The sequence below is a fragment of the Pantherophis guttatus genome, chromosome 4 (assembly GCF_059756535.1).
Source record: "Pantherophis guttatus breed Tessera chromosome 4, ASM5975653v1, whole genome shotgun sequence".
In the NCBI taxonomy this organism is placed as follows: domain Eukaryota; kingdom Metazoa; phylum Chordata; class Lepidosauria; order Squamata; family Colubridae; genus Pantherophis; species Pantherophis guttatus.
In genome coordinates, this window is record NC_142066.1 from 89,383,962 (window position 1) to 89,528,140 (window position 144,179).

General features: G+C 39.5%; 1 protein-coding gene and 1 pseudogene across 2 annotated transcripts; one reads left to right on the forward strand and one right to left on the reverse strand.

Annotated features, from left to right (window-relative positions):
• The first annotated feature begins 10,410 nt into the window (after positions 1–10,410).
• Positions 10,411–99,268, forward strand: STAC (SH3 and cysteine rich domain). Its single transcript, XM_087893672.1, has 11 exons — positions 10,411–10,645; positions 14,714–14,749; positions 16,429–16,529; positions 17,444–17,525; positions 21,014–21,129; positions 56,760–56,841; positions 76,196–76,263; positions 77,459–77,547; positions 77,790–77,841; positions 78,504–78,638; positions 99,170–99,268. The coding sequence occupies exons 1-11, from the start codon at positions 10,411–10,413 to the stop codon at positions 99,266–99,268; spliced, it is 1,095 nt and encodes a 364-aa protein (XP_087749798.1).
• Positions 99,269–118,566: 19,298 nt separating this feature from the next.
• Positions 118,567–121,115, reverse strand: LOC148114222 (E3 SUMO-protein ligase KIAA1586 pseudogene; annotated as a pseudogene). Its single transcript, XR_015733927.1, has one exon. The product of XR_015733927.1 is annotated as an E3 SUMO-protein ligase KIAA1586 pseudogene (transcript).
• Between the last annotated feature and the right edge of the window lie 23,064 nt (positions 121,116–144,179).

Below are 144,179 nucleotides of genomic sequence, written 5' to 3' on the forward strand. Positions count from 1 at the left end.
TTGGCCCCTTCGTGAAAAGTGGCAGACCTTGATATCATTAATTTCCCATTAGGGTAGGCAAACCTAAATGCCTTGGAGCCCTGCTCATAACCAACAAATCTCAGTTTAACAGAGATTGGATCTCCCTTTCTCCTGAGCTCCTTCGGGACATGAACATGGGCCATCACCCCGAAAACGTGGAGGTGTGCCAAGCTAGGCTTATGGCCGTATAGCACCTCGTATGGGGTCTTCTGCACTACACTAGACCACACTCGGTTCAAGGTGTAATTCGCGTATCTAACTGCTTCTACCCAGTACGTGAAGTCTAGTCCGGAATCCTCTAGGGCGCACCGCATCATAGTTTGTAATACATCGCTGCGCTGTTCTGCAACGCCATTTTGAAACTTAGAGTAAGGCGCGGTGTGTAAGTGGACTATACCCTTACTCCTCAACCAGCTGGAGAACTGCCTGGAATTAAATTCAGTCCCCCTGTCAGTTAAGATCTTCTTAACTCTGACCTGGTGCTGGTTCTGGACTAAGTTACAAAATTCCTTAAACTTAGTCAACGTTTCACTCTTGGACATTAGGGGAAAAACGAATCCAAATCTGCTATGGTCGTCTACTATGGTAAGAAAGTACCGTCTCTTACCCACGGAAGGTGCGAATGGACCCACCAAATCCATGTAGACGAGCTGAAACGGATGTTCAGAGTACCTCTGAGACTTCTCGGGCGCAGATTTCGCCTTCAACTTTGCACTCCTACAAATTGAACAGTCTAGGAATGTGTTACAGTCATTGATCTTGGTTCCCCTTGAGTGTTCGGTTACCTTCTTCACTGTAGGAAAACTCACATGACCTAATCTACGATGCATCAAGTGAGCACATTCATTATGTAGCGGCTCACCTGTAGCAATTGCATTAGCATTTTCAGGTTTCCTACTATCTGACTCTAAGTTAAAATTTAAAAACTTTTTATTAACTTTACATTTGTCTTTACAAGGCTTCCTCTGGTGAAAGTCCTGATCCTCATCACCTAGTTCTAACTGTGATTCATTGTTACTACCAATTGAGATAACGTAATTGCTATCACTGCAGGACTCAGCATTCGTATTGGGGGAATAATAAGGCAAGCCACCTATCTTCAAAACCTCCCCAATCACACATTTGTTGTTTTTGATCACAGCTGTTCCTCCTGAGAACAGAATCTCCACTCTAGGGTTCTCAGATATCCTCATCAGGCTTAGCAGATTATGATCTATCTCTGGTACATACAATGCTCCGTGAATCTCCCCTATCCCAGGGATATAAACATCTCCAATGCCAACAACATTCACCTTTTTACCGTTTGCAACTTTGACCATGGATTGATGCCTTCTCATATTAGCAAACAACCTTCGGTCACTGACAACATGGTTACTGGCTCCACTGTCCATTAACCATAGTTGCTCTCGCTGTTCCCTTGTAAGCTCTGACTCAGTAGTTTCCACTATACCTACAGAGTTATCATTAAACCTGGGATTGTTCCCTTTGTTGCCTCCATTTGGCTTTTTACCCCTTCTGTGGTTAGGAACATCTATACTTGGCTTTCTACCAGGAGGCAATGGCCTCCTTTTACATTTATTATCAGAAGGTGCCTTTAAACATGCCCTAGCATTCACATTTTGTGGGCAATCCCTTCTATAATGTTCTCTTGAACCACAATTGAAGCATTCTCCGATAGTATATGCTCTATCTGAACTATTGGGCCTTCTTAAAGGTTTTTCCTTTTTGTGAAAAGCCGCCCTGCATTTTTGCAAGTTATCTTCAGCAATCAGTCTGCCAGATAACACTTCTAAAGATAAGTTATTACAACTAACATTATCCAATTGCGATATAAAATTATCCCAGCTAGGGTCAAGGGAATTGAGTATAACAGTAATGAGGGTTTGTTCAGACACTGTTTCCCCCCTCAACATCAATTCCTGCCTTAACCTGTTTAACTCACATAAGTGTTCATTAATATCTACTCCTGCCTTCAACTTTGCGGAATAGAACTCCCTATAAACTCTGTTTGTAACATGGGAGCTTTTTGAACAAAATAGCTTATGTAGTTTCACCCAAACTTCTGTTACGGTCAGGTTACTAGGTATACTGGGATATAGTGCAGGGTTAATGGACATCAATAAAATACAAAAGGCCTTATGGTGTAAAATATCAACTTCTAAGGACCATGGTCTAGGTGGGGGTTTTAACAGCAACGATAAAACATTTTCTTTCATTAAAATTACTTGAATACTTTTAACCCATTCCTTAAAATTTCCTCCACCCACACTTAAACTTTTAAAATTAGGAGGAAGGACCTGTACATTATTAAACATGGAAATAGACATTAATTGATGTTCAAAATGTGGTCCGTCCTGGAACGGGCAATAAGGCATTGGAATGGAAGCACACAGCACAGTGTCTTCCATCTGGCATTCTGACGATCGTTCCTCCCCAATGGGAGGGATTAAAACTTCACATTGTGCGGATGCAAAACTCATCCTGGCTTGATCACAAAAACTCGAGGGTCCTCTCTGGTGCACATCTCTAGGAATTTTTGGACGCGCTCCCAAATTCCAATCTTCAGTTGAGGTAGCCTCCGGAACCGTCCTGGATGTCGATGTCATCACGGATGGATATATCCCACTCGTGGCATGCGCTGAATTAGTCGCAGACATCAGGGGGGCTTTGGGATGCGCAGCTCCTATTTGTTGAGCCAATGGTGCCTGCAAACCATCGCCTAAAATGGTTGCCAAAGTCTCTATCACACTTGCAACCTTACGCTCAACATGAGAGTCTCTTAAATTTTTAGCAGAAGTCACTGATGTCATCAAGGGAGCTAAAGTCTTTATAGCCTGATCTATGATGGCTTCAACAGCAGGTGGCGCAATGTCAACTTGGCCATGCTGGTTTAACAAAGAAGCAGGAACATTTGAATCAGGCAGTCTGTTATCCCCCATTACCCACTTATGGTCTGAGGTGGGGGTTTTAGGAAAAGATTGAAAGTCTCTTACCGATCCGGTGTTTTGTAGGACTTCGATCTTCTTTCCTTTCACGGCTGAATTCTTTAATAATTCACTAGAATCAGCAGTCGGGTTCTGACTTACTGTGGACAAACCTAAAAACTGAAGGATTGCCTTCCTAAACTCATCATCCACCTCTGTATTTGTTTTCAAGACCTGAAGTGGCGTTCTTCCAGTCTCTACTTCTTTTGGTGATGATGGTTTATTCACTATCTTAGGCCCTTCAGAAGTTGAGGCCTCTGCTCCAAAACTTATAGCTCCACTATTCTCTAAATCAATTAGAGTTTGGGGGTTTTCAGCCAAAACATTTTTGGCCTGAGCCCCAGACAGTCCAGTTTGTGACTTCATACTTTGTGCTGCTGCTGCTGCCCTAGTCAACATCTATTCAACTGCAGACATTCAGTCTAGCGCGTTACCACATGAGCGTAAGTTCGTTAAACCATCCTCTGCTACCAACTGTGACGAAATGGGGTTGAGGGGTACCCCGGACCGTGAACCAGCTCATGAGTAAACACACTGAGACTGAAATGATTCTGACAGAGGCGTCTTGTGTAAAAATATAATTTACTTTAAAACATTTAAAAAGCACTATGTCTTTAAGAAAACACATTAAAAACAAAGTCTTATCTGGGTATGTGAAACAAGGCTATCTCCCTAGATCCCTCTCCACAATACCGAAACGGTTCACAAAAGAATAAAGCTAGCATGAAGGTAAGCAGCTTCGGCGTCGATACATCATCAAGGCCATCATGGTGGGAGCAGCACGAGCCTCACAGCTGAAAGTCACCTGAAGTAAAAACAGTTCAAAAAGCAAACATTGCTTGAAGCTTGTGGGAGGAAGAAGGTCCAGCAACAGCAGTCCCGATGATAGCTTGCGTGCTACAAAACAGCAAAAGGCAAGCATCCGTGGGAGTCTCTCTGTAGCGGCGTCTGGAGTCCTTATCTGCATTCTTCTCCCATCTGCGGCGTTGCAACAAGCTTCCTGCAGGAGCTGTGCATTTAGGCCTAGATCAGACTAGGCCCGAGTAGCAAGCAAAAGGTCCTTGCTTATATAGGGAGTTAACCTGCAATTAACTAGGGCGGGGAAGGCTTGCAGGTAATTGCCAACAGCAGATGGCTTGATTAAAACCATACTGTTTGTGAGTAGGCAGATAGCCACAGCAATCCTGGAAACACTCGTGACAATAATTAGCGTACCTCAGTAGCTAAAAACTAATTGCCTATGCGCTTATCATCAAAAGTAACAAGCAAGGAAAAAGCTATAAATCAACCCAAACCATCCTCTGCTATCACATGTCAGGGTGGCAATTAATCCCATTCTGCTTTTGGGTAATTGCACCTTGATTAGAGAATGGATTGTGACCTTTCCTTGAAGTATACTTTAAGAAAATAAAACCGAGATATATTCTAATAAACACATTTTATTATAAAGAAGTAAAAACATCTTACTAGCTAATTAATTACATCTTGGCAGCGTTCCTGCCGGACCTTTTGGCAGGCAAACAAAGAAAGATAGAAGAAAGTGAAAGAATGTGGACATGCGCAGTTAGCTTAGAGATAAGAGTTCTGATCAGCTATGGTAAGTCTTAGGGTTTGAGCACAGCTGGCAAATACAAAAAAACACTGTGACAAATGTCAACTGTCTCTAGCCCCTAATTCTCCTTAAGAATTGTCAAATGAGGAGCAGTACTGGCAGACTTTTTAAGCCTAAAGCAGAGAGGGAGGGTGGGAGAGAGATATTCAATCCAACCTCTATCTCTGTGTATGTGAGAGGGGGGGGAGGGGGGAGGGAGAGGCTGTCTAGTCTCTTCTTGAAAACCTCCAGTGTTGGAGCATCCAGAATTTCTGGAGACAAGCAGTTCCACTGGTTAATTGTTCTTACTGTCAGGAAATTTCTCCTTAGTTTTAGGTTGTTTCTCTCTTTGTTCACTTTCCGTCCATTTCTTCTTGTTTTGCCTGCTTTGGAAAATACATTGCCTCTGCTTCTTTGTGGCAGCCCTTCAAAAGCCTATTTAGTGACCTGCCTATCACACTCTTGGGCAAAGCATGTGAGCCATTTCCTCCTTTCAGTAGTCCATGAAAGAACATCTATAGTATATAGACGCAGATAATAAAGTCGAAAAAAGGTGAACAATATTTTTACAGAACTATAGATATGTTGAGGCCGGGGATGACAAGGAGTGGCTGGGAGGGGAGGGGCTGGGTGAAGCACCCCTTGACATGAGTGATGTTTAGTTGGCCACACCCATCCAGTCTCATGACCACCCAGCCACTCCCACCCTGTCACATGACCACCAAGCCATGACCACCAAGCCACACCCACCAAGCCACGCCCACAGAACCAGTCATTAAAAGATTTGAATCCTACCACTGAAGTTAGAACACGATGACACATCATGAATTTATCTACCTCAATTGCCTCTCTGTGACTGAAATAATTATTTTTCTATCTCAAAAGCGAGAGAAAGCATGTATGTAAAGTCACATGAAGAATTGTAACCATGTACCAATAACCATGTATAGGCAGGATGGGACAAGAAGGTAAACTAAAATTATGCAAAAATGATGATCAATATGTGATAATGTCATGATATAAAACCTTCCCTCATGTATTTGTATCCTGATTTGTACTGACATTTGATTCAAAAACACAAGTTTTTTTTCTTGTTGGCATCATAATCTGTGCTGTTTATTTACTTTTCCTTCCTTGCTGCCCTTTGATAGATAGGCTCTGAAAATCATTTAGTATGTGCAAAATAATATCACAGAAGGGCTTTAAATTATTCTTTATTTTTGAAGCTAAGTTACATTTCTGCCACCCTCCTTATTTACAGAAGAGATCAATATAGTGGCTGACTGCTGGATCAATGACCACAAGAAAAAAAGCAGCCTATCTACCCTGTCTTTAAAGTGGTACATATGGATTTATGCTTCTGTTTGCCTTTGGTATTTTTTTTTTTTAAATGAATTGTAAAGTGGCCATGGGATTACAATGAGATTCTGGACTTCCGGTTGGGGATTGTGGCGGCAGAGTGCTGTGTGAGTGAGCTCAGCTCCACGGCGCTAGCTTTTTCGCTGTGTCTTGGGGACCCTGAGGGGCGAGATCGCCCGGAGAGCGTCTCGGACAAGAGAGGGGATCTGAAAAGCGAGAGACTGGCATGCAAACGCCTCTCACTTGGACAGATTCCTCTGTCAAACCGACATCGGTGCGTCCGCCGTTTAATGGCGGACCCGAAGTCGCGATCTCCACCAACATCGAGGAAGCGAGGAGTTCGGGGCGGCCAACGTGAGAAGGAGACCTGACTACAGATCTCAGGTGATTGTAGGAGCGGACCTCAAAGAGCTGCGAGCTGAACCAGCTAATAGGACTCACGGCGGTGGAAAGGCGGCGAATACTAACAACGGAGTGAGCGGACCGAGTGTGAACTGCTGGCGAGGCTGCGAGGCTGCGAGGAGCAAGGAGAGTTTACTGTGCCGAGGGGGGTGAATTCAGCTGCAGGCACTTGTATATCGATTGTGGATGAAGAGGCTTAGAATCAGATTTGGTGGATAATACCATGAGGACACATTGCAACAATACCTCCTGCTGTCATTTCGCTGCCATCTTCCAGCTGACTGGCTTTTCCCGAAGGAAGAAACCGGAAGTGCAGCCATATGTTATAACGGGTACTTGAAATTTGACAACAGGAAAAATTGTGTAACATTCTGAGCTGTGATCCTTTCTCCCAACTGTGTTCCTGTTTATTAAGATTTGCTGATTGTTGGACATATTTGAGACTTTCTTCTTAATTAACTGAGACATTTCTTTAGGTGGAAGAACTCCCTTGAAAATGGCAGCAGTTAACGAAACAAGAGTAATGAACTTTATAAAACTCTATTTATAGTACTTCTTATTATCTATCAATATTATCATCGATACCAATATTGACACTAACTTATCAACTTATTAATCTATTAATTAACTTATCAATTTACTACCTTAGTAACTATTAATTATTAATTATTCTATAATTATCTCTCTATTTATATGGTTTTGAAGCCCTCTTCCCTTTCTTGATTAACTATTTTAGATAACTTTTCTTGTCTAGTACTATATACTACCTTGAAAAAATTTAATAGATTTCAATCTACTCCTTTTGTACAACCCTTCTCTATTTGAATTGTCACCCTTTTATATTTAGCAGATTGATACCCATATTTATACTTATTTAAGAACTATTTTTAGAGCGTGTTTGATTAATTTAATAAGGGTGGAATAGTATTTTTATATTAGTATTGCAAGGCTAAAATTGAAGAGATTTAGTATTTATCACGACATATAGACTTGGATTAGTTAATTGCACTTGATTTTATATATAGATATAACCTAGACCATAATTGGAATGAGCATTTAGTAATCATATTGTGTCTATTTATATATAACCTCGTATAATAATATCTGTAAGAATTGTTATGTGCAGACAGGAAAATTGAGTAAATTTAGGATTAGAAGAACTATCTGAACCTTGCTACTAGAAGAGAGGATAGTGGATGATAATTTGGAAGAACATCGAGGTAATTTTGACAAATCAGAAGAGAATCCTAAAGGAGATGACAAGCATTTCATCGGCAGTATTTAAGACTGGAAAGAAAACGTCCTCCAACCCTGTATTAACAATGTCTTCTCCAGCCCAGCAAAAACCCACTGAGGTGCTAACGAAAGCAGATAAGTCAGCAATGTTACCAACCATTCAAGCAATACAAACGACGCTGTCAACTATTCAAGAAACGATGCTCCTCCTACAAGAAAAAATGACTAACAATCATGTTGAGCTTAAATCTGATATTCATTCTATCGATCAGAAAATGAGCGAGATCCAAGAGTCCATCCATAATAACGAGAAAAAGATAAAGAAGGTCGAGACAAGAGTGGAGCAAAACGAGAGAAACCTCGACTCAGTCGACCAAAAATTGATGGCCCAGAATAGGGAGCTGGAAGACTCCATTATCCAGCTTGAGATGGACCGGGCAGCTTTTTACCTTCGCTTTCAGAATGTGGTGGAGGAAAAAGACGAAGACCTGGGAGATGTTATGGTGGATTTAATAGCTGGAATTTTACAACAAGACAAAGACGATATGATAAAGGAGCTGGATGAAATTTACAGGGTGCAAACCAACTATGCCAGGAGGAATAAACTCCCTCGAGAAGTTCATGTCAGATTCGCCCGAAGGAAAGTGAAAGACGTGCTATACAATATAGTAAGAGATGAACCTATCAATTTTAAAGGCAAAGAAGTAATAGTGCTGAAACAAGTTCCCAAGAGGGTTCGTGATCTGAGAAGGGACTACAGGTTCTTGGCGATACAATTAAATAAGAGAAACATTCCCTTTAGATGGCTTATACTGGAGGGAATGCTCATCATCTGGCAAGGAAAACGGATTAAGATCAACAGCTTAGTCTCTGCACAAGAACTTTTGGACCAACTGAGAAGTGAGGAGGAAGGCCAAAGTAGCAAGGAGGAATTGGATATAGCCTCCCAGGATGAGACCAACGCACAGTTAAAAAAATCTAAGGAAGATACACTAGAGAATAAGGAATCAGAAGAGAAGGAAGCCAAAGAAACTACAGGAAAGAAGCAAAGACCACAAAGAGCTGTAAATATAAACAAAAACTACGTAGTTAGTTAGATAATGGAGGGTTGGAAATTGTTCTCGGTGAATGTAAACGGTTTAAATAACGGAAGGAAAAGAAAACATATCTTTTCAAAATTGATTAAGCTTAATTCGGAAATAATTTGCCTCCAAGAAGTCCACATAAAGAAAGAGGAGAGGAAATATTTAGAATTTGAGAAATTTGGCAAATGCTTTACCTCTCTGGCAGAGAAAAAAAAGGGGGGTAGCATTATACGTAAAAAAAGGAATTGCTGCTGAATTTAAATACTCAGATGACAAAGGGAGATTTCTCGCAATTGAAATTAAGAGGGGTAATATTCCAATTTTAGTAGTAGCCATTTATGCTCTAAACAGAGACCTAGGGGAATTTTACAGGAAATTAAATAATAAAATAGCTGAATTGGAATATACAAATATTTGTATTATTGGGGACTTCAATGGGGTGGTAAACCCGGAGGTGGACTACAAGAGCGGATTAAAGAAAAAAACTAAAAGGGAAAAACTCCCCCAAACCTTTTTTGATTTGGTTGATGAGCATAATTTAGTAGATTTCTGGCGTACGCTACACCCGAGCGATAAGCAATTTACATACTATTCAAATCCCCAGATGTCCTGGTCAAGGATTGATATGTTTTGGGTCAGTAGAAATTTAGGGCTAGATATTCATTCCGTTGAAATTACCCCGAATGTTTGGGCTGACCACAACCCTTTAGAAATTAAGTGGAAGAGCATAAATAGGACTAAACGAAGGAGATGGAGGCTAAATACCCATATTCTTAGGGAAGTAGAGTTTACAAAGAGATTGCAGAGGGACCTACAATTTTTTTTTCTGGAAAATGAGAATCAGGAAACTCCACTAACATGTGTTTGGGATACAATGAAAGCATACTTAAGAGGATTAGTAATATCGCATAATATATACAACAACAAAGAGAAAAGGAAGGTCCAGAAGGATCTGCTGGCCCAACTGGAAGAAGCAGAAAAGAGATTATAACAAGACCCGAGCGACACTAAAATAAAAGAGCAATGGATGACAGCAAGACATAAAATAAATTTATTGGAACAGGAAGAATTGGCGAAAAAAATCCAACAATCCAAACAATATTATTTCGACAACGCAAATAAGCCTGGGAGATGGTTATCGTATAAATTAAAAAAAGAGAAAGAGAAGGGTGTTATAAATAGCTTGGAGAATTTGGAAGGCAGAATATTAGAGGATGAAGAGGAGAAACAGGAGTTTGTTAGACACTTCTATGAGACATTATATAGTCAGGAGGAAACTTCAATTGATAATATTAATCTGTACCTTACCAAAGAGAATCTCCCACAGATAAAGGAGGAGGAAAGGGAAGCACTGAATAGAGAAATTACATTAGAGGAATTGAAGGGGGTAATATCCAAATTAAAGAGTAACAAAACGCCTGGTCCCGACGGTCTCCCAGGAGAATTATATTATAATCTGGCAGAAATACTCGTACCAAAACTTCTGATAATCTGCAATGAGGCCATGAGAGGCTCCAGGATCCCAGAATCGTGGAAGGAGGCGTTCATCACATTGATAGGAAAAGAAGGTACCGATCCCAAGCAAGTAAGGAATTACAGACCGATCTCTTTACTCAACACGGATTATAAAATATTTATGGGAATATTAGCGGGTAGGTTGAAGATAATATTAAATAATTGGATCCACCCCGATCAAAACAGGTTCCTCCCCGGTAGACAGATTAGGTCTAATATGAGAGTGGTGATGGACGTGTTGGAGTATTATGAAATACACTCCGAGAAACAGCTGGCCATGGTCTTCCTCGACGCCCAGAAGGCTTTCGACAACCTAAACTGGCGATTTTTGACCCAACAAATCCAAAAAATGAATTTTGGGGGGTATTTTGAGAACGCGATAAAAGCAATTTACGATAAACAGAGTGCAAACATTATATTGAATGGGGATGTATCTAAATCCTTCCGGATTGGTAAAGGGGTGAGACAAGGCTGTCCACTTTCTCCACTCTTATTTATATTGGCCCTGGAGGTATTGTTAAGGAAAATTAGGCAAAATAAAGAAATACGGGGACTGGAAATTAGGAATGAAATTTTTAAGATTCAAGCTTTTGCCGACGATGTAGTGCTAATAATGGAGGACCCACTAACAACAGGGCCAAAAGTATTGAAAGAATTAGATGAATACGGGAGGTTGTCAGGATTTAAATTAAATATGACAAAAACTAAAATGCTAACAAAAAATATCCCAATAACAGAACAGGAAATATTAGTAAATAATTTGGGCATTCAAATAGTTAAGAAGATTAAATATTTAGGGATTTGGATTACTGCCAGATGCTCAACCTTGAAGGAAGATAATTATACACCCCTATTGACAAAGATAAGACAAGATTTGGATAGATGGGGGAAATTGCAAATATCGTTCCTCGGTAGGATAGCCACTATCAAGATGAGTGTTCTCCCCAAATTACTATACTTATTTCAAACTACTCCTGTTAGTATTGACAGAAAATATTTTTCGGACTTAAATGGGATAGTAAGAAAGTTCATCTGGGGAGGGAAAAAACCGAGAATTGCATTACGATCCCTGCAAGAAAAAAGGAATAGGGGTGGATTCGGACTTCCAGTCTGGGAATTGTATTATAAAGCGGCCAATTTAGTATGGCTACATGAGTGGGCCTTATTAAGGGATAAGAGAATCCTACAACTGGAAGGGCATGACCTATCGAGAGGCTGGCATGCCTACCTCTGGGACAAAGGAAAAGGGACGGGGATATACTTCTACCAACACAAAATTAGAGATACATTAATGAAGACATGGAAAGAAATCAGGCATAAACATTATTTGAAATACCCAAAATGGATATCTATAATGGAGGCTCTAGTCCATCCAAATACATTAGACAGGGAGAAAATGGTCACTTACCAAAATATTCTGGATAATAGTGGCAACCTTATACCTAATGAGATACTAAAAGAGCAAGGGATCCATATTGATTGGTGGCCCTATATACAAATTAAATCCCGCTTTATTAAGGATAAACAAGAAAAGGGAATAGAGATGGGGACAAATAAGGTATGGCTAGGTAGTGAGAACAAATTATTAGCTAAATTATACTCCTACCTTCTCGAATATGATAGAGAAGGAGAAATATTAAAAGACCAAATGATTGCTTGGGGGAAAAACATCGAATCAAAGATAAATCTTGATGATTGGGAAGAAATATGGAATAGCAATCTCAAACTGACGAGAGCAATAAGCTATAAGGAGAATCAGTACAAGATGCTATATAGATGGTACTTAGCACTATCTAGAATTGCCAAGATCTACCCAAATGCAAGCCCTAAATGTTGGAAATGTGGCCACCCCCAAGGTACCTTCTATCACATGTGGTGGACGTGTCCGGAAGCGAGGAAGTTTTGGAAAAAAATACAAAAATGGATCCAAGAAATATTAAAGGAGGACATTAACTTCCTCCCGGAAATTTATCTCCTGGGAGTACTAAAACGAACACTTGGAAAGGACAAGAAATATTTGAGTATCCATATTATTACAGCTGCTAGACTCTCCTATGCTAGATATTGGAAAGAGAAAAAAGGACCAACTGAGGAACAGATAGTCAATAAGATACTCGACTGCGCAGAAATGTGCAGATTAACATATGTGTTAAACGGAAAGGAAGATTCAGAATTCTATGCGATCTGGGATTTGTGGTATAGGTGGCTAGAAATTAAATGCAAAAGTTAATACTTATGTGGAATAATGCACAACGATTAGATAATCCTGTATACTATAGTACTTTAATTAAACAGTAATCAATTTTACTCATAAGAATTTTTGTACAAACTGTATAAATGATTAGATAATTGACTAGATACCGCACTTGTAAATATACAATATGACTACACGTTGCCGAACCATTTAGTTTGAATTGTAATATGTTCTTAATTCAATAAAATTGCATTTAAAAAAAATACAATGAGATTCTATGTGCATGCAATCTAACTAATTTTCTATCCCTTCATATTTTGTTCATATATAAAGAACCATACTTTTACAAAATAATTGTGGAACTAAGGATATTTTATGGAGGCTTGGGCCTCTTCAAAACTATCAATTTATATGCAGAATGGTAGACTGGTAAATTTCCCACTTTAGCCTAGTCTGGCAGTTTCAAAGTTGTATGATGTTTTATTGTCTAGTTCAAAAACTATTACCAATATCTCAATAAATTTAAATATATCAAAGCATTTACTTTTATTGACAATATTGTCTTAATAGATATTTTTCTACATCATATTAGCCTAAACACTGGTACAGACAATGGATGCTTTGATGAATGTACTAATTGGAGTCACTTGCAGAAAATGTCCAGAAACATAAATTTCTGTTTATGTGCATTAACACATAAATTCACACCATATTGGTACACACAAACTCGTGCAAATGTGTTTTTTGTTTGAAAGTCAATATCTTCAGCTCCCCTTAAGGAAAACAAATCTAAATCCTTTTAGTAAGCTTCAAGCCATTCTACGAAATGAATCCCAACAGGACAAACTCTTTATTTAATTTAATTTAATTTAATATTTAAATTTATATACCACCTTTCTCCCGAAGGGCTCAGGGCGGTGAACAGCCAGAAGTAAAAAACATCAAATACAAAATTTAAAAACAATTTAAAAATAAATTAAACAATTTGGCCTGACAGTTAAAATCCCCCATTAAAAATCCAAATTAAAATACACAATTGGAGAGATTAGGCCAGCCCAACTGGATGAAATAAAAAGGTTTTGAGGGCCTGACAGAAAGTATGTAAGTCGGGAATCGTCCGTATCTCTGGGGGAGCTCTTTCTGTTATTGAATTACATTTGTTACCTGTGGAGATATTTGGAGCAGTTTCAGAGAGAGATTGGTCATCATAGATGCACAGTGGGTTCTAAAAAGAATCTGCAGACTGAGATGAAATGTCTTCTAAACATTTCTTAAGTGCACAATATGAAATGCACACTTTGCTAAGTGTCATACCAGTTTCTACAAAGGAAAGCAAATTATTCTCTAGTGAATCCTGTAATTCTTATTATGTTATAAATTCATCTTTTAAAAAGAAGAAAAAGATTCATGTATTTTAGTAAAAATAAAAATAGTATATGTTCTATTTTTCTGATTTTTAGCAGTCTGAACTAAAATCATAGGCCAATGCAAGGCTGAAGCTAGGTCCCCATTTTTATATTTGGTAACATTTATAATTAGATAGAAGAAGTTAGAGTGTAATTTACATTAGAAGAAAGGGAAAGTGAACAATAGGGTTTTTTTCTCTCTATGAGTGAAAAACTACAAAAATGTCAGTGGTGCAAATCAACACAGATTTCCAGGAATTCCTATCAAAACTATTGGAATTAATTTCTATTGAATGAACACAGTTGGTCCATAGAATGACCTGGATAGCTTTCTTATACTGGGTTTAAAAACAGATGTGTTAAAAGTTGTGAAAAATTTTGTGAGAGGGAACAAAGAAAAAAATGACAAGAAATCAAATTCCAGGACTTTATCTGAGAGGATTAAGGATCAAGATTATTAAAAGTAAAGGAAGGAATATAAAGTTGGTTTATCTGATCATAGCTAAAATAGATATGCTGTTATCTCTTATAACCAGTGGTGGGATTCAAGTAATTTAACAACCGGTTCTCTGCCCTAATGATTTCTTCCAACAACCAGTTTGCCAAACTGCATAGAAAGTTAACAACTGGTTCTCCCAAAGTGGTGCTGGCTGAATCCTACCACTGCTTATAACCCTTAATAGATTTTTGCTGGCCAGAACTGAATTATAGGCTTTAAACATCTGCATATATGATATGAAATATGGGAAAAGAAAGAGATCACAAGTTCCAGAGGTTAAGGCACAGAATTATTTCAAGTCCATTACTCAGCAAGATGCCACAACTTCTTACACATTATCATGTTAGGTTCAGAGGATAGGCTAGTACATGCTGGAAAGAAGGCTTAAATAATTTTCATTACTTTTCTTAAATTGTTTCAGGCCTCAAGCAATGTAGAAATCATAGCAGTCTTGCAGGTAAGATCATCACGGGGGTGGGGTGTAGAACTGAAATTGTTGGTTTCTCTTTCATGAGGAGGTGGACACAGACAATCCAGACTTGTATTTTACTTTAGATTATGAGGCATCCTGACTGCTCTGGGAATAGAATGCTGGCATATGATTATTGGGGGCGATATGCTGACACTGTAAATTGCTTAGAAAGGGCTGTAAAGCACTTTGAAGTGGTACATAAATCTAAGTGTTATTGCTATTTAAATCAATGTCATAATATTAACAGTAATAGTGTTAATAGTAATATTAATGGTAATAATTCTGCCCCTCAAAATTGCCCTTTTACTGATAGATTTTTCAAAGTGATACAAGTTATTCAGTCAACCATTTATACATATGGCTCAATGATACAGTGCATATCCAGTCTCTGGAATCCCTATTTTAATGTGATGCTGCAGAATAGAAAAGTCTTGTGTGTAAAATCCTGATGTCCAGCTACCGTCAGAATAAGCAATACTAGGGCAGAAAGACAGTACCCTAATCTGATCAGAGTTATATGTGCGGGATGTTTGTTGCATAAAAATCTATAGGAAATGCAGTTGGAGATTACAGGAAAATATATGGTAGTAAATTGAGAAAGCCTTAATCTTCCTATTGGAATGAGTGAGAAAATAGTGATGACCAAGGGTTACTGTTCTGGAACAGATTTCATTTATATCGGCAGGTTTGTCTATTTAAATGATGAGGATTTGGACCTTTACTAACCAAGTCCCATTGCTAGATCTTTACCAACGATACAAGGTGTATGGAAAAAATATTTCAGGAAGTATTTCTGTAAATATCTTTATTGTAAGTGAGAGTGGCCACTAGATCTGCATTCTTTTATTCTATTTTGTTCTATTCGTGCAAAGTCCTTGCTTAATATGCATTTATTTAGTAACTACTCTAAATTATGATGGGTAAAACAAAGGGATTTATAACTGCAGCAGTATTGGCTGCACATGAACAAACAGTCACATGAACAAACTTTGGACCAACTTGGGCTCACTTATATTTACAATTAGCTCTGCTACCTGGCCCTACCCATCTGATCCTGCTTGCCATCATGCCCACTGCACCATATGCTAGTACTATACCATCTGGAACCTTATTTCTTGCTGCATTCTTTTGCACCGGTAAAGCCATGGGATCTCTCACAGGCTTGCCAGACCCTTGCAATATTTCATACATTTCTATTTTTAAAGGGGAAAGATGACACAGGAGACTGTGATCTCTAGTCCCACTTAACCATGAAAAGCCAGCTGATAGACTTTGGGTCAGTCATTCTGTCTCATTCCAGCTTATCTCACAGAGTTTTTGTTGTGGGGAAAGATAGATGGAGGAAGGAGTATTAGATATGTTTACCATCTTGAATTATTCATAAAAATAATAAAGGTTGAGTTAAAATATTTTAAATTTAAATTAAGTAATCATTTACATATGTGCAATTCTGCTTTCTCATATATTTGAGATGCAATTATTTGCAGATAAAATGAATTTTTCCAGACTCACTTCATCATATTAAAAAATGAAACAGATTCCATTCACTTAAAATAAGATCTGGAAGTTTTGCAGTGCAGGGAAATTGAATCTCATTTGAATTTGTATGCCATGTCATTTGGCGAGCATATGGAAACTATTGATTGTATCTGTGCCTTTGACAGGGACAAATGCTAAACATGGATTACGCTGTAAGGCATGCAAACTGAGTATTCACCACAAATGTGCAGAAAACACTGGACAGCAACGGTGCATGGGGAAATTGGTAAGCCAATATAATTATTGAATAAACCTGCAAATAAGGCTCAGTAAGAGATGTTGGTCCAACAGATCCCTTAAATCTTCTTGATTTAGCTGAGTTAAAGAAATATACTTGCATTACTAAAAGGTTATAGAAATCATTCCCTGTCTCTTTATGTTTGCGTACCATAGGTCCCTATTGGCAAAGATAATACTGAGCGTTTTAATTTTGTATATTCTTCTTTCTGCAAAGACTGTATTGCTGATTTCTACAATCTTCTGGGTCCTCCTTACTGTGCCTTTAGCTATTTCCATCCTTTCCTTAGTTTATAAGCAATGGCAGGACTGAAGAAGTGAAGCAGTCTGCTGTTCTTGTTTTATACTCTGCTTTTCGACAGTTTGCAGATCTCGAAATCCACAAATTTGTCAAAAGGCAAATTGAGGAGGATCAGTTGAAGCTACCTTGACCAAGGGTCACCTAAATTCTGGGCTGTGCCCTAAATTCAGCAGAAAAGCAAATTTGGTTTCCTGGTTTCCTTCTGAATCAGAACAGAAATCCTATTAGTTCCTTTCCATGAAGGCTCCATCTCAAGTGTTCTCTTACAACACTTCAATGTGCAAATGCTATCTATATTATTGTAATGGTCCTATTCAAATATTCATTTTGCAATGTAAACCTGTAGTTATGTACATTTTGATAAGTAAGAATTTCTGAATCTTTCTGAATTTCTAAAAAATTATGAATTAATTTTTTTCTCAGTTTTGCTCTACAAATGCAGAGAGCATTTTCATGATTGTGGGGGAAAGTGCAGCTGCTGTAAGAGTTAGAGCAGATACTAAGTGAATGGGCAAATACCTTTTTGTCTTCAAATTTAAATGTGCGCACCTATTGCCTTTAATTCTCCTAGTCTCATATCTTCATTTCCTTTCTCTTTCTAGCCCAAAGGTTTCTGCCGTTACTACAGCAGTCCCCTTCTCATTCAGGAGCAGTTTGGCTGCATCAAAGAAGTCATGCCAATTGGTAAACTCCAATTAATTTTCTGCATTTTATTGTTTCTCTTTTTCTGTTCTATAAACTTGATGTTCAGTGGCCCATATAAACTTTTATGTTTTCATTCACAACACTCATTTTCCTTCCTGGAGTTGTCCAAATCTCGTTGAAGAGGGAAATTTCAAGAAAGGAAAAAACACATAAATGTTACATAAAGTTCATAAACCTGAAAATCCCCATGCCAAGGCACATAGTTTGAGAACTGTTAACAGCATAAACAGAATATGATTTCAAGTTTTTTTTCTTTAAAAGTCACAGGGATGAGAGATTCTAATGCGGAAAGAAGGTTTACAGTCAGACTATAATAAAATACAGTTGCATTTGATTAGTTAGTCTAGAGTTGAAAGCTGAAAGTAAATAAATAAGTAGCAGGAGATGAATCGCCCATATCCAACAAAAATAAAAGCATTTAGGCAACTACAATTCACCCAAGTAGCTTCCTAGCTAAATTATAATGTAAATGAGATCTTCTGAATTCTAGCCTTAACCTCTTAACTACCATACTACACTACCTTGTCATGGAGCATTTCTCCACATCTTCTGCAGTGTTGTTTCCTCCTCTCCTCAGTTTCTGCTGAGGAGCAGGGAAGATGATTCTGTCTACCAGAATTTCTAGCACAAATAAGAATCTTTCAAAATACCTTCTGGAAGATCTCTATTCAGGAATGGGGAGTGGGGGAGAATGTTGGCTACTAGATGAACTTCTGTTTTCTTCAACAATCAAAGAAGAAATGGCTGTTGTGTCACAGAATCTTGCAGTGAGATGGGAAGAGTTCTACTATAGTGTTCCAAGAGTAGTCCTATTAATATCTCAGATTCCTCTCCATTCAGCGTAGAATCTTTGCATAAGTCAACTTGTTCCATTTTCTTCTAGAATCTTTTTCATCTAGTCAAATAAAACAGGATAGCTCTGGTGTGACAACATATCTTCCATAAACAATAAGCAGTTGATAAAGCATGGGGGATGGTGTCTGGAGGCTTTGTTCTAAGACAAGGGTGTCAAACTCAAGGCCCGTGGGCCGTTTTGGCCCGTGATGTGATCAGATATGGCACATGTGGCAATCCTGGAAACTATAAGGGGCCACCCCGATCACTTTGGCCCGACCCATGTCATCCCAGCAGGTGCGTGTGCGCATAGGAGGAGGTGGGTGGACACGTGCACAAGCCTGGCCCACCCTATCCTGGCCTGTGCGCATGTGCACAAGAGGCATCGAGCCAGCATCATCTTGGTCTGCCCTGCCCCCATCCTGGCATGGATGCCACCAGGTTGCAGATAAGTGCCTTGCCTGCACCAGCATCTCCAGCCTTTCAGGGATGGGGGGGTGCATGCACACTCACATGTGGGGTGGAGGTGTCTGGCAGCAGGGACTCCACAGCTAGCCCTCCAAGAAGCAGGCATGATGACAGCAGCACTGGCAGCAGGCAGAATCGGGGGAGGCACATGATATGGACCACTGGACATGCCTGCTCCATTCCATGTGGCTGGGATAGGGCAGGCAGCTGCCTGGCGCATCCAGCAGGTCGGACCATGAGCCTCTCCCCTGCCCCCAGGTACTGCTGCCATCATAGGCTGAAACAAGGTAAAACAGGCAATGGGGCGGCTGCTGCCAGACACCATTGGCCCACCTACTCCATCCTGTCTGTTTTTCCTTGCAGTTGGAGAGAAGTTTGCCACACATCATCTTCTCGGCCAGTTCAGCCCCCTCGCAGGTCTTGCCATTGGCCTGCACATGGAACACATTCTCCTCACACACCTGACACACCTCAGCAGTGCTGTGAGCCACTGCCACCACCAAGGCCATCAGCAGCTCACACAGGTCTATTAAGCCCCTGCTGCTGCCACTGGAGCACCAGGCCTGCCCAGCCCGAAGGAGGTGAAGCAGCGAGATAGAAAGGTGGAGTAGAAGTGATAGAGCATGCCCAGGCTCAGCAGGCAAAAGACGGCCATCACAAGTAGGGAAATCAGATGCCCATCGGTGCCATTGCCGCCAAGGCCCAGCTGTTATCGCATGCCTCCCCCCATCTTTATTGGGCCTGGGCCGCCATAGCACCAATGGAGATCCAGCTTTCACCACTCGCGGTGGTTGTCTTTTGCCTGCTGGGCCTGGGTGTGCTCTACCACCTCTACTCAGCCTTTCTAGCTTGCTGCTTCGCCTCCTTTGGGCTGGGCAGGTCTGTCGAGTGGCAGTGGCAGCAGCCCACAGTGGGGCCGATGTGCATCAGATGTGTGAGGGGAACACACTCCATGTGCAGTCCAAGGGCAAGACTCACAAGGGGACCAAGGAGATGACCAGAGGCGACCTGCTCTCCAAACGCAAGCCAAAATAGACAGTAGGATGGAGTAAGTGTGTCCAGCAGCCACATCATGTGCCTCCCCTCTGCCTCCACCTGCTGCTTGGACCGTCAGCCTGGTGGTAGGGCTCTGGAGCCACAGCGTGCACTGGAAACATCATCCCCCCATGCACAAAAGGCGGCAAGTGTTGGTGTCTGATGATTTCTGGCTGCACCCACCCTGCCCACTGCCTCATCTCTCCTCATCCCATGCCCACCACCCCACCCTCCGGAGACTCCTAGATACCCTCCCCCATAGGCACCACCCATGAAGGTAATGTCAAGCTGGTCATGCCCCTGGGCCATGTCCTGTCAGCTGCAACCACCCTGGCCATGCCCCTCCCCCAGTCCCCACAGGACAACCACAATTATAATCCATCCCGTAATGAAATCGAGTTTGACACCCCTGTTCTAAGATCTAACTCTTTTCCAAACATTGCTGCTGTTGTTATTCTTACTGTTTATTGCACACAGTCAGTCAGATATTTACACAGGATTTGGCATTTTCATCCAATTTACCAAGTCCCAGACAAGGACCTGGGATAGAAAGATGTGGATGTTTGATGGTGTTGAAGGTATTGTCACAGAATGTTTTACTGTTCCAAGTAAAACTGCCTTTTGCAATTGGTGATGGTGTTCAAGTAGTGTTCCAGTTGTTTTGGGATTGCACCGAAATGTGCCAATTATTATTGGTATTATCTTTGTTTTCTTTTTCCACAGTCGTTCTATTTCTATGTATAGATTTTGTGTTTTATTGCCTTCTCCAATTGTTTCTATTCTATTCTACTGGCTACAGGTACTGCCATGTCCACTATCCAGATTTTTTTGCCTTTCTTATTGACAATTAAGAAAATCTATGGAGTTTGTGGCAGGTGCTTATCTGGTTGAATTCTAATGTTTCAGAGCAACATCTTCACTTTCTATTACTTTGCCTAATTTATGGTTCCACAAGTTCTTGCTTGCAAGCAGGTGTTTTTCTTGCAGATATTCCATTGTTGCTACCTTGTTATTCTGTCATAGCAGTTGGATTATATTATCATGGTGCATGATATTTTTCACTGTTTATGGAAAGAACTTGTCCTGCCTTATCTCTCAAGTGTCCCAATGTTTTGTTTTTCTCCCCTCAGCCTGTGGCAATAAAGTTGACCCTGTGTATGAAACACTTCGCTTTGGAACTTCGTTGGCCCAGAAAACCAAGAAAAGCAGTATTGGAAGTAGCTCGGACTCTCCCAAAAGAAATTCTGTAATTATATCATTTCTTTCTCTCTCCTTTAAAAACTTTCCTAATGGGATCTGGATTTTTTTATGTCCCTGCCTCAATTTTATAATCAACTTTCTATTTTAATATATTGGGAGGGAAAGAACAGCAGATCAAAGAGAAAATATAAATATTAGGGACAAAGATAGAAGAAGTCAGAATGAAAAAATAATTAAAAGTATTGAAAATTTTGAACTAAAGGACTATGCATTTATAGAAATATGGGGAAAATTGAAGAAGATAAAGAGTAAAAGAAACTCTTTTAACAAGAGTTTAATATACAAGACGGCAAGTAAAACAAAAACAGACAACTTGTTTAAAATTAAAGTTTAAAATCCTGAGCTATCTGAGATTGACAGAGTGGGAAAAACATTCCAAAAAAGCCCGAACTATAGACTTTTCTGAAGCAAATTCCTTCCTATCCAGAGCCAAATCGGTCTGGCATGTCAGACTAAGCAAACATCTTGTTTACAATTACAATTTTAGGAGGAAAGCAATAACAAAGTTAGATTATTTAGATATTTATTCTGATTGCCATAATTAGAATCTCTATTGTGCAGTAATAACTTCAATTTACATTTTTATAATGTAATCCTGCATACTATGTTGGGCTTCTTTAGGACTCCCAACAATTTTTGCATAAGGGAAAATTTACAGTATGATCAGTTCAGAGCAAAACTGGAGTAATTCTTTGGGCTTTACTTTCCAAATATATCATACTTTTCAATTTCTTTTAGCCAAATCAAAGTATCATTGCCAAACACTAAAAAAAAAAGTTTCATATAAAGTTATGCAACCTAACATCTTATAGATGCCACAAACTCTCATCCTCTTTGTTCTCATCTAACTACAGTATAGGTGCTGAAATTCACAGCATGGTTTTTGCACCTAATCTGATAACCAGTAGTGGGTTCCACTTACCTTTGCTACCAGTTTGGAACTGTGAGTGTGCGTGCATGCATGCTTGCTTTGCTCACACATGGAGCTTCTGCACATACGCAGACCCTTCTGTGCATGCACAGAGCATCCGTGATGACATCTGGGTGGGTGGGCAGATCCTCCTGCAACCGGGGCAAACCGGGGCAAACCGGTAGAAACCCACCACTGCTGATAACATAAGGCAAAAAAGGAAGAGGAGGAGGAGGAAGAGGAGGAGGAAGAGGAGGAGGACTTATATAGTACATGATTTGCATGCAGAAACCTTCCATTTCCTGCATCCCTAATTAGATAAAATTCCTGTTTTATGGATTTTATGCATTGGAGAGCAGCTGCCAGTCAATCCTGACAATATTGACTAAAGTTATAGTACCAGTGGTGGGATTCAAGTAATTTAACAACCGGTTCTCTGCCCTAATGATTTCTTCCAACAACCAGTTTGCCAAACTGCTCAGAAAATTAACAACCGGTTCTCCCAAAGTGGTGAGAACTGGCTGAATCCCACCAGTGTATAGTACTATACTGTTCCTAAGCAAGAGTTGACTAGAACACTATTTAGACAGAGAACAGTAGAAAGATGTAGTAAGATGTAGTCTTACATCTCCCATGCAATATCTGCTCTCCTATAATTTCCATTGTTAAAGCTATTCCAAAGAATTAATTCTTGAATGATCTCTTGAAAGTTTATATCCCTATTAAAATCTGTATACTATTAAAACCTATTACATAAACTTGGTGAAAGAGCATATCATAAGACAACAAATTTTGAACCAAGATATCTCAAATGGGCTAATCTACAGAATGCATCCAAAATCTGGGACTCATGACTCCTATGAAATTGAAATTTGACAAATTTTGTAAAACATTTTATGTTATAAAATTAACATAAAATGGCTTATGACATAATACAAAATGCCATAAAACATTTCCTGTGCTGATGTTTGACTGTGCTATACAATTCAAATTTGGGCTATGCATTCATCTCTGAATGTATCTCTGAACTGTTAAGAACTTTTCAAGTACAATAGAAGTTCTGCCATTGTTTTTTAAAATAAGTTTTTCATTTTTTATTTTTATACATCTCATTTCGTGAATGGTTTGATTCCTGAGTTTCATATATTTCAATATAAATAATCATAACAATATTATTCTTAATAATTACAGTCCATTTTCATTTTTCATTTTACTACTGTCATCTTTCAACTCTAAACCTTCTCATAATTCTATCATACTTCATATCATCTTAATATCTGTTTTTACTATTTCCCCCCTCATATTTCTACTTCTATTTTAGCCCTCTTTTTTCCCCTTTCCCCTATCATTCTAATAATCAGACATGATCTTTCCTTTTTTCATTATTCAATATTCCAATATATCAATCATGATCTTTCTCTAGCTTTTCATTAATAATCACTTTTTGAATATATATAATATTATCTCCAATCCTTCATTTCTTACATTCATTACGTTACTACATTCCTAACATATATTCAAAAATAATTTTTATTTCTTATACCACATATAAACAATTATCGAAGTTATATGATTCTAATATTCATACACATTATTAAAGTACTTTCATAAAATGTTTTGCTTCACACTCCTTTTCTTTTCATTCTACTTTATCCCACATCTTTCACCCTCATCCAAATTTTTAATGTTCTTTTTTTTCACCATCAATTTTACTAATATCTTCTTGTTATTATCTTCTTCTTTCTGATTTCCCAATTCTGCAGGCTCCTCTTCTCCTTCAGATATTTCCGTTCTTTCCCATTGTCCTGGTTTTTACTTGTAATTCTTTGTATTATATTTTCCAGCTTTTTTTCTATATGATCCATACAGCCAGATATTTCCATCATCTCCTTATGTTGTTCTTTTATAAAAGCCTTAATGTTTTAGTATGTCAGCTCCATATCATTATCTCCACTTATTTCCATTTTACAGTCAGTCCAATTTTAAAAAAAACATCCAGGGGGTTATCCACGTCCCTTCCAATCACTTTTATTTGTTCAACAGTTTTATAGTTTGTAGTTTAAAGTAAGTTTGAAGTAAATCCTTATAATCCAACAAAGATAAAAAATTCCCATAGGTGCACAGTTCTCCTCTTAGCAGCAGATGGTGCTCATGATTCAGCTTGGTATTGCCTCTCTGCATAGTGCTGATAATCCAATTTTAATTATTTTAGATTGTAAATCCAATAGGTGGGTGAACAAATAGTAATAAAATTTGATAGTAATAAAATATAAAATAAAATTCCAGATCAATTTCCAGTATTTCAGTATTTTTGCTTTATACACACGCGCGCGCGTGCACACACACACACACACACACACATATATATGTAGGTCTTTGGTTATTCGGGTTTTCTCCCGCGTAAAATTGGAGGTGTCTTGGCAACGTTTCGACGAAGTCTCATTCATCATCTTCAGGCTGGTGTTTTCGGCTTCGTGCTTCTAGGAGCAATGTGTGTGATCACAGCTGTTTCTTCCTTTTAACTGCCAGTGGGGGTGTGAACTGATTGGGTGGGAGCTTGGCTGTGTTCCGATTGGGTGGAGGTGTGTTCTGATTGGTTGGGGGTTTGGCTGTGCTCTGATTGGATGGGGGGTTGGCTGTGCTCTGATTGGATGGGTGTGTGTTCTGTTTAGGTGGGGGCTTGATTGTGCTCGGGTTAGTCTGAGTAGCAGGGGGATTTGAGCTGGTGAGCTGTGTTGCTGTTGTTTGGCTTCGTGTTCGTGGCTGTGCCACCTCTTCATGGTGGGTGTCAGTCTGCTTCATGTATGGATTGGAGGGGTTTAAAGTGGCTAATGATGCAGCTGTGGTCTGGCTTCTGGTCCATGGTCGTGCCTCATCATCAGTGTGGGTTTGAGTCTGCTTTCTGCGTGGATGTGGTGGTTACATCCTGTGTCGCTCTCGTGAGTGTGGGTCTGGTGTCATTCTTTGTGTTAGGGACTCGTTTGTCAATAAGGGCGGGTTTCCAAATGGCTGGTAGGCGGGAGGTATCATCTCGTTTATTCATGCTGTGTGGACGTTTTTCTATCTCGATGGCTTCTCTGATTATTCTGTTGTTAAAGTGTTCAGTTTTGGCGATAGTTCTGGTCTTTTTAAAGTCAATATCATGTCCTGCGGCTTTGAGGTGTTGGACCAGGGAAGAAGTTGGTTCCTCTTTTCTGACTGAGTTCTTGTGTTCTTCAATGCGTGCACTTATTCTTCTGTTGGTTTGTCCGATGTATGTGGTGGGGCAGGCGGTTCATGGGATTTCATATACTCCTTGATTTTCTAACTCAATTTTGTCTTTGGGGTTTCTTAGGATGGTGGATATTTTTTGGTTTCTGCAGAATGCTGTCTTGATGTTTTGTTTGTGGAGGATCTTGCTGATTCTGTCTATGGTGCCTTTTATGTATGGGAGGAGGGCTTTGCCGTTTTCTTGTTCTCTGTCTTGGATTTTAGTGGGGGTTTCTTTTTGGATTAGGTTGGTAATCTTATTTCTTTGGAATCCATTGGATGTTAGTATGTTAGTGAGAGTGTGTAGTTCGGTTATGCAAGTTTTGGTGTATTCGGGTCTTTTCCCATGTAAGATTGAGAGTATCTTGGTGACTTTTCGACAAGGTCCCACTCATCATCTTCAGGCTGGTGTCTTCGGCTTCATGCTTGTGTGAGGAAAGCGTGATCGGAGCTGCTGTCTCTCTATAAATACTGGTGGGGAGGTGTGAGATGCTGACTTTGTTGCTGTGAGTGGGTTGGTTGCCTGTGTTGTTACATCTTGATTAGTTGATGGAGTTGATGTTTGCAGATTAGTCAGCTGTTTTGTAACATCCTGTGTGGGTGAGGTCCTTGATGTGTGCCCATTAGTCTTTTGTGTTTTAATGACCTGGGTAATGGGCTGTGTGTTAACATCCTGAGTTCTAGTGTTGTGATATGCTGAGTTTTTTGATGTAATGTCCTGAGCAGATGGCTGTGATGCTACATCCTGAGCTTTGGTTTGGCTCCGAGTTTGAGGTCTTGCCATGTGTTCATGGTGTGTGTCAGTTTGCTTTGTATGGGGATCAGAGGGGGGGTGCAGCTGTTGGTGATGCCGCCATGGTCTGGCTTCTGGATGGTGGTTGTATTTCATCTATGGGATGGGTTTGGGTTTGAATCTGGTGAGGATGATTGGTGGTGGTGTCATGTGTTATCTGGTTACCACCTTTAAAGCACTCCATGGCTTAGGACCCGGGTACTTGCGGGACCGCCTACTACCACCAATAGCCTCCCACTGGCCAGTACGCTCCCATAGAGAGGGGCTCCTCCGGGTGCCGTCAGCCAAACAATGCTGACTGGCGGCCCCCAGGGGGAGAGCCTTCTCTGTGGGGGCACCTACTATCTGGAACGAGCTCCCCCCAGAGATACGGAGGATCCCGGATCTGCGCACCTTCCGCCATGCCTTAAAGACCTTACTATTTCACCAGGCCGGCCTGGCCTAATTTTCCCCCTCTTTTATAAAAGATTTTTTAAAATTTTAAATATCTTTTGTATTTTATATATTCAATTTTAAATTGGTTTTAAAAGTTTGGGGTTTTAAATTTGTTGGGGCCAAAATTATTTAATCTGATTTTATTCTATTTTTAAATTTTGTATTGTATGTGTTTTTATTGTTTGGCTGTGCACCGCCCTGAGTCCTTCGGGAGTAGGGCGGTATAGAAATCTAATAAAATAAATAAATAAATAAATAAATCTTGGGTCCATGTTAATCTTCGTGGCTGGGACTCTTCTAGTCAACTAGGGCTAGTTTCCAAATGTCCAGTAGGCAGGAGGTATCGTCGTGTTTATTCATGTTATGGGGGTGTTTATTTCAATGGCTTCCATGATTTTTCTCTTGTTGAAGTGTTCAGTTTTGGAGATTAATTTGGTTCCACATACACACACATACATACATACGTGTGTGTGTGTGTGTAGTGTGTGTGTGTGTGTGTAGTGTGTGTGTGTGTGTGTGTGTGCACGTGCTTATTCTGCCACTGGCAAATAGTTCCAGTATGCTTCCCCCTCATATTTCTTGGGGATATTTTCAAAGACAATTATTCTTTTGCCCAGTTCACAAGCCACTCACTTTCTCTGCTCCTGCTCACTCTTGGTTATTCAGGTCATCTTCGGCTTCATGGCAGCCATGTTTGCTGCCACTGCTCCCTGTCATCAGCGGAGGGAGCTTTCCTAGTCAGGGAAGGGAGATGTGACTCCCCTCTATCTGCTAGGTGGGCCATCTTTGCTTTGGCACCCCTCTGGGGTGGCTATGGTCCCAATTTGGACTCTCTGATAAGGAGAGATCAGATCTGGCCGCAGAGTTGGTGGATCAGGCTTCCGAAGGCACCAAAAGTACAAGCAGAAGTCCAGAAGTTCTGCCATTGTTGAAGGCATTAGGATAGCTAGTAAGTAAATATCTCTGAAATAATAACCCAAGAGGTCATGGTTTGTCAAGCGATTTATCAAACCCTATCGCTGTCATTTTTTTTTAAAAAAAAAGACTATTTTTTTCTAAGATTTTGCTCCTTTTCTTTGATTTCTGCAATTCATTCAGTGATCAGAATCTCCTAAGTATATTTCATGCCAAATGAGTAAAGTATTCTCTTAAATAATAAATTATGACTCAAGCCCAAAAAAACTTGAATATAATGTCAGCTTGCCTGGAAAGTTTGATCAGATGGAGAGTGGGTATAGGTTTCTAATAGGATTTGCTTCTTATCAAGTCAGGCTGTGAAATACTAGGTGACACATGAAAATGTGTAGTTTTTAATATTACAGTCATTTTGAAACACACACAAACTTCAGTTTATTGGAACTTGGAATTTAGAAGTACAGTATATTTAATTTGTTGATTTATTTATGTTATTTTTTCCACATTCTTTCAGGTTATTTATGACAGTAAAACTTTTACATTCTTTTTCTTGCTTCCTCCACACAACAATATTGTGCAATAGGTAAAAATTAAAAAAGAATTAGTGGTCCAAGTGCACCCAGTATGGTTCATCAATGAATAGGAATGTTTAAAAATATATTATACATATATTATCACTTATACCTTACTTCTATCTAAGACTCAAGGCAACTCACAAATCACAAAATCATGATGACTTCACACCATTGTAGTGCCTCATAATATGATATATCTCAACAATCCACAATCATAAACCAACATAGCAAGACATCCAGTAGGCAGCTATTCCCACTTAAGTGACACTTTATAATCCAAAACTCTACAGAAAAAGTCTGCCTTGATTGCCTTTCTGAACAAGAAGAATGCCATTCTGGCTTTGTGTTCAACTTACCTTGATTTTCCTACTTCTGTTCCATTATTTGAATTATGAAAACCCATTAACTATAAACAAATGTTATTATAATCCACTAAAGGAATAGGATTATGTTTGCCTGCCAGCTCTTTATACATTTTAAAAACATAAGTTTTTAATTTTTATCCACCTTAACAAATGTGCTGTTATTATTATTATCATCAAATTTAGTTGCTGCCCATCTCGCAGTTCAAAGCAAAATGTGTTATTTCATGAGGTAGCATAGATCATTATCCATTTCATATAGTCCTAAAATAATGTTATGCATTTGATAAAGACAACTGGATTCCAAACAGGTTTTTTTCAACAATAGCATGCTTTAGCTTTTAGATTGAAAATTATTTGCTCTTTCTATAACTAAAAATCATTATCAATCTTCTATATATATTATTAAAACTTTTGTCCTTGTAACTTTCAATTATGCAACATGGTGTATCACAGGGCAACAAGGTAGCTCAAATGGGCTAATTTAACAGAATGCTTCCAAAGTCCAGAAGCCATGAATCTCAAGGGGAAAAGATTTAGGAAAAATTATGGTTGCTACTACCAGGATGTTACTGCTTTAGCTCTGCTGGGCTGTTGTTGCAATCATTTTGAATATTCTGCAACACTTTCCCAGTCTCTCTCACAATAATTCACTTTATCTTCATCCAGCATGAGCCACTTAACTGTCTGCAGAGAAAGGAAGGGAAGGGAGAATGAAGAGAGTAATAGGGAGGCATAGGAAATGATGGAGGAACAGGAAGAAAGGGAGGAAAGAAAGGGAGGGAGGGAGGAACAGAGAGGAAGTAACCCATGAACAATTTTCTGGCTCATGTCAGTCCTCCACAATCCCTGACTCATAACACTATCTCTATGTTTTACCCAACTAGTGCGATACCTCTTCTGCATCTCCATGCATATTTTCTCACTCGCACAGCTCCCCTGTGCCTTTCTTGACCCATACAGAATCTCTTGTGCACCCCATTTTTCCTGCCCCCCTGACATGCATGGTACCTTTTGACCACCTCTATGCCTCCTTCCTTACTCGTTCTGCCTTCCTGCATATCTTCCTGACATGTGCAAGCACATTGCATGCTCCCATGCACTCTCCTTGACCCGTGCTCCCTTGGCATGCTTTTCCCAACTCATACAGCCTCTCTTGCATACCTCCATGCATACTTCCAGACTCACATTGTGCCCCTGCATGCCCTGCCTGAATGCTTTGGTACTTATCACGCATCCTTGCAAACCTCATACATGTTTCTTGATCTACTCTGCCCTCCCACACACATCCTACCTGACTCATGGGCTCTAGCTGACCTGTATAGCACCTCTTCCCTACTTCTATGCACCCATCACAACACATGCCACCCACATACAGGCCCTTCCCTGTCACTGCTGTTTTTGTATTTACCAGATGAGCTATTATTTCTGGACTGTCAGACTTTCTGTAGCTTGCCAAGTCCTTATCTCTGATCCATTACGCATGTCCGCATTCCTTCACTTCTTTCTTCTAACTTTCTTTGTTCTCCTGCCAAGAGGTCCGGCTGCAGAGAGGTGGCCGGCAGGAACGTTGCCAAAATGGAATTATTTTAGATAGTGAGATGGTTTATTTTCTTGCAAAAGTATGCTTCAAGGGATAAGTCTGGATCCACGTCTCTAAATCAAGGTGCGATTACCCAAAAGCAGAATGGGATTAATTAGCACCCTGACACCTGGTAGCAGACGGACGGTTCGTGATTTATGGCTTTTTCCTTGCTTGTTACTTTTGATGATAATCGCATAGGCAATTAGTTTTTAGCTACTGAGGTAAGCTAATTATTTTTGCAAATGTGCCGAAAAAAGAAGTAAAACAAATACAGAATGCATTTTGCCGAAGATGTAGATATCTCTGTTCTCTCTAATGAAGAAGTGAAAAGAATTTTAAAAAGGCTTCAGGAGGAAGATAAAGGCAGAGCTGCTTTTGAAGGTAATGTGCTGCGACCGAGGTCAGTGACGCCCCCTTCCAATTATGCATGGTCTCAAACAGTCTCCCCAGAACCTTTTGTTTTTGAAACGCTTCGTGCAAGGCCAGAGTTTTCACAAATGGCCGAGCATTTTCACCCCCACGCAGAGAGAGAAATAATTCATTATTCTCCTCGCAGCTCCGATCTCTCCCTTCGTGAGCTATAGTAAAAAGCTATAGTGATCTAATAAAAATTTTTGAACAGGAGCTATCCCAGGCAAAAAGGGCTTTATCTATGCTTGAGCAAGATGAGAGAGAGTCCCGTGCTTTTAAAATCTCTAAAAACGCCATTTTGCCTTCTCCTTCGGAGCCAAAGATACCCCCTGGTGGATTTTGTGTCAGGCAAATCAGAACAGAGAGCTGTGCACACGTCACACATGTCACATGATCATCTCTATTCTCAAATTACAAATGCCACGTATGCAGAAAGATTACCTGAGCTGCCCAAAACTAAAGTTGCAGCACCATCTGCTGGTGAAAGTAATTCACTAGAGAAAGCTGAAATGTACCGCATCTTGAGAGAGCAATTACAATTGTTGCAGAAAACTTTATCAGAGATGTCTTTAACTCACTCAGATATTCAGGCTGCAATGCCACAAGTGTCTCCACAGCACTCAATCTTCAGCACCAACCTTCAGCTGGTGTCCTTTTAGATGGAACACAACAAAGCTTAATGCAGCAAAGGCAAATGACTGTGTCTCCAGCAGGTCATGTTAATATTGCAGCTCAAATGCCACAGCTCCAACCACAAATGCATGCACACGTGCCTCAAGTCGTGCAACCAGGACCATTTGTTGGTCCACAATAAGCACAGCAAATACCACAGGTATTTTTACCAGCACAGACAGCATAACAAATGCATGTTCCTCACCAGGCATTTTCTGTTGCTCCACTAACTGGTGAGTCGAAATTAAAGATGTCAGGACAGAATTATAAGGCCTGGCTCAGTGAGATTGGATTATTACATTGCAGAGAAGGTGCTCACTGTATGATTTTTAATCCTCCTGCTCAGCCATGGACTCCTGCAATAAGAGACTTAGAGACTAAAGCTTGCACAACATTATTGATGTCCATGGATACTGAACTGCAGGTTACCTTTCCGCCTGATGCAACAGCCCAACAAATTTGGGTCCAATTGGAAAATTGCTACAGGCCTGTTTCAATTGAATCTTCATGTTTACTCATGTCTGAGTTCCATGGTTCGAGATTGAAACCTGGTGAACAAATTGGAGGACATTTAACCAAACTGAAAGGAATCAGAAGAGAATTGAGAGAAAGAGGCTATCTTATTGATGATATTCAAATGATCAACATTATTATTAACTCATTGAATTATGAATGGAAAGATGCCATTACAAAGATTAATCTAGTGCCTATTGCTCAACGCACAGTGGATAATGTATGCAGACTTTTAATTGAAGAAGAAGCACTTATGTTAGCTACTCCACATTTGAGAGGACCACTCGCATCAAGAGCTCCAGCTAAGCGCCCCTTCCGAGAAAGGACCTACGCTCCAAGGATGCCAAGATGCTACATCTGTAATCGTGTGGGACATGCCACCCGGGATTGTCCCCAACGAGTTCCAGCTCCCGTCACGTACCAGCCCAGAGGAACAGACTCCAGAGGCAGAGGCAGAGGCGGAAGACAAGTCGTCGTGGTCCCAGGCATGATTCGTAAGCTCCGCTCACCACATTGGCTTTAACCAATGATCCACAACCTCAACCAGAGTACGACAGACGACTCCTGTGGACTTTGGACAGTGGTTACCTACAGAAAGGAACTTTTCACAGAGATGCACGAGCCTGAACCTGAACTACGTGAACTTTATTCTTTTTCCAATCATCCTTGTCAGGTCAAAGGAAAAGGAACTATTTATGTTGAAGAGCTCAATGCATTCATTCCTGATGTTTATTATATACCAACAGCAACCAGTAATTTGCTTAATCAGAGTCACTTGTCTAGAGCATTAAAGTTCCAGGTTCACCACCTCGAGAAAGCAAGCTACATAGTTAAAGATGGAGATATTATTGCTGAAACCATGTTAATTGGTGGTGTTTATTACTTAAAGCCAAAGCCTAAATTGCAAACACAGGCAAGTATACAAACTCCAAAAGAGGAGAGCACAGGCCCAGAGAGAGATGCTCCAGAGAGAGATCCTGTTGCTACTCCAAAGGCTCCTAAAGCCAAGAAAAAGAAAATTAGGAAACAGGTTGCTCAGAGCAAGCCTGAGGTTCCTCATAAAACTGTTAATGTTGAGAATTCACTAACTGATAAACCTTTGCATTCCAGGTGTATCCATAAATGGCATAGAAGATTGGGGCATGCCAGTTTCCATGTTCTTAGGAATGTTAAGGATATTGGTGTTGTGTTACCAACCAGCAGAGTAAATGCACAAGGAAACGTTGCTGAGAGCAATGAATAAGAGTTATGCAAACTGGTTTATCAAAAGCTTACTTTATAGTAGAAAAACAGTCTCATAGTCTTTAAACAAATTCCAAGTCTTTGCCATTAAAATCAGTCCAGTAGTTACAGAATCTTCTTACCCAACAAACAGTAGTTGGTTAGGATAACAAACTCACTCTGGTTCACAAACCACGATGGTTGCAGATCCATCCAACCATGATTAGCAGATAGCAACTCCTCTCAATGGTAGCATATCACATCAGCTTCATACACAATGGCAGCATATCATAGCAGCAACTGAACACGTTACAATACCTTGCTTAAATACTCTCACAACCAGTGATTACCTAATTACAGCATGACTCAGCATTAAAGTCACATAATACATTTACAGATTAAAGTTACAGTACACTTATATTGCCTGGACAACTTGTTAGGCTCAAACCATATCCTAACATTCTCCCCTTTGGACAGGTCAATATATACAGTCTAGATTCTTAATCCATAGCTTTCACAACACGTTTTATGTTTGATAGCACCTTGCGCTTTGGTAAAATTATCAGCTATATTGTCTTCTGACATACAATATTCCAACTTAACCATGTTGCTTTGGATACACTGATGAACATTCAGATACCGAATGTCAGTATACTTAGATCTAGTTTTAACTGCTAAATTTGTTGCCATTTTAATAGCAGCTTGGTTGTCCTCATGTATTACAATTGGATAATCCATCTTTAAACCAATATCCATCATTAATTGTTTGTAATAAATCAAATCTGTACAAACAAGTGACAAACATGAGAATTCTGCCTCCATAGTCGATAGACTTATATGTTTTTGACGAATTGATTTCCAGCCAATCAAACAATTGTCTAACATGATAGCTATACCCGATGTGGACTTTCTGGTGGTCACATCAGTAGCAAAACTGGCATCAGCATATGCACTCAATACTAAATCATTGTTAGGTTCTAGATACAATGCATAATGCATCGTCATTTTCAGATATCTTAATATACGCTTTGCAGCCTGCCAATGCCTATCAGTTGGCTCTGCATTATATCTCGCTAATTGGTTTACTCCAAATGAAATATCGGGTTTTGACCAATTGCTTATATAAGATAGACTACCTATAAGAGACTGGTAGCTCTCCTTACTAAATTTAGGACTTTGGATTTCTCCTTGTTGAAAATCCTGTGCCATAGGCGTTTTAGCTGGCTTACATAGCTCCATGCCATAACGTTTCAATATTTGGTTTATTTTGCTAGATTGAGATATTTTATAACCTCTAGCTGTTTGATTGATATCTAAACCCAAATAATGCCTAATATTTCCTAAATTTCTAATTTTAAATTTGGTTTGTAACTGTTTAACAATATCTATGGCTTCCTTCTCAGTTTTAGTTATTATGGCTATATCATCTGTATAACTTTCTTTGTTCTCCTGCCAAGAGGTCCAGCTGCAGAGAGGTGGCCGGCAGGAACTTTGCCAAAATGGAATTATTTTAGATAGTGAGATGGTTTATTTTCTTGCAAAAGTATGCTTCAAGGGAAAAGTCTCGATCCACGTCTCTAAATCAAGGTGCAATTACCCAAAAGCAGAATGGGATTAATTAGCACCCTGACATTCCCAACCCATGAAGCATCTCTTCAAACACACCCATGTACCTTCCCAACTGACAAATACCTCTTGCACATTCCCACATACCTTTCTTGCCCCAAATCCTTATATACATCTTTTAGCGTTTGCAGCAATCCAACCACCACACAAGTAAATAATTCAGCAAGATTCATGTATAAAAGAAACTTTTTCATATACAATACCATACAGCAGAAGCCAGAGCCAGAACTCAGAATCCAGAAGTACAGAATCAATAATCACAGAAGCTATATAATACAGAGGAGCACTCATATATATACAGATCAGTGAACCTAAGCCACACCCAGGCTCCGAGCCATCTGGGTCACCAAACAGCCCCCATTGGCTGACCTGTTGCCATGTCTATTCCAATTCATGACCTCTTATACACTGACAACATCTTTGCTCTCTTGCCCACCAGCCACTTATCTGCCTGCTGGCCTTAGATTTAATCACAGAATAACAGAGTTGGAAGGAACCTTGAAGGTCTTCTAATCCAATCCCCTGCTCAAGCAGGGACCCTATATCATTACATAATGACTGGATAGTGGTTATGGGTCTTCATAATGACAGGACAGCCATTCATAAATGGCTGTCCAATCTCTTTTTAAAAGGCTCCAGTGATGGAGCACTCAAACTTCTGAAGGCAATCTGTTCCACTGGTTTATTGTTTTCACTGTCAGGAAATTTCTCCTCAATTCTAGGAAGTTTCTTTCCTTAACTAGTTTCTATCCTTTGCTTCTTGTTTTGGCTTCTGGTAGTTTGGAAAATAGATTAACCCTGTCTTTTTTCTGGCAGCCCCCAAGACATTGGAACACTGCTACCATGTTGCCCCTAGTCCTTCTTTTCACTAGACTAGACATTCCCAATTCATGCAGGTATTCTTCATATTTCACCCCCTAGTCCCCTAATCATGTTGCTCTTCTCTGCATTCTTTCCAAAGTCTCAATATCTTTTTTATATTGCACTAACCAAAACTGAATGTAGTTTTTCAAGTGTGATCTTACTAATACCTTATAAAGCTGCACTTTATATGTACTTCATATGATCTTGATTCTATATCTCTGTTAATACAGTCTAGGATTGCTTTGGCTTTTTTGGTGGCTGCAGAACACTGCTGGCTCATATTTAAGAGATTGCCCACCAAGATACCAAGATACCTCTCAGAATTACTGCTATCAAACCAGGTTTCACCTAATCTGCACCTATATATTTGTTTTTTCTTGCCTAAGTATAAAACCTTATTTTCTCTACAATGGATTTCATTTTGTTAGATGAGACTCAATGTTCAAGTCCATCTGAATCTTGAGCATATCTTCTGGAGTATTGGCTATTCCTGCCAGGTTAATGTCATCTGCCAATTTGATGAGTTTCCCTTCTATTCCCTCATTTAAATCATTTATGAAGATATTGAAGAGCGTTGGGCCTAAACTAGAACCTTGGGTACCGCACTGTTTCCTTCCTTCCATGTAGATGTAATTCCATTAAGGACTACACATTGACTGCAGCTTGTCTGCTAGTTGCAAATCCAACTGGTGATGATGCTGTCTATCCCACATTTTTCTAGCTTACCAAGAAATAGATTGTGGTCTACTTTGCCAAATACCTTACTGAAATCCAAGTACACTATGTCCAAAACATTTCACCAGTCCACTAATTTAGTCACTTTGTGAGTGAAATAATATTTGTTTGGCATGATCTATTTTGATAAACCCATGTTGGCTTCTGGTTATAATTTTCCTTGCTTCTAACTGTACGCAAATCTGTTGCTTGATTATCTTTTCCATGATCTTCTCAGGTATTTATATCAGGCTGATTTGGTTTGTACTTTCCTGGATCTGTTTTTCATTCCCTTTTTTGAAGATAGAAACCACTTCAATTCTTTTCCAGTCCTATGGTAGTTCCCAGGTACTCGAGAATCTTTGAAAAATATGGTTCACATCAGGGTGAAATGCTCTGAATTCTGCTACTGGTTCATTTCGCTACCAGTTCACTTCATGTGCGCATGCGTGCTTTGCAAGCATGTGCACCGCAGGCGGTACCGCACAGCGCTGAAAAAGGAGGATTAAGAAGTCTTTTCTGAGTCTTCAAAGGTAAGTAGAACAGTGAGGGGGGAACAACTGTGTCACGTGATTTAGATTCACTAGAAAGCAGGATTTCCTGCTTTCTAGCTAATATAAATCACGCAGCACAGCTAATTGTCGGAAATACTGGTTTGCCCGAACTGGTAGCATTTTTTTTACTACCGATCTGCCTGAATTAGTAGCATTTAATACTACTAATTCAAGTGAACTGGTCCGAACTGGTAGCAGTTCATATATCACATCTGCCAGCTTCTTCAGAACTCTGGGATGTAATCCATCAGGTCCTGGTGATTTGAACTCATCTAGACTGGATAGGTGTTTTCTTACCATTTTCTTACTTATTTTAAATTAAGTCCCTAGTCTATCTTTTATGGTTCTGTTTTTTGGTAGGTTGGACTATTTTTTCCTTTTTGTTTGCATACAGATGCAAAGAAAAAATTAAGCAATTCTGTTTTCTCCCTGTGGCCCATCACTTTCTTGCCATCTTAGTGGTCTGATTGTTTCTTTGACTTTTTTCTTATTTTTTATATATTGAAGAAAATGTTTTTTATTATTTCTGACATTTGTTGCTAGTCTTATTTCATTCTGAGCCTTAGCATTTCTGACTTCATCTTTGTAGATTCAGGCTATATACTGCTATTTTACCTTAATTATGTGTCCTTCCTTCCATTTTTAATAATTCTTTTCTTTTAATTTATCAGAGAGTTCTGATTCTGACTTCTTCATGGATTTCTTATTTTTCTTTTTCAATGATATTATGCTAGACTCGGCTTTTATAATGATACATGCTAAGTTCTAGTTATTACTTTATTTGTTTCTACTGTATTTCCCTTGAAAATAAGACCAGGTCTTATTTTCTTTTGACCCCCCCCCCAAAAAAAACAGCTAAGGCATTTTTTGGGGAGTGTCTTAATTTTTTTTGTACTTTCAGGACAGCTCAGCATCCCAGAGAAGCCGAAAATGGTGCATTGGCTCTGGCACTCTCTGAGCATGCTCAAGGCCAGTGAGCAGGGGTGGTTGGAGCCACAGTTGTAGCTTCTTCTTGCTTTAGCTTTGTCCTCAGTCAGGAGCAGGGTGTTTATCGTGAAACGGTGGGTGAATTTGCTTGTGAGGTATTCTAAAAGCCTCAGCAGAAGGGGAGGGTCACTTGGGTAGTAGGCTGAGAAAGTGGGCTTAATACACGTGGTGTGGGTACAGGTCGAGCTTGGCATTTCACCCTCCTGCCTTTTGCAATTTTTTGGCTGCAAACCAGGAAAGCAAAAGCAGCAGAGACCCTGGCTTGTTTCTCTCTCCCAAACTCTTCCAGAAATGGGTCTTTGTGTGGCTTGTCGTGCTGGCTTCTTGTGCAGCCTCTTACAGCAGGATGCTGCAAGGCTTGTTGTACCATTGCACGCGGGAGTGATGGCACCGCTGTGAGGTTCAACATACCAGAGCAGCATCTTGAAGCAGGATGCTGCAAGGCTTGTTGTGGCATTGTACGCATGAGTGGCAGCATTGCCACAAGCTTCATCACACCAGCATAGCCAGTGTCCTGCAGAGACCCTGGCTTGTTTCTTTCCCCCAAACTCCACCAGAAATGGGTCTTTGCAATGTTTGTCATATCAGTGCAACCTCTCACCAGGTGAGGATGCTGCAAGGCTTGTTGTGGAGTTGCATGCACGAGCAGCAGCACTGCCACAAGGTTCAACATACCAATGCAGCCTCTCATGGCAGGACGCCAACTGTGCTGGTATGTCAAACTTCATATACTTTGCAGTGTCCTGCTGTGAGAGGCTGTGTGAGGAGCCAGTGCAACAAGCCTCACAAAAACTCATTTCTGGCAGACTTTGGGGGAGAGAAACAAGCCAGGGTCTCTGTTGCTTCTGCTTTCCTTGCGTGCAGCCAAAAGTTCGGAAAAGGCAGGAAGGTGAAATACCAAGCTTCAAATGAGGGCAAAGCTAAAGTTGGAAGAAGTGGCCACTCATGTCCTACTGCAAGCAGCCACAGGTTACTGCATAAGAAGTTGGGTAGTAGCGTGACAGGGGTGGGGATATGGGAGGCCTGGCTACAGCATTCCCAAGTGGGTGCAGGGAGCGTGGGGAGCTCCTTCACCCCCACCCTTGCCCTAGCTTGATTTTATTTTAATAGAATTTTTTTTATTTTCAAAAACACAAACAAAGCAAAACAAAACATAAAAGCATTATCATTCCATACAATTTTAGACAGTGCATCAGTCGGTGGCATTTTTGTGCTTCTCTTTTCTTCAATTTATCATTAAACATGCTAGCTTATTTCCAAAAGTTTCAACATCCATTTATATCATAATTATTTCCAATTCTTATTTTCTATCCATTGATAAAATAAATCCCATATCAAGTAATATTGTCTATCTTCCTGCTCTCTTATTTCAAATGTCAGTTTACTCATTTCAGCACATTCCATCATTTTCTTTATAATTTCTTCATCATTAGGTAACTTTTCTCCTTTCCAATTTTTAGCAAATACAATTCTAGCTGCTGTCAAAAGATTCACAATTAAATATTGCAGTTCTTTATTATATGTCTTCGGTATAATCCCTAATAAAAATATCTCTGGTTTAAAGTCAATATGTCTCTTTATCATTTTTTCCAACCACGTGTGTATCTTAATCCAATATCTCCTTGCTTCTATGCATGTCCACCACATGTGGTAATAGGATCTTGAGGTCTGATGACATTTCCAACATTTCTCCGATTTATTCTGGAACATTCTGGCTAATCTCGACGGGGATAGATGCCACCTGTAAAACATCTTATACAAATTCTCCTTATATGCTGTAGACATTGTCATTTTACAATTATGTGACCACAATTTTTGCCATTTCTCTAAATCAATACCATAACCAAAATTCTTCCCCTATGCTATCATTGATTCTTTAACTTGTTCTTCTTCCAATTTAATCTCTAATAAATAACTGTATAGTTTTTTATTATTTATTTTATTTTTATTTATTTGATTTATATACCTCCCTCCTCCCAAAGGACTCAGGGCGGTGAACAGCCAAACGGTAAAAATACATAGATACAAAATTTAAAAACAAAGTAAAATTGAATTAAACAATTTGGCCCAGACAAATTAAAACACCCCAATCATTTAAAAACTGATTAAAATTTGCATAATTAAAAAGAGGGAAAAGATTAGGCCAGGCCCGCCTGGTGGAATAAAAATGTCTTAAGAGTGCGGCAGAAGGTGCGCAGATCCGGGATCCTCTGTATCTCCAGGGGAGCTCATTCCAGATAGTAGGTGCCCCCACAGAGAAGGCTCTCCCCCTGGGAGCCACCAGTTGACATTGTTTGGCCGATGACACCTGGAGGAGACCCTCTCTATGAGACCGTGCCGGCCAGTGGGAGGCTATTGGTGGTAGTAGGCGGTCCCATAAATAACCAGGTCCTAAGCCATGGAGCGCTCTAAAGGTGGTAACCAAAACCTTGAAGCACACCCGGAAGACCACTGGGAGCCAGTGCAGCTCACACAGGAGACGTGTCACATGGGAATGCCATGTCGCTCTCATTACCACCCGCGCGGCCACACTCTGCGCCAGTTGGAGCCTCCAGGCGCTCCTCAAGGGGAGCCCCATGTAGAGAGGATTACAATAATCCAGGCGGGAGGTGACGAGGGCATGAGTGACCGTGTGTAGGGAGTCCCGATCCAGAAAGGGATGCAACTGGCGAATCAGGTGGACCTTATGAAAAATCCTCCCGGTCACGGCCGTCAAATGCTCTTCTAAAGATAGCCGTGAATCCAGGAGGATGGGTTGAGCCTGAGCCTATTCCTCCCCATCCAGATCCGCACGGCCTCCAGGCACCGGGACATCACTTCAAGGGCATCGTTGGGGTGGTCCAAGATGGAGATGTACAGCTGGGTGTCATCAGTGTACTGGTGGTACTTCACCCCGAAACCACGGATGATCTCGCCCAGCGGCTTCACATAAATATTGCACAGGAGGGGTGAGAGGACCAACCCTTGCGGCACCCCACATATGAGTGGCCTCGGGGTCGACCTCTGCCCCTCTGTCAACACAGACTGTGACCGGTCAGAGAGAAAGGAGGAGAACCACCATGACACAGTGCCTCCCACCCCTAACTCTTCCAACCGGTGCAGCATGATACCATGGTCGATGGTATCAAAAGTTGCTGAGAGATCTAACAGGACCAGGACAGAGGAGCACCCCCTGTCCCGAGCCCTCCAGAGATCATCTACCAACGCGACCAATGCTGTTTCCATCCTATACCCGGGCCTGAAGCCTGACTGGAATGGATCCAGATACGTCATTTCATCCAGGTGCTGGGGGAATTGTTGCGCAACCACGCTCTCAATGACCTTCGCCACAAAGCGAAGGTTGGAGTCCGGATAATAATTAACCAACATTGGCAGATCCAGGGAAGGCTTCTTAAAGAGGGGCCTCACCACCACCTCTTTCAAGGTGCCGGGAAAGACACCCTCATCCAACGAAGCATTTGTAATCCCCTGGAGCCAGCCTCGTGTCACCTCCCGGGAAGCCAGCACTAACCAGGAGGGACATGGGTCCAATAAACAAGTGGACATGTTCAGTCTGCCCAGAATCCTGTCCACGTCCTCAGGGGTCACAGGATCAAACTCATCCCAGATAACATTCTCAAGACCTGCCCCAGTCCCTTCTCCTGAGACTACCCAGTCGGAGTCCAAATCTTCCCGAATCTGAGTGATTTTGTCATACAGATACTGAAGAAAATCTTTGGCTCTGCCCTCCAAGGGGTCCTCCCGCGCTTCCTGGTGGAGCAGGGAGTGGGTCACCCTAAACAGGGTGGCCAGGCGTTATCTGATGATGCAATAAGAGCAGCAAAATAACGACTTCTGGTCGGCACCGCAGGCTCCGTGGACGGTCTTCTAAGACCGCCAGCCCTGCGTCTTCATAAAAGCCGCTTTGACAGCACAAACTGGCTGTCTGGCAGCTGAAAAACTTCTCCTTCAGGAAAAGAAGGAGAGGAGACCCGGTGGGCGAGAGTAGAGCTCCCCAAAAGCCCTCTGGAACATTTCCAGAGGCTTGGAGGGTGAGAGCTCCCCAGCCAGCCCGCCAAGAAGCTCTGAAGCCAGGACGACTCTGTGAAAGCAGAGTGAGAAGCCGCGATCCAATCCTGCTTTTAAAAGTGAGTTTGACTGATTACAAGCACAGGCAGAGCAGAAAACAGGAGAACAAGCTTTAAAAGTACAGAGCTTAACTCCGAAGTTACTTTGTTTCAAACTGAATCTCATTGAGCTGGAGGCTGAAGATGGCGTCTTTGTTATGGTTTGAAAGTGAAAGTCAGAAACGAAAGTGCTTATTGAGAACTTTGCGCTGGGAGAGTGGATTAGCTGCTTATTAACTGCTGAGAAGTGAGAGCTTGTGGGAAAAAAATTATCCTGCCTGATAAATTAGAGACTATAAATTACAAACATTTTAAAGTTGTTTAAAGACTTCGTGGCTTTGTGGCTTTGGGGGAAAAAAGAAGAAGATCTCTTTAAAAGAGGGGAAAAAATGGCTTCTAGACAAGTGAAACCAGGAGTTGTTAAAGGAGGGGGAGGTTCTCCAGTTGTGTCAGTGGTGACACAGAAAGCACAACTTCCGGCTGATTCACAGGGTCAGAGTCAGAGTCAGAGTCAAGATGCAACACTTAATGATTTTAAAGAATTTATGAAAGAAGCCATGAATAATCAAGCAACAGCAATGAAAGAAGCTATGAATAACTTAACATTACTTGTGGAAGGGAAATTAAAGAAAGTTGAGGAGGATATAAGTTCAATCAAGGAAGTGGTTGCAGAGAAACACGATGAGATAAGAGAGGATATTGTTTATGCTGTATCAGGATTGTCAAACCTTGTTATCCAGCTTGATGGGAAAGTTGAAGAAATTAATCAAGCCAATTTAAATTTGGAAAGCAAAATGGGAGATGTTATGACCAGAACAGAGAAAGTGGATGATGAATTGGTAATGTTACAATACAGGTCCATGGAGTTTGCTCTGAGACTGAGAGGCCTGAAAGAAAATAGCAAAGAAAACCTAAAAGACATTTGTGCTGATGCTATTGCAGTGATAATTAAAGAAAGACCAGAAGATGTGGCAAGCCAAATTGATAAAATTTACAGGGTTAATTCCTGGCTGGCAAAACAAAGGCAGTTGCCAAGAGATGTGGTGATCTATTTTACAACTAAGAGGATCAGAAACGATATCTTACAAGCTTCCTACAAGAATAAAGTTCAGGTGGCTGTGCAAGAGGTGGTGGTTTTGAAAGAGATTCCTCCAAAGATGCTGAGAAGTAGAAAAGACTTTGGCTTTTTGGTAAATGAGCTGAGAAATCAACAAGTGGCATACAGATGGGACGTTCCAATTGGTCTAATAGTGACTTATAATGGAGAATGAAAAGATACCGGTTAAACACAGTCTGGAAGGCAAAAGACTTCTATGTAAATGTTTTAAAGGCTGGATACCCACCCTCACCGGGGGGGGGGAGAGGGGAGGGAGGAAGAAAATGGAGATGTTACAACAAGAAAAAGATGGAAAGCAGATACAAACCTATGCTGAAATTGCAGCTGGAGGAATTACCATGGAAGAAGATTTGGATCTTGGGGGCTTACCTCCAACTTTGGAACCACCTAAGAAGGGAGAGCCGAAAGTACAACGATTGACCCGATCAACTTATAAACTTCAAGAACAACAATCAAAAAGGCAACAATCTCAAGATTTATCTCAAGAAATTCAAAAAACAGAAGCAGTGGGGGGGGGGCTAGGCCGAAGAGTAAGGTGGAGGAGGAGCTTCAGCTGATGCTCATATGGCTTCGAAAGGCTAAAGATGGCAACTAAATTCCTATCTTGGAATGTCAATGGCCTAAATTCACCACAAAAAAGAAAAAAAGTATTTCACTACTTGAAACAATTTAACAATGACGTTATTTGCTTGCAAGAAACACATATTAGATTATCAGATCAAAAATATTTGATAAATTCAATATTAGGTACACATTTTGTGGCATCAGCACCAGAGAAGAAAAATGGGCTAGTCATATATATAAGGAAAGGACTATCAGCTAATCTAATTGAGGCAGATGATCAAGGAAGATATATTGCAATTGAATTATCAACATAGACTGGAAAAATGCTTTTTATTGGAATATATGCCCCTAATCAGCAACAGGACAAGTTTTATAAATTTCTACATACTAAAATAATACAATGGGATTATAAATCTTTTATATTAATGGGTGACTGGAATGGAGTAATAGACACACAGATAGAACTGAGAGATATTTGGAGAGAACGTAATGTGGAGGAAAGAGACTTTACTTTTTTTTCTGATAGACATCAATCCTTCTCCAGGATTGATTTTATACTAACCACAAATGATTTTATTTCCAGGGTGAAGAAGACGAAGATATGTCCAAGAACTTTAACTGATCACAGTCCGGTTTGAGTGGAATTTGAACAGGAGAGGGGAGAAAGGAGGTCTTGGAGGTTAAATGAAAATTTATTTAGATATGAAGAAAATGTGAAAGAGCTTAAAAAACAAATGAAATATTTTTTTGTAATTAATATGAACAAGGGTACTTCCATGGAAATGGTCTGGGATGCTAGTAAGGCTTATATGAGGGGTATGTTAATACACATGAATAATAAACATAGACTAAAACAACAAAAGAAGTGGAAAGAGATAGAGGAAGAAATAAAAAAGAAAGAACAATTACTCATACTTAATCCAGGAGACAAGAAAGTAAAAGAAACAATAAATATAGTACGAGGGCAATTTAGTATGTTAATGGTTGATCAGGTGGCAACTAGCCTACAATATGCTAAACATAATACATTTTGTAATGCCAATAAACCAGGTAGGTGATTGGCCTACATGTTGAAGAAAAAACAGAAATCACGAGTCATTGGTAAGATAGAATTTAGAGGTAAGCAAGTTTACCAACAGAATATGATCAAAAAGGCTTTTTTAGAATTTTATACAAAGTTATATGCTAGTGACTCAATACAAGGTATAGATATAGATAGATACTTAAAGGAAGGGAATATTCCTGAATTAACGTTGGAACAGAGGGAAGGATTGAATCAACCAATAACTTCTGATGAGATTACTGATGCAATTAAGCAATTAAAAGTAGGGAAAGCTCCGGGAACAGATGGATTAACAGCTGTTTATTATAAGAATTTACAGCTTGAAATGGTAGAACCGCTTAGAGTTCTATTTTGTAAAATTCAATTAGGGGGAGGAGTCCCACCCTCTTGGCGAACAGCTTTTGTTTCACTGATCCCGAAGGAAGATCAAAATTGTACTAAACCTGAAAATTTTAGGCCAATTTCACTAGTTATGCAACAAACAATTCATAATAATCAATCAGGCTTTATAAAAGGGAGGCAAATGAAATATAATGTTAGACAAATTATAAACCTATTGGAATATTTGGAAAAAAATAACCAGGTCCCTGCAGCGTTCATATTTTTGGATGCAGAGAAAGCATTTGATCGATTGAACTGGCAATTCCTGTTTAAGATAATAGAAAAAATGCATTTTGGGGAGTATTTTATACATTCAATTAGAGCAATATATCAGGAACAAACAGCACAAATAATAGTTAATGGAGGTTTAACAGATGCGTTTAAAATTGAGAAAGGTACTAGGCAGGGTTGTCCCTTGTCGCCATTGTTGTTTATTTTAACTTTAGAAGTTTTGTTGAATAAGTTACATGACTCTGATAAAATAAAAGGAATTGTAATTAGACAGCAGGATTATAGATTAGGAGCATTTGCAGATGACCTGGTTCTTACTTTCAACCTATAGAAGCGGCTCCCTATATGTTGGACATAGTAGCTCAATATGGCAAAGTATCTGGATTTAAAGTAAATCTTCATAAGACAAAGATGATAACTAAAAATATGTCCATAACTCAAAGAGAAGACTTAGGGAGAATAATGGGGTTTGAAGTAGTTAAAAAGGTTAAGTATCTAGGAGTATATATTGCAGCCTCAAACACGAAATTGTTTAAAATTAATTATGAAATTCTTTGGCAAAAAGTACAGAAAGAAATGGAAAATTGGAAAAAGTTACAGCTATCATTACTGGGAAGGATAGCAGCAATAAAAATGAATATACTACCTAGGTTTTTATTTTTGTTTCAAATGATACCAGTGCTTAAGAAAGATGGAAATTTGATGGAATGGCAGAAAGGGGTTAATACTTTCATCTGGGCTGGGAAGAAACCAAGAGTGAAACTGTAAATTATACAGAATATACGTGAGAGAGGAGGTCTTAAAATGCCTAATTTACGATTGTATTATGAAGCAGCTGCTTTATCACAAATTAGTGATTGGTTTAACTTAACTGAAGAAAGAAGGTTAAACATAGAAGGTTATGATTTGTTATATGGATGGCATGCTTATTTGTTATATGAAAAAAAAGTGGATAAAGTGTTTAAGGGTCATATACTTAGAAATGCGTTGTTGAGGGTTTGGAAAAAGTACCAATATAAGCTAAACTATAAGATACCCATATGGGCAAATCCCAGACATGCAATAGAAAATATAAGTATAGAGCAAAAAACAGAGGTGATTACTTATAAAGAGCTTCTTTTTTTGGAAAGGGGTAAGTTGCAACTGAAATCTTTAGATGAATTAAAAGAAGAAGGGATAATTTATACTTAGTTTCAGTATGGTCAGCTTCAAGCTAGATGGAGGGAAGATCAAAAATTTGGTGTTATGCAAAATGAGGAAAATCTGGTGAAACAGATTAGCGATCAAAGTCAGATGCATATTAAAAGGTTGTATAATGCATTATTGGAAATAGATTCAGAAACGGAATTGGTTAAGGATTGTATGATAAAATGGGCACAAAACTTTCAGGAACCAGTGATGATGGAAATGTGGAAAAAGATATGGGTCAGAAATGTTAAATTTACGCAAGCACAAAATTTGAGAGAGAATTTTTATAAAATGTTTTATAGATGGCACTTAGATCCTAAAAAATTATCATGTATGTACTCTAATTTGCAAGCTAGATGTTGGAGATGTGAATGTAATGATGCAACCTATTATCATATATGGTGGACCTGTAAGAAAATCAAGGCATTTTGGATAAAAATTTGGTGGGTGATGCAGAATATTCTGAAAAGAAGGTTGAAATTTACTCCTCAATTGTTCCTATTGGGTATAACTACGGACTGTACAGTATCAGAGACTAAATTGATTTTGAATCTAATATCAGCAGCTAGGCTGTTGGTAGCGCAATATTGGAAGAAGGACTCTTTGCCTACTATTGAAGAGTGGATACTGAAAGTAACGAACCTAGCAGAAATGGCGAAAATCTCAGTGTACTTGAAGGACTATACACAAGAAAGATATGTTTCGGAATGGAGAAGATGGATTGACTATATTCAAAATAAGTATCAGACAAGAAAATATCAAATAGCTTATGAATGAACGTTAAGTATTAGAAGTATTATGTTATCTATAGTGGAGTTAAGGTTTCGGGGGCGAGTTAGTAGTCTGAGGATAAGTAGGTTAATCTAGTTTATGATTGTTAAATGAAACACCTTGTATTTTGCTCTGGGAAGTCTGGGGGGGAGGGTGGGATGAGGGGAGGGAAAGGGTGGGGGGAATATGGGGGGGGGGAATAAATTTTTGGTTTTTGTAAAACTTTTCAATTAAAAAAAAAAGAGCAGCAAAATAAGTACATTTCGCTTTTATCGCCACTAGGTAATTCCTAATATGAGATCTTACCAGTGTCTGGTCCAATTCAGAAAGACTGGCCCTCCAACTACTCTCTAGGCGTCTCTTCCGGTGCTTCAACTCCCTCAGCTCCTCAGTGAACCAAAGAGCCAAATGAGATTGGCGCCGGGTCAGAGACTGCAAAGGCACGACCCGATCCAGAGCTCCAGCGGCCACCCTATCCCAGGCGGCCACTAGGTCTCCAGTTGAGGTGTGTGCCAGAGCCTCAGGAAATGGCCCACGCTCCATCTGGAACCTGTCAGGTTCCATCAGGCGCCTGGGGCAGAACCATCTTACCGGCTCCGCCTCCCTGCAGCGGGGTGCAGCGGTTCAAAGGTCGAGACGAAGGAGAGAGTGATCTGACCATGACAAGGGCTCAGTAACTATATCCCCTATCTCAAGGTCACTCAACCACTGTCCAGAGACAAAAATCAGATCCAGCATGTTTCCCCCCATGTGGGTAGGGCCATGAATTAACTGGGTCAGGTCCATAGCTGTCATGGAAGCCATGAACTCCCGAGCCATCTCAGATGCCTCACCCACGGACGGCAGGTTGAAATCCCCCATGACCATAAGCCTAGGGGTATCAACCACCACCATGGCAATGACATTGAGTAGCTCGGGCAGGGCTGCTGCCACGTGGCAGGGAGCCAGGTACGTGATCAGCAGACCCATCTGAACCCCGTGACCCCATCTCACAAGGAGTGATTCACAGCCGGCTGTCTGAGGAACAGTGGCCTCCCTCGGTCTCAGACCTTCTTTAATGATAACCGCTACCCCCCGCCCCTACCCTGTGACCTCGGCCGATGGAATGCGCAGAAACCTGGTGAGCACATTTCAATGAGAGGGACCCCCCCCCTTGGCCCAGCCAGGTTTTTAATTACATGATCATCAGAACCCATCAAGATCTTGTCTAGATTAGTCAATACATTATAAAAGCCTTCTTGTTTAAGGTCTTCTCGATATCTAGAGAGTATTTGCATGTATGAAAACCAATCCATTTTATATCCTTGATCTTCCATGTCTTGCTTTAATTTAAGTTCACCCTTTTCATCCAATAATTCCTTATATCTTATAATTTGTTTCCCTTTAAACACCACTAGATACAAAAATGCCTCAATTGTAGATACCCAGACTGGTATCTTCAAGTAGTGATTTTTTTAACCTTCTCCCAATTCAACCATAAGGCTTCACGTATTTTATGTCTTCTAAAATACCCCTGTATTTTAGTTCCTTTATACCACAAAAAAGCATGCCATCCCAACAACAAATCATGTCCCTCCAAATTTAACAATCTAGTATTTTTTAATGATATCCATTCTTTAGTCCACATTAAGCTAGCTGCTTGATGATAAAGTTCAAAATTAGGTAAACAAAAACCACCCCTCATTTTAGCATCTTGTAACAACTTCATTTTTATTCTTGCCTTTTTCCCCTGCTAAATATATTTCAATATCATTTTATTCAAATCTGTGAAAAATTCCTTATCCAACTTTATTGGAATTGTTTGGAATAAATATAGGATTCTAGGCAAGATATTCATCTTAATGGTTGCAATTCTCCCAATTAAAGATAGTTGCAAATTTCCCTATTTTTCCAAATCTTGTTCTATCTGTCACTTAACCTTATTGTAATTATTTTCCTTGAGAGAACTACACTTTGCTGTCAATTGTATTCCCAGATATTTTATTTTATTCGTAACCTGCATACTTGAAATCTCCATCAATTCTTCTTTTTGCTTTTTCATTATTTTCATTTTCATTATTTTCATTTCAGTCATTATTTTTGTCTTTTCTTTATTAATTTTTAAGCCAGCTACTTCTCCAAACTCTCCAATACTTTCTAACAGTTTATTTATTGAGGTTAGTGGTTCTTCCATAATAAAAACCAGGTCGTCTGCAAAGGCTTGTAGCTTGTATTCTTCTTTTCGAATTTTCATACCTTTTATCTCCTTTTCTTCTCTAATATTTCTATTTAAGACTTCCAATGTCAATGTAAACAATAGTGAGGACAGTGGACATCCTTGTTTAGTGCCTTTTTCTATTTCAATAAATTTGGACAATTCTCCATTTCAGGATGTGCTTCATAGTATTCTAAAGTATCCAAAATTATTCTTATATTATCTCGAATTTGTCTTTTTGGCAGGAATCCATTTTGATCAGAATGTATAAAGTTATTCAAATATCTCTTAAGTCTTTCTGCCAATATCATTGCAAAGATTTTATAATCTGCATTTATAGGCCTATAGTTTTTGATTTGTTGTGGATCTGTTTCTTCTTTATGAATCAAAGTAATGTATGCCTCAGTCCATGTTTTGGGTATTTCTTTTTTTATCATTACTTCATTCAAAGCCTCCAGCATTGGGATTGATAACGATTCTTGTAACGTCCTGTAATATTCAGCTGGCAGTCCATCCGGACCTGGTGCCTTTCCATTCTTCTGTTTCTTAATTGCCTCAGTTAATTCCATCATTGTTATGTTTCCGTCCAATAATTCCTCAACCTCTTTGGGGATTTGTGGTAGTTTAACTTTTTGTAGATACCTTGCCACTTTATCCTCTTCTATCACATCTTTCTTATACAATTGTGTATAATATTGCTGTATTATTTTCCCCATCTCTTTATTTCCAAATCTACTTTGTCCTTGATAATCAATTAGTTGCGTTATTTTTCTTGATTCTCTTTCTTTTTTCAATTTATATGCTAGCCATCTGCCTGGTTTATTTGCATTTTCAAAATAATTCTGTTTAGCAGTTCTTATTTTTTGAGCTAATTCTTCCTTCTCTTGTAGATCCATTTTGTGCTTTATAATATCCATTTTAATTTTTACATCTTTCTTATATAGATCTTTCTGGAGTTCTTTTTCCAGTCTTTTGTGATCATCTCTCAGTATTTTGAGGGTTTGTCTTTTCTTCACATTTCTTTTCCGTGTATAATCAATAATTAATCCTCTGGCAAAGGCTTTAATTTTATCCCAATGATTTTGTGTCGATGTTTCTTTCTTATTCTCCTTTAAAAAAAAAAGTCCAATTCTCGTTTCATTTTCTGTTCAAAATCTTTCTCTTTTAATATTGTATTGTTCAATGTCCATCTAGATCTGCCTTTTCAACCTTTCCAAATAGCAATCACCAGATTATGGCCCGCCCATATGTTAGTATCTATATTCACTTGTTCAATATTTAAAGTCAATTCCATTGTTGTCCATATCATATCTAATCTGGACCAAGATAGGTGTCTATTGGAGTAAAAGGTATATTGTCTATTTTTTCCGTTTCTCTCTCTCCAAATATCTTTCAAATTTATTTCCTCTATCATTTTAAAAAAAGTTCTCAGCAATATCTTTCTGCTATATCTTATTGTTCTACTTGTTTTATAGTCCAATTTTTCATCTACGATTCCATTGAAGTCCCCCATCATACAAACATTTTCATACTCCATTTCAACTACCTTATTATGTAATTTCCTGTAGAAGTCACTCTGATTATTGTTAGGGCCATATATTGCCACTAAGAGCAATTTTGTATTGTTGTCAATTAATTCCACCATCAAAATTCTGTCTTCTGAGTCCGCATATTTCTGCTGAGTCGTTAATGTATTCCTGATATACAGAGCAACTCCTCTTTTTTTACTTTGCGCCAATGATACAAAAGTTTTAACAAGTTTTGGTTGAATCAATAGTTGTTCATATTGTTTTATAATATGCACTTCCCGTAAGCAAATTATATCAAATTTTAATTTTTCTAATTTATGAAAAACTGTTCTTCTTTTATTGGCCGAATTAAGTCCATTTATATTTATTGAAATTAATTACCTTTCTTCCATATTCATACTTTATAGTTAGGTTTTGTTGCTCTAGTCAATCTGGCTTCACGTTGCTCCTTATATTCCATAACTCCACCCACAGCTCCTTCTGTTTCTTCCAGCATTATCAGTTCCTCTTCAGCGGGTTTTATTGGAGCTAGTGTTGCTTGAGTTTCAACTTCCATTTCTACATCTGTCTTTTTAAGAACTTCCTCATAAAAGGCTCTTGCCTTGTCAATTGTATTAAGCCTGTATCTTTGGAGTTGCCATGTTAAGCCTACTCCTTCTGGAAACAGCCATCTATAGTTAATCCCTTTTTGCAGCAAAACTTTGGTCAAAAATTGATATTTCCTTCTTATCTCTCTCACTTTTCTTGGAATTTGTTTCAAAACTGCAACTTCTTTCCCCTTGTATTCCAAAGCCTTGTCACGAACAGCCTGAAGAATCTATGTCTTAATTGATTTCTTAGTAAATCTTATGTGCATTTCTCTTGGAAGCTTATTACGCATTGCATATCCAGTATAAACTTGATAAATTTCATCAATTCCTTCCATCATCTTCTCTTTAGGTATTGATTTTTAAGCCTGTGCCTCACCTCTTTTTGTACAACCAGATGATGGGTGGGGCTTAATCACAGCATATTTTGGGGGATAGGGCTTGTTTTAGGCAAAGTGTGAAAGTCAGGCTAGAGCTTGTTTTCCACATAGGTCATATTTTCAGGGAAACACAGTAAATGTTTTTTTTTTTTTTTTTGCTTTAATTTATATGCCACCCTTCTCCGGAGACTCAGGGCAGCTTACAATGCGTTAGGCAATAGTCTTCATACTTTTGTATATTTATACAAAGTCAACTTATTGCCCCCACAATCTGGGTCCTCATTTTACCTATCTTTGAAAGGATGGAAGGCTGAGTCAACCTTGAGCCTGGTGAGATTTGAACTTGCAGTAATTGCAAGCAGCAGATGTTAATAACAGTGCTTTAGTCCACTGTACTATCAGGCTCTTTCAAAGAGCCTGAGCTTCTATCAAATCTGTTGGCAGATTTGTTTTTAAATTATCTGTTCCAGTATCATCCCGGGTATTGATGTTAGGCTGATTGGTCTGTAGTTTCCTGGGTCTCTTTTTTTCCTTTTTTGAAGATGGGAACCACAACAGCTCTTTTCCAGTCCTCTGGTAATTCCCCGGTGCTCCAGGATTTTTGAAAGATATGGTGCAGTGATTCTGAGATGACATCTGCCAGCTCCTTTAGAACTCTGGGACGTAATCGATCAGATCCTGGTGATTTGTATTTATCAAGATCAAACAGGTGTTCTCTTACTATTTATTTTTTTGCTTATTATAACTTTTATTTCTAGTCTGTTTTTGATAGGTTAGACCCATGTTGGTGAACCTATGCCACACATGCCAGAAGTGGCACGCAGAGCCATGTCACCCGGCACGAGTGGCATCGCCCATTCCTCTTCCGTATTTCCAGGCCATGCATGTGCACCAGCCAGCTGGTTACTGGTGCACATGTGTGCGTGACAATCAGCTGGCCTTTAGCGCAGGTGTGCATCGGCCATGCCATTGTTGCCCGGATACAGCCCCGGGATATCTACCCCTTGCCAGCCAGGAGCACTGCCACCAGTCGCTCCCCTACTCCCAGCTGCCTGCTTGTCTCATCACTGCCACCAGCACTGTGAGGAAAGGCCCCGAAGCTGCCCTGCCAGGAATCCACGTGGGCTGCCGCAGAGGGAAGCCAGGTATAGCTGCCTGGATACTGCCTGGAGCGTGAGGGTGGCAGGAGGAGGAGCCGTTGCTGCCTCTTAGCCAGTGTGACCAGCCTACTGCTGCAGCCTGCCACCACCCTCTCTCCCCCACCAACTGCTTCTGCCACCACCCAGCAAGGGGAGTGCAAGAACCGCCACTGCCAAGTGCGAGGGGGTGGTGGGAAGGATGTACGGTCTGGGGTTTCCCTGTCTCCCTGCCTGAGTGGGCTGTCCAGGGGAAGGGAATGAAGCCCCGGCCCACTGCTTCTGGCACTGGCACCCCCTCACCCCCAGCAATAGCGGTTCTTGTGGTGCCTCTTCCCTGGCAGCACCAGGAGTAGGACTTCCTGTGGTTTTTTTTTCCCCTTCGCATCGCAATGCATGGAGAAGGGGGGGCGGGAGCAACCTGCTTAGCCCTTTTCTGGAGGTGGTGGAAAGGGGGGTGGCATTGGCATTGTCATCATTATTCCGAGGCAGGGCTGTTTGGCCCAGCCTATTCTTGCTGTGCCTGTACGCAGTGGGCTTTCTGGTGAGCTGGCGAGGCTGCGCGGTTACCACAGCGGCTTGTAAAGCTTGGGATGAGCCTGCGGGCTGCCAGGTCCAGAGCTGGCAGCAGCTTCTTCCTGTCACTCAGCTTTTCCTTGGGGTGACATTTTCCGTATTCAGCCCTGAAGGGTAGCTCAGAGGCAGTCTGCAGTCCTGTGGATCCAAGTCTTGGCATTGGAAGAAAAGCAAATTTCCAAAAGGAGCAGATTGATTGTAGGTGAGGGGGCGCTGGCAGCAAGGATGGGTGGACCGGGGCTTTCCTGTCTCCCCATCTGAGCAGACTTCTGGCGTAGCCCCAGACCTCCAGGGGGAGGGAGGGAAGCCCCCTGCTGCTCCTGCCGCCACCACCCCCTGGCCCCGCCAACAGTGGTTCTTGTGCTGCTGCTTCCCTGCTTTGTGCTCTGGGCAGCGTCCAACATGGCTGACTTCCCTCCCCCTCTGGAGGCCTGGGGCTACGTCAGAAGCCCCAGACTGCATATCCTTCCCACCGCCCCCTCGCACCTGGCGGCGGCGGTTCTTGCACTCCCTTTTCCTGGCGGTGCCAGAAGCAGCAGGCCAGGGCTTCAATCCCTTCCCCTGAAAGCCCAGACTTTCCAGGCCCAAAATAGGCCACCAGGGGGAAGCGCATGTGGGGGAGTGCACATGCACAATGCAGGGCACATGTGTGGGGGAGCGTGGGCAATGTGGGGTGATGCGCGGGGAGCGTGGAGGGTTGTGTGCACATGTGCAAGGGGGGTTTGCATTGCATTATGGGTGCTGGCATGCACGCACGCTGTCATGCGCACACACACACACACACTGCTGGCACGCAACGAGAAAAAGGTTCACCATCATTGAGTTAGACTATAGTTTCTTTTTGTGTGAAGACCAATGCAAGGAATGAGTTAACCAGCTCTGTTTTCTCTCTGCTACCTGTTACTTCCTTGCCTTCTTCTACCTTTAGTGGACCAACTGTTTCTTTGATTTTTTTTACTTGTTATTTATATATTGGAAGAAACTTTTTTTATTATCTTTGATTTTTGTTGCAAGTCTTTGTTCATTCTGAGTCTTTGCCTTCCTGACTTCATCTTTGCAGATTCTGGCTATCTGCTGATATTCTGCCTTAGTTATGGGTCCCTCTTTCCATTTTTTGCACTTGTCCTTTTTGTCTTTCAAATTCTTGAATTATTTTCTCCTTTAAGATTTTCATCCATGAAATCCTTCATAAGCTCTCTCTAAGTTTGTTGAAATCAGGTCTTTTAAAGTCTAAGATACTGGTTTGATTATATTCTATTACTTTCTGCATTATTCTGAATTCTAATATGACATGGTCACTCTGCCCTAAAGTTCCTGCAATATTTCAAACCCCTCTAATATTTCTTCTCTATTAGTAAGAATTAAGTCCAGTATAGCTGTCCTACTAGTTTCCTCTTCTGACTTTTGGATAACAAAGTTGTCAGCTAGATTGCACTCCCACTTGATGCAGAGTTTGTCTCCCAATTGATGTCAGGGTAGTTAAAAGTCCCCCATTATTACTGTGGTGTATTTCCTACATATATTTGTTAACAGATTAGGAAAGGTTCATCTAGTTCTTCGGCTTGATTGGGTGGCTTGTAGTATACACCTATGGCAATGTTTTTCTTTTTTATATATATATTAACTCACTAGCTGTACCCAGCCACGCGTTGCTCTGGCCCAGTCTTGTGGGTATACAATATTTTTTGACCGAGTGCCAATAATGTCCCTCTGTAGCTCAGGTCATGCCTACTTTGCCTCCGTTCCACCAGTCTTTTCACTTGGTCGATTGGATTCAGACCTGAGTTGCCTTTCTCTACGTTTCTTTTTTGGACTTTAACATCGCTTAATCAATTGCTTTCTTGGACTTTTACCTATTTGGTGCTTGTATTGGGAGAGCTGCGCGTCATGGGATTGGTAGAGGCCTCCACCCGGGCTGCTGTCAGTGAGTTTGCGTTCCTGGGGCTCTGGAGGTTTGTCTTCGGACGCTTCCGAGGATACTTTGCCACAGGTGTAAGAGCTGGTTTCCTGGCTTGCCGGTATAACCGCCTTCACCTTCACAGCTCTCCGCACCACAGGCAGCATCGGGGTCCCTGCCAAAGGTATGGCATACTCTGTTAGTCTGGAGGACGCTTCATGGCAGTTGACATTTCCTGCCATTTTGCTTGTGGGTTTGGCGGCGGCGGCACTGAGGGGAAAAGACCCAACTCGCGCCTGCCATTGTGGTACATTTAGTATAGCGTGTGTTGCTTTTACGTCCAGCAGATAGCGCTGTTTTTCAAGAAAGCATGTTTTTACCTGTCACAGGTGTGACATCTATATAATATAGGTATATAAAAACACGCGCGTATTCGAATGCAATGTTGTGTCAAAATTTCAAAGCAATCGGTGAAGAACTTTCGGAGATTTACGATTTTGAACAAACAAACATTTACATTTTTATTTATATAGATATGCATTCTAGATAAAGATTCAATATAGCAACCAAAAGGATATTGAATTCTAACAATGCATCTTTTCAGCTTCAACCTATGTAATTGTAGAGAAATAAGCATTGCATACAAGGAAATACAACATCTTCCTCTTATATTAAATAATGATGCTTATTAGGGAATTATATGAGTTGACCCTTAGTATATTGAGTATATTTTTGGGAAGGGCTGATCTAACCTACTTCACATGGAAGCTCTAAAAAAACCTAGTAGTCTTTTTCTTCTCCAGTCTAAATAAGAAAACATGTTTGCACTCCATTTAACATCTAGGACACCAAATTATCCTATATATATTGCTTCCATCAAGGATTTAAACTGCCTCTGGATAATATAGTACAGTGTTGGTGAACCCTTTCAGCACCGAGTGCCGAAACGGGAGCACATGCATGGGAGCACCGGAAACTGGAAGAGCAGCTCCCTGGTGCACATGTACGGGAGCACTGGAAACTGGAAGAATAGTTCCCCGGTGCACACCGGGAAGCTGAGCTTCCAGTTTCCAGCGTGCGCATGCACATGCATGCTGGTCATCTGGTCTTCCAGTTTCTGGCACGCAAGCATGCGTGAAGACCAGCTGGCCGGCCCCATGCATGTGCTGGAAACTCAGCATCCCAGTGCATGCATGCATGCATGTCAGAAAGCTGCTCTTCCGGTTTCCAGTGCTCCCGCGCACACGAATACCAGCTGGCCACCGTGCATGTCGTGCCAGAACCTGGAAAAGCAATGGCAATGGCTGGCATGCCAGAGAGATGACTCTGCATGCCACTTCTGTCACACATGCCATAGGTTCGCCATCATGGATATAGTAGAAGCAGCACTGAAGCTTCATTCTAATTCCCATATTCTCACTACCATCATCAATTTGTTCGCACATGTTTGATCTCAATTTTCTTCATCTTGTCACTAATTTTCATTGTTTTGCCTTTTTGTCTATTGCAGACATCAGATTTGGCAGAAGTTCCCAAAGAAAAAGGCAGCCTAGGAAATATGTTTGGCCTAAATAGGCAACGCAGCAATAGTGGTGAGTGCAAGCTATCATTTATAGCTAAAACACAGATTATCTCATAGAGTCTTGAAGTACAAATTCTGTTCTGGGATTAATGTCAGGAGCTGCAAACAGATATTGAGGAGATAGTTACTATTTACTTCCTACTACTTCCCAGGGTTTTTAATAATTATGTTGTGTTTCTTGGTACGCTGCTAGCAAATCATAAAAAATTCACAGCATATTTAACATTCATGTTATGCACAATTTCACATAGTGCAGGAAGGATGTTGATGGAGTTATTTATTTATTTATTTATTTATTTATTTATTTATTTGTCGCATTTCTATGCCGCCCAACTCCCTGGGGACTCTGGGCGGCTTACAACAAAAAATAATGCAAACAATATGCCATAAAAGTTGTTGTTGTTGTTTTTTTTTAAAAAAAAAAAACATTAAAAACCCATACACGCCATTCATGGCCGGATCTCGCAAGATTGCAGCAGCTAGATCAACGGCCCCAGGCCTTCTGGAAAAGCCAGGTCTTCGACGCTTTCCGGAAGGCCAATAAGATGGGGGTGGTCCAGACCTCAGGAGGTAATTGGTTCCAGAGAGCCGGGGCAGCCACAGAGAAGGCCCTCCCCCACGGGCCTGCCAGCCAACATAGTTTAGCTGACAGGACCCAGAGGAGACCAACTCTGTGGGATCTTACTGGTCGTTGGGAGCTATGCAGTAGAAGACGGTCTCGAAGATAGCCTGGCCCTAAGCCATGTAGGGCTTTAAAGGTAATAACCAACACCTTGAATTGTGTCTGGAGATCAATAGGGAGCCAGTGCAGCTCGCGGAGAATTGGTGTAATGTGGTTGTATCTAGGTGCACCCACAATAGCTCACGCGACTGCATTCTGAACCAACTGTAGTCTCTGAACACTTTTCAAGGGTAGCCCCATATAGAACATGTTGCAATAATCCAACCGTGAGGTGACAAGGGCATGAGTGAATGTGAGGAGAGCCTCCTGATTTAAGTAGAGTCACAGTTGGTGCACCAGGCGAACCTGTGCAAAAGTCCCCCTAGCCACAGCTGTCAGATGTTGCTCTAATCTTAGCTGTAAGTCTAGAAGGACACCCAGATTGCAAGCCCATTCTAAGGGGGACAATTTCTCCCCCCCCCAGGACCAGAGATGGACAATCGACATAGTCTTTAAGAGGCAATACCCACAGTCATTTGGTCTTGTCTGGGTTAAGTCTGAGCCTGTTGACTCCCATCCAGACCCTCACAGCCTCCAGGCACCAGCACATCACATCCACTGCATCACTGAACTGACGTGGAGTGGAGATATACAGCTGGGTATCATCAGCATATTACTGAATCATTCGACGACCCCGTATCGTCGAATGATTTCACCCAGTGGTTTCATGTAGATGTTAAATAGGAGGGGAGAGAGGACCGAGCCCTGAGGCACCCCACAAATGAGGGGCCTAGGGGTCAACCTCTGTCCTCCTACCAACACCGACTGTGACCAGCCAGAGAGATAGGAGGAGAACCACCATAACACGGTGCCTCTCACTCCCAACTCCCTTAGTCGTCCCAGAAGGATACCATAGTCAATGGTATCGAAAGCTGCTGAGAGGTCAAGTAGCACCAAGATAGAGGAATGACCCCCATCTCGGGTTGATCATCCATCAGTGTGACCAAGGCAGTTTCCGTGCTGTAGCCAGGCCTGAAGCCAGACTGAAAAGGGTTTAGATAATCTGTTTCACTCAATGACCGCAGGAACTGAAGTGCCACCACTTTCTCTACAACCTTTCCCATGAAGGGTAGGTTGGAGACTGGCCAAAAATTATTTAATTCTACTGGATCCAGGGAAGGCTTCTTGAGGAGGGGCCTTACAACCACGTCCTTTAATGGTTGCAGGAATGACCCCTCCCTCAAGGACGTGTTAACTAAAGCCTGGAGCCAGCCTCCTGTCACCTCCCTGCTGGCCGAAACCAGCCAGGAGGGGCACGGGTCCAACAAACTCATCGCATCTACAGCCTTATCCACTTCATCAGGAGTCACTGGCTCAAACTTGTCCCACACAATAGGACTAAGACCCACCCCCGTCATCTCTGTCGGTATTGCCCAATTAGAGTCCAGGTCCATCCGAATCTGAGCGACTTTATCTGACAGAAACTGCACAAACTCCTCAGCTCTACCCTGCAAGGACTCCTCCACTCCCCCTATATTAAGGAGGGAGCAAGTCACCCTAAATAGGGTGGCTGGGCGAGAATCTGCGGATGCAATAAGTGCGGAAAAATGCGAGCATTTTGCTGCCCATATCACCACTAAATAAGTCCTAATAAAGGATCTCAAGAGTGTTTGGTCAGATTCAGATTTACTGGTCCTCCAGTGTCGCTCTAGACATCTCTTCTGGCACTTCATCTCCCGGAGCTCCTCAGTAAACCAGGGAGCTTTCCTGGATCTGCTGCCATTGAGTGGCCGCAAAGGCGCAATCTGGTCCAATGCCCCAGACGCTGCCTTATGCCAGGCAGTGACTAGGGTTTCAGCCGGACTGTGGACAAGGGAGTCAGGTATCTCCCCAAGCTCCTTCTGAAACCCTTCTGGGTCCATTAGGTGTCTGGGGTGGAACCATTTAATCGGCTCCGCCTCCCTGCGATGGAGGAGTGGTGTCTTAAAGTCCAACCTCAACAGGAAATGATCTGACCACAACAAGGGAGAAGCATCTATACCCCTTAATTCCAGATCCTGTCTCCACTGCCCTGAGAGAAACACCAGGTCAAGCGTGTGTCCTCCCCTATGGGTCGGACCCTGAACTACTTGGGTCAGGTCCATGGTTGTCATGGAAGCCATGAACTCCTGAGCCACATCTGAGGATTCGCCAAGTGATGGCAGGTTGAAGTCCCCCAGTACCATAAGCCTGGGGAACTCCACCACCAACCCGGCTATTGCCTCTAGCAGCACAGGAAGGGCTGTTGTAACGCAGATGGGAGGCAGGTACATCAATAACAGGCCCAACTGAACCCTTGAGTCAACCTCAAGAGGAGAGACTCACACCCAACAACCTCCGGGGCAGGGATTCTGCGAGGACAGAGACTCTTCCAGACAATAGCTGCCACTCCTCCACCCCTTCCCTGGAGTCGCGGCTGATGCAATATCTGAAACCCATCTGGGCACATCTCTGAGAGGGGAACACCCCCCCTCCTGGCCCATCCAGGTCTCAGTTATACATGCCAGGTCAGCCTCCTCCTCTAGGATTAGGTCCTGAACGAGGGGAGCCTTGTTAACAACAGACCTGGCATTAAACAACAGCAGCCTGAGGCCAGGGCCCTGACATGCCAAGTCACCAGATATACGAAGTGAACCCAATGAACCAAAACCAGAGGGGCCGGAACAAGTAATCACTTTGAGGCAGCGAGTCCTAGTTCCCTGAGAGTGGCCTACTCCTTGGCTCCCACCATATCTACCTCTCCCAGTCATAACCGCAATATTCCGGCTCTCCATCCCCCTGGAGATCCCCTTCCCCACCTCAGCGGCCCCCCTCCTCCCGGGCAGGCAAGGCACCCCACTCATACTGAACCAGGGGTCATATCTGAGCCCCCATTTGCTTCTGCTTGCACACTCAGCAGAGGGGACTCCATTCCCTGCCCCCGGCTCCCTAATTCCAGCCATTCCAAACCCACCCCTTCCATTCTAAAATAATTTAAATTTCAATCCATCCCAAACACATTTACATATACACACATACGCACCCTCCCAAGATAAAATTAATTACCTGGGTTTCCCAACAAACCTCACCACAATAGAAACAATTTATTTGATCATCACTTGATTAGATTATTGTTGTCTAGTCAGAAGATCAGCATTAAAAAATTATACTCCAAAGCTCCTCCAAAACATTCCTCTTGGCAGTTAGAAAATTTCCCATGCTGTCTGCAAAGCCATCATAACACTAAATCTTTTGTTTTGCACTCCCAAGGATTCTAATATAGAGCACAAAAACATTAATTAAGGATATTAAGTGTATTGAAGGGTACATTTTTTTAAAAAAAGTTTTTTTTCTCATAAACATATTTAAATGTACAATTTCTTATCTAACATACATATTTTCTTTTAACTTTCATACTAATACAATCTTCATCCTAAACAATTTAATTATATTCAGGGTTGTTCATCTCCCTTGTTTTACAACAATCCTTCTTCTCCCTCTCCTCTCTTTCCTTTCCCTCACTTCTTCCATCTACTCTTCTATTTTCTTCTTTCCTCCTCTCCTTCTCCTTCTCTCCTTCCCCTTCCTTTTCCCCACACCTCCCTTCTTCCCCCCTTCTAACCTTCTCTCCTATTCTTGTTTCCCCTCTCTTTCTTCCTCTCCTTATCCCTTTCTTCTTTCCCTCTCTCTCCTTCCTCTCTTCTCTCTTCTATCCCTCTCCATTCTCTCTCTATGGTTGTATTCATTTTCAATTTAGTATTTTCCAAGGTGGTATTAGAGCAATCCCAATTTTTACTTTCTTTTCAATTACTTTTTCATTGTACTAAATTTACACATATCATCATAAATGTACATTTATATAATAACATTTTCTTTCTCTCCCCCCCCCCTTCCCCTTTTCCATTTACACAAGTGTCTTCTGGGTTTCTATTTCTTTTTTGTCTTTTCTCTCATTTACTCATACCTTATCTAATTTATTTCTCTATAATCTTTTATTCATATTTTTTTTCTAACCATACATAAAATCGTCTCCATGTCTTGAAATACACTGATTCCTCTTTTATTCTCAATGTTAACCTATTCATTTCTGCACATACTAAAATCTTCTTTATTATCTCTCCTTCTGATGGGATTTTTTTCTGTCTTCCACTTTTGTGCAAATACAATTCTCACTGCTGTTATTATATGAATAATCAAATATGTATCTTCTTTGCTATATTTTTTCCGGTAATATACCCAATAAAAATGCCTCTGGTTTTAACTCTATACGCTGGTGCAACATTTCCTCTAACCATGCCTGTATTCTAACCCAATAATTTTTTGCTTCCGTACATGTCCACCACATATGATAATATGATCCCAGTAATTGAAAACATTTCCAACATTTAGCTGATTTATCCTTAAACATTTTTGCTAATCTTTCTGGTGACATATGCCATCTATAAAACCATTTTATATAAATTTTCTTTATATGCAGTTGCCATTGTTAATTTATAATTCCTTTCCCATAGTTGTTGCCATCTCTAGTTCTATCGTATAACGAAAGTTTTTTGCCCATGTTATCATAGTCTCTTTTACTTCTTCCTCTTCTAATCTGATTTGCAATAAGTAATTATACAATATCTTAATCATTTTTTCATCTGTCCCAGTCAATATCTCATCCAATTCTGATTTTTCCAAATTAAAGCCATACTGTTTCAAATCCTTATCATATCTTGATTGTATTTGCAATCATGTATACCAACCTGTCTCAATCCCTTGTTTTTCTAGTTCTTGTTTCTGTTTTAGTTCTCCCTTCTCTGTTAAAATATCCTTATATCTCACAATATTTTTCATCTTAATCATATTTGGATGTGTCAAAGCTTCTATTGTTGAAAGCCACATTGGTATCTTCATATAATGTCTTTCTTTCACTTTTTCCCATGTTGTTTGCAAACCATTCCTTATGTAATGTCTATGAAAGGGTACATGTGAAGATACTTGTCTAGTTAGCAATACAGCCAGGAAATGGAGCCCTTAACACAGTCAGCACTCAGGCATGGGAATATAGCCATTTTTTCAGGACCTTATGAAAGGCTAATAGGATTGAGGGCAGTCTTATCTCTGAAGGGAGGATGTTCCATCCATGATGTGCCATGGAATAGGATCCCTGTGAAAAAGCTCATCTTTTGGTCCCTGTTGGTTTCCACTCTGGCTGCATGTTCATTCTAGTTGATCTGGTCGGACAAGTTGCCTTTGGAAAAAGGCAATCTCTCAAGTACCAGTGTATCAAGCCTTGTAATGCTTTAAAAGTAACTACCAGCATTTTAAAATTGCACCAAGAACACAGCAGTAACCAATGCAGCTCATGCAGGGGTGGTGTTATATGTACCATTTATCTGGAACCATTTACTATTTATACAGCCGCATTCTACATCATATGAAGTTTCTGAATGATCTTCAAAGGTAGTCTCATGTACAGCATGTTACAATACTCTAGCCTAGAGGTTACAAGGACAGGGCTTCTCAGTCCAGGTATAGGCACAACTGACATATGACCCAAAGATGTGCAAAGACTCTCCTAGCCACAACTATCAGCTGCTTTTTGAACAGGAGCCACAAGTCCAAGAGAATCCCCAGATTGTGCACCAGATCTGACTGGAGCAGTGAAGCCCCATCCAGAACCAAAAATGGAAGAGACTTGTCTCCAGGAGGGTCAAATTCCCACATCAGTTCCATCTTGCAATGATTGAGCATCCATCCAGTCCCGACACTGGGATCAGTATCAGTCAAATGGCCTAGTGCAGTGATGGCTAACCTTTTTGCCTGATCCACCAGTTGCGTCCCTTTCTGGATCGGGACTCGTTAAGTACGGTCACTCATGTCCTCGTCACTTCCTGCCTGGACTACTGTAATACTCTCTACATGGGGCTCCCCTTGAGGAGCACCCGGAGGCTCCAGCTGGTCTAGAATGTGGCCGCGCAGGTGGTTATGGGAGTGATGTGGCGCGAGCTGCACTGGCTCCCGGTGGTCTTCCGGGTGCACTTCAAGGTTTTGGTTACCACCTTTAGAGTGCTCCATGGCTTAGGACCGGGGTATCTACGAGACCGCCTTCTGCCACCAGTAGCCTCTCACTGACCAGTACACTCCCATAGAGAGGGGCTTCTCAGGGTGCCGTCGGTCAAACAGTGTCGACTGGCAGCCCCCAGGGGGAGAGCCTTCTCTGTGGGGGCACTTGCCATCTGGAACGAGCTCCCCCCAGAGATACGGAGGATCCTGGATCTGTGCACTTTTTGCCGTGCCCTCAAAACATTCCTATTCCAGCAGGCTGGTCTGGCCTAACTTCCCTTTCAAATTGCTATTTTTAAATTTGTCTTATAAATTGGGATGTTTTCAATTTGTTTTGGGCCAAAGTATTTAATGTATTTTAAATGGTTTTTAACGTTTGTACTATGTGTATTTTATCTTTTGGCTGTTCACCACCCTGAATCCTTCGGGAGTAGGGCGGTATATAAATTAAATAAATAAATAAATAAATAAATAAATAATCAGAAAGAGATAACGAATGGCAGAACTGGAATGGTGATTGGAGAAGTGGTGGTTCTAATGGAACTATAGATGGAGCAGAGTTGGAAAATAACGAGATTGGAATTTTTTATCTAAAAACGTTGAAATTGGATATTTGGACATTTCTGGAGAGTGGCAGCAAAAACTATATTTGAAGAGAGTTGAAGTGGAGGCTAAGCAGCAGACAAAAGAGGGGGGGGAAAAGGACTGAACAGAGGATTGAGCAGAGAATAATGCAAGAGTGAAAGAGGACTGTATGGAAGAAGAACAACAATATATATATACATAAAACAAGTGATTAATGATAAATATCTGATTATTTTAATTAGAATTAATTATTAATAATTATTGATTATTAATTGGTAATTAGTGCTTAACAATTGAGATAAAATGGATTATTGATGTTGAATACTAATCTTAAGTAACTGCTAGTTATATTTATTTATCTTCATATTTGATTATATATACTGTGCTAACTATACTATTAACAAATTAATGAATTTTTAGAGTTTTAAATTTTTCCCCTCATTCTCTTTTTTCTTCTCTTTTATAAACGTATATATGAGTTAAAATTTATAGAGTCCTAAATAAGTATATAAAGGGATATAGAATATATATAGTAAAATACATTGCCTTGTAGAGTGATTACTTATTTATGTGATAAACGTGATAAATGTATTTATACAGCTAAAGTCATAATATTATAAATATAGATTGACATTCAAGGAATTGCATTATATAGGTTAAATTTAAAAACTATTTAAGTGACTCTTATAAGTAACAAATTTAAGGATATTAAAAGTAAGTCATTGTATGAAATTTTGGAAGAATTTGCAACAAATAGTAAAAATGACAAGCACAGGCACAACAATGATAACCAAAATAAATAAGAAAACAACCTCAAATCAGGCATCTCTTACAGCTTTTCCAGCACAGCAAAGGTCGATAGAAAGCATGCTGAGAGTAGATAAAGAAAAGACAGGCTCCATTTCCAGTACACAAAATATTCAATCAGTGTTGGCAATGATCCAGAAGGCAATGAACAAGACACAAGAAATCATTGCGAATAATCACGAAGAAACAAAAAGAAACCAGAGGACCTTAAATCTGATGTGGGAGAAATAAAAGACAATATTTAAAAAATGGACAATAAAATAGAAAAAATCCAACAGAACATTTCTAGGAATGAGCAAAGGATCCAAAAAGTAGAATCAAAAATGGAACAAACAGATAAGAAAATAGAGACATTGGAACAAAAGCAGATGTCAACTAATAGGGAACTAGAAGAATCAATTGTGCATCTGGAAATGGAGAAGGCATCATTTTATCTTAGGTTCCAGAATATTACGGAAAATAAGGATGAAGATTTAGGAGAGATAATGGCAGAGATCCTGGCAGAAACAACACAAAGAGATAAGGAGAATATATGAAGGAACATTGACGAGGTCTATAGAGTGCATTCAAATTATGCATGTAGGCACAAACTGCCAAAGGAAGTGCATGTTAGATTTACTAAAAGAACAATAAAGGAAGAAATCTATTAAAAAATGAGAGATGAGGCAATATTGTATAATGGAAAGGAGATAATAACACTCAAACAAATACCAAGACGAGTAAGAGACCAGAGAAAAAATTACAACTTTCTCACATCACAATTAAACAAATATAAAGTCATGTTTTGATAGCTGATACCGGAGGGCATCCTAATCTCTTGGCAAGAAAAGAAATTTAAGATAGATACCAGGAGTTTTTTGAACATCATTTTGCCTTGGAGGAAGATCAAGAAAGCAGGGAGGAATCAGAGAGTAAAAGCCAAGAAGAATATGCCACGGAAGAAACTGAAGGAGAACAAGAGGAAAAGAGAAGATTGGAAAGAGAACGAATAGAGAGAGAGGGAGCAAGGGAAAAAACATAAATAGTAACAAGAAACACAAGAAGGCTAAGGACAACGAATAAATAAGAACGAAGATGGAACAAGAAATAAAAATGATTTCAATAAACATAAATGGTTTAAATGCACCAGCCAAAAGAATGCAAACATTTACAAAGTTAAAAAGATTGGAGATGGATATCATAAATTTGCAGGAAGTACATATTAAGAAACAACACTGAAAGATGCTAGAGAATCCAAGACTAGGAAATTTATATACTTCATTAGCAGAACAAAAAAAGCGAGGAATAGCAGTTTATATCAAAAAACATTTGAAAACAAAACAAATACACAGAGATGAGGATGGAAGGCTCTTAATGATTGAAATACAAACAGAACAAAAACCAATACTATTGATTTTGATTTATGCACCAAATGATAACCAAAATGAATTTTATAAAAAGATACATGACAAAGTAAAAGAATTAGAATACGAAAACATCTGCATAATAGATGACTTCAACGCAATTACGGACATGAAAAAAGACTACCAGAGTAATAAGAAAAATAAAACTAAGAAAAAGACTTTCTTTTCTCTTCCAGATACATTTAAAGAGATGATACAGGAACTATGTCTTCAAGATACATGGAGGGAGGTAAATAAAAAGAAAAAACAATACACATTCTATTCTAGTCCACACCAATCATGGTCTAGAATAGACATGGTATGGATGACAACAGAACTTAGAAAAGATGTAGAAGAAGTGAAATATTGACAAATATGTGGGCAGATCATAACCCAGTAAAAGTAATAAGGAAAGGACAATGGACAAGGAAAAGATGGATGATGAATAAAGAAATATTAAATGATAAAGGATACATTCAGATGATTGAAAAAGAAATGAAAGATATTTTTCAGGATAAACACAAAAGAGGAAACTTCACTTCAAAATCTATGGGACATGGCAAAAGCATACATAAGAGGTCTAACAACTGTGTATATGGTGAAGAAAAATAAAAACAAACAACAAGCATGAGACAACCTGTTAAAAGAGCTTAAAGAATATGAATCTGATCTACAGAAGGATCCTCAAAATAAAACGACCAAAGGAAAAATAAATTTGATAAAACATCAAATTAATTTGATCACACAAATAGAGATAGAATGGAAAATTAAGTCAGCAAAGCAAAACCATTTTGAATATGCAAATAAAATGGGACGTTGGTTGGCTTATAAACTGAAAAAAAGAGAAAAGAACGATATACCAATTACAAGATGAGAAAGGAGAGACACATTATAGAAATGAGGATAAAAAAAATATAGCATTTTTTTTTCAAAAGCTAAATGAGCAAGAGGAGATATTTGAAGAAGACGTTAAACCATATTTAAATAAATCAGATTTAAAAGAATTAGAAGAGACACACAGGGAAATATTGAATAGGCCAATTAGTATGATTGAATTAATATAGGCAAGAAAAAAAACAGAAAAATAATAAAACTCCAGGTCCAGTTGGCATCCTGCAGAATTTTATAAATCGTGTCAACAACCACTAGATGAAATTATACTCGAAACTTTTAATGATGCACTTTTGAAGGCCAAAATTCCCAATTCTTGGACGGAAGCCATTATCATGCTTATTCCAAAAGAGGAGACAGACCAATCACAAATCAATTATAGACCAATATCGTTACTAAATATAGATTACAAATTATTCATGTTGATTATTGCAGAAAGACTAAAAAAAGTAATAAACGAATATATTCATTCTGATCAGAACGGCTTTCTGCCAAAAAAACAAAAAAAAATAATAATATGAGAATAATAATTGATGTATTTGAATACTACGAAGCAAATTCAGATTAAAAAATGGCACTAATATTCTTGGATGCACAAAAGGCCTTTGACAATTTAAATTGGAAATTTCTCAGTTTATAATTGTTATTTTTATTCCAAGTGATTCCGATAAAACTGGGGAAGATTTTTTTTAAAGATTTTAAAAAACTTATAGCGAACTACATTTGGCAGGGGAAGAAAGCAAGGATCAAAATAAAACATTTACAAGACACAAAGGAGAGAGGAGGATTAGCACTTCCAGACTGGGAAACTTATTACAAAACAACTTCATTGACTTTACACTTCCGGTTGGTGATCCGCGGTGATATGGCGTTGGGTGAGTGACCGCTGCTCCTCAACCCCCTCATTCGCCGTGTTTTGGGGATCCCCTTGGGGGCGCGGTGCCCGGAGAGCCCCGCGGACTAGAGAGCGAGCTCGGTGAGCGTGAAAGCGGAGCGCAACGCTGATTGTGAGACCGGGCAGCTCTGTCAACTCAACACGCGCAAGTCAGCCTGTCAATGGCTGCCCTGAAGCTGCAGAAGCCAACAACCAAATAGGAAGCATCGGAGATCGGAGGCTACAGTGCGAGATAGATTTGGGCGATTAGGCAATTTTCCCGTTGTGGTGCAATTGGCATCTGAAGAAGAGCTGGTGGAGACGGGAGAGAAGTGCTCGGAGAGGGAGTGAGCAGCGATTACTAGGAGAGAGCTGATCGGGAAGATAAAGTGCCTGACAAGCCGGCGAGGAACTTTTAAAAAAACTGAGGTGGCGAAAATACGCGCACAGGGTGAAGATCGGAGAAAAGAATAAGGAATTCAAAGAATACTGTTTTCTTTTTTTCTCGGTGAATTAGAGCTTTAGAATGATCGGAGGCTGTTGCTTGGAGTTTGTGGATTGCGGTTTGGAGTTTGTGGATTGTGTTTGTTCAACCTAGAGACCGGAAGCACAGCCATTGCAGAGACTGGCCTAAGAACTATTGAAAGTGCTGACTCACTGACAGTCCAGATCTAAGAAATATTATTGAGCTTAGGCTGTGACAATCTGCCTTTGTGGAAAAAAAAAATCTATATGCACAGTTAACTTTTATATTTACATATTTATATTAACGTGATTAACTTATAGTATATTATCATAATATTTAGCAAAGATATTTTTGATATTTTTATATAGACACTGATCTCTTACAGATAATATATCAATTGTTTATGCATGCATTTGATTATCTTCTTAGGAATTAATTAATTAATTAAGAAGCTAATTTTCTACCCTATCTACATATTTTCTTCTGTGAACTTTTATAGTGATTATTCAATTACATTGATCCTATTGTATTTATCTAAGCTATTAATAGATTTAGGTTAAAATTAAGTAAAACTTTTTAGATATAATATTTAAAGGTATAATTTGATAATATAGGACTAGATTGCCAAAAGTGATTGTTGTTTGTTGGAAACGTTAAACTATTCTACTATATTAATTGGGAAATTAAGCATTAACTAAAATCTATTAAGAGTTTACTCGGAATTAATAAAGGAGGTTAACAAGGATTTAAGGATTTGCCCCTGAACAAAAAGTGGCAAGTGCCACTGGATGATTATCTGGAGAAAGATAGAGAACATAATAAGAGACCAAAAATTGCTTTTGAAAGAAATGGCAAGTTTGACATCAACAATTGCAAAAACTGGTAAAAAAGTGCCATCCAATCCTACGCTAGCAATGTCATCCCCAGCTACCCAGAAATCAGTAGAAGGTCTCCAGAAAACAGACAAATCCCCAGTAACCCCAACGCTGCAAATGGTACAATCTTCTCTGCTATCAATACAAGAAACCATGCTTGCGATGCAAGAGAAACTATTGAACAGCCATTCTGAATTAAAATTGGACATACACGCACTAGATTCCAAAATGAATGAGATTCAAATCTCTATTGCCAGTAATGAAAATAGAATCCAAAAAGCAGAACAAAGGATTGAAAAAAACGAGAAGAAATTGGACATAGTTGACCAAACTCTGTTGGCGCAGAACAAAGAAACGGAAGACGCCCTGATACAACTTGAGATGGATAAGGCCTCGTTTTACCTTCGATTCCAAAACATATTGGAAGACAAAGAAGAGGACCTAGGAGACAAGATGGCCGAGTTGATCGCGGAGACCCTCCAACAAGATAAGCAGGAAATAATTCGAGAGATTGATGAGGTGTACAGAGTTCAAACAAACTACGTGAGAAGAAATAGGCTCCCTAGAGAGGTCCACGTTCGGTTTGCTAGAAAAAAAATGAGAGATATTCTGTATAATATAGCCCGGGAGGAACAAATTATGTATGGGGGAAAAGAAGTGAACATTTTAAAACAAATCCCAAGGAGAGTGAGGGAAAGGAGGAAAAACTACAGATTTCTGACAAGTCAACTAAATAGGAGAAGCATAATATTTAGGTGGCTCTTGCCAGAAGGAATGTTAATATCATGGCAAGGGAGAAAAATTAAAATTGACTGTTTAAGTGCTGCCCAAGATTTCCTAGATCAGCTAAGGGGAGGAGAAGAGGAACAAATTAGTAAGGAGGAAATCGAAACAGTGAATACGGAAGAAGAAATATCTCAAGAACAAAGCCCAAGGGAAGATATAGAAGAGGAGAAGAAAAAGGAAGACACAGAAGAAAAAGGGAAAAAAACTAGACCAGTAAGAGCAATAACCTTAAAGGCAAATAAGAACTAGAGACCAGATACCAACATCAGGAATGAATGATACAAAGATCTTATCGTTAAACGTTAATGGCTTAAATGATTATAAAAAGAGAAAGATAATATTGTCCAAACTGGCGAAACGGAATCCCGATATAATCTGTATTCAGGAGGTGCATATAAAAAAAGATGAAGCCAACTATCTAAATTATACCAAATTTGGTAAAGTATTTGTTTCACTAGCTGAGAAAAGAAAAAGGGGGGTTGCTATCTACGTCAAGAAAGGAATAGAAGCAGAATGTAAATATAAGGATGAAAAAGGGAGAATACTAATAGAAATAATGAGAGGTAATTCTAAGATGTTATTGGTAGGGGTCTACGCCCCAAACAAAAAACAAGGGAAATTTTATCGGAAATTGCATGAACAGCTTGCAAAATGGGCACATAATGAAATATGCATGTTAGGGGACTTTAATGGAATTGTTGACCCAAATAGAGACTATAAAAGTGATATAATTAAAAAGAATAAAAGATCTCCCTTACCAAAGAGTTTCTTTGACTTGGTGGACGAGATAAACTTAATAGATATGTGGCGTACTTTACACCCCCAGGATAGACAATTTACATTCTATTCAATGCCGCAGAACACTTGGTCCAGAATAGACATGGTCTGGGCTACTAGGAAATTAGGCCTGGAAATCAAAAAGGTTGATATGTGTACAAATGCCTGGGCAGACCATAAGTTTCTTGAAGTTAGCTGACACCACGATACCAAGAGAAAACAACAGAGATGGAGTTTAAGGACCAACCTGCTAAATGATAAAGAGTTCACACTGAAACTGAATGAAGAAGTAAAGTGCTTTTTCATAGAAAACGGGAAACAAGATACAGCCAAAGAAATTGTTTGGGACACCATGAAGGCTTATGTGAGAGGGGTAGCCATCTCATATACAGCCTTTAAAAACAAGGAAAAAAGGAAGATCAGGGAAGAGCATACTAAAAAGCTATTACAAGCTGAAGATGAACTCCAGCAACGTCCGGGAGATGAGGCGATTAAACAACAGTGGTCGATTGCGAGACACAGACTGAATCTATTGGACCAGGAGGAGATGGCATGAAAAATAAAAAGATCTAAACATTATTGCTTTGAGAATGCCAATAAGTCGGGGAGATGGCTTGCTTATAAATTAAAAAAAGAGAAGGAAAAAAAATCAAATATTGGTATTAGAAGACTCTCAGGGCAACCTTCTGACGAAGGAAAAAGACAAATTAGAAAGCATAAGAGAATTCTATGAATGCCTATACAAAAATGAAGAAATTGAGTCAAATAAGGTGGAACAGTATTTGATGGAAGCCAGCTTACCCCAAATTACAGAAGAAGAAAAGGAAATGTTGAATGAAAAGATCACTATAGAGGAATTAAAAACCGCCCTCTCTAAAATAAAGAAAAACAAAACCCCAGGCCCAGATGGTCTTCCTGGGGAAATATATCTAAAATTTGATGAAGCCCTGAAACTAGAACTATTAGAAACATTTAATGAGGCTCTGGCTGGTACAACAATCCCGGATACCTGGAGGGAAGCGTATTTGATGCTCATACTGAAAGAAGGTGCTGACTCGAAACAGATATCTAATTATAGACCCATCTCCTTGCTGAACGCAGACTACAAACTGTTCACGAACATAATTGCAGAGAGGGTCAAAAAAATTTTAAATCAGTGGATCCACAAAGATCAAAATGGCTTTCTACCAGGGAGACAGATCAGAGACAACTTGAGAACAGTATTGAACACCATAGAATTCTATGAACAACATCCCGAAAAACAGCTGGCCCTAATGTTTGTCGATGCCCAGAAGGCGTTTGACAATTTGAATTGGACTTTTATGATTAACCAAATTAATCTAATGGGATTCGGGACGAATTTTAGGAAGATGATCGAGAACATCTACCACAAACAGAGGGCAAACATATTAATGAATGGAGATAAAACTCAGGTATTTCAGATCCAAAAAGGAGTGAGGCAGGAATGCCCCCTATCCCCCCTACTTTATATTCTGGTGTTAGAGGTGCTACTTAGAAAGATCAGAGCCAATAAAGAAATTAAAGGATTAAAGATCAGGAAGGAAATATTTAAAATGCAAGCTTTTGCAGACGACGTAGCCCTCATAATAGAAGATCCATTAGAAACCGGTTTAAAATTAATGCAGGAAATACAGAATTATGGAGAAGTGGCGGGCCTTAAACTCAATAGGAAAAAAACTAAAATAATAGTGAAAAATATGACAGATTCACAAAAAAAGGAATTGGAAGATTTATTAGGCCTCCAGGTAGTTAAGAAAATAAAATATTTGGGAATATGGATCACTGCGAGATTCTCATCATTAAAAGAAGACAATTATATCCCTCTATCGCAGAAAATATATCAAGACCTAGAAAGATGGAAAAGGCTAAAACTGTCTCTGATTGGTAAAATAGCAGCGATTAAAATGAACATCCTACCTAAAATTCTGTTCCTATTTCAAAATATTCCGATAACCTTAGATAAAAAATTCTTTCTGGACCTGAACAAACACATTAGAAATTTTTTATGGGAGGGTAAGAAATCGAAGATCTCCTTCAAGATACTGCAAGGAAAAAGAAATTTGGGAGGATTCGGGCTCCCCGATTGGGAAATATACCAAAAGGCAGCGAAAATAATTTGGATTAAGGAGTGGATCACGTTACGAAATAGGAGAATCCTGACATTAGAAGGACATGACCTATTGGAAGGATGGCATGCTCACCTGTGGGACACAAAGAACAAGAAAAAATCCTACTTTCATAAACACAAAATTAGGGAGACACTTATACGCACGTGGGAGGAAATTAGACAGAGGATTTATACTAAGGTACCTAACTGGCTTTCTATTACGGAAGCGTTGATGGCCCCAAACAGGAGAGATGATTATAAATTGGGCACATATAAAGATATTCTTGATGAAAAGGGGAAGCTCAAATCTTTGGATTTATTGAAGGACCAGGGTTTCAACTTGGATTGGTGGAATTACCTGCAGATTAATTCAAGATTCCAAAAAGACAGAGATCAATTTGGTATAGAAGCTAAATATGGAAATTTTGACAAAATTATTTGGGGAATAGACAAGAAAATGCTAGCAAAAATATATAACTTCTTACTAGATGAGGATAGAGCAGAGATTATAGCAAAAAATCAGCTAAATACCTGGGGAAAAAAACCTGGGATACAGATTAAATTTTAACGACTGGGAGATGGCCTGGAATAGGAATTATAAAATGATGAAATCGGTAACATTCAGAGAAAACCATTATAAAATGCTACACAGGTGGTATCTAGCACCAGCTAGGTTAGCGAAAATGTTTCCCAATCTCTCAGCCACGTGTTGGAAATATGGAAAAACGGTCGGCATTTTCTATCATCTATGGTGGGCCTGTCCAGAGACCAAAAGGTTCTGGTCAAAAATTCGATATTGGCTATGTGAAATAACGGGACAGGAGATAGTTTTATCTCCAGAAATCTTCCTCCTGGGTATAATCGGAGACAGCCTCAATAACAACAAAACTCAACTCATAATCCAGATTACAACTGCGGCTAGACTAGCCTTTGCGAAATACTGGAAAAATAAATCCATACCCTCAGAAGAAATACTAATAAACAAAATCCTAGAGTGCGCAGAAATGGCAAAATTGATGAGTGAGATAAATAATGAGGAGAAATCTAAATATTATGAAGTATGGGGAAATTGGTACAATTGGTTGAAGAACAAGACAAAAACATGATTTTAGGATATGACTTGTTATGCACTTGAAGTACGAGCTATATTGCATAGAATATTGAACAGCTAAGGATGAAGTTTATTTGACGTATGATTCCGTAAATTGTGTAAACACTGTACCTCTGAAGGAAATAGAGATTGTATATCTTTTTTTTCTTTCTTTTATAATGGAAAAATTTAATAAAGTATATTAAAAAAAAAAATATTTACAAGACACAAAGGAGAGAGGAGGATTAGCACTTCCAGACTGGGAAACATATTACAAAACAACTTCATTGATATGGATTAAAGATTGGATGGAACTAAAAAACAAAAGAATACTGTCATTAGAGGGGTACAACCTACAAAATGGATGGCATGCTTTCCTGTAGGAGGGAAAAAGTAGACAACACAGATATTTTCAAAGACATTTGATCTGGGAAGCATTGCTACAGAAATGACAGGAGATAAAAAAGAAACATTATGAAAAAATTCCGGAATGGCTATCCACTATGGAGGCACAAATCTACCCAAATGCTCTAGATATTGCCAAAATGAAAACTTACGAGGAACTGCTGAATAATCAAGGGGAATTAAGAACAAGACAAGAATTGAAAGAATTGGGTACAGACATTGATTGGTCGCCCTATATGCAAATAATCTAGATATAGGACAGATTTGGCACAATTGGATTTCAAAAGGGAACATATGAATTAGATAAAATTCTTCAGGGAACAGAAGACAAATTGATTTTAAAAACCCTATAATTATTTATTAAGATACAAATTGGAAGAAGAGGTAGTTAAAGAAAATATGATAATTTGGACAAAAGAATTTTGGATACAACATTGAATTAGATAAATGGGAGAAATTATGGAATATAAATTACAAACTAACAATGTCTGTACCCTATAAAGAAAATATGTATAAAATGTTTTATAGGTGGCATCTCCCACCTGCCAGATTGGCTAAGATGTTTCCAAATACTTCCCTGTGATGTTAGAAATGTAAACATCAAAAAGGAATTTATTATCACATGTGGTGGTCCTGCCAGAAGGTAAAACAATTTTGGTAAACAATTAAAATACAAATAGAAGAAATTATAAATCAACAAATAAAATGAGGCCAGAAATTTTCTTACTGGGAATAATTACCTGGCCATATGAAAAAGAAATAAGATACTTAATTATTCACATATTGACAGCAGCACGAATAGTTTTTGCCCAAAAATGGAAAAACAATGACATAACATCAGAAGACAAGGTGATTAGAAAAATTATGAAATGTGCGGGAATGGATAAACTCACAAAGGAGATATAAGAAAAAGATGAAACAGATTATTATTTAGTCTGGGAGAAATGGTATAAATGGTTGGAGGAGAAAGGGAAAAAAGAAAAAAGGGAGAAAAGAAAACTAAACAATGGTTAAATTAAATGGAGAAATATGGAAATAAATGGGAAGATACAAATTGTGGAAAGGAAATTAGGTACCTGTTTATGTTAAATGTAAATAAAATATTTAGATTAAGAGAATATATATATATATATATGATGTACTAGGAATATATGTATAAGAAATAGATTAAGATAAGAAAGAGAAAATGTATAAATATAGATTACTGATGCGAAGATGTTGAAAAGAAGAAGATGTAAATATCTAATTTTGTTTGGTTTTTTTGTTTGTTTGTTCGTATTAAAAAATGTTCAATAAAAATTATTTTTAAAAAAGTGAAGTTTTTAATACCAATAATGGAATCAATGTTTATGGCTTTCAACCCTTTCTCTTTAAAAAATTTCACAGCTAGAAATAGAAGTATAGTACATTGGTGGTTAACCCTTAGGAAGGGCATCTTTAATAGGAGTGAAAGCTACAAATCCTTGCAGGCAAAGTCAAAATGAAGTGAAAACATAATAATAGTATAACTGGTGATGTTCTTTGGCAGGTCAGCTCTTAATCCTAAAATATATTTTTCTCTCTGATTACAGTATTTACATATTCAGTAAACAGTATGTCAGATTTTGGAGAACCAAAGAAAATTAACTCTGCACTACAGGTGACTTTTTAAATATAATAGCATATTATATTTAATGTGAATATATAAATTAATAAATAAAAATATAAATATGATAATAAATGATAATTTGCAGAATAAGCTTTCTGTTCCCCAAATATCAATTTTTAAAAATAAAACTTGGAATTAATAGGATAGGATAGGATAGGATAGATACAGAAACTTTATTGTCACTTTAAAAGTACACTAATCAGCCTAAATTAAAATGAAATTTCATTACATTCAGCTCTCAAAAGATCACCATTATGTATATACCCACATACACACATGTATATGACACAGAGTTGTATGTATGCATGGCGAAAAAAAAGACTCTTGTGAGTTTAGAAGACGGATTGCATAAGGAACAAAGCTGTTACAGAATCTAGTAGTCCTGGTATAGATACTTCAAAACCTCCTCCCAGAGGGGAAGCAACAGAAACAGACCGTAAAGCGGATGTTTGGGGTCTCTAACAATGCTTCAAGATCTAAGTGCATAGTGTTTATAAGTAGTACCCTAAATAACAGGAAGCTAGCTTCCTATAATCTTCTCACCTGTCCTTACTATTCTCTTTGCATGGACCTCATATTTGAGGCACTGGTTCCAGTTCCCAATGATTGAATGAGAACAATCATAAAAAGCCTTTTCTCCCTCTCTTAATATAAGCTTACTGAGTTCAAGAAAGCTTGAAAGAAAATAGATTTGTGTATAAAGCCAGTTCTGATACTGAGAAAAAATATTTTAATTCTGTATGTAGTCAAAAGCAATTTCTTTCCAAATTCCCCATTTACCTTCCTAGATCACTCTTTTGTATATGTCTTGTTTGGTGGATTTGGAATTGTACCAGTTCAGCAGATAATACAAAGCTGTTGTACTATTTATAATACTTAGTAGCTTCTCAAACAGAGTTTGCTAGAGGAGTTATTCATTGCTAAATATCCCTTCTCTTGCTTTTTTAATTTTATTTCAAAATAAATTTAGATTCTGTAGATATATTTCACCATTTTTGTTCTACAGTGAGTTAAGGACAAAGAATAAAGTCAAACCAAAATGTAGCCATTGGTCATGGGTACTCAACAAACCAAATATATTTCAATATACCACATGTCTAAGGAAAAGTATCTATGATTTCCAATATGGTGTTTTTGCAAAACTGGTAGTAATCTATTTTCCTCTTCTTTGCTCCCCCCTTTCAAGGGATCTCTTAATAAAGATACAATACAGATGAATACCTATGTGGCCTTGTACAAATTTGTACCACAGGAGCATGAAGATTTGGAAATGAGGTAATGCTAGTATACACTGTATATTTCATTTAGTTGTGATTGGCTTGCTTAGCTAATTTTATTGAAATCAAAAGCAATAGTTTTTAATCCCATCAATATTGCATCACCTAAACATTACAGATAATTTTGTATAATTCTACAATGCAGTCTGATGGGTGAATATATGACAGAATATAGTAGTGCTTTGCATATTAATAGAGACATATAAACTAATTGCAATGTTTCTGTTTTTTTAATCATAGGCCAGGAGATAGAATTATACTTCTAGAGGATTCAAATGAAGATTGGTGGAAGGTACAATCAAAATAGCTTCAATAATGTTAAAATGGAAAAAATGAATATTGTATTATACTTTTTTGGTCAATACATTAGTACAAATTCATTTGTAACTCAATACTCTGTTATAGAACTATTTTTTCCCCAGCATAGTTTTTTGGTTAACTCTTTTTGGTTAGTTCTTTTTCATAGTGCAAAAATTAAGAAACCTTCCTTCTTTTTCAGACTAAAATCCAAAAGATAGAGCAGGAGAATGCAAACAACCCATCAAATTATCTGGTTATCTACATTAGAAATTGTCACCAATTATAGAACCAACAGGATGTTCTCCAAATATATTGGATTATAGTTTCCATTATCCTCAACCAGCATGCAAACCATTTGCTGAATATTGATGAAGGGAATTGTAGTCTGCCATATTTGGGGTGCCAATGTAGGGGAAGATGGATTACAGCATCTGACCAAGGGTAGAATGATTAAATTCAAATTCCTTTGAACTTTAATGAAACTCAGTAAGTGATTGTAGACTATGCAGGAGTTATTTTATAAAGCTAGCCATCTTAGTAGCTGAAGGGAAAACAGAACATTTCACCTTGATAAAGTGGTAGAAAAATAACATATACAAAATAGAAACTTTAATACTATGTAATGGTCATCTTCTCACCATGTCCTATTCACAGGGAAAAATAAAAGATCGAATTGGTTTTTTTCCTGCTAATTTTGTTCAAAGATTACAAGATGAAAATGTTTTCAAATGTATCAGAACCTTTATTGGATGCAAGGAACAAGGGCAGATAACTCTAAAAGAGAATCAAGTAAGTAAACTTAGAAATCTTTCCTCTGTTTTAACATTTTAAGGATTCCATGGTTCATGACTCTCTCTCTCTCTGTCTCTCTCTCTCTCTCTCTGTCTCTCTCTCTGTCTCTCTCTCTATATATCTATATCTATATCTATATCTATATCTATATCTATATATCTATATCTATATATCTATATCTATATCTATATCTATATCTATATCTATCTATCTATCTATCTATCTATCTATCTATCTATCTATCTATGTAGGTCTTTGGTTATTCGGGTCTTCTCCCACGTAAAATTGGAAGTGTCTTGGCGACGTTTCGACGAAGTCTCATTCGTCATCTTCAGGCTGGTGTTCTCGGCTTCGTGCTTCCAGGAGCAATGTGAGATCGCCAAGACACTTCCAATTTTACGTGGGAGAAGACCCGAATAACCAAAGACCTACACACACACACACACACACACACACACACACACACACACACACATATATATTTGGGATTCAAACCCATGGATAAAATAGTCAACAAAATTAATACAAAGCTGGTCCAGGAAAGGGCAACGGTTGTCATGCTTATTGAAAAAGATATTATTAATACATGCCCCAATGCATATAGGAGAAAAAGTAATTTTGCTATTTTTATAAACATACAAATATCAAGTTTACATTGATACATTACAATTACATTGATACAAATATCAAATTTAAATCAATAGCTGTGAAAGGACAGGGGGAGCTAAAATCAGTGGCAAACTGAGTTTATAGAAAATGAAGAGTGAAAAAATCTGCCTTATACCAGACTAGGCCTTTTGTCATTTAGTTTAATCATAGATACATACATTTTAGCCATTGTCTACCTACTGCAGGATGAAGGGCTCTTCTGCATGTTTCCAACTATATGGTTCTGAGCTTTCTTTTGCCAATTGGGCCCACATACATACATACAAACATTCATACATACATACATCTCACAATATAGCAAACAAAAATAGAAGCATAATGTAGAATAGATAACTTGAATCCTACTGCTAAATATAAAATGCATACAAAAAATACATCCAAGAAGCATTTCTATCCATTCTAACCCAGGCCAGGAAAACAGCCAAGTCTTCAAGGACTTCTGGAATGTCAATAGGGTGAGAGCCACATAGATTTCAGGAAGGATCTCACTCCAGAGGGCAAGCATCGCAACACAGAAATGTTAACGTTGCTGCCTGCCTTTTTGACTTCCTACAATCCATTTGCAATTTTGTTCCTTCCTCCCAGGAACAAAGCCCTGTTTTGGGGGGCATTTTTGACCATTTTTGGGCCCTTTTGGGGGTCATTTTTTGGCCATTTTTCAGACCATTTTGGATGTTCAGTAGTAGCAAATAAATAGAGAGGGAAATTGTACCTTGTTGAGGCCTTTGACTCAATTTTCCTCTCTATTTATTTACTACTACTGAACATCCACAACGGCCCAAAAAATGACTCGGAAAACTGGCCGAAAAACTGGCCCCAAAATGCCCTGAAAAGAGCTGAAAGACAGGATGCACTTTTCCTAGTATGCATGGGAGGTTAAGCTGAACTGTTACTGGGTTAATTATTTTCACTATTAGGAAAGGTCCTAAAAATTTCGGTTCCAGCTTTTTACTGGGCAACTTCAATTTTATATATTTGGTTGGTAGGTAAACCCGATCTCCCACATGGAAGGGGGGCTGGAGAAATCAGTGCTTATCCACTTGTTTTTTATATGCCTCAGCGACTTCTGTCAGTGCTTTTTTGATGTTTTCCCACCTCTTCTTTAGTGATTCCATCCACTCAGTCAGGGTCATGGAGGATGGTGGCTCCCTGGGCAGCTTGGGCATGGAGACAAAATCCATGCTGCTGGTGACCTGAAAGAGGGTCAGGCCAGTGCTGCTATGTATGGTGTTGTTGTAAACAACTTCTGCAAATGGCAGCAGGTCATAACATAACATCTTATATATTGCTCCACCATTGCGTTCACTCGTTTCGCAGCCCCGTTCATACTCAGATGGAAAGCCAAGCTAAGTCCTTGAGTGGACCCAATTGATTTCAGAAACTCCCTCCAGAACTTAATGGTGAATTGGATGCCTCAGTCTGAGATTAATCGGATACTCCATGCAGTCAGTAAATTTGTTTGATAAAATCTTCGCCAGTTTCTTTGCTGAGGGTAATCCCAGTGAAGTGGGCAGTGAAGTGGGCTTGCTTGGAAAACTAATCTATCACCATCCAAATCACTGTATTTCCTCCACTCTCTGGGAGCTTGACTATAAAGTTCATTGTGATTTCCCCCCATGGTCAGTTAAGGTTGGCTACTTGCTGGAGGAGCCCAGGAGGTCTCCCAGGTCTCATTTTCATGGCTGCACAAGTGGTACAGGTCATAATCTTCCACATCGATCTTCATATTTGGCCACCAAAACTGACTTCTGGCCAGGTGCAGCACTTTCTTTTTTCTTTTTTCTAATTAATATTTTTATTGCATTTTTACAAATAAACAAATTTTACTCACATTTTAGGCATAACTGTGACCATTTACATACCATAACATTCCAATTCAAATACACTCTATACATTTTTACTATAGATTTTAATTCTACTTCTATTTTGTCTATTTTTTTTCTTTTTTCTGTTCCCAATCCAGTTGTACCACTTCTCCCATGATACATAGTGTTCTGAATCTATTTGTCCTTTCAGTTCAATTCTTAATTTGTCCATTTCAGCACAATCAAATATTTTTTATTAAAAAGTTTTATCAAATATTACAACAATTTTTCCCATTCCTCCTCCCCCCATCCCTCCTCCAAACTCCCTTTTGCTCTTTAACTCCCCTTTCAACTAACAAAACATAATTCAAAAAGAAAAAATATTTTTTTTTGTTTCATTCATAAGCTATTTGAAACGATAGTCCGATATTTGTTTTGAATATAGTCAATCCATCTTCTCCATTCTGATATATATCTTTCATTTGAATGGTCCTTCAAGTATGCTGAAATTTTTGCCATCTCTGCTAAATTCACTACTTTTAATGTCCATTCTTCAATAGTAAGTAAGTCTTCCTTCTTCCAATACTGCGCCACCAAAAATCTGGCTGCTGTTATTAAATTTAAAATCAATTTGGTCTCTATAACCGTACAATCCATAATTATACCCAACAGAAAGAACTGTGGAGTAAATTTTATCTTCTTCTTGAGAATATTTTGGATAATCCACCATATTTTTATCCAAAATGCCTTAATTTTTTTACATGTCCACCATATATGATAATACGTGGCATCATCACATTTGCATCTCCAACACTTAGGTTGCAAACTTGGATACATACAGGCTAACTTTTTAGGATCTAGATGTCATCTATAAAACATTTTATAAAAATTCTCTCTTAAGTTTTGGGCTTGCATAAACTTTACATTTTTAACCCATATTTTTTCCCACGTTTCCATCATTATTGGTTCTTCAATATTTTGTGCCCATTTTATCATACAGTCCTTAACTAGCTCTATTTCTGAATCTATTTCTACCAATGCATTATACAACATTTTTATATGCATTTGACTTTGGTCTCTAATTTGTTTTACCAAGTTCTTCTCATTCTGCAAAATACCAGTTTTCTGATCTTCTCTCCATCTAGCTTGCAGCTGTCCATACTGAAACCATGTTTGAATTATCATTTCTTCTCTTAATTGATTCAAAGATTTTAATTGTAGTATACCTCTTTCCTTATTAAGAAGCTCTTTATAAGTAGTCACATCTTGTTTTTGCTCTACACTTATGTTCTCTATCGCGTGTCTGGGTATTACCCACATTGGTAACTTATTGTTTAATTTATACTGATACTTTTTCCAGACACACAATAAAGCATTCCTTAATATGTGACTTTTAAAAGTCTTATCCACTTTCTTATCATATAATAAATAAGCATGCCAACCATAAACCAAATCATATCCCTCAATATTCAATATTCTTTCTTCTGTTGTATTCATCTAAAAACTAATTGCTAATAGGGCAGCTGCCTCATAATATAATCTTAAAATTGGGCATTTTGAGATCTCCTCTTTCACGTATATCCTGCATTATTTTTTGCTTTATTCTCGGTCTCTTTCCTGCCCAAACAAAATTATTAATACCCTTCTGCCATATCTTCAAATTTTCATCTTTTTTAAGTATTGGTATCATTTGAAAAAGAAATAAAAACTTAGGCAAAACATTCATTTTTATTGCTGCTATTCTTCCCAACAAAGATAATTGTAATTTTTTCCAATTTTTCATCTCTCTCTGTATTTTTTGCCACAACGGACCATAATTATGCTTAAATAATTTCGCATTTGATGTCATAATGTAAACCCCTAAATACTTAACTTTTTTTACTATTTCAAATCCTGTTAGTCTTTCTAATTCTTCTTTTTGATTTGTAGTCATGTTTTTAGTTATTATCTTCATTTTCCCTGCATTTATTTTAAATCCAGATACTTGTCCATATTGATTAATTATATCCATTAAACCTACAACCGACTGTAATGGTTGGGTTAAAGTAACAACCAAGTCATCTGCAAATACTCGTAATCTGTAGTCATACTGCCTAATTTTAATTCCCTTTATTTTATCCGACCAACATATTTTACTCAACAAAAATTCCAAAGTCAAAATAAATAATAATGGAGAAAAGGGACATCCTTGTCTTGTTCCTTTTTCTATATTAAAAGTATCTCTTAAGCTACCATTAATTATTATTTGTGCTGTTTGTTTGCCTTTGCCTCTGATATATTGCCCTAATAGAGTGTGTAAAATATTCTCCAAACTGCATCTTTTCTATTATTTTCAATAAGAAATGCCAATTCAATCAATCGAATGCTTTCTCCGCATCAAGAAATATTAGCACCACAGGGACTTGGTTGTTCTTCCCCAAATACTCTAATAGGTTAACAACTTGCCTTACATTACTCTTCATTTGTCTACCATTTATAAAACCAGTTTGATCATTATGAATCATCTGTTGCATGACTGTCATTAACCTATTTGCTAGTATTTTAGCAAAAATCTTATAATCTGTATTTAAAAGTGATATAGGCCTGTAATTTTTGGGCTGGGTGTGGTCTTGATCCTCCTTTGGAATCAAAGAAATAAAAGCTGCCCTCCAGGATGGGGGTACATCTCCTCCAGATTGTATATTAGTAAATAATTCCTTAAGTGGTCCCACCATTTCTAACTGCAAGTATTCATAATAAGTGGCTGTCAAACCATCCATCCCAGGGGCTTTACCCACTTTCAACTGCTTAATTGCAAACATAATTTCCTCAGAAGTTATCGGTTGATTTAAACCCTCCCTTTGCTTTTTTGTAATTATAGAAATATTCTCTTTCTGTAAATATCGATCTATATCTATACTTTGAATTTTATCACTAGCATACAACCTCGTATAAAATTCTAAAAATGCTTTTTTAGTCATATTTTGCTGATAAACCTTTTTACCTTTATATTCTATTTTCTCTATAGTCCGTGACTATTGTTTTTTCCTTAACAGATATGCTAACCATCTCCCTGGTTTGTTAGCATTGCAAAAATTATTGTGTTTAGCATATTGCAAGTTAGTTGCAACTTGGTCTGCCATTAACATATTAAATTTCCCTCGCAGTAAGTTAATTGCCTCTTTTATTTTCTTGTCTGCTGGGTTCAATATCAAAGCTTGATTTTTTTTTATTTCCTCTTCTAAGTCCTTCCTTTTTTTTCCTGTTTATGTCTATGTTTATTGTTCAAATATATCAAAATACCTCTCATATATGCTTTACTTGCATCCCAAACCATTTCCATAGATGTACCCTTATGCATATTCATAATGAAAAATTCTTTCATAAGTTTTTTACATTCTTTTACATTTTCCTCATATCTAAACAGATTTTCATTTAACCTCCAAGACCTCTTAAATCCCTTTCCATACTCTAATTCCATCCAAACTGAACTATGATCCGTTAAAACTCTTGGACATATCTTCGTCTTCTTCACCCTAGAAAAGAGATCATTAGTAATTAATATAAAATCAATCCTAGAAAAAGATTGATGTCTATCAGAAAAAAAAGTAAAATCTTTTTCTTCAGATTTCCTCTCTCACCAGATATCTCTCAACTCCATATCATCCATCATTTCAAAAAAACGATTTTGGCAATCTGGCACGTGTTGAGATATTCTGCAAGAGCCCCTTCTTATCTTTTTTAGTGTCCAAAACTCCATTCCAATCACCCAATAAAATGCATGATTTATAATCCCATTGTAGTAACCTGGAATGTAAAAGCTTGTAAAATTTTTCCTGTTGTTGGTTTTCCTGTTGTTGCATATACTCCAATTAAAAGTATTTTTCCCCTTTTATTAAAAGTTCAATTGCTATGGATCTTCCTTGATCGTCTGCTTCAATTAGTTTAGCAATTAAGTCTTTTTTTAGGTATATAACTATACCATTCTTCTTCTCTGGAGCAGATGCAACAAAATGTGTACCTAACCTTGCATTTATTAAATATTTTTGATCTTTCATTCTAATATAAATCTCTTGTAGACAGATTACTTCATTTTTAAACTTTCAAATAATGAAATATTTTTCTCCTCTTTTGTGGTTAATTTAGGCCATTAACATTCCTAGTCAGAAATCTAGTTGCCATTCTTAGCACCCTGAAGCTTCTGGAGCATCTGCATGCATTTTACTTTTTGGCCTTACTCCTCCCACTGCTTCTGTTTTTGTAGTTTGTTTAGTTGTCCTCTGGAGTTGCTGTCACATATAAATGCCTAACACATAATGTATGTGACTAACAGCATGGTAAAGTAAGAGTTAACACAAAACCACCCCCACTTGCCTTCTCCCCTTAACCCCTCCTTACCTTGACTCCACCTCCTAGGTATATAAGGGACTGCTTCGAAGTCCAATTGTAGTTCCAGTAGATCACCTGTGATTAGAATAAGATGTTCTGAATAAATAATTAATGTTAAAAATATCTATGGTCTATGCCAGTTATTGGGTTAGATCCTCGAATTAAAGTAACAAATATGGTAGCAGAGGATGGTTAAAAAAACCCATAACTCCAAAGCATGACCGAAAATAAAAAGAGAATAAATACCAGAGTATATTCAAAACAAATGGCGGTGTAACTAATGCTAGACAATAAAGAACAAACACCAGAGTTAAAACACATGCCAGAGGACGATGAAAAAAGAACCAAGAAGAGGGCTGATGACACATTAGATCCACGAGAGAACAATGACCTGAGGCAAAATCTACTGAAGCTAATAGAATCAAACACCTAATCGAGAAACTCCGGTACCTGATAGAGGAACACAGGGCAGAGAACGAGGGCCGCGGAATAAGCCTGAAGAAAACAGAAGACAGCCCGGTGAGAAACAAAACACCCAGCAACTTCCTTCCTTCCTTCCTTCCTTCCTTCCTTCCTTCCTTCCTTCCTTCCTTCCTTTATTTATTTATTTATTTATTTATTAATCAAATTTCTATACCACGCTACTCCCGCAGGACTCAGGGCAGTGAACAGCCAAGATAAAATACAGATAATACAAATATTAAAAAATCCCTTAAAATTATTAAATATTTTGGCCAAAACACAGATTAAAACACCCAATTTATAAAATCAAACGAATTAAAAATTTAAAAGAGGAGAGTTAGGCCAGGCCAACCTGCTGAAATAAAAAAGTTTTGAGAGCACGATGAAACGTGCACAGGTCCAGGATCCTCCGTATCTCTGGGGGGAGCTTGTTCCAGATGGTAGGTGCCCCCACAGAGAAGGCTCTCCCCCTGGGGGCCACCAGTTGACACTGTTTGGCCGACAGCACCCTGAGAAGCCCCTCTCTATGGGAGTGTACTGGTCGGTGAGAGGCTATTGGTAGCAGAAGGCGGTCTCGTAAATACCCCGGTCCGATGCCATGAAGCGCTCTAAAGGTGGTAACCAAAACCTTGAAGCGCACCCGGAAGACCACCGGGAGCCAGTGCAGCTCGCCTCATGAATCAGCTGAGAGAAGTTTCGCGCCAATTTTCGAAAGGCAGCCATCTTTGATTGAGCAACCAACAAAGATGGCCGACCCTCAACCTGTGAGAGGCCCAAATTCAAAATGGCCGGCATGAACGATCCATACACAAAAACAAAAGAAACATCACATGACAAATATAAAGAAAGATCTGAATCAGACCCCGAAAGCCCACCTACTGAACTCGAGGTAGAAAGGGCCATAAAAACACTAACAGCTGCTTTTGGCCCAGAAATGAAAATACCCACTCACCTCCCGAACACACCTAAGACAACCAGGAGGCGAGAGGCAACGATGATCACACAAAGGGAAACCACTCAAGGGATGCGGAAATCGCCACCAGAGCACTGATGCCGCAGCACACCCCGGACGAGAACCATGCATTCACGCTGCCAACGCGAGTGCAGCAACCTCACCCGATCAAACAAGTCTCCCCACCAGACAGCACACCAGCAACCGAGGCGAAGTCTCTACCATCTTTCACTTACTGCTGGCCTCTCAAGACTGAATCCGAGCCCAACCTGATAGAACAAGGCTTTCAATCAGGAGCAGCAGCAAAAGGAACCTCTTCCGACGACTCCAGAGCGAGAATGATACTCGCGCATGTGCAAAGCCACTTTGAAAGGAGTAAAGAAAAAATAATGCAAGCCTGTCCATTTAAACTGCCAGCTAGTATACCATTGCCATATTGTGGCTTCCCTCATATTCAGAACCATGGACAGCCACCCTCTGTAAGTAATGTTTCTCATAGCCCCGGGATTCTACCTATTGATTTCCCAAAATTAAAATTAGATGGGTCTAACCTCCTGGAGTGGAATCAACAACTCCAGGTAGTGTTCTTAAGAGAAAATATACTATTCCTAATTACTGATCCCCCCTGAAAGACCATGGACATTTGAATTAGACTGTTTACACCATAAAGCATTTTATCTGCTGATAGCCAGCATCTCTCCTAGTATATACCCCAGCATCAACCACTACTTAACTGTAACAGAACTGATTCAAAAAATGTTTGATCTGTTCTATAGCAAGAGTGTGGCCACCACAACTAGAATTTCTAGAGATTTTCACTCAGCAAGATTAAAAGCAGGGACATCCATGAGTGAGCACCTACTAACTTTAAATGCCACCAGAGCTGAATTATTAAAGAGGGGAGAAATTATAGCTGAGGAGAGTATGAAAAGTATCATAATTAACTCTCTGGATCCCAGCTGGGATAACTTCATCGCACAGCTGGACAGCCTTACATTAGGACACCTCTCAACAGAAGAACTAACCAATAAATTGATAGCTGAAGACAATCTAAGGAAGGACCGCTCCCTGCAACGCCGAGATCACAGACCTATCAAAAAGGGTGGGGTTCCAAAATAGAGATCACGACACACCTGAGTGTTTCCTATGTAGTTCTAAGAACCATTACAAAAGAGACTGCCCTAGGAACACCAAAGGAAGGGAACACTACCAGCACAGAGACAGACAGGATTTCAGACCTAGATTCCAAGAGAGGCACTCCCCAGATCATAGATACAGGCGCAGAGATTCACCCAACCCAAGAGATAAGCACAGAGACAACTCTAGGGAAAGTCAGTCAGGATCACTTTACGGTCTTGGAGATCAAGAAAACAAAGACAACCTAGTAAGGAAGAAAAATACATGGCTCTTAGACTCTGGAGCATCTAACCACACCACATACAACAAGGAATTACTATCATCATTCGCTAAGGAGAACTACCTAATCAAAGTAGCCAACCAAAACAATGTATTAGTGACCGGTAAGGGAAACATACACTTACCAGGAGTAGGCAAAATAGAGGGGTATTACTAGTTCCTGAAATACCCTACAATATACTTGCCATTTTAAAATTAAGTAAAGACATGGGCATTGAGACCACATTTAAGGAAGGAAAGGCATACATGAACAAGGGTAGTAAAAACATAGGTAGGGTCATAATCAGAGGAGGCCTTCCATACCTTAACCCTGAAGGAAATGATCACCCAAGTGTAAATGCTAACATAGACACCAAGGAAAGCCCAGCACTCACCGAAAGCATGAGAAGTAACTATGAGGGAATAGAGGGAAATATACCAGAAACCACCCCTCATGACTGCCACACTTACAATTCACCAAATAAGGAGAAGATTTCAATAGGCAAACCCATACATGATGAATGTGCACATCTTTTACACAGGAAGCTGGGTCACATTAGCTTCCCTGTTGTACAAAAAATGATTAATTGCTTGATGGCTTGAAAGTAAAAGGTTGTAAAAACTATCTTGTGTGTTCATTGTGTAAATGCTCTAAACTCAAAACCAAACCCAGGCCAAAAAAGGCAACACAAACATCTAACTCCATTTTTCAATTAATCCATATGGACTTAGTAGGCCCCTTGAAACCCTCCATAAAATACAAAAAAAGATTCTTTTTGACCATTGTGGACGACTTCAGTCATTATGGATATGTGTACACCTTCAACCATAAGAACGAGGTATACCAGAAGTTTAGGGATTTCTATAAGAAAGTGGAGGTTCAGCACAACACCAAAATTAAGCAAATAATGACAGACAGGGGATCTGAGTTCCTATCAAGGGATTTTTCAAACTGGCTAAAGATGCAAGGGATAATACACTTCACTTCCTCACCATTTTCTGCCTTCCAAAACAGAGTTGTAGAACGCAGGAACAACACACTACAAACCATGATCAGGTGTGTTCTGGAAGATGCAGGTTTGGGGCAATTTTTTTGGGCTGAAGCACTCATTTATTCCAACTATACAATAAATAGATTATGGTCTAGTGTGATAGACAAACCCCCTTATGAAATAATGTATGGGAGGAAACCAAAGATAGGACACTTACACATATTTGGAGTCATAGCAGATGTGCACATACCAAAACAACTACGACATAAGGGGGACAAGGTATCAAAAAGATTGAGGTTTATGGGATATGAACCTGAAACAAAGGGGTTCAGATTCGTAGACAAACACAATAGATTTATAATATCCAGAACAACAGTTTTTCATGAACATGCCAACTGGTCAAAGATACACCTAAATGAAGTACACTACAATCATTGACAAACAAATGATAAACTAAGTGAGACCTCTCAAATAGTGACAGGGAATAGGGAACAAAGGAAACACAAACCTAAACACCAAGAAGTAAATACCAGGGAATGGAAAGAAAATCACCCAATCATAAAGTTAGTCACACTCTCAAAAAAGGAAGCCAGATATTTGCACGAAACAGAGATGCAACCAGACAGACCAATTAGAATGAACAGGAATCAAACTCCTAAAAGATTTGAGAACTATGTCTTGTCCATACAAACTAACTTCTTAACCCCTAATCAACAAAACCGAAAAAGGATTTCGACTTTCACAGAAAGAAAAAATCCTAGCGCTCTTGCATAAATGCAGTATGATGGATGCAAAGCCCTGTGAAACACCAATGCAACCGGACTTCTTTAAAGAATATGTATAATGAAACCAACACATTCAATGATAACACACTCTATAGGTCCATCCTGGGGTCTTTACTGTATTTAGCAAACTGGACAAGGCCAGACATCAACCTCCTATCCAGACATGTCTGCAAACCCAACGTATATCACTGGGAAGCCATCAAATGAATACTCAGATACCTAAAATATAGTTTAGATGCTTGTCTTTATCGGGAACCAGAAAAATCTAAGGAACCAATTCTAACTTGTTACGCCGACGCTGACTGGGTAGGGGATGTGAAGAGCAGAAAGAGTACATCTGGATATATTTTTTTCATCAATAAAAGTCCAGTGCATTGGTATACAGGCAAGCAAAACTTAGTGGCCACATCCACTGCTGAAGCAGAATACATATGCTTGTCCAAGGCAGCCAATAACTTAACCTGGTTTGATTACTAACTATCCAGCATCTGGGCTGAACCAACATACCCAATCATTATATACGAGGACAATAAAGTGGCCATCGATATATCCAAAGCAGATGCTATAGGCCAAAGGTCAAGACATATTGACATCAAACACAAACATGTCAGACAACTTTTGAACATTGGATTCATCAAAGCCACGCATTGCAAGACTGAAGAACAGACTGCTGACATCCTCACAAAACCATTGCAGAATAAACAACATGCTTATTTAACATCAAAATTATGCATTCACTTATAATACATCCTTCTCCTGGTCAAGACTAAATCCATTATCTGTTAGGCATTTTAGAGGGGGTTTTGTCACATATAAATGCCTAACCCATAACGTATGTGACTAACAGCATGGTAAAGTAAGAGTTAACACAAAACCACCCCCACTTACCTTAACCCCTCCTTACCTTGACTCTGCCTCCTAGGTATATAAGGGACTGCCTCGAAGTCCAGTTGTAGTTCCAGTAGATCACCTGTGATTAGAATAAGATGTTCTGAATAAATAATTAATGTTAAAAATATCTATGATCTATGCCAGTTATTGGGTTAGATCCTCGAATTAAAGTAACAGTTGCTGGACTTCCGGTTTGCTAGCCTTCGGCGACGACGGTGCCTTTTTAAGGACCGCCAGCCCCGCCGCCTGTAGAGCCGCTTTGCGATCGAGAAGCGGCTCGAAAACTTCAAAATCCTGAGGATTGTTGGAGGAGAGATAGCAGGGCACAGGTCGAGCCCCTGTAACCCCCCAGGGAATTGTTTCTGGGGAGGAAACAGGCGCGGCTCCCTCCCAACCTGCTGAGACTCCGGGCGGCGTGGGACGATTCTGCTTTTGCAGAACAAGCCGGCTGCAGTAAACATTTAAAGCGAAAGGAACCAACTTTAACAAGCAGCGGATATACACTTGAACCCTGAAACTTGGAATCGCAAGTATTAGTGCTTTGTTGACTTTTCAATTTAAGAAAAAATGCGAATGAGTGAAAGTGACTTGAAAAAATATGGCGCTCAGTATTAGAGTTAACGAGCCAGCAAGTGTGGATTGGTGAAGTCATCTTGCTCTGTTACAAAGTTACCAAGTTGCTACAAAGTTGCTTCGCTTGTAACAAGAGAATAAGAGAGAAATTTCTCCTTTTTCAATACTGGACTTTGCTTTACTTTAGTTTTTATTTGAATAAATCTGGGGGACTTTTTTAGAAGTCTTTGTGGAGGTGGGAGAGGAAGAAGAACTTCCTTTTTTAGTAAAACTAGCTTACGTGGCAGGATGGCCTCAAAGAAGCAGGAAGCAAAGGCAACAGGGGGTGGATCTCCCACACATAAAACACAGCCTCCCCCTGAACAATAGACACAGACTCAGAAAAAAGATTTTGATGTGGGAGATTTAAAAGAATTTATTTCTAAAATTCTGGATGATAAATTTCAAAAATCTCAACAGGAGATAGATGATAAACTTCAAAAGTCACACCAGGAATTTATGCAGGAAATTAATGAAGTTAAAGATATGGTGAAACAGAATCCAAATAAGGTGACCAAAAAAATATCAGAAGTGGCATCTGGCCTGGCAGAATTTATTATTAAAGTTGATTCTAAAGTTGAAGAATTTAAATCAGAAGTTAATGTTAAGATGAAAGACAATGATTATAAAATTGCTGATGTTGACAATAAAATGCAGAGAATTGAAAATGAAATTGTGATGGTACAATTCAGGGCAATGGAGTTTGCAATTCGGCTTCGAGGAATTCGAGAAGAGGATAGACAGGATTTGAGACAGGTTTGTTCTGAGGCTCTGGCCAAGATCTTACAAGTTAATCCTGATGTGGTTTTTCACAAAATAGATAAAATTTACAGAGCAAATTCTTGGGTGGCCAGACAAAGACAATTGCCCAGAGATGTGGTCATATATTTTACAGACAGAGAAATAAGAAATGACATCCTGCAAAAATCCTTTTACACCTCTGTGCAAGTGGGGGGCTCACGAATTGGAATTTATAAAGAATTACCTCCTAAAATGTTGAAAACCAGAAAAGAATTCGGTTTTCTTGTTAAAGAATTGCAAAATCTACAGATATCATTTCGGTGGGACGCCCCAGTTGGTATAATTTTGAGATACAAGGGAGAAAGATATCGTTTGAACACCGTGGAGAAGGCAGAGCACTTCTATACTACTACTCTTAAGGAAAGAACACCATCCCCACGTACATCTACAGTTTTGGACATTAAGGAGAGTGATGAGAAGCAACCTCAACGAGAATTGCAAGAACAGTCTAAGCAACCAGAGGAAGTGCAAGGCGCAGAAGGAGGTTTTCTGGATGAGCCTCTGCTGGAATCTTCTCCAATCTTGGACCCGGTTCGGATGATCGAAGTTAAGGATCAACGTATAACTCGAGCTCAATCTAAATTACTTAAACAAAAGCAACAACAACAACAGGAAAGACAAGACAAGAAGGGAGACAAGACTACTACACAAGAGACTGGAGCCATGGGGGGAGCGACTCCGAAGATTTTGGATGATATTCGGTTATTCTGCTCTTTGCTCCAGAAAGATGAAGATGATGCTTAAGTGTTTATCTTGGAATGTGAATGGGTTGAATTCAGCACAGAAAAGGAAGAAATTATTTACATATTTGAAACAATTTAATAATGATATAATTTGTCTACAAGAAACACATATTACAGTTCAAGATCAAAAATACTTGATAAACTCCAAATTAGGAATACATTTTATATCTTCAACGTTGCAAAAAAAGAATGGTGTGGTTATCTATGTTAATAAGAAATTTACGGCTAAAGTTATAGAAACAGATGAAGATGGTAGGTTTGTAGCAATTGAATTATTTACAACATATGGCCAAATTCTTTTGATAGGAATTTATGCTCCCAACCAACAACAGGATTATTTCTATAAAATGTTACATACTAAAATACTACAATGGGACTATAGATCTATTTTAATCATGGGAGACTGGAATGGAGTAATAGACTCTAAATTAGACAAAAGGAGCTCAGCGAAATCTAGGATTAGGTTACCTCAGACCTTTTTTGATATGAAAGATTTGGAACTAAAAGATATTTGGAGAATACATAATCCAAAAGAACTATATGGACTATACTTTTTACTCAGACATAGATCCTTCTCTAGGATTGATTTCATTTTGTTGTCAGATGACTTACTTGTCAAGACAAAAAGAACAAAGATTTTTCCAAGAACTTTGACTGATCATAGCCCAGTATGGATAGAAATTGAGATGGATAAGATTGAGAGACGTTCTTGGAGAGTAAATGAGAACTTGTTTAGATATGAAAAAAACACAACAGAACTTAAAAAGCACTTGAAAGAATTTTTTGAAATAAACTTGAATAAAGGTACCCCAATAGAAATTGTGTGGGATGCAAGTAAAGCCTATATGAGAAGGGTGCTTATCCACATGAACTCTAAACATAGACTGTTTCGACAAAAGAAAAGATCTGAATTGGAAATAGAAATAAAGAATAAAGAACAGTTACTTATTAAAAATCCAACAGATGAAAGAATATGTGGTGCTACAAAACTTTTGAAAGACCAATTCCAAATGCTTATGGCGGAACAAGTTGCAACAAACCTACAATATGCGAAGCACAATACATTTTGTAACGCTAATAAACCGGGCAGATGGTTGGCTTACACATTGAGGAAAAAACAAAGTATACGGACTATTGATAGTATTGATATTGGAGGGAAAGAAATTTTTCAACAAAAATTAATTAAAGAAGCTTTTGTGGACTATTATACCAAACTATACGCCAAAGAGGAGGTGCAGAATGGACTTATAGAAAAATATTTAAACGATAAAAGAGTTACAAAAATTACTGTTCAACAAAAGGAAAGAATGAATTATCCTATAACAGAGGTGGAGATAATAGTAGCAATTAAACAGTTAAAAACAGCCAAAGCTCCTGGTACGGATGGTTTGACCGCAGTGTATTACAAAACTTTGCAAGCTGAAATGGTGGAACAACTCAGAGATTTATTTTGCAATATTCAACAAGGGGGTAAAATACCCCCATCATGGACAACAGCTTACATATCTTTGATACCAAAAGAACAAGTCGGTCCTAAAAAACCAGAGAACTACAGACCAATATCTCTTTTGAATACAGACTATAAAATCTATGCGAAAGTATTAGCCAACAGGTTGATGCCAGTAATTCAAAAGGTGATTCATGATGATCAAGTGGGATTTATCGAGGGCAGACACATGAAGGACAATGTAAGGCAAGTAATAGATTTATTGGAATATCTTGAGAAGAATAAACAGATTCCTGCAGTGCTGGTCTTTTTGGATGCAGAGAAGGCCTTTGATAGAGTGGATTGGAATTTTCTACTAAAGACTTTTAAAAAGATGGATTTTGGGGATCAATTTATACAGGCGATTTCAGCAATTTACCAAGAGCAAAAGGCACAGATCATTATTAATGGAAGTTTGACAACAGAGTTCAAAATTGAAAAAGGAACAAGACAGGGATGTCCGTTGTCCCCACTTTTATTTATTTTAACACTAGAAGTCTTGCTAAATACAATATGGGACTCTAATATCTTGAAAGGTATAATGATTAGGCAAGAGGATTACAGAATAAAGGCATTTGCAGACGATCTGGTTGTTACCCTATCACAACCAATGGAATCAATAATCCTGATGAAGGACATTATACAAGACTATGGTAAAGTTTCAGGTTTTAGACTGAATCCAAAAAAGACTAAAATGATAGTTAAAAACATGACACAAGATCGTAAACATGAGCTTGAAAGGAGGGCAGGTTTTGAGATTGTACCAAAGGTAAAATACCTAGGAGTTCAGGTTGCAGAATCAAACATGAAATTGTTTCAAAATAATTATGAGGTGTTGTGGCGAGAGGTGCAGAAAGACATGGAGACTTGGAAAAAACTGCAGCTGTCTCGACTTGGAAGAATAGCAGCAGTTAAGATGAACATTTTGCCAAGATTTCTTTTTTTGTTTCAAATGATTCCGGTGCTTAAAAGTGATAAACAATTGAAAGTTTGGCAAACTGGAGTGAATAAGTTCGTCTGGAACGAGAAAAAGCCGAGAGTGAAATTGAAAATTATGCAAGATGTTCCAGAAGGAGGAGGTCTTAAACTTCCAAACCTACAGTTATATTATGATGCAGCAGCTTTAACTTTAACAAGTGATTGGTTTGGAAGGAAAAAGGCTGGAATACTGAATGCAGAAAGTTTTGATCTTGAATTTGGATGGCATGCTTACTTATTTTATGATGACAAAGTTGATAAAGTATTTAAAAGTCATATACTTAGAGACTCCTTGATGAGAGTTTGGAAGAAGCACCGATTCAAATGGGATTATAAAATACCGCTATGGCTGGATCTTGGTCATATTTTGTGGAATACAAATATAATGTCACTCGGGGGGGGGGGGTTATACAAAGAGGTTCTTTTTACAGATGCGGGCAGATGGCAGCTGAAGACATTGCAGACACTGTTGGATGAAGGGATTAATTTAACTTGGTTACAATATAATCAATTACAATTGAGATGGAAAGAGGACCAAAAAACTGGTATTATGTTGCATGAGGAAGAATTGGTTAGACATATAAAAGAGAAAGGTCCAATGCATATCAAAAGGCTTTATAATGTTTTGTTAGAAAGGGATTCAGAAACTGAATTAGTTAAAGATTGTATGATTAAGTGGGCACAAAATTTTGAAGAACCAGTGATGTTGGAAACATGGGAAAAAATTTGGGTTCAGAATGTTAAATTTACACAGTCGCAGAACCTGAGGGAAAATTTCTATAAAATGTTTTATAGATGGCATTTAGATCCCAAAAAGTTGTCATGTATGTACCCTAATGTTCAGCCAAAATGTTGGAGATGTGAATGTTTGGATGCTACGTATTATCATGTTTGGTGGACCTGTAGGAAAGTTAAGGCTTTTTGGATAAAAATTTGGTGGGTCATGCAGAATGTTTTGAAGAAAAAAATTCAATTCTCTCCACAATTGTTTTTATTGGGTATAGTTAAGGGTTTTACATCGGGTGAAACAAAACTGATATTGTATATGATAACAGCAGCAAGATTGTTGATAGGTAAATATTGGAAAAATGAAGCTTTGCCCACTATTGAGGAATGGACTTTGAAGATGGCCAGTTTTGCAGAGATGGCGAAGATTTCAGCATACTTAAAAGATTGTTCACAAGAGACTTATGAATGGGAATGGAAAAGGTGGATAGAATATGTTCAGAACAAATATCAAACTAGAAAGTATCAAATAGCTTTTATTTGAAAATAATGTATTAGAAATATTTTAATGGAACGAGGGTAAAAAGAAAAATTATAAAGGGGAGGGAGGGGTTCAAGTTTTTACACAAGTTTTATATTAAGGGGTTTTTTTTCTTTTTCTTTTTATCTTTCTTTACCAGATACGAGTATAATATAGGGAAGTCTGGGGGGAGGGGAGGGTTAGGGAGGGTTAGGGAGGTTGGGAAGTTTGGGGTGGGTGGTGGTGGGGGGGAAAAGGGGTGAAAATGTAATTGTAAAACTTTTGTAATAAAAAAAATAAATAAAGTAACAGTTGCTGCACTCTTAATTGTTCTTGACACTTGGCTGCCACTCGGGTTTGTCTTTGATCCTTAGGTTCTTCTATTTTTTTCAAATACCTCCAAAGCTTGAGCAGTAGTTGAAAGTTGTATTAAATCTTCTTGAATAATCAAAGCTCCTCTTTGGGCCTGTGCCAGTGATTCTTCCTTCTCCCCCTTTCTTGCCCCCTCTGCTTCCATCTTCCTTCTAGCTTCTGGGGACTGTGGGCATCCAGCCTTTAGTACATTGGTGTAAAAATCTCTTGCCTTCCACACTGAATTAAGACGATATCTTTCTCCTGAATAGTTCACCACTAGTCCAGCTGGAACCTCCCATCTGTACTGTATCTGACGGTTTCTCAGTTCTTCCACCAGAAAGGCGTAATCTCTTCTGGCTCTCAACATTTTGGGGGGGGATTTCTTTCAGTATTAAAACCTCCTGCCCCTCCACTTGAAGTTTGTTTTTAAAAGTGGCTTGTAAAATTCCATTGCGTATCCTCCTTGTAGCAAAATAGACTACAATGTCTCTTGGTAAATGTTTCTGTCTGGCAACCCATGAATTGACACGGTAAATTTGTCAATTTGCCATTCAAAATTTGCTTTTTGTTCTCCCGTTATCTGTGCAAATGCTTCTGCAAAAATCTCTCAAATTCTCTTGCTTATTTTCCTTCAGACCTCTTATTCTCAAAACAAATTCCATGTTTCTATATTGTATCATTGTTACGTCGGCCTCTGCTCTTTCCATCTTATTCTGAACCTCTCCCATTTTATTTTCCAAATTCACATTAGACTGCTTAATTTCTTCCACTTTTTCATCTAATGATTCAATATGGCTTGCCAGATCTTGGACTGCCATGACAATATCTTCTCTAATCTCCTGATTTTGAATTTGAATAAACTCTTTAATTTCAGCCATCTCATCAGTGACATTTCGAATTTTATCCTCAAACACAGAAGTAATTTTTTTCTCTGTAACAGAGGCTTTTCTCAACAGAATGTTGAGCTTCCTGCAACATTTCAAGTCTTATTATTGGTGGTTCCGTTGGAACAGCGAGAGATTGCAATTTGGACGTTTGAGCTGGCGAGCTCCCAGCGCTTTTAGAGGCAACAGTTTTTATTTGTTTTGAAGCCATTTTTAGTTTTCAATTTGAATTTATTCAGCAACCAGAACAACAAATCCACCAGGTCCAAAAATTTCCAGTTCTTAAATAATATCAATAGTTTTTTAAAATCACTACTATAGTCTTTTTAGCCTTTAAATCTTCTTTCTTTCAAAGCAAAGATCTCTAGTTTTAGACAGGGGCTGCCAGCGCTAAACAAAACTTTCCTTTTAACTTTCACTTTCACACCCCATTAGAACTCACTCGCCATCTTGCTTTCACTTTCTTCCCTTAATAACTCAGAAGGAAGTAATACACATTTAGAGTTAAAGTTTAGTACTTGCAAATCTGATCTCTCCTGGCTTTGCTCAGCCTGTTTCCAAATCCAATGTTTTATTCAAAGCGTTGTTTGCAGGGGTGGTCGTGGCGTCTTGTTCTGCTTAAAGCAGAAACGTCCCGGATCCGGAGGTCTGTCGGGCTTCCAGGGAGCTCTCACCCTTTGAGCCCCAGAATTGTTCCTGGGGCTCTTGGGGAGCTCTACCCGTCTGCTCTCTTCCTCCCCTTTTCCTGAGGAGAAAGTTTCCAAGCTGCTAGACAGCTGATTTGTGCTGTTCTAGTGGCTTTACACGATCGCGGGGCTGGCGCTCACAAAGGAGCGTCTTCAATGCCTACGGTGCCACCAGAAGTCACAATCAAATATTTTTTTAAGTACTAAGCCTTTGGAAGGGATGTTTGTATTTCTCCAGCATTGCGCAAAAGCTATCCTTGCAGCGGTTATTATATGTAAAATGATATATATTGTTGTTTTTTTGGTCGTATTTCCTTTTAACTATCCCTAGGAGAAATAGTTTGGGGTATATTCTATTTGATGTCCTGTTAATTCCTGTAACCACCTATGTATTTTCTTCCAATATTTTTTCGTTTCAGGGTGCAACCACCATGTATGATAAGAGGTACCTTGTTTTTGACCACATTTCCAACAATTCAGGCTTAAATTTGGGTATAGACGGTGCCAAGTGCCAGTGATAGAACATTTTATATTGGTTCTCTTTATACTTTGCAGATTTAGTTATCTTATCATTTCTATTCCAAATTTTCTTCCAATCCTCCAATTCAGTACTGTGCCCGACATTTTTTACCCACACTATCATAACTCCCTTTACTCTATCTTCAGCTCTATCAAATTCTAATAAGTAATTATAAATTTTGTTATCAATTTTTCATCTGGGCCAATCAATAATTTGTCCAATTGTTGTGGCACGATCTCAATTCCATACTCATCTTTATCTTTTTTGTACCATGATTGACGTTGCAAATAAGGCCACCAATCTATAATTATGCCCTGTTTTTCCAATTTCTGCCTGTTTTTTAGATTCCCTTGGCTGTCTAGGATTTCATTGTATTTGACCATTTTACCTATATCCAGAGTGTTAGGGTGGAGCAACACTTCCATTGTCGATAACCAACTGGGGAGTTTCATATGCTTTCTCTTAGTCTCTTGCCATATTTGCATCAGAGCTTCCTTACTTTATGTCTAAAAATATATAAATGAGATTTATTTTCCTTATCCCATAAGAAGGCATGCTATCCTTTTTGTAGATCATGTCCTTCCAATATAAGTAATCTTCTGTTTCTCAAATTAATCCACTCCCTGAACCATACTAAAGTTGCCACTTTATAGTATAGTCGCCAATCTGGAAGCCCAAAGCTACCTCTGATTCTACTATCCTGGAGATCTGTTAATTTTATTCTTGCTTTCTTACCTGCCCATATAAATTTTGTTGTAATTCTATTCAAATCCATAAAAAATTTCTTCTCCAATTTTATAGATATAGTTTGAAAAAGGTAGAGTAATTTTGGCAAAATATTCATCTTGATGGTTGCAATTCGACTTAGTATAGATAGCTGTAGTGCCCCCATCTTTCCAAATCCAATTTTATTTGTTGTATTAATTTCACATAGTTGTCTTCTTTAATTGAGGAACACCTCACTGTCAGCCAAATTCCTAAGTATTTAATTTTTTTCGTACTTTGTAGTCCAATTCTTCCTCTAATTCCCTTTTCTGTTTTAATGTTACATTTTTAACTATCATTTTTGCTTTTGTCTTATTAATTTTAAGGCGCGATACTTCTCCGAATTTCTCTATTTCTTGTATAAAGATAGGACTTGTCTCCCTTGGATCCTCAATAAAAAATACCAGGTCGTCTGCAAACACCTGTATTTTAAACTCTTCCTTTCTGATTTTGGTTCCTTTAATCTCTGGGTTTGCTCTAATTTTCATTAATAACAACTCTAATGTCAGAATGAAGAGCAGAGGTGACAGTGGGCATCCCTGGTGGACTAGTTTCATTATTTCAAATGGCCTTGTAATATCTCCATTTATTATAATACTTGGTTTTGGGGAAGAATATATTGCTTCAAGCATTTGTTCAAATTTTTCTCCTAATTTCATTTCTCTAATTTGTCAAATCATGTAATACCAATTTGATTTGGGTTGGTACCTTCTTTCATAATCACCATGATGTATGCTTCCCTCCACAAAATGGGCATTTTTGCTTCCAACAAAACCTCGTTATACAATTCTAAAGGTATTGGTTCTATTAGTTCCCCCGTGTTTTTGTAAAATTCCCCTGGCAGACCATCTGGTCCCAGAGTCTTATTATTCTTTTGTCTTTGAATCGCTTCTTTTAATTCCATAGATGGAATTATTTAACAACATTCTCTTTTCTTCCTCCAAATATAGGCGTACTTTCCTCTTTTAAATAGTCATTTATTTTATCTGTCTTAATTTCCTCTTGTCTATATAGATTCTCGAAATATATTAATGCAATCTTTTTTATTTCTTCTTCCTTATTTTGTAAATTCCCTACCTCATCCTGCAACTGTTGTATTATCCTACTTCCTTTTTCTTTTTTTAATTTGTATGCCAACCACCTCCCTGGCTTATATGCATTTTCAAAAAGATATTGTTTCGTTTATTTATTTATTTATTTATTTATTTATTTATTTATTTATTTATTTATTTAGTATACTCTGCTTGTTCTATTAAGTTTAATTATGTTTGGCTAATGTTAACATTTCATTGGTTTGTTCATCACCTGGCTTTACTTGGAGCTTTTTTTTCTAGCTGACCTATTTCCTTCAGTAATGTGTCCTGTTGTTTCTGTTTCTCCTTATTTCTCTTTGATATGTAAGCTAATGTTATTCCTCTTGTGTACGCTTTCAGTGTATCCCATAAATTTTGTAGGGAGGTGTGTTGTTTTTTGTTTACATCAAGAAATAGGGTCAATTCTTTTTTAATCTTCTGGAGGTATTCATTTTCTTGTAATATCTGCGGATTCAAAGACCATATTTTAGTTTTTCTCTTTTGACCTCTCCATGTTATTTTCAGAGAGTTATGGTCCACCCAAGTGTTCAGGAGAATCTCTACTTTTTCTATCTCCTTAGTTAATTCCCTGTTCACCCATACCATGTCAATTCTCGAAAAAAGATTAATGAGGATTAGAATAAAAGGTAAATTTCTTCCCATTGGGGTTTAAAGTTCTCCACACATCAATCAAATTCAACTCCTCAACCATATCAAAAAAAGTGTTTTGGTAATACAATCCTCTTTTTTTGCTTTTTCTTATCACTAACATAATCTTTTTTAATATTTACTACTCCAGTGTAGTCCCCCACTATACACATATTTTTACAACCTGTCTCAATAATCCTTTCATGGGTTTTCTTATAAAACTCCCTCTGATTTTTATTGGGGGCATATATATTAGCTAATAGCATTTTATTTTCCCCTAATATTAATTTGAGCAATAATACCCTTCCCTTAGGATCAGCATAAACTAGGTTGGCTTTTATTTCTTTTCTAATATATACCACCACCCCTCTCTTTTTTTCTTCTGCCACCGCTGAGAATAATTTCCCCAATTTGTTATATTCTAAATATTTCTGGTCTTGTTTTTTGATATGCACCTCCTGGAGACATATAATATCTACATACTGCTTCACCAATTTTGTGAGTATTTTTTTTTTCCTTTTCACAAGATCATTCAATCCATTCACATTTATTGACAATAGTTGGGTTTCCTTCTCCATTTTCCTAGTTGTCCGCCGATCTGTGATTTCTATTTGTTCTAGTAGTTCTTTGTGCCCTAGTCTTAGTACCTCTTTTTTTTTCTTGGTTCTCTTTTATCACCTTGCTTCTTTCCTTCAACTCTTCACCTCTGGATTCTTGTCTCTGTTCTTCTAGACTAGCTGTCTCCAATTTCTCTCTGCTACTTAAGTCTTCCTCCATCCCCATCAGTTGATCGTATAATTCTTGGGCTTTGTCTAAATCATCAACTTTAATTCTTTTGCCCTGCCAGGATATCGATATTTCTTCTGGGTTGATCCATCAGAATAATATGTTCTTCTTAATCAGCAGAGATGCTAGAAACCAGTAGTCTTTCCTCTGTTCCTGAATCTGCCTAGGGATCTGCTTCAACATTATGATTTCTTTTCCATTATAAATCATAGGTTCATCCCTTGTAATTTTATAGATAATATCTCTGACCTTCTTTCGTGCAAACCTGATATGTACTTCTCTGGGCAGGTGATGGTGTTTTGCATCTTTGTTTGTCTATAAACTTTGTCCAACTCATTTATAATCTCATTTTTTTCCCTTCTGGAGGGCTTCTGCAATCAATCCCACCATTACCCCTCCCAGGTCTTCTTCTTTCATTTCCACAACATTTTGGAACCTCAAGTAAAAAGAGGTTCTATTCATTTCAAGGTGTATCAGTGAACTCTCCAGATCTTTATTTACAGCCATCATTTTTTGGTTCATCTGTTCTAGTTTTTTTTCCCCATTTCCTCAGTTTTCATTTCCACTGACTTAATTTTTCATTCATTCCTTTGTATCACTTCTTGAATTGTATCAAATTTATTGTCCAAATTCTGTATATCGGTTTTCAGTTCTCCATGATTTTTTGTCATCATCTCCTGGAGTTTAACCATGGTGTATCGTTAACCTGTATTGTTAAAAGGATAGATTGCATTATTTGGGAAGTCAAGCTAGAACTTTATTTTTCCATAGGTAGCATCTCTTCTATCGATCTCTGAGTTGACGGAGAAGCTGTCACCACCATCAGGTTGGATGCTGTCTTTTTCCCTGCCCTCAGTGTTGTAGTGGTAATGCCTGTAATTTCTCTTAAAATTCTCTTTTGTTCCCCCAAAATTTTGTAAATCTTTTCCCAAATTGCCATTCACCACTTTTATAAATATTAATAGTTTCTTTTTATCCTTTGAGATTACTTCTTTTATATCTATAATTCTTTTGTTTAAATAGATTAAATTAAACCACTGATAGGTTGCTAATGATTATTAAATGTCTTCCCAATGCCCTGTAACTATAAAGCAACATAAAAGTGTACAGTACAATACAATATAACTAGAAATCACTAAATATATTTCCTCTATATTCAACCAATTAAGTTGATTTAATTAATTAAAGTAAATTAATTATAGTAAATATAATTTCCAATAAATATTGATTATAAATAATTCTATTTTAAATAAAGTACCTTCAATACAATCTAAATATCTGTAATTAATATAGATATAATTATGTATTACTGTAAGTACAATCTTGCTAAGGGAGCAATACACAAAAGCAATATTCAAGGAAATTGTATTAATCAGGGTATTTTTCACAATATACAAAGTAGCAATCTGTTTGATACTCAGAATCAGGCGACTCTGCTGTTTAAATATTATAGTCTCCGGGTTTTTCAATGATCTTAGTAAGTGTCGCCCTCGTTATCCACTCCGCCTCTGTCAATTTTTCTGCTTAGCCACTCAGTGTTATGTCCAGATCTCTCAACTCCAACAGTTGCTTTCTCTTCTCCTCTCCGCCCTCTCACTGTCTCTTTTTTGTGTCTTTACTTTCACTATTAAGCTCCAGATTACCCAAAACACTCACCTTTCACTTCTTCGTCGTATATTGCAGTTCTCCTCCACCGGACCCTGTCCTCACCAGTTTATTCCCGGCTCTGTCTGCTGTCCACTCCTCTCCAGGCTCCTCTCCTTTCACTCTCGTGCTTTCTGGTCACCCATTCTTCTTCAATCCTGAATCGCCTTTTTCAATCCCCTGATTCTCTTATTGGTTACCAAGACGTAGGTTCTGCTTCTCTCCTTCTTCTTCTCTTTTCTGTCCTCAGTTGTCTTACACTCTTTTGCTCTCACTTTTACAGTCTTTTTCCAATCTCTTCTTTCTTTTAGCTCCTCTCTCTTGGCAGTTGTTTTTTAGTAAGTCACAGCTCTTCTCTTTAAATTGCTGCTAGTTTTCTGCTGGAGTTTCCTTCCTCTTTGCCAAATATTTTAAAGTTACTCACTTTGACAGTTCAAGCCACTGCATGTATGGGAGTTCCTCACAAATGAAAATGGACATAGTCTGCTAATAACATTTTCTCTTCCAAGTCTGCCTGCAATTTCTGCTGGTTCGAATCTCTCCAAGGCTCAAGGTTGACTCAGCCTTCCATCCTTTCTAAGGTAGGTGAAATGAGGACCCAGTTTGTGGGGGCAATATGCTGACTTTGTATAAAAATATACAAAAGAATGAAGGCTATTGCTTAACGCATTGTAAGCCGCCCTGAGTCTCCGGAGAAGGGCGGCATATAAATCAAATTAAAAAAAAAAAGTCTATTGTGACTTGTCACAGCCTCAAGTTCGCCATGTCAAAATGACATGACAAGACACTTTCATGCTGGGTTAAAGAGGGTTTCCCTCATTCCAGCAGGTGGTTGCTTTCCACCTTGCTGTCCCCTGGGCTTCCCCTCTGTTTCGTGTGGCTCTCCAAACTCAACATGCCTTCAAAGGGTCCCCGGGCATGAAAAAATCCCCGAGCACGAAAAAATGTGCTGCTTGTTGTGAGGAGAGGATGAAGGTATGAATGACTTCTTCCCTCTGACTATCGAACTGCTGTTTTCTTGATAATGCGCCAGCTAGCAAGTTCTTCCCCACTGGGATGTATTTTAGTTTGAAGTTAAACCACCTGAAGTATTGTGCCCAGTGGATTTGTTTGGAAGAGAGTTTTCTGGGTTTTTTTAGGGCTTCAAGGTTTTTGTGATCAATCCAAACCTCAAACAGCACTTCAAGAAAATGTCTCCAGGAAAGGAGGGCCCAGCAGACTGCATAGGCTTCTTTCTCCCAAATTGCCCACCTCCTCTCAGTGTCAGTGAGCTTCTTGGACACATATGTGCAGGCCAAAAGCTGGCCCTGTGAGTCCTTCTGTAGGAGCACAGCCGCCACTGCCACATCGCTAGTGTCTATCTGAATGATGAATTGTTTCTCTGGGTCAGGTTGTTGAAGGATCAGCTCCTTGGCAAAGAGCTGTTTTAATTTTTCAAAGGTCCTTTGGCAGTCCATTGACCAGGCAAGCGGTTGCATCAGTCATGGTTTCATGGGAGGAGGCCCTGTTTTTAATAGCTCCGTTAAGGACCACTTTCACTTTCCCTGGATCCACCTCCACTCCTCCACTTAACACTCGATAGCCTAGGTAATCTAGGGGGGTTTTATGGAATACACATTTTGACAGTTTCAAGTAAAGCTTTGAGGATAGGAGTTTTTTCAGCACTTGCCGCACTAGCTTAACATGCTCCTCTGGAGTCTCACTGAATATGAGAATATCATCTAGGTAAACTAGGGCCCCTTTGTATAGATGCTTGGGTAGCACCTCATTTATCAGTTGCATAAAGACTGCCGGGGGGGGGGGCTTGCAGGCCAAATGGCATGACTTTGAATTGGAAGCTGCCAAGAGAGCAGTTGAAAGTAGTCTTCCATTCATACCCTTTCCTAATCTGTATGTGGTAATAGGCTTATCTCAGGTCCAGTTTGGTGAACACCTTGCCCTTGCCTAAGTGACTTAACATGTCTTTCATGAGGTGGAGGGGGTAGGTGTTCTCCACGCACACAGCATTAAATCCATGAAAAGCCACGCAAAGCCTCATCCCCCACTCACCCCAATCTTTTTTCTCTTTAAATAGTATGGGGGCTGCCACTCTGGATTTGGCAGGCTGGATAAAACCCTGTGATAGATTGACATTGATGTATTTTCTTAACTCGGTCATTTCTTTTGGAGTCATAGAGTACATCTTTGGTTTAGGTAGCTTTGCTCCCAGCATGAACTCAATTGCGCAATCTGTTGGGTGGTGAGTGGGGAGGAAGTTCCAATCTTGCTTGCTAAAGACATCTGACAGATCTTGGTATACCCTTGGCACCTATGGGCTGCTGGGATATTTGTCTGTGGTGAGTGCTGCAGTTTCCCGTTTGCTGGAGCTGCTGGGGTTTGTTGCCTTTTGGCAACTGTCTGATTTGATGGGTGGCAGTTGGCCAATGCCTATTTTTAGCTTTTGGTAGCCATCTTCCCACGTGATGGTGGGTCCCCATTTGTCTAGCCAAGCAAGGCCCAATATGATTAACTCAGTCATTTTGGAAGCTATGACAAATCACATGAGCTCTCGGTAGCACCCCATCTCCAGTCTAACAAGTTATGTGACTAATGTGGCAGGGGCTCCACCTATTAATGTCCCATCAACCTGTTCAAAATGGATGGAGCATGCTAGTGGTCTTGTGCCTATCCCTAGACGTTGGACTATGGGGAGGCTGATCAGGCATCTGTACAGCCAATGTCTATGATGGCTTATACCTCCCTTTGGGCTCCGATTTCCGGGTTTTGATAGTGAAGGGGGGGGATGGCTTTACTTACTATCGGATCATCCTCGCTGCTGCTCTCTTTGGCAGAACCCGGAAGGGTTTCTCTGGCTGGAGTTTCCTCATTCCCAGTTGGAAGGAGAGGAACCTCAACAGCCTGTTTGGCAATTCTTCCCTTGTCCGGTGACTTCGCGGGGTTCTTTTCCCCCGGAGTGCTTAGGGGGTCTGGACCTGAGGGACTGGGGCAGGGGCCAGGCACTCTGTTGCCCTGTGCCCATGCTGACTGCATCAGTAACACTTGATCATCCCAGATGGTGTGGGTTGCAACGCGTCAATTAGCTTGACCAGAGTTCAGTGGCCTAGAGTTCTTTTTGCTGGTTTCTCAGCAGTTGGCTTCTGATGGGAGTGGATTTCTGGATCCAAGACCACTGCTATGTTGTACCAGGCTTGTATATGCTCCAGAACCCACCTGATCTGCAGCTTGTCTGAGGTCCAGGTTAAGGGCCTCTTTGAAGTGATAGATGAGAAGGCATTCAGGCCAGTCTCTCAGTTTTCCAGCCAGCCTCTGGAATTGCCACACTAATTCTTTGGAGGGCTGGCTCTGCTTGTTCTGATGCTTTGATCTGGACTCAGCTTCTTTCTGGTGGGCTGTGTCCTCAAACTGGCCTTGGAGTAGTTGGACAAGCTCATCTGCATCTTCTAGCTCTGGGGCTCCTTCATCATGTAGTTCATCTATCCATTCTGCTGCCTCTCCTTCATTCATGCCATCTGCAATTGCTGAAATCATGTCCAGATCAGTCTGATATTAGTCCCCATAGTGATCAATGTGGGACAAGACCTGATTGAGGAAGTCGGACAGCTTCTCTGGGGTCCCGTTGAATATTGCTCTAAACCATGGAGGTGGAACAGCTGGTGAGGTCGGTTGTGGGGCCGGGGCTGGCTGTGGGGCCAGGGCCAACAGCAGGGCTGGGGCCTGCGGCAGAGCCAGGACTAGAGTTCATTGGTATTGAACTCACTCCTGGCCAGGGTTGAAGGCCCAGTCAGGAGGAATCTGGTTGGCGGGAGGCAGTCTGACGGCTGGCGGCTGAGGGGAGGTGTTGGGCCTAGGCATTCTCAGTTGTGGTCCTTTATAGTGCCAGACTGGATTGCCCCAATGGATCTTGCTGCTGCACTGTTCCTACTGCAACAGGAGCTGTCATCCCAATAGACCGGGCTTGATGAGGAAGCTAGGGTGTAATCTGCTTCGTGCTGAGTGGAATGAGGCTGATGCCCTGCTGGGTGCCACTGCAGTCCCTTGGCCCAGAAAAGTGAACATGGGCTGAGTCAGAATCCAGCCGGGTGGGCTGGTACTAGGAGTTTGCGCGATGCTGCTCATGCTGAGCTGGCCAAACCATTCCAATAGTCCTGCCAACGACTGGCTCCACATCAGTGGTAGGAAGCCCCACTCTCTGGAGTCACTGAGATCAGCTGGTTCTAGTGCTCTTCACTTGAGGGACTGGGTCTGCTCCATTCTGCTCACCCCCATCTGCTGTTCCCCCAGCATCACCCTAGTCATCTCCCACAGCTTCACCCCATAGACAGAGATCCAGCTGAGCAGCTTGCCAGGGCACTGGCTCTTTGGGCTGGGTGCCTTGTCAGTGTTCCGCTTTGGCGGCCTCCACTGCCTTCACCACAGATTCAGATGGGGAATAGAGGGTCTCGACGTGGACCATCGAACCAACCCTGGGGTTCCCTCTGTGGTTGCCATTTTCTCCTCCATCTTCCCTGAGTCTTGATGCCGCTTAGTATCAGGTTGGTGCTTGGGGCTCAGGACCCTGGACAGCACCTTGGAGATTGGGGAGCTGGGTGATGTTTTAATGCAGATTTGGGTTAATGTCAGGGTTCCAAGTAACACCCCCAATGAAAGAAGACTCCAAGGCCAGAAATTTTTCAAAGTTCCATTTTATTAGAGATGCCATGTTGGCACATCTGGGAAAACCCAAATCTGAAAGCTTCCAGGTTTTCCCCACCCAAAAGAAAGTCCAAGTCCCTTCCTGCTGCACCATGTCCATCACATGGTCCAATCAATGCACCGTCCCAACCGGAGATGCCTCCCAGTCATGCCACACCAGGTGCAGGCTGGATGTCCTTGATTCTCAGAGAAAAGAATGTTATTATGGCTAGATATCCCTGCAACTCCATGCAATCCCCCCTCCCAATTTCCCACAGCTCTAAATGTGGCAGCCCTGAAGATCCAAAGAAAAAGATGGCCTCCAGGGCTGACAGTAGGTCTTATAGGATCTGTCTATAATTTTCATGTACATTAAATTTGCTTACATAGATGTGTTTTAATGTATCAGTACAAAACTAGTTTGTTTTAAGAAGCCTTTGAAAACACTGGCTGTAGTATTTCTGAAACTTAGTCAAACACAGTTGAATTCTCTTTCTTTATTATGCTTGGAAAAATTAGATTTATTATTTTTAAGTTCCATTGGATACAGCAAGATACCAATTTTTGATAATAGATGACTTTTAAGACATTTTTATTTTTCGTGTATTTTGTGCATGTTGTCAGGAAAAATAATTCTCATTGGCTAAACCAAAAAGCAGAAGAAACTACTTTGAAAGCATACTTTTGGAAGAAAATTGTCATTGTTGTGCATGTGTCACACAAAGATGAAATCATAGATTTTTGTAAGGCTTTTGATACAGTAGTACATGATAAGCTGCTGTTGAAATTAAACTCTTATGGCATTTCCGGACTTTTGCACAAGTGCATTGCCGCTTTCCTGTCTAATAGACTGCAGAAAATCAAAATAGGAAAGTCGCTGTCTAATCCTGCCTCAGTAACAGTGGTGTTCCACAAGGCAGCATTTTAGGTCCCAGACTTTTATTGCTCTATATCAATGACTTATGTGATCAATTTAAAAGCAATTGTGTCCTGTTTGCCGATGACATAAAATTATTTAATACTACAGATAATTCTGTTGTTTTACAAAGTGATTTTTTTTTTTGCAAAAAGTTTTTTTTATTTTTTTTAACCAAACATACCAATTACATCTTCTCGGAACAGAGCTTTGATCTAGTCATCAATTTGTACAATTTTTTGTCATCTTTAACAAAATTTTATATATTCTCTTTTGCCATAACACTTATTTCTCAATCTTAAATCACATATTCAACTAATGCCATCTTAAAAAAAAGTTTACTCTTATTTACTTAATCAAAACAAATACCCTTCTATTAACCCACCTAAAATCTTAAATCAGTTAATAACTCATAGTACATTTATCAAATTTAAATCTTATCTCTAATCTTAAAAATATAGCAATTTAACATTTAACATTTAGACATAGTTCTTAATTAAAATAATGCTATTTAAATTTTCTTTTCTTTTTTTGCTTAAGTAAAAAATGTTCAAATTATTACAATTGTTAGACATATTTAAACAATATCTCAATTATTATAGCTATCAATTTTCTCAAACAATACCTTCCAATATCTTAATAAAAATTGATTCATTATTTCCATTTATATATTTTCTTTTTATATAATCTAATTTTACCTTTTCTTTTATCCTTCCACTGTTAATCCCAGTATAATCAACTTTATTTTTTTTTCACCGATAATCCCAGTGTAATCTCTAGGAATCTTCTTTTATTATTCTACTATTAATCCCAACATAATCAACTTTTACTTTTGTAAATATATTATTCAAACATATTCAAATTATTGCAATTGTTATAGGTATTTAAATAATATCCCAATTATTATAGCCATCAACTTTCTCAAATAATACCTTCTAACATCTTAATAAAAAATTAATTCATTATATTTATTGCTATATTTTCTTTTTTCTTTAATATAGTCTATTTTCCATATATTTTAGTTTCAATCCATATTTCATTTCTAAATATCTGTAACATATTTCTTCTCACATTTGTTGATCTCAATATAGTCATTTTATAAATCCAAATCCTGGACTTTTTTATTTCCCTTAATATTTTCCAACCTTTTATTTTTTTATCATTCACTGTTAATCCCAATATAATCATCATTATATTAGTATTAATCTCAATATAATCATCTTTTATGTTATTGTTAATCTCAATATAATCTCTAGAGACCTCCTTTTTATTATTACTGTTCACATATTCAGTTATTTATTCATATTTAATCATAATATCTTTATCTTCTTTATTTTCCACTTCTGTGTCTTATTTCTCCATCTTCATTTTCTTGTCCACTTGTGTATACTCCATTTCAACTTTTATGTCCTCAAATTTTTGTCCTCTGTGTGACTTTATAGTCATTCCTCTTATTTCCATTCTCCAAGTCAAATAAATCAATTTGTTCCTTCTCTGATTCCTATGTCCTTTTTCTTTTTAGTTAATATTATTCCTATTATAAGAGTTCCATTGTATTCCCTTCTTTTTATTTTTTTATTCCTCCAAAATCAAACCGCTTGTAGACAAGAAAATCCTCCTCCACAAATTCTCACGGGTGTTATCTGTGAAGTTCACCATTTTCCAAAACAAAAAACCAAGTTGCAATGTTCCTTTTTGCTCCAGATGCTGTCTCTCTGCAATCTACAATTCCAATTGCTTAACAAGTATCCATTTTGTTTCAATCACATCACGATCTTACTTAGCTTCTTTTTTCCTTTTTCAGTTTAAAAATATCAAGTCATATTTAAAGTCCAGTCCAAATTTAAGTAGCTCTGCTCACTTCTTTTTCCCTTTTTTCCCCCTTTTATTTATACATCACTTTTCTTTTTAAAGCTCGTTATTCATTCTTTTTGTTTTTCTTGCAATTTAAAAAAGAAAGGGGGAGGGGAAAGGGTCTCTTTATTTCCTTCCAATCCTTTGACCATATCTAATTGTTTAAAATTCCCAAATAGTTTGTTCAGAAATCAATTTTCTATTGGGTTTTTATCTCTTTAAAGTTACATTTCAAAATCTTCTTTGCCCCCATGCTCCTATTAGCTATTAGCTCATTAGGGGTCTTATAATTGTAAGATGTTTCTCTTGTTGTTATTTCAAGCCTGGGTTGGCTGTCACTCACCTGGCTTCAAAAAGACTCCATTCCATTCCTCTCCTCTCTCCAGCTCTATACTTAGTCTGGTTATCCCACCTTCGTGACAGCCGCCATGGCTGCCGTCCCCCGCTGCCGACTCACAGAGAGTTCCCTCTGACCTCCAAGGAACTTGCCTGTTCCTCTTGGTTGTCTGAGGTGCCTCTCTTTCTTCCCCATCCCTACAGGACGGTTCTGGTCTGAAGACCCATCAGCAGCAGTTTGTCAGCCGGGGTTTTCACAGATTTCATCGGAGCCCGCTAATTCCCCAACTGTCCCACCGCAACGCCAAACTGGAAGTTCCTTTACAAAGTGATCTTGACTATGTGTCTGAATGGTCATCATTTGGCAACTTCAAATTTTGATTAATAAAAGCTCTGTCTTGCATATTGTAAATGTAATCAGAATGTCAAGAATAAGCTAAGTGATATTGATCTAGCAGACGACCCTCACTTTGTCAAGGACCTAGGTGTACTTATTTCTGATGATCTATGTTCCAAAGTTCATTGTAACAGCATTGCTAAAAAAGCCTTGAGTTGTAAATTTAATTTTGCAAAGCTTTTTTCCTGGAAAATCATATTACTAATTAGATCTTATTAAACGTATGCAAGACCAATCTTAGAGTATTGCTCAACTGTTTGGAATCTCTACCATATATCTGACATCAATTTAATCGAGCGGGTTCAGAAGTATTTCACGAGAAAGGTTTTGCACTCTTCTGTACACAGTTACTAGGCTCGAAATTCTCGGTTTGGATAACTTAGAACTGTGTCACTTGTGGTGGGACCTAGGTATTGCATACAAAATTATACATAGTAATGCTTTACCTGTAAAGGACTTTTTTTTGTTTTAATCACAATAATATGCATGCATATTATTGTGATTTCTGTAATAGAGTTGTCAAAGTCTGGAATGCTGTACCTGATCCGGTTGTCTCAGCTACAAATTTTCATAGTTTCAGTCACAAATTGACTTCCGTGGAACTTACTTCATACTTAAGTGGTCAGTAGAAGGGGCATGCATAAGTGCAGTAATGTGCCTATCATCCCTGTCATTGTATTTTTCTTTTATTCTTGTTCTCATTTTCATTTGGCAAATTCTAGTAAATAAATAAATGTTCTTCACAATTGCAGAATTGTATAAAATACATTAGAGATGTGGCTTTTAATTTTTATCTGCATATAAAATGGACAGGTCCAGCTGAAGTTATAGTGTTTATTCATAATTTATGTTTGGACTCATAGGAACATAGGATTAAACTAATACATTAGCCATCAAAGGCAATATTATTCCCCTAACTCTTGAGAAAAAGTTAACAGTGATCTCAAGCCACCAAGAAGAATCCAGTGCTTTAATTAAACATATGAGTTCCAAGGAGTTAAAGTTGTGCAAGCCTTATAGAATTTTACAGGTAAGATTGCAACTAATTAAAATTGTATATTTAGAATTTCTCTGAACCATCATTTCAATTAGTTTTAATTCATTTATTATGGAATTCTTAGCAAACATCTCAGCCACAGTAATGTGCTTGTTCTTAATAGCTTTTATCACCAAAATGGCTTATTGTCACAAAGAAATATGATGAATAATAAATATGATGAATAAATAAAACAGTGTTTTGCACACAGGTGTCAAATTCGTGGTGTCAAGTTGCCATAATGTGATGTTTCACAATGTATTTTTCCCTTCATGGAGTTGGGGTGGGTGTGGCCTGCACGTGACGCATCCAGCCTGTGGGCCATCAGTTTGACAACCCTGGATAGCACATGAACTGAACACTTATGTTTAGAAAGCAGTAGTTTCCATCTTCATACCCTTTGCAAACATCAAAGAAATTTAAAAGAGGGCTGCAAAGTTGGGTAGCCTGGTTCAGCTCAGTCTATTTAAAGCGGATCGTCTCCTCTACTGTATGCAGCAGCTATTTGGGTTCCATAATAAAAGTAGTATTTGAGTGTAAGACATGTTTAACTGTTCTCTCCATTGTTTATCTTCAGATCTGCATAACTTCAGAAAAGGAACATGACGGGTTTATCAAAGTATGCAGTGGGAAAAAAAAGGGCTTTGTCCCAGTAGACGTCTTAGAAAACATCTGAAATTTGCCCACACAGCAACTGCAGTACAGTAGCAAAGCTTTGCCAGGAAGACCTGTCTGCTTCATTTTGCACTGTGTCTACCCAAACAAGCTGTCATGGAGATGGCTAGGGGAATCAGAGACAACCACAAAGACCAACTGCTATCAAGCATTTAGTTGCTTTGAAGCAACAAACAGTGATCAATAACAAAATGTAAATGTATTATTAGAGAAAGAACCAAATAAAGGTGGTATGAATCTTAGGGGAGGGGTGGGCTGCTTTTTTAGACTAGTAAAAAATTAAACTTGATGGTGGGTTTTGTTTTCTTTTGTTTCATTTTTTTTCCTGAGCAAAGCTACTTCCCGTGTTTCTCTGAAAATAGGACCCTATACATACATATATATTATACTTATTATATAAGTATAAGTATATAAGTATAATTGTTATATGTGTGTTTGTGTGTGTGTGTGTGTGTGTGTGTATAATGATTCCATACATATTTTGTGGACAGTATATTGACTAGGCCAAGTATTTTTTAAACAATGCTAACAATAATAGTACAAATAAGTATGTATAATCCTAATCTGCCAACTTCAACAATATTATACTCTCTTCATAATCCTTTATCATTTTCCCATTAATCATCTAAACATAGGTAACATTTCTCTACACTATGTATTTGTTATCTCCTACTAAATTACTATTATTTAATATTTTAAGATTACTCATTATTCCACCATAACTTCAATTTTCCAAATGTGTAGGATTATTACTAATGCCAAATATTAACAATATTTAATCAATCCCGGGAGTGTATCTCAAAATCCCCACAATTTCCAATCCTTAATATTTTAAATTCACAATATATTTTTAACACACTATTAATATTAATAATACAATTAAATTACCAAATCCTACATTTCCATCTACTAATCTTAACTTATTTTTAGTTTTAATAAGTTATATTATCTATTAATATATATACTACTATTTTTTCTATTTGTATTTTTCCATTTTATTAATATATTCTCTCATTATCCATCATCTCTTAACCTCTTTAAAATTCCATCATTTATTGACTTTTTAGTAAGCCTTTTATCTCTCTCTCTTGGAATCTTGTAGCTTTCTGCTGTATTATTTGAACACCTATCAGCAAGACTTCTCTTTTTTTTAAAGAGATTTTTCTTTTTTCTCTAAATCTTTCCTTTTTTTGAAGATATTTTTTTCTTTTCTCTCTGTTCTATTATAAGCTTTAAAGGAGTTATTCAATTGATTTCTACTTATTAATCCTTTCTCTTCTTTATTTTTAGCTTCTTGCATCTCATTTTGATTTTCTCATTCCACTACTTCTTCTAATTTTTCATCTATTACTTGAGTATTGCGTTCCTCTTTTTACCCCAATTGTTGAGTGAAATGTTCTACATTCATTTCTGTGTCTTTAAACAATCCCCTTGTCTTCTTATTGTTCTTTATAGATTCATGCACACTTTGTAGCATAAAAATATTTCTTCATATGCCTCTATTATCCTCTGTAAATCTATTTTATAACAAATTAATAAAAAATACTCAGTGTATTTCTATAGTTCCAATGTCTCAATATTTAAAAACTCCTGCTTAATAAAATTTCATCAATCCCATAATTATCCAAAACCCCTAAATTTATTATCTTTAAAATTCTTTAATAATTTACAGTCTTATAGTTTTCCAGTTATATATCTTCCCAATTGTCCAAATTTTAAAGTCTTATTTAACTTTCCTTCTTTTCTCTTTTCTTCTGTCACCTTTCTTCTTTTGTCTTATAGAATGGTCTGTTGAATAACATTAATAGTCCAAATCCAAGTTAATCCACTAGATTCCTCCAATCTTTCAGATCCATAATCCACTAGCTAATTTTAATAAAGTTTCGTTATTTGCAGTTTAGCTCCTTTTAAAAATCTTCAGAAGGAAAAAAAACTCATTAAATATTCTCAAATTATCCAAGTCGTCTTCTAACAGTAAAGTCAAGGTTAGGCCATCTTCCAGATGTTATTACTTCTATTCTATGCATTAGACTTTGTGTGTATTGAGTTGACTTTCATTGAGTATAGTGTAGCTATAGTGCTGTAGTACTTCTCTTCTTCCAGTAGATGGCTCTTTTATTCCCAAATCCAACGTTAAACAGTCTGTCAAAAACAGCTGATTATCCAATAAATCCAGGGGGTTCAAAAATACAAATAAACAAGACAATTTCTCCAGAAAATCACCTTTCGAATTGTTTAAGCTTTTTTCAAGCTTTCTGTGTTTTAAATTCCCTTGGGCTTCTTTTGCCTCTTGATTTTCAGGGTTTTTTTCTCCATGTATTTAGTCATCACTTTCTTAGGCTTGAGAGTTATCTTTTAAGATTTTTGTACTTAAATCAGGTCTTAGAGTAAAAGTTGGTAATTATCTCACCCAGTTCTTATGCTCTGCCCATGAACCGCTCCAGCACAAATCTTGTGGTCCCAGTTGTCCCAGCTTGTGACTGCCAAAAATGGCTATTGCCCCTGCTGTTATTTGGGAAAGCTTGCTTCAGACCTAATGAGGAAATTGTGAATTCCTCATGGTCCAGCGAAGCACCTCTCCTTCCTTCACCACTCCTACAAGGCAGCTATGACCCTGTAGGGTCTCCCGACAGTGGTTACTGGCTGTATTTCATGAGCCCCCTTGGAGCCCGCTATTTTCCAGCCATCCTGGCTGCAATGTCAATTGGAAGTCCTATAATATATATATAACTTCATATGTGTGTGTGTGTGTGTGTGTTTTCTGAGGATTTCGCGGGTGTTTGTATGTGGGTCTTTGGTTATTTGGGTTTTCTCCCACATAAAATTGGAAGTGTCTTGGTAACGTTTCGACGAAGTCTCATTTGTCATCTTCAGGCTGGTGTTTTCAGCTTCATGCTTCTAGGAACAATGTGAGATCTCAGCTGTTTCTTCCTTTTAACTGCTAGTGGGGCTGGGAACTGATTGGGTGGGAACTTGGCTGTGTTCTGATTGGGTGGAGGTGTGTTCTGATTGGTTGGAGGTTTGGCTGTGCTCGTGTTAGTCTGAGTTGCAGGGGGATTTGAGCTGGTGAGCTGCATTGCTGTTGTTTGGCTTTGCGTTCGTGGTCATGCCACATTTTCATAATGGGTGTCAGTTTGCTTCATGTATGGATTGGAGTTATTTAAAGTGGCTAATGATGCAGCTGTGGTCTGGCTTCTGGTTTGTGGTCGTGCCTCATTGGTTAGGGTTTGCTTTTTGCGTGGATGTGTTGTGGTGACATCCTGTGTGATTTTCATGAGTGTGGGTCTGGTGTCATTCTTTGTGTTAAGGACTCGTTTGTCAATAAGGGCGGGTTTTCAAATGGCTGGTAGGCAGGAGATATCATCTCGTTTATTCATGCTGTGTGGGCGTTTTTCTATCTCGATGGCTTCTCTGATTATTCTGTTGTTAAAGTATTCAGTTTTGGCGATAGTTATTGACTTTTTAAAGTCAATATCATGTCCTGTGGCTTTAAGGTGTTGGACCAGGAAAGAAGTTGGTTCCTCTTTTCTGACTGAGTTCTTGTGTTCTTCAATGCATGCACTTATTCTTCTGTTGGTTTGTCCGATGTATGTGGTGGGGCAGGCAGTGCATGGGATTTCATATACTCCTTGATTTTCTAACTCAATTTTGTCTTTGGGGTTTCTTAGGATGGTGGATATTTTTTGGTTTGTACAGAATGCTGTCTTGATGTTGTGTTTGTGGAGGATCTTGCTGATTCTGTCTATGGTGCCTTTTATGTATGGGAGGAGGGCTTTGCCATTTTCTTGTTCTCTGTCTTGGGTTTTAGTGGGAGTTTCTTTTTGGATTAGGTTGGTAATCTTATTTTTTTGGAATCCATTGGATGTTAGTACATTAGTGTGTAGTTCGGTTTTTAGGTGTTGTTCGTCAGCTAAGCGTTTTGCTCTGGAGATGAGTGTCTTGGCTACGGAATTGATCTGTGCTGGGTGGTGGTGTGAGAGTGCATGCAGATAGCGGTTTGTGTGTGTTTTCTTCTGGTAGATGGTGTGTCCTAGGGAGCCATTGGATTTCTTGTAGACTAAGACATCCAGGAAGGGAAGTTGGTTGTTAGCTTCTGTTTCCATGGTGAACTGTATTTTGGGGTGTAGGCTGTTGAGGTGTGTGAGGAAGTTGTCCAGTTTTTCCATCCCATGTGGCCAGATTATGAAGGTGTCGTCTACGTATCTGAGCCAGAGTTTGGGTTTGTGATCAGATTTTTCTAGAGCTTGAGTTTCAAAGTGTTCTAGTGGAAAAAACCACTAGATCCAAAATAAAAGCCTCCCCCATCAGCGAAGAGATCCAGCAAAGAATCATTCCCAGAGAGAAATCATCCAGATGCCCTAAACTCTATGGTCTCCCCAAGATACACAAAGAAGGAACCCCACTTAGACCCATAGTTAGCTCCTTAGGCTCACCTCTACAAAACCTAACCAAATTTCTCGCCAAACAACTACAGCCCTATGCAGAATCCATCACCTCACACGTAAAAAACTCATTCCAGTTCATAGAGATCATAAAGAAACAAAACTTACAGCCCAGTGACCTACTCGTGAGCTTCGATGTCATATCCCTCTTCACCCAAGTGCCAATCAAAGAAGCCTTGACAGCTATCCAAAACAAATATAACACCCCCAAGCACATCCTAGATCTGACCAACCACTGCCTATCCAACAAATACTTCATCTATAACGGACAAAAATACAAACAAATAGAAAGAGCACCCATGGGATCACCCCTCTCACCTGTCATTGCAAACCTCTACATGGAACCTCTACATGTATTTTAGTATGCAACGACTAGATAATATTATATAATCATTTGTACATGCTATTGTTTATTTCAATGCAATATATTGTCATTCTGCCCTATTTAACTGCTTCTCTTAGTTCAATTTCTCCTTCATTCCTGCCTTATAGGATAAATATTAATATCAGTTTCAATTTACAATGGCTTTTAATTATTGTCATTTATTTTGATACTAAGCAATAAAGTGATTTTTAAAAGACTCTTGGCAGGGTGGGTTCTAAATTTTTTTACTACTGGTTCTGTGGGCATGGCTTAGTTTGTGGGTGTGGCTTCCTGGTCATATGACTCAGCGGGCATGACTTCTTGGTCATGTGACTCAGCAGGCATGGCTTCCTGGTCATGTGACTCGGCAGGCATGACTTCCTGGTCATGTGACTCGGCGAGCATGAGTTCTTTGCCCTAATGAATGACCTACAAAAAGAAGTTATACAAAAAGGTAGTTTATTATTTTGTGCACTTACTTATTTACATAAGAATAAAATAAGTACACAATAAAAGAGCTACACAAGTACTTACAGAACGATGAAAACGTTGTATTCAATGTATTCAACGGCGAGACTTCCTTGCTCTAATGAATGACCTGCACAAAGAAGAGATCTGTGAAGTTTTTAATTGCATGCACTTATACCTTACATAAGAATGACACACTCGCACAAGTACTTACAGAAGACCAATGACAATTGTCTGTCTTCAATGTCACTGACTACGGTCTGTGCCCTAATGAATGACAAGTATTTACAGAAGAAGGATGACTTTGTTGTCTGTCTTCAAATTCACACACTTTCTTGCTCTGATGAATGACCTGCACAAAGAAGGGATAAGAAAGAAAGTTTTTAATTGCATGCACTTACACCTTACATAAGAGTAACACACTGAAAGAGCTACATACAAGTACTTACTTGTGTTACTGGTCTTTAGCTTTAAGATGTTTCCGCAATGTTTTTTCATTGGCAGTGGCAGCCTCCTCAGTTTTTTTGCTCTTTATTCTTGGATCATCAGCTGTGCGATGTTGTGATCTTAGCCATTTTCTGACGGAAGGAATAGGGTCCCATTGTGCTGCAGGTAGGCCAATTACACTAATTGTCATCAGATTACTTATATTGGGAATAGTTAGGTGAGTTCTTTCTTCTGAATATATGAGGTTCATTTTTGAAAAACCCCTTTCCGCCTCTGCTGAACTCACAGCAATTGTTCTGACAATATCTTTATCTTTTTTAATACTGTCAGGAATTGCATAGTTCTTTGAATCTTTTAATACATTTTCTACGAAATCTCTGTAATCGTTCATATTAATTTCATAATTAAAAATTTCACCAAATACAAGCAATTGTTCTTCAGCTTCTGGCCATGGAACGACTACATCTTCAATATTCCAGTAATTTGGCTTCAAAAAAGTGAGAAATTGTAATTTATTTGAGTCTTGCAATTGGCTACCTGTTTTTAGATGTTCACAATCCATCAATCTTTTCCTCAAATTTGTTATTATACTTTCCAAAAGTTTTTCCCGAGGAAGTCCGACAAATCGATGATTTTGAACAAATTTTATATTTTTGAAGGCTTCTGAAGTAATCATTCCATCAACCCTTTTTTCATATGGACCCTTTCCCCATCTAAGCATTTCAAATGCTTTAATTGATTTCAGCACAAATTTTTCAGCCTTTATGATATCCGTATTTCTTTTTTGTAGTGCATTTGATAGAAGAGAAATCTTGTTCAGAATATCAATCATCAAGGTCAAATCAATAAAAAAAAAATTATATTTTCAAGATGGACAGCCATACTTGGGTATCTTACATTTCCATGAAAAAACTGATGTAGCACTGGATAAGCACGCCACACAGCTATGGTTGACCTTAAACCATGGGCAGCCCATCTTGGTCCCAAAACTCTTCCAATTTTTACAATTTCAAGTCCAAGTTGTTGTGATATATTGAACAGTTTTGCTTGGCTCTTACAGGATTTGTGGAAAGTGGTGTGTATCTTGTCTAGAAATATCTTGAAATGGTTCAGTTGCTTGATGTCCTTTATGGAGTCATCTAGAACCAGTTGGAGGCGATGGTTCAAGCAGTGCCATATTATGATGTTTGGGAACTCTTTCGCTTGTCTAGTGCTCACTCCAGATTTTCTCCCAAGCATAATGCTGGTACCATCAGAGCAAAATGCTATTAAATGTTTTTGCAGATATTCCTTGGTAAACCCAACTTTATGTAAACTTCCCATCACTGAAGAACATACCGTCTCTGCATCTTGTTTTTCCAATTCCACAAGCTCAACAAAAACTGTTGCTGGGTTATCTGAATCCTCAACTTTTACAAAAACTATCACAACTGGTTTGAATGATAGCGTTGAGGCTTCATCAATTATCAAACATATTTTTAGATTCTGCCCAATAATACTACTAAACATTTCAGTTTTAATTTCATTTGCAATGAAAGCAACTATTTTCACTGCACTTCTCCGTGAATGCAATCCTACTCCCAGATCTACTCCAACTGTAGTTAGAAATTCTACCTCCCCTTCTATGTCTGAAAATGGTTTACATCATTGTGCCAGACCGTAAACTGTAAGAAAAACTGTACAAGTAGTAGATAAATGTTTATCAGTTGACCTATCTACTGATTTTGTGATCATATCCAGGTCCCGTTGTTGGAAGTTGTCTCTGCAAATGGTGTGAGATTTTGATGTAAAATGTTCTTTCATTTTTTTCCCTAAGAGATGCTTGCTGTACCTCTTTACTTGTCCCTGATGCCTCAATCTTGAAGTGTTTCCATTCTTTGGAAATATGAATGCCTTTCTCGAATGCGAAATCATGTTATGCACAGTACTCAACGCTAACTTTTGGTGTGCAACTTCCAAACCATCATACTTCTCTTGAAAGTTGCTATATTGCTGAAATGTCCAGCAGGCTGGAAGATCAGGAAGACTTTCAGTTGAGGAGATTGATTTGCTGCTTTCTCTACGTTCAAGTGGTGGCAGTGGTGCTTGTGGTGCAGGTGCTTCTGATGGTTTTGGGTCCAATTCTGTTGTATCTGATTGTTGCAGTCTTGGTCTCTTGGTGAAGAAAGAGGTCATACTACTTTGCTTTTTCATCCAGTTAAACATACTGCAAAAGAATAGAAACAATATTGTGCTTTGGGCTTGATTGTGGTTGTAAAAGCTGAGGACTAAAGGAAACAGAAGGGATCTCTGTTTTCACCCAACAATGTAGTCTTTTCAGGATATGTTCGGGGTCCAACTGTCAGAAATCACTTTTTTCAGCCCTCTGGGTAGTCTCTATGCACATAGGGACTGCTCAGAGGGCTGAAAACATTATTTTTGACCGGTCCTCGCCCTTTTGACTGGTCCTCGCACTTACGACTGTCCTCACATTCTACGTTTTGCGCCCTATTTTGTCACCACAAAGAGCAGCAGTTGTGAAATGAGTGACACGGTTGTTAAGAATGCTGCAACGGGCATAAATGATGACTGGCCATAAGTGGGAGGACTGGTCAAAAGTCCGAGGACCAGTCAGAAATGACTTTTTTCAGCCCTCTGGGTAGTCCCTATGACCAACTAGCCATGCCACCCAGTTACATGACCACCAAGCCACGCCCCCAAATAAGCCACGCCCCCAGAATCGGTTGTTTAAAAAATTGAATCATACCATGGTTAGAAGTAATGGTAAAGTAAGATATGGATTTAAAATCAGAAATATTTTGTTTGATATTTTAAAGGGAATACAATACATATTTCATTTTACACATGTTAACAGCTGCTAGAATTGTGTTTGCATAATAGTGGAAAAACAAAGATATGAAAATGAATAAAAACAATATTAGAATGTGCAGAAATGAATAAAGTAAAAATTTAAATCAAGGAGAAGGCTTCGAATATTTTTTTACGTGGGGTTTGTTTTATCAATGGCTCACTAACAGAAACAAAAGTTAGAAATATAAAAGTATAAAACACCAATGATATAAGGAAAGCTCACTAAAATGGATAAGCACGTAGTATTAGTATTTGATTATGATTAATGTGTAGATAACCCCTGCCCCTCCCCAAATTTGGGGCAGTGCCAGGAAAACACCAAAAGACTAACAACAGTTGTCCCCCAAAAGTCAGTTAAAACAAGTTTTTTCCTTAACCCTTAGGACAGGAAAGAAAGCCACTGGAATAAAAACTGTCATCAAGGCATTGTTGGAAGTATACCCCAAAAGGACAGTGCCAGAAACCTCACTGCACCAGAAACCTCAGAAAACAGTGCCAAGAAATTCAACCCAGCCCTTCCCCCTTGAAAAAAACCCCAAGCAAAAGCACCACCTTAAGTACAGTCATTAAGGGGAATCAGGCCAAAAATAACTCTCCTGAAAAACTCCCCATTACCTCTTTCATGGCAGAATTAACCCCCAGGATAGGAAAAACAAAAGACCTGGGATTAACCCAGGTAAACAACACCCAGTGCTATCAGGAACACATTGAAACCCATCAAGCTGCAGGAGCTCACAAAAGCTGCACAAAGCTGAAGATATGTAAGAAACAACCACCTCACAAAAATTATAGAACCTCAAAAACCAGTTATCATACTTACACCCAAAATCTCACAAAATTTGCACAAATCTGAACATACGAAAGGAGCTAAAATTATTAAATTTTATGTGACTATTTTCCCAAAAAACATTACTTAAAAAAAATAACATTTCCACAAAACATTTCCTAAAAAGAAAAACTTCTCCCCAAAAAAACATTTCCTAAAAAGAAAAAACTTCCCCCCAAAAAAATATTTCCTAAAAAGAATAACATTATTACAATCATTTTTTAAAGGATAAAGGAAAAAAAACCAGCCACTTACCCAACTGATGTTACAAGACAGGCAGAAGGTAGGCAGACAGGGAGGCTCAGCTGCTCACTGATGAAATGGATTGCAGCAGATGGACGCTTTCCACTTTCAGCGAGGCAGGTCTGCTGCAACTTGCAAACCACTCGGGCTTCAGCTACTGAAGACTGGCTGGGGAATGGATGGAAGCTGGACAAGGCAGGCAGGTAAGGCGGCTGGAGGCTGGACTCTGGAGGGAGGGTGGAAAACATTAAACCACCTGGGAGGGCGGGAAGGCCCAAGCCGAGCGCCAGAGGCTATGGCAGGCTGGGGCTTGGGATGGATGGTTCCGGAGGCCCCAGGGAAACTCCGGATGGCCTGAAGAAGCATGGGGAGGGGCGGGAAGGCCCAAGCCGAGCCCCAGAGGCTATGGAAAGCCGGGGCTTGGGATGGCTGGTTCTGGAGGCCCCAGGGAAGCTCCGGATGGCCTGAAGAAGTGTGTGGAGGGGCAGGAAGGCCCAAGCCGAGCCCCAGAGGCTATGGCAGGCCGGGGCTTGGGATGGCTGGTTCTGGAGGCCCCAGGGAAGCTCCAGATGGCCTGAAGAAGCATGTGGAGGGGCGGGAAGGCCCAAGCCGTGCCCCAGAGGCTATCGCAGGCCGGGGCTTGGGATGGCTGGTTCTGGAGGCCCCAGAGAAGCTCTGGATGGCCTGAAGAAGCATGGGGAGGGGCGGGAAGGCCCAAGCCAAGCCCCAGAGGCTATGGCAGGCCGGGGCTTGGGATGGCTGGTTCCGGAAGCCTCAGGGAAGCTCCAGATGGCCTGAAAAAGCATGGGGGGTGGAAAGCACTAGCTGAGCCTTGGTGGCTATGGTGGGGTAGCTTACTTATAGGCAGGATGAAGCAGGTTTGTTGGGGCGCTTGCAGAACTCACAGGTCTAAGTCAGGAGGTGAGTAGTAAGCCGCGTGGCGAAGAGCTGTTTATATAGTGTTTGGATGGGCAGGGCGAGGTTTGAATGGGTGAGTGAGCAGTGAGTAGGGCAGGCAGATGGGCGGGGTAAGCAAGCAGCGACTGGGTGGGCGGGGTAAGCAAGTGGCGACTGGGTGGGTGGGGTAAGCGAACAGCGAGCGGCTGACCCGGGGGTCCCGGAACCGGTTCGGGGGCATGGCTAGTCAATTTTATTACTGGTTCTCCGAACTATTCTAGATTTTTACTACCGGTTCTTGCGAACCAATGCGAACTAGGAGCAACCCACCCCTGACTCTTGGGTTGTTTCATATGGATTCATGTTTCTGTTACCAGCAAATTACTTTCATCTTTTTCCCTACCACCATTGATGGTGAAATCAGAATTGCATGTGCACATACACACATCCTTTGCTATGGCTGATCAAAGGCTTTAATATCCATACAGTATTCATGTTTAATATTGACACTGTTTTAAGACACTGCATAAATCAACTTTTTGTATAATGTTCATCATATTTAGACATTGCATTCAAGTACATCTTAATATCTCTATTCAACCATATTTTAGTTATGTATTACTTTGCATACCTGTGGACCAGAAAATAGACTTAGAAATAAATGCATAGATTATTCATTAGGATCATCACTAATACATCACTGTCCTCAAGACAATATCCACCAGGTAGACAGAACTTCTTCAGGATATCTGGCCCTAATCTGGCCTTTCAGGTCTCCCAAAAGCATGCTCATTTCCACTAAGGTCAAGTCCATCCTTCCTGGTAGTTGTTCTTTTTTTCTCTTTTCTTTGACCTTATGCACTATGGACATCTTAAGAGAACTGGTGTTTGCATAATGTGTTCAAAATTAATGTGTCCAAGATTAGGGGACAGGTGATAGCCCATTAAATAAGTACTGGTTGTTGGTAGACTAATTCATTTAACATAATGGAATAGGGAATTTCATGTAAATCAGGGGTGTCAAACTCAAGCCCTGTGGTCAAAATCCCACCTGCGATGAGGTCAAATCTGGCCTGCATGGCCATCCTGGAAATTGTAAGGGTCCAGCCCGCATCATTTCGGCCCAGCCTATGCCATGTGGGTGTGCATGCGCACAGGCCTAGATCTCTGTCACCGCGTGCAGGGCAACTAAAGTAGTCTATGAGTTGGAAGGTCTGAACTATTTTTTTTAACTTAGTCGCACAGACTACTTTAGTTGTCCTGCACATAGCAATGGGAAACGGAGCTGAAAAACAGATTAGTGAAGGGATGTTGCTGCCCTGGGTAGTGGGTGGGGAGGATGAGTGTTTGGCCTGGATGGCCTGACTGAAGGGCCCTCAGGTAAGCCAGGGCAGGATGAGTGCGGGAGCTCCGCACACCCTGCTTTGCTTTGTCCTCCACCATAACAACTGGCCTTGCTTCGATCTTCATTCTTTGCCATTTCTCCTTGCTCACCACTGTAACCTAGCAGGAGGCTGAGCAATGCACTGCTATGGCAACCACAAAGTGAGGGGGAGGGGTGGAAGATGAAGTAAGGCGGTGGGTGCAAAGCTTCCCCCCATGCCCTGCACTGGCTTACCTGAGCACCCTGAGCAGTTGCAGTGCTTCAGGCATTGAAGCACTGCAACTGCTGCCACAGCAGGACAGAGAGAGAGAGAGAGAAATGAGGGGTGCTCTCCAAACTCTGTGTGTATGTATGACAGTGAGTGTGAGTGTGCGATCCATGCTTCAGATGAGGCACCCAAGCTGCTGGCAGCAGTGGGGGCAGCAGGAGCCACCATGATTCCCTCCTCCTCAACCAGCCAGCCCTACCTGACCTGGTCCCTGTCTGGTTAGCCAGTTGGCGTAAAGCCTTGCTGTTCTTCTTGTCATCATCATCCCCGCTCAAGTAGCATCGGGCTCTGTAGAACAGGGTCTCATTTAAGGTGTGCGGGAGGTGTGAGCAACCTCTGTGCACCTTTTTTGGCTGCCAGGGTAGTGCAGGAGGCCATCCAGGCCCAAAACAGGCTACGGGGGGAGCGGGAGGCCTCCGCATGCCTCGTTTTGGCTCCCAGGGTGGTGCAGGAGGCCATCCAGGCCAGTAGTGGGATTCAAGTAATTTAACAACTGGTTCTCTGCCCTAATGATCAGCTGGGTAGGTGTGGCTGGGTGGCCATGTGACTGGGTGGATGTGGCCAACTCGACATCACTCGCATCGATGGGTGCTTCTCCTTGCCCAGGCTCCTATGACTGTGGGGATGCTACGACAGTCGTAAGTGTAAAAAACGGTCATAAGTCACTTTTTTCAGGGCCATTGTAACTTTGATGGTTACTAAATGAACTGTTATAAGTCAAGGATTATCTATATAAAAATACAAAAAGCTTCTTTGCTTGCAAAAAGCTGCCCTAAATACCAATCATTAGATTAGAAATACCTCCAACCCAGAATTACAAATCAGGCAGGATGCCAGAGCATCTTGAAGAATTAAAATAGTTAAAATGCAGTGATAACTATCAGCAGCCAACTCTTGCTCATAAAGTGAAACCCTTTAGCAAAGAGGTCATTTAAGCTCTCCAAAAAGTGGGTAGGCATATTTGGGCTACAAATGCTGAGCTAAAGAAACAAATTAACAAAGTATATAGGGAACCAACCCTATATCTCTGCCTTCCCAAGTTTGTCAAGCATGGCTGGTCTCACTCACCTCACAAAATATCCTAAGGAAAGCATTCAGATTAAATTAAAGATCACATGCTCCCCAGAAAGGCAGTAAAAATATCAGTGCCAAATTTGCATCCTGTCTCTTGGAAGTACACCCCAAAAGGACAGTGCCAGGAACCACTAAAGCAGTGAAGGAAGACCCCCCTTTCCAGATAGAAAAAGAAACCATGAGGCAGGAAACACAACACAACACAAATAATTAAATCACAACAGTTTAAATCCTTTTAAAACTAAAACACAAGCCTTGTCTGGCTCATTGCCAGAGCTCACACCCCAGGCAAGCTCAAGTGTAAACACTTGAGGTAAGCCTAACTACAAAGAAAGCAATTAGCTCTACAATGTAGCAAACGAGCAAACAGTAGCTGTTGCTTGTTAGATCAATTACCAGAACAAATAGACACAGGAACTAACCAGATTTCTGAACCCTACTTCTTTTCAGGAACAGAGATTAACCGTTTTCCTTCCAAACAAAGCTGAATAGGGAAAATTATCCCATCAATAAACACAGGATTAAACGTCACCAAGCACAGAATTAAACTTCACCAAAAACCAGTTTTAGACCAAAACTCAGAAAAGGATGTAAACTCATGTTTGAATGTCAATCTTTCTAGCTAGCCAAGAAACCTTGCTGAATGTCAGTCATCTTGGTTCCTTGTCATTAAAAGCTTCTTTCTGGCAGGTCTACTTTGTTATTCAATTATTTCTTCAAAGTGTTTATCATTGCATCCTGGCTGGAAGAACTCCAATAGGGGAGTATTTCCTCCCAACAGCAGTGCGAAAAGCTTAAAACAACCCTTCCCCTTTAAGAAAGTAAAGCCCCAGCAAAGTACCAGCAAAGGAAAAAAAACTCCAGAGAAGCTCAGGCAACAGTAAGTCTTGGCGTATTGGTGTCTTAGTCTACAAGAAATCCAATGGCTCCCTACGACACACCATCTACCAGAAGAAAACACACACAAACCACTATCTGCACACACTCTCACACCACCACCCAGCACAGATCAACTCCATAGCCAAGACACTCATCTCCAGAACAAAACGCTTAGCTAATGAACTACACCTAAAAACTGAACTACACACTCTCACTAACTTACTAACATCCAACGATTCCAAAGAAATAAGATTACCAACCTAATCCAAAAAGAAACCTCCACTAAAATCCAAGACAGAGAACAAGAAAACGGCAAAGCCCTCCTCCCATACATAAAAGGCACCACAGACAGAATCAGCAAGATCCTCCACAAACACAACATCAAGACAGCATTCTGCAGAAACCAAAAAATATCCACCATCCTAAGAAACCCCAAAGACAAAATTGAGTTAGAAAATCAAGGAGTATATGAAATCCCATGCACTGCCTGCCCCACCACATACATCGGACAAACCAACAGAAGAATAAGTGCACACATTGAAGAAAACAAGAACTCAGTCAGAAAAGAGGAACCAACTTCTTTCCTGGTCCAACACCTTAAAGCCACAGGATATGATATTGACTTTAAAAAGACCAGAACTATCGCCAAAACTGAACACTTTAACAACAGAATAATCAGAGAAGCCATCGAGATAGAAAAACGCCCACACAGCATGAATAAACGAGCTGATATCTCCCGTCTACCAGCCATTTGAAAACCTGCCCTCATTGACAAACGAGTCCCTAACACAAAGAATGGCACCAGACCCACACTCATGAAAACCACACAGGATGTCACCACAACACATCCACGCAAAAAGCAAACTCACACCGATGAGGCACGACCACAAACCAGAAGCCAGACCACAGCTGCATCATTAGCCACTTTAAATCCCTCCAATCCATACATGAAGCAAACTGACACCCACCATGAAGATGTGGCACAACCACGAACGTGAAGCCAAACAACAGCAATGCAGCTCACCAGCTCAAATCCCCCTGCAACTCAGATTAACACGAGCACAACCAAGCCCCCACCTAAACAGAACACACCCCCATCCAATCAGAGCACAGCCAACCCCCCATCCAATCAGAGCATAGCCAAACCCCCAACCAATCAGAACACACCTCCACCCAATCAGAACACAGCCAAGTTCCCACCCAATCAGTTCACACCCCCACTAGCAGTTAAAAGGAAGAAACAGCTGCAATCTCACATTGCTCCTAGAAGCACGAAGCCGAAAACACCAGCCTGAAGATGACAAATGAGACTTCGTCGAAACGTCGCCAAGACACTTCCAATTTTACGCGGGCAAAAACCCGAATAACCAAAGACCTACATACAAACACCCGCGAAAACCTCAGAAAACACACATACACACACACACACACACACAAATTTTCTTTTAATACAAACATTTCGTCTTTCATTAAACAGTGTGTCATCAGAGTACAATTTTTTTGTGCAATAACCATTACAATTTACAACCTTATTCATTATTTATATCTATTGGATTAATACTAATACATAACATATCTACTGTTCTAACATTTCTCTTCTTATCTTATTTGACTTTGTAATATATTTTTGATATTTCACTCCTCCGCTTTTATTTCTAATTTTCATATTTTTTCTCTAACCATTGATAAAATAACTCCCATGTACTATAATAGTCAGATTCTTCCTTTCCTTTAATTGCAAGTGTTCATCTATTCATTTCTCCACATTCTAATATTTTCTTAATCACATTTTTCATCCATAGGGATCTCTTCACTTTTCCAATTTTGTGCAAATACAATTCTAGCTGCAGTTATTACATAATATACATAATCAAATATACATTTTCTTTACTATACGTTTCTGGTAAAATCCCCAACAAGAATAATTCAGGTTTGAGATCAATATGTTGTTGTGTCATCTTCTCCAATCAAGTCAGTTTGTTGCAAAATCAAATCCAGAAAGTATACACTGGTAAACTGATTCAGCAGGATTCATTAACTTCTTTATATACATAATAACACATGAAATAAATTTACAATACCAACAGCAGATTCTTCCAACGTGGAAGAGAGTAGAGATAAGTTTTTGTTCAGAGTTCAGAGCAGATTAGTTCAGACTTGTTTGCTAAACCATGCCCAGGCTCTAAACTGTTTCAGTTTCAAATAGCCCTCAATGACTGACTTAGTTGCTATGCCTATTCATTGTTACCTTGTTACCATGTCTCCATTCCAGTTCATGAATATCGTGACAAACCACATACGAATTTTTGCCCAATATTTTTTTGCTTCTACACATGTCCACCACATATGATAATATGATCTCAGGATCTGATGGCACTTCCTTCATGGATTACTGCCTTGTCATGGTGAAGGGTCTAGAGTAGCTCAATGAAGCTATTAGCTATGCTGTGCAGGGCCACCCAAAACAGACAGGTCATAACAGAGAGCTCTGACAAAATGTGATCCACTGGAGAAGGAAATGGCAACCCACTCCAGTATCTTTGCCATGGAAATCCCATGGACAGTACCAAAAGGAAAAAAAGACATGACCTTGATGAAAAAGTGCAAAGGATGGAGCAGCAGTTACTCAAAACAGATGAAAAAGTGGATAACATCCAACAAGCAATGGTGAAATATGATGAGAGACTTTCTAAATTAGAGAAGAAAGAAGATCAAAAGGAAAAGAAAATGAAAGAAATTGAGTATAGACTGGGAGAAGTTGAACTTGAAGCCAGCGGGATAGTCAGCTGGGAAATGGATAAAACTGAATTTTACCTAAGATTTCAAAATGTGCAAGAAGAGAAAGGAGAAGACCTGGCAGATGTGATGATTGGATTGCTGGCTGAAGCTCTAGAAATCCCCAAAGAGAAGGTGTTGGAGGAGGTTGACGAGATTTATCGAGTTTACACCAAGTACACTATATGCAATAAACTGCCAAGAGAGGTACACATAAGATTTACTAAAAAATCAATCAGAACGCAAATCTTACAAGCAGCAAGGGATAAAACCTTGAAATACAAAGAAAAAGAAGTTGTGGTCTTGAGACAGATAACAAGGAAAATCAGAGAGTTGAGAAGAGAATATCAATTCTTGACAAAAATTTTGATTCAAAAAGAAATTAACTTTAAGTGGCTGACCCCAGAAGGACTGGTTGTTACATGGCAATTTCAAAGATATAGGTTGAATACAATTGACAAAGCAAGAGCATTTTATGATCACTTTTTAAAGGAAAAGACACGGAAATCCAAGTTGAACCCCAATCAGCAGTCCCATTAAAACTTACTGAGAAAGAATTTATATTCCTTGAATCGACTGAAGGAGCAGTTGGCAGAACCACTGAACCAAGAGAACAATGTGAGATAAGATCGACTAGAGCAATAAAACCTATATATAAAGTATGAAGATGGAAGAGAGGAAATTAATCTCAATAAATATAAACGGACTCAATTCGGCCACCAAAAGAAAGACAGTATTTCACAAATTAGAGAAATTAAAAGCTGATATAATATGTCTACAAGAAGTGCATATTAAAAAGCAGTATGAACACCTATTGACACAACCAAAATTGGGGAAAAATTTTTTATCATTAGCCCAAAACAAAAAAAGAGGAGTTGTAATATATATTAAAAAAACAATTTTGGCAGAATGTAAATACTCAGATCTGGACGGAAGAATTTTGATGGTGGAAATACCCGATAATAGGAGAAAAATTCTTTTAATAGCAATTTATGCTCCAAATGAAAACCAAAGTGACTTTTATAGAAGACTACACAATAAAGTAACTGAAACGGATTATGACAACATATGCATGATGGGAGATTTTAATGGAATTGTGGAAGAAAATTGGGACTACAAAACAAATAAAGTAACAAAGCACAGTAGGAAAATACTGCCAAAGTCCTTTTTTAAGATGATGGAGGAAATGAATATGAAAGATATATGCAGAGAAAGAAATAAAGGAAAGAAACAATATACATTTTATTCAGATAGACACTTTATCGTGGTCCAGGTTAGACATGATATGGTCAACAATAGAATTGTTGTTGAATATAGAACATGTGGAAATAGAAACTACTTTATGGGTGGATCATAACCCGGTGATGATAACTTGGAAAGGACAAAAAAGAAGAGCTAGATGGACTTTAAATAATACAATATTAAAAGAGCAAGAGTTTGTACAGAAGATGGGAAAAAAACTGGCCTTCTTCTTTAAGGAAAACAAGAAAGATGAAACATCTATACAAATCTGCTGGGATACAATGAAGGCATTTGCTAGAGGATTAATTATAGATTATACAAGAAAAAAAATGTGAATGAAGTGATGATAAAGAAGGAAATACCCAAATCTTGGACAGAGGCATATATTACTTTGATTCATAAGGAAGATACAGACCCACAACAAATCAAAAACTATAGACCTATATCTTTGTTAAACTCGGACTACAAAATTTTTGCTTCAATATTGGCAGAGAGACTTAAGAGATACTTAAATAATTTCATACATTCGGATCAAAATGGATTTCTTCCAAAAAGACAAATTAGGGACAACATAAGAATAATCTTGGACACTTTAGAGTATTATGAAGCACACCCTGAAAAGCAGATGGCTTTGGTTTTTCTAGATGCGTAAAAAGCCTTTGACAACGTTAATTGGAAGTTTATGACCCTTCAAATGGAAAGAATGGGCTTTGGGAGGAAATTTGTACAGGGCATTGAAACTATCTTCTCTAAACAAACGGCAAAAGTAATGATAAATGGAGAATTGACAGATGCGATTGAAATAGAAAAGGCATGAGACAAGGATGTCCTTTATCCCCATTGTTGTTTATATTGACATTAGAAGTTTTAAATAGACATGTCAGAGGAGAAAAAGAGATAAAGGGCATGAAGATTCAAAAGGAAGAATACAAGCTCCAAGCTTTTACAGATGATTTGGTTTTTATTATTGAAGAACCATTAACAACAATAAGTAAATTAATAGAAATTATTGGAGATTTTGGAAAAGTAGCTGGTTTGAAAATTAACAAGGATAAAATGAAAATAATGACTAAAAATATGTTGAAAAAACAGAAAGAGGAATTGATGGAGATTTCGAAAATGCAGATTACAAACAAAGTGAAATACTTGGGGATACATTTAACACCAAGATGTAGTGCTTTGAAAGAAAACAATTACAACAAGCTTGAACAACAGACAGGGCAAGATTTGTTAAAATGGGGCAATTTACAATTGTCTTTGATTGGTAGGATTTCAACTATTAAGATGAATGTCTTGCCTGGAATTCTGTATTTATTTCAGACAATATCCAATCAAGCTGGATAAAGAATTTTTTATAGACTTAGATGAAATGATAACGAGATATATATGGCAAAGGAAAAAGGCAAGAATAAAGTTAAAGCTATTACAAGATGCTAAATCAAGGGGGGGCTTTGGTCTGCCCAATTTTGAATGGTACTATCAAGCTGCAAGTTTAATGTGGGTGAAAAAATGGATAACTCTGAGGAATGCTAGACTATTAAATTTGGAGGGACATGATTTGTTGATTGGTTGGCATGCTTTCTTATGGTACAAAGAAACAAAAATACAAGGGTATTTCAGAAGACATCAAATATCTGAAGCTTTATGGCTGAATTGGGAGAAGGTTAAGAAACTTTATTATATGAAAATACCTGTTTGGATATCTACAGCAGAGGCTTTTTCTTATTCCGTAATATTTAGAAAGGAACAAACTATTAGGCATAGTGAACTATTGGATGAAAAGGGTGAACTCAAATTAAAACAGGAACTAGAGGAACAGGGATTTAAGATGGATTGGTTTTCATATATGCAAATATTTTCTAGGTATCAAGAAGATTGTAAGCAAGAAGGGTTTACAATGCTTTGACTAATTTGGATAATTAATTAATTTGGATTTTAATGGGAGCAGACGATCATATTATTAAAAAGCTGTATGGGTTTTTGCTAGAGTTAAAACTGGAAGAAGAACAAGTTAAAGAATCAATGGTAGCATGGGGGGAAAAATTTGGTTATGGGATTGATTTAGAAAAATGGCAAAAATTGTGGTCTCATAACTATAAATTGACAATGTCTACAGCATATAAGAAAAATTTGTATAAGATGTTTTACAGATGGCATTTATCCCCATCGAGAATCGCCAGAATGTTCCAGAACAAATCGGAGAGGTGTTAGAAATGTCATCAGACCCCAGGATCCTATTACCACATGTGGTGGACATGTCTAGAAGCAAGGAGATATTGAACTAAGATACACATGTGATTGGAAAAAATGACCAAGAGACACATAGACTTTAAACCAGAGATATTTTTATTAGGAATTTTACCAGAAATATATAACAAAGAACTGCAGTATTTAATTGTGAATCTTCTAACAGCAGCTAGAATTGTATTTGCTAAAAATTGGAAAGTAGAAATGATACTTACAGATGAAGAAATTATTAGGAAAATGTTGGACTGTGCCAAAATGAGTAAACTGACATTAGAAATAAGAGAGCAGGAAGAAAAACAATATTATTTGATATGGGATTTATTTTACCATTGGGTAGATAATAAAAAATGGTGATATATAGGTAAATGCTGAAATACTTTAAATGATGATACAACTGATATATTTTACATAAGAATAAATTTTGGATATGTAGTGATATTGTGAAGAGAGGAGAGGGCACTAGGGATGCAAACCAACCAATGTACTGTCTGTACTTGATTGAATGAATGATGTTTGTATGTTTTATTTATTTATTTTTTTAAATAAAAATGATTTGGAAAAAAAAGAAAAAGAAAAAAAGATATGACCTTGGAAGATGAGCCCTTCAGGTTGGAAGGTGTCCAATATACTACTGGGGAAGAGCAGAGGGCCAGTACTAGTAGCACCAGAAAGAGTGAAATGACTGGGCCAAAGCCGAAAGGACGCTCAGCTGCGGATGCTTCTGGTGGTGAAAGGAAAGTCTGATGCTGTAAAGATCTATTCTCCATAGCAACCTGGAATGTAAGATCCATGAATCAAGAAAGCAAAATGGCTGTCTGAGGAAGCTTTGCAAATAGCTGAAAAAAGAAGGGAAGTGAAAGGCAAGGGAGAAAGAGAAATATACACCCAATTAAATGCAGAATTCCAGAGAATAGCTAGAAGAGATAAGAATGCCTTCTTAAATGAACAGTGCAAAGAAATAGAAGAAAACAATAGAATAGGACAGACCAGAGATCTCTTCAAGAAAATTGGAGATATGAAGGGAACGTTTCATGCAAAGATGGGCATGATAGAGGACCAAAACGGCAGGGACCTAACAGAGGGAGAAGAGATTAAGAAGAGGTGGTGTCAGATCCCTAAAAGTGATACTGCCATTCAATTGGGAGAAGGGTTGGATTCGATTTACTAGTATTGCCCGTCTCAACAGATATTTTACAACCTATATCCTCGCACCAAAGAGCCCTGAGATTCCCTTAACATTGAGGAATGTTTATGACAGCCATGTGGGCTGTTTCACTTTAAAGGATAAAGAAGAAACAATGTGAATACATACTTATCCGGTTCTCAGGGCAGTTGGTAAAGAAAACATCTTCACACTTGTGTATTGGCTAAAATCTGCATTCTGGTTTAAGGGAGGGGTCCCTACTGCTTTAATCCTACTTGTTTTGCCTAAGGGTATTCAGATGTTGCTTTGAATCCATTGCTGTCACTTCTGTTTAATAAAGGGGTCCTTTTGAAATACTATGTTTCAAAAGTTTTTAGTTTCTTAAGTTGGGAGGAGAGGCAATCCTTACAGATGGCAAAATCACACAGAAGAAGTATTAAAAAATGAGCTTAACATCCCTGATAACCACGATGGGGTGGTCACTGACCTCGAGCCAGACATCTTAGAATGTGAAGTCAAATGGGCTGTCAGCCTCCGATCTTTCTATGCTTGCTTGTCGGCTGCCATGGTAACGGGGGGAGGGGGACTTGCTAGTCAGGGAAGCCTGCTGGAGAGGAGTATTGGGGAAACGAAACCGAATCTTAACTGCAGTCCTGTGCCTTTGAAGCTGCTATCTGCTGACATTCCAGATTGATGACACTGTCAGACATGTGATTCCACCTGACCTCTGGAAGACCTTTGGATTGGATGATTTACGGTGGACAGTTGGGAGGGGATGTGATATTTATATGTGATTTTCGCGCCTACTGTTTCAGATTCTGCTTTTCTTAGTTGCGTTCACTTCAATTTTCAGTAAAAGTACCTTTCTCTATAAACAATGGAGTTATTATTATTATTATTATTTATTATTATTATTTATTAGATTTCTATACCGCCCTACTCCCGAAGGACTCAGGGCGGTGCACAGCCAAACAATAAAAACACATACAATACAAAATTTAAAAAATAGAATAAAATCAAATTAAATAATTTTGGCCCCGACAAATTTAAAACCCCAAACTTTTAAAACCAATTTAAAATTGAGTATATAAATACTAAAAGATATTTAAAATTTTAAAAATCTTTTATAAAAGAGGGGGAAAATTAGGCCAGGCCGGCCTGGTGAAATAGTAAGGTCTTTAAGGCGCGGCGGAAGGTGCGCAGATCCGGGATCCTCCGTATCTCTGGGGGGAGCTCGTTCCAGATAGTAGGTGCCCCCACAGAGAAGGCTCTCCCCCTGGGGGCCGCCAGTCGGCATTGTTTGGCTGACGGCACCCGGAGGAGCCCCTCTCTATGGGAGCGTACCGGCCGGTGGGAGGCTATTGGTGGTAGTAGGCGGTCCCGCAAGTACCCGGGTCCTAAGCCATGGAGCGCTTTAAAGGTGGTAACCAAAACCTTGAAGCGCACCCGGAAGACCACCGGGAGCCAGTGCAGCTCGCGCAGGAGAGGTGTTACATGGGAACGCCATGTCGCTCCCATTACCACCCGCGCGGCTACACTCTGCGCCAGTTGGAGCCTCCGGGTGCTCCTCAAGGGGAGCCCCATGTAGAGAGCGTTGCAATAGTCCAGGCGGGAGGTGACAAGGGCATGAGTGACCGTGCGTAAAGAGTCCCGATCCAGAAAGGGACGCAACTGGCGAATCAGGCGAACCTGATGAAAAATCCTCCCGGTCACGGCCGTCAAGTGCTCTTCTAAAGACAGCCGTGAATCCAGGAGGACGCCCAAGTTGCGAGCCCTCTCCGTGGGGGCCAATGATTCGCCCCCAATAGTCAGTGATGGCGTCAACTGACTATATCGGGACGTCGGAAACCACAGCCACTCAGTCTTGGATGGGTTGAGCCTGAGCCTGTTCCTCCCCATCCAGATCCGTACGGCCTCCAGGCATCACTTCAAGGGCATCGTTGGGGTGATCCGGGGTGGAGATGTACAGCTGGGTGTCGTCAGCGTACTGATGGTACTCCACCCCGAAACCACGGATGATCTCGCCCAGCGGCTTCACATAAATGTTGAACAGGAGAGGCGAGAGGACCGACCCTTGCGGCACCCCACATATGAGGGGCCTCGGGGCCGACCTCTGTCCCCCTGTCAACACAGACTGCGACCGGTCAGAGAGAAAGGAGGAGAACCACCGCAACACAGTGCCTCCCACCCCCAACTCTTCCAACCGGTGCAGCATGATACCATGGTCGATGGTATCAAAAGCCGCTGAGAGATCTAACAGGACCAGGACAGAGGAGCACCCCCTGTCCCGAGCCCTCCAGAGATCATCAACCAACGCGACCAATGCCGTTTCCGTGCTGTACCCGGGCCTGAAGCCCGACTGGAACGGATCCAGATACGTCGTTTCATCCAGGTGCTGGGGGAGCTGTTGCGCGACCACACTCTCAACAACCTTCGCAACAAAGCGAAGATTGGAGACCGGACGATAATTTACCAACATTGCCGGGTCCAGGGAAGGCTTCTTGAGGAGAGGCCTCACCACCGCCTCTTTCAAGGCGGCGGGAAAGTCACCCTCACTCAGCGAAGCGTTTATAATCCCCTGGAGCCAGCCTCGTGTCACTTCCCGGGAAGCCAGTACTAACCAGGAAGGACACGGGTCCAATAAACAAGTGGTCGCGTTCAGTCTACCCAGAATCCTGTCCACGTCCTCGGGGGTCACAGGATCAAACTCATCCCAGATAACATTCTCAAGACCTGCCCCTGTCTCTCCCCCTGAGACTACCCAGTCGGAGTCCAAATCTTCCCGAATCTGAGTGATTTTGTCATACAGATACTGAACAAAATCCTCAGCTCTACCCTCCAAGGGGTCCTCCCACGCTTCCTGGTTGGGGATCGTTCTTTCTTGAACTTTGAAGGAAGCATACTTGACATTAAGCAGAATCTCACTTTTACAGCCATCCCGGATAACTACTGAGGGGGCTGAAAATCAAGCCATGTCGGATCAAGACAGTGATCAGGAGTAGATGGGAGCTGCTGGGTCTACAGCTTCTTCCCTCCACCTCGGGGGGGGGGGATTTGGACTGGATGGCAAAATTATGACTGGGAGAGGAGTCAGAGCAACCCAGATGGTCGACTGGAGTGGGGAGGCTACTGGACTGGGAAAGGACCCCCCAAGGAGTAACAAGTGCCAAACCCCGAAGGGGAGAATCAGCATGGGCGCAAGAGCAGAAGGAAAACTTCATGGTTGCCCAAGCTATGCAACTCCTCAGGGATGCCGAAGAAAGCCGGCGAGCCCGCGAGAGGTATGTTTACCCAACTGGGAAGGGAGGAGACCACTCCAGGGAAGTCCCAGAGATGGCAGCTTGTGGGGGAGAGGAAGAGCAAGCTGGGGAAGGAGCCTCACAAGCCTCTGAAATTCAGGTGAGAGATGCGGCAGTCCAGGGGGCCCCAGCTCTGCAGGCTCCTCCCCAGAGGTGAAGAAAGCCAAAGATCCCCCCTCCACAACACAAGTTCAGAGGAGAGCCAAAGATTTTTTTAACCCAAGTGTGGAACCACATGCAGGACTGGGGGGAGGATTATCTGTCAGATGCGGCATGAGTGAGGTGCGTTACAAATGCCCTAGAGGGGGTGGCAGCCGAATGGATGGTGGGCCTTCACAATAACAACTCCCCCCTGCTGAGAAATTACAACCTCTTTATGAGAGCCCTCAGAACACGCTTTGAGGACCCCCTAGCCGAGCGGAAGGCAAGAATCAGAATAAAGGGCATCCAGCAGGGCCAGAGATCAGTGGCAGAGTAGACCCAAGAGTTCCGTGAGCTGGCTCCTTTCATGAGAGGCTGGTCTGAGGTGGCCCTATTAGAAAATTATAAAGATGGATTGAATGAGAACATTTACAAAGATTGCAGAGCATATGGGGGGTCCCTGAAGATTTGCAGAGCTGGTACATGGTAGCAGCGGATGTGGAGATTGACCTGGCCTGAAGCCAGATCCATGGTGGCCGCGCCTGGGATCAGTCATCCTCCTCTTTCTGCAAGGGGGTGCCAAAACCAGCAGTGGGGAAGACAGAGCCCAAAACCAAGCCAAAATCCTTTGCATGTTTCAAATGTGGAAAGGAAGGACACTGAGCGGCTGAATGTTTCTCCAAGCCAGCACCAAAACCGACTGGCCCCGGAGGAAAAAGGGCTGACAAAACACCCACAAAAGCCTGTGAGCCTGCCTTGAAAGGAGAAGTTGTTGAGTTCGCTCCCCAGAAACAGGTGAGTTGGGAACTCCAACCATCACGGACGACAGCGAGACTGACACCGAGTCCGACAACGATGACCTGGTGAGTCACAATGGGGGCCCCATGATCCTTCCCGTAGAATTAAGGGTGCCATCCACCAGGGCACATGGGCAGATGCCAGCCCTCCTAGACTCTGGATGCACTAGGTGCATAATTAGCCCAAAAGTAGTGGAAAAGATGCTTTCTGTCAGCTAGACGGATCAATGGCAGGAGGGGGCCCAGCCAGCTTTGTGACTGAACCCATTGAGATGCAGTTGGGGGATCATCTAGAGACTCTTAGCTTCATTGTGGCCCCTGGCATGGAGCGGCCCCTCATATCCTGGCTCCATAAATGGAACCCACGCATAAATTGGAGGACGGGAGTTTTGCGCATTCGCTCCAAGAAATCAGGAAAAGACAGGAAAGAACCCCTTTCAGAGGATGGAGGGGAATATGAGGGGGTGGAAACAGCAATAGACCACATAGAGGGAGAGGAGAAGATTCCAAAGGAATATTGGGACCTTCAGGAGGTTTTCAGCGAAAAGGCCTCTGAAGTGTTACCTCCCCACAGGCCAACGGACTGTACTATTGAAGTACTTCCTGGAGTAAAACTCCCTAAGCCAAAAATTTACCCCATGACCCCCCGGGAGCTGGGGGAACTACGGAACTTTATTGACAAAAACCTAGAGCGGGGTTTTATTCAACCAGCCAGGCCAAGGATGGCAGCACCAGTACTGTTCTGGGAGAAAAAAGATGGGTCCTTTCATCTGATGGTTGACTATAAGAACCTGAACGCCATTTGCGTAGAAAATGTCTACCCCCTGCCACTGATGAAGGACATGCTGGCCCACCTAGGCAAGGGGAAAATCTTCACTAAGCTTGACTTACGAGAGGTTCACTACCGAGTTTGAATTAAGGAAGGAGATGAATGGAAAACGACTTTTAAGTGCCCGCTGCGATGTTTCCAGTTTAGGGTGCTCCCTTTCGGACTACAAGGAGCCCCTGCTGTGTTCATGCAATTAATCAACAAAGTACTGCATGAACACTTAAAAAAGGGGAGCTGGTCTACTTGGACGACATTCTTATCTATACCGAGAACATGGATGACCATGTGAAATTGGTGAGAACTGTCCTGAAAAAACTCAGAGCTGCTGAATTATATGCCAAACTCTCAAAGTGCGAATTTCACCAAGACAAAATTGACTATCTCGGATACCGCATCTCGCATGAGGGAATAGAGATGGATCCGGAAAAGGTTCGGGTGGTGTTGGAATGGCCCCCACCACACACCCGCAAACAACTACAGAGTTTCCTGGGATTTGCGAACTTCTATAGACAGTTTATCCCCTCATTCGCTAAGATCACTCTGCCTATTACCAATCTTTTGAAGACAAAAGGAGAAGTAAAACCAAAGCCCTCCTGACCCCTCGAATGGACTATGGACTGTCAGGCGGCATTTGAGAAACTAAAATGCTGAACCAGTCCTTAAGCATCCCGACATGTTGTTCAGGCTGATGCCAGCGAGGTAGCAGTTGGAGCAGTACTCCTGAAAAAGAATGCCAACGGAAACCTGCAACCCTGTGCTTATACCTCTCTGTAAGCTAACAGAGACTGAGAGGAGATGGGCCATATGGGAGAAGGAGGCTTTCATGGTGCGGTGGGCCCTGTTAACGTGGAGGTAATTTCTTGAAGGGGCTAAGCACCCCTTTGAGGTGTGGACTGACCACAAGAACTTGGAAGCTTTGAAAACGCCACATAAACTATCCCCAAAGCAAGTCCGCTGGGCTCAGCACTTCAAACGTTTTAATTTCTCCCTCCACTATCTCCCTAGAACTTTATGGCAGATGCGCTTTCCAGACTGCCATAATACAACAGTGCTAGAGAGGAAGTGATTCGGCCAATCATCCCCTCAACCCAGCTGGCAGCACCAGTGACTACTCGAGCGCAGGCTAAGGCAGATCCAGCATTATCTGGCAACTTGTCTAAGCGACTACAAGAAGCTTTAAAGACTGATGAGTGGTTTCAAGCCCACTCAAATGAGTGTACACTTTGCAATGGTCTTGCTTGGGTGGGAGCCAAGTTGTATGAACCTGCCAATCTGAGAGCAACAGTCCTACAGCACACACATGATGCCAAAGTTGTTAGGCATTTCGGATTTGTCAAAACACTACATTTAGTCAAACGACAGTGTGGTGGCCCGCACTCAAGAAAGACATAGAGGCATACGTAACTAGCTGCCCCGTGTGTGCCTCAGCCAAGAGACCCCAGGAAAGCTGTCTGGACTACTTCAGAGTGTTGCCAGGCCAGATGCTCCTTGGAAAGAGATCTCCATGGATTTTATTGTGGAATTACCTGAAAGTGGGGGGAGCACAGTTATTTGGGTAGTCATTTATTTGTTTTCCAAACAAGTACATTTTATTTCATGTCCCAAGATCCCCTCCGCCAAAACCCTGGTGAAAATGTTTGTCCAACATATATACAGATTACACGGTGCCCCAAAGTGTATAATCTCTGATAGGGATGTCCAGTTTACCTCTCATTTTTGGAAGGAATTCCTAGCTCTAATAGGCTTCGCCCAGGGATTAAGTTCCACCCACCATCCTCAGACAAATGGGCTTGTGAAAGAACCAATTCCGTACTGGAACAATATTTGCGGTGTTATGTTAATTATCAGCAAGATAACTGGGCAGAATTATTGCCATTCGCTGAGGTGGCTACAATAACTCCATACATAGTAGCACTGTGTTCACCTCCTGCCAAGATTTTGTGCCAATCCCAGAATTGCTCCAAGAGGATCCAAAACACCCCTCTCTGATTGATTGGATCAAACAGCCACGTGGCACATGGCCAGTTACTCATAAAGCACTCGATGATGCGCATCAAGCTCATAAAGCCCAAGCTGATAAAAAAAGGGGTCAGGCATGGAATTATAAAGTTGGAGACCTGGTTTACCTGTCCACCAAATACTTGCAAACTACCCAAAAGTCAAAAAAGCTCGGACCCAAATATGTGGGCCCTTTCCCGATAGTTCGGGTTATCAACCCAGGCACGGTTCAATTGGAGTTACCAAAAAGTTTACGATGAATTCATCTGGTGTTCCACATTAGTTTGCTCAAACCGGAATACTCGTCCCCTTTGTGTCCAGACCAAGAACCTCCCCCTGTCCCCATTCTGATTGATGGAGAACAGCACTTTGAGGTCAAGGAAATTTTGGATTCTCGGAAGCATCATGGTAAGGTGCAGTATTTGGTGGCCTGGAAACATTTCCCTGTCACTGCGTTATTTTATTTACCAGCTGAGCTCATTATTTCTGGACTGTCAGACTCTCCGTAGCTTTGCTAACTTCTTATCAGTAAGCTACGTGTTTCCGCATCCACCCACATTCCTTCACTTGCTCACACACTCTTTCCTTTGTTCTCTTTCCAGAAAGGTCCGGCTAAGAGATAGCCGGCCCAAATTACTTCCAAAATGTAACAATTAACTTTTCTTAGTTAGTGAGGTGTTTTATTTTCTTTATAACAAATAAATGAGTTTTACTAGAAACCTTCCTTCGCCTTTCTTTTCAGAATATTGCAACTTGGAATAAGCCTCGATTCATCTCCTCCTCTAAACCAGGGTAATTAGTCCCAGAGCCAAACATGGGATTAATAAATGCCCTGACATCTGATAGCACGAGGACGGTTTGATTTATGGCTTTTTTCCTTGTTTTGTTATTTCTGATAAGAGCGCATAGGCAATTAGTTTTTAGCTACTGAGGTACGCTAATTATATTGCTGAGATGCCGAAACAGAAGTAAAACAAATACAAAATGTATTTTGCTGAGAAGGTGGCAGAAAGGGGGTTTCCAGATTTCCAGCCCCTTACTACAGCCACACGCCTGGAACAAGAAAAAGCTGTGGGAACAGAAATGGAGACAGATAAGACAGAAGCTGTTTTTGAAGATGATGATTTACGACTGAGGTCAGTAACATTTTCTTCTGATCTTCCAAGCTCTGAAAAAGTCTTCCCAGAACCTTCTGAATTTGTAACGCTCGATGCAAGGCTAAAGCTAACTGCTGAGCAAAATTCCTCCCACGCAGAGAGAGAAACAATTCATTATTCTCCTCGAAGCTCTAAGCTCACCCTGGATGAGCTGGCTATGAAAGCCTATCGTGACCGTATAAAACTCTATGAACAGCAGCTATTCCAGGCAAAAATGGCTATATCTATGCTTGAGCAAGATAAGGGAGATAACTTAAATTTTTCAAAAAGCGCCATATTGTCTTCTTGCTCAGAGCCAAAGACACTCCCCCTGGTGGATTCTGTGTCAGGCCAATTA

What these genes read in the sequence shown, in the direction of transcription:
- STAC (XM_087893672.1), top strand. Translation starts at nt 10,411, where the DNA reads ATGAGAGTGGTGATGGACGTGTTGGAGTATTATGAAATACACTCCGAG. An exon ending in ACTCTCCCAAAAGAAATTCT is followed by an intron (nt 21,130 to 56,759) that starts GTAATTATATCA and finishes TGTCTATTGCAG; the next exon opens with ACATCAGATTTGGCAGAAGT. An exon ending in TAGGCAACGCAGCAATAGTG is followed by an intron (nt 56,842 to 76,195) that starts GTGAGTGCAAGC and finishes CTCTGATTACAG; the next exon opens with TATTTACATATTCAGTAAAC.